General features: G+C 39.4%; 5 protein-coding genes across 7 annotated transcripts; 2 read left to right on the top strand and 3 right to left on the bottom strand.

The window, feature by feature from the left end:
* Window positions 1–18,734: 18,734 nt before the first annotated feature.
* Window positions 18,735–74,558, bottom strand: LOC131975111 (GDNF family receptor alpha-2-like). 3 transcript variants are annotated; one of them, XR_009394698.1, is made up of 9 exons: window positions 73,934–74,558; window positions 72,298–72,651; window positions 59,618–59,704; window positions 46,301–46,679; window positions 32,719–32,831; window positions 31,565–31,705; window positions 27,233–27,375; window positions 22,758–22,951; window positions 18,735–22,609 (listed from the first exon to the last, which is right to left on the bottom strand). XR_009394698.1 is itself a non-coding variant. In XM_059337652.1 (9 exons), the coding sequence occupies exons 2-9, from the start codon at window positions 73,983–73,985 to the stop codon at window positions 22,817–22,819; spliced, it is 1,404 nt and encodes a 467-aa protein (XP_059193635.1). In that variant the 5' UTR covers window positions 73,986–74,094; window positions 74,197–74,558; the 3' UTR covers window positions 18,735–22,816. The 3 variants fall into 3 exon arrangements, 2 of the variants coding, with proteins under 2 accessions (XP_059193635.1, XP_059193634.1); XM_059337652.1 differs by having other exon boundaries at window positions 18,735–22,951; window positions 73,934–74,094; window positions 74,197–74,558; XM_059337651.1 differs by having other exon boundaries at window positions 18,735–22,951.
* A 4,389-nt stretch (window positions 74,559–78,947) lies between these two features.
* Window positions 78,948–94,054, bottom strand: bco2l (beta-carotene 15, 15-dioxygenase 2, like). The gene is made up of 12 exons (XM_059337690.1): window positions 93,936–94,054; window positions 91,685–91,856; window positions 90,117–90,328; window positions 89,462–89,577; window positions 89,233–89,335; window positions 88,256–88,396; window positions 85,511–85,671; window positions 84,949–85,119; window positions 83,956–84,093; window positions 81,472–81,654; window positions 81,193–81,303; window positions 78,948–79,996 (listed from the first exon to the last, which is right to left on the bottom strand). Exons 1-12 carry the CDS (start codon window positions 93,967–93,969, stop codon window positions 79,880–79,882), a joined length of 1,659 nt encoding a protein of 552 aa, XP_059193673.1. The 5' UTR covers window positions 93,970–94,054; the 3' UTR covers window positions 78,948–79,879.
* Window positions 94,055–98,141: 4,087 nt separating this feature from the next.
* Window positions 98,142–101,021, top strand: ela3l (elastase 3 like). Its single transcript, XM_059337691.1, has 8 exons — window positions 98,142–98,209; window positions 98,420–98,508; window positions 98,708–98,805; window positions 99,163–99,291; window positions 99,706–99,842; window positions 100,193–100,338; window positions 100,690–100,842; window positions 100,962–101,021. The coding sequence occupies exons 1-8, from the start codon at window positions 98,170–98,172 to the stop codon at window positions 100,977–100,979; spliced, it is 810 nt and encodes a 269-aa protein (XP_059193674.1). The 5' UTR covers window positions 98,142–98,169; the 3' UTR covers window positions 100,980–101,021.
* A 14,621-nt stretch (window positions 101,022–115,642) lies between these two features.
* fam219ab (family with sequence similarity 219 member Ab) lies at window positions 115,643–129,811 on the top strand. The gene is made up of 6 exons (XM_059337779.1): window positions 115,643–115,888; window positions 117,026–117,125; window positions 120,263–120,368; window positions 121,048–121,128; window positions 121,234–121,288; window positions 127,930–129,811. The coding sequence occupies exons 1-6, from the start codon at window positions 115,811–115,813 to the stop codon at window positions 128,086–128,088; spliced, it is 579 nt and encodes a 192-aa protein (XP_059193762.1). The 5' UTR covers window positions 115,643–115,810; the 3' UTR covers window positions 128,089–129,811.
* A 3,135-nt stretch (window positions 129,812–132,946) lies between these two features.
* klf9 (Kruppel like factor 9) lies at window positions 132,947–136,907 on the bottom strand. The gene is made up of 2 exons (XM_059338169.1): window positions 135,773–136,907; window positions 132,947–133,665 (listed from the first exon to the last, which is right to left on the bottom strand). Exons 1-2 carry the CDS (start codon window positions 136,170–136,172, stop codon window positions 133,385–133,387), a joined length of 681 nt encoding a protein of 226 aa, XP_059194152.1. The 5' UTR covers window positions 136,173–136,907; the 3' UTR covers window positions 132,947–133,384.
* Window positions 136,908–144,179: the final 7,272 nt, after the last annotated feature.

Raw genomic sequence — 144,179 nt, forward strand, 5'->3', positions numbered from 1 at the left:
TAACTGCTTTCACAAGTCTTAAGCATCAGCTAATAGGGATTATATGGAGTGTAACTAAGCTATAAATTGTAGAAAGGTCCACGGTCAGGTAGCGTGAACGGAATAGCAGAATACACTAAACACCTCCTCCCTCCGAAATCTGTTTGCTTCATAGAGCACAGTCAGGTTATGTTAGCTTCAGATCTTATTGGTTTTTGTATTTTCTTCTTCAGATGGATGGTATAATATATGTAAATTGTGATAATGGTTACCTATAGCTGACTTTTGGGCCTCGTGCCACCTCTCAACAAGTGACTCAATTGAATCACAAAAATAGCGGTCTGTAAGCCAGTAGTTATTACTTTACAAAGAGGCCAAGCTGGTGAAAAATGGCCGTCACTATCATATAATTAAGCCTCTGTGAACACTAGCACAGCACTAAACAAATGTGTTAATACTTTCTCCACTAATTAAAACTGAGGCCCCGCTGCACTAATGCACTTATAAAAATCCTGCTGTAGACATAATACCAGCTTGTGATTGCACTTTATTCATACTGTTATTTTATCCATCTTTTATTCTTTGCCACAGACTGCTCATGAGCGGGTACCTTAAAATAACCCAACCTCATAGAACCCATTTTCCTCAGCCATTTTGTCAGTCCTGATCTTTCCTGATCACTTAATCCTTTTTAGCATGGCTAAAGTAACTAAGGTGTGTTGACAGTATGAGGCTGAACCGCACAAATCAGCTTCTAAATGTATGAAAGAGAAGAAGAATGTGGAGCCATTGCAAATCTTTAGCTGCACAGTGACTGAATGCAGACGAGGTGCCAAGCTGTTTCACAAGGGGGCACTGTTGCCATTCACTTCATGAACCAAGGTCTCCTCACACATTATGTTTCATTTTCCCTTTCTTTTAGATGATATCATACATGAAATGAAATTATGTTATTCCTTATAAGCAGGAGGGTAGTATTAACAACAGCTTCCCGTTCCTCTCCCTGGTTAAAATTAGCTGAGTGCTGATACAGGGGGCAGTCCCTCCATTGTGCTTGCAGCACACTGGGTCCCTGTTAATTTCCTAGCTCAGTGGCGAGGCAGTCATTATCTGACGATGGGCATCTACAATGGATAATTATCCTGGGAAAAGGATTTCAAACTGTGGAGAAAATACTGCTTTCAGCAAGGGGGCCTGAATGCACAAAAACACTGGCTAGCAGTTAGTCACTGCCATTACGTCTTTCTTTCTGCTTTTTTCCAGACGCCCAGTTGTGATTTGGACCAACCCCCAACACAACAATTTTAAAATCACTTCCGTTTCCCTTTTTTCCTCACATAATTCTATATGTATTGCTGTTTTAAATCTCATTTCCAAATGAGCTTGCTGGCTGGAGAGACCAGATAATAAAGTGTGTAATTTGAGTGGACCACTCGGCAGAATGGACACAAACACAAATACGTGCACACCAGTGAACACAGGTGCGTACACATCAACACACACATGACAACAAACACACAGACAGAGAATAAAAGTTGAGGCTGTGCAGGAGCGTGACATGTTTCACTCACTGTTGAGTTGATATCAATAATTACTTTCTTTTGTTTCAAAGGCAGCTTTTTGTGGGTAAGTGGGTTGTTTTAAATAGTTTCTTCCTTGGTGAGAAAGCATAGTTAAGTCCAACATCAAACACGCTCTGAGAGAGTCCATTTATCAGCACAGACACTCTCACTTTCATGCATTGACTTATAATTTTGATGAATAGGAAAGCTACTCGACCCCGATAAAAATCCCCTCCGACTGTCAATCATTTTATCGAAACGTCGAAAGATAAATTACTCGACATAATGTCATGTCAATGTTATCTCTACCTCTTACATGCAGATCAATACTGCGGTCAATCCCTTTGTGTTTCAGGGGACTCCATTGTAATGGTTACAGCTAAGGCTGGCTGTCAAAAGTTTAAACAGACTGGGGATCAGAAGCTTTTTGACCCCGCAGTGCTGAGAGAAGTTCAGTTCCCTCGTACGCCCTATGAACTTAAAAAGTAAAAAAGCACTATTTTATTCCACTGTGGACATCACATCTCGTTGGAAAAATCCTGCAGAGATTGAACTGATGCCCAGCTGTTCTGTGCAGCAAACTCAAATAAACTCAATCATATCAGACCAAAAGAACATTATTAATGACTTGGAGGAGCTTCACACACGTACACACAGACATACTCTCTGCACACTATTCCCTCTTCTCTGTTGCAGTGATGATTGACCCTAGCGGGCAAGTGAGGTAGAAGCCAGAGCTTGAAAAATACATTATGTCCTAATAAGGTTATCAACTGTAAGTAGATAAAGGTTAAATAAAATAACAGGAATCCTCTCTGGATCAGGAATAAGCGGATGACAACACTGTGCTCTGATTTGTTTCTGGTATACTGGTTTAGCTCAATATAATTGGCCATACGGTCTGCAGAACACAGGTGATTTACAGATAAGTGGGTCTGCATGCGGCCTGGTTCAAGCTAATGCTCAGCCACTAACGTCAGCAGTTGGTCTCCTTTTCGTTTCAACTCATTAGACCTGAGTGCTGCGGGGGGGGGGGGGGGGGGGGGAGCTGCGAGCCGTGGAGTCGCAATTCTTAAGCGTAGCCTTGCACGGCTGGATTTATAATTTCTCAAATGAAAACAGATACACTTCGTAGTGGACTTCAGCTTTTACTCACGAGTTATAGTAACTTGCCGAAGTGGGTTCCAGGAGGATGAAAAATGAGGAGAGACAGTGAGTGAGAATAAATATCATAATGAATTTAAGGCTCTGTCACACACTAAACCTGTCACTGTCACTTGAATACTGTAGTTTGGGATGTTGGGATATATTTTCCCCATCCTTTACCTCCTCACAGTTTCAATCCCTTTCCCATCATTATTCCCGTATCAGTGGATTGAGTGTCCCAGATGGCAGAAGATTAAAAGAAAAGATACTCACAAGAAAGACAATTCCAGCCAAAAGTTTTGCAATCTGATTATGCAGGTTAAAGTTTGCATCAAAATATTTGCAGGCTGGTTGCTAGAATTCTTGTCCTTAAAATACCAAAGCTAAAGTCTACTTTTGCCATGCTTTTGCTCTGTAATATATTCAAATGTACCCACACTTCTGAGGGCTATTTAGTCACTTAAATGAATCATTTAGATCAGAAGGCCAACAAGGAGTATGAAAGGTTTTTGAATGCCATGGCCTTGGATGATGCGGTCTGCAGTGTATTACTGCAGCTGTGAAAATGCTGTTAAACAGAAGGAGTTTTAATGCTGCCGTCTGGACAAAATCTCACTTTAAAATCAGAGCAAAACAGAAGCACAGCAGCACTTCTGTTGACAGGAAAGCATTTGGAGGAACCATTTCTAGCAGAACAAATCATCAGCTTTGTGTTTGTCCATTACTGTCTTATTGTCTTCCCCCATTAGCTGCAAGCATCAACAAGCAGCCATCTTCTCTTTCAGTGTACTTGACCTCCTCAATTAATCACCCCTCCTCCCTACTTTTTCCATGAAATGTTTACCGTCTTCCTCTCTGTCCAGCCCTACTCACTCTATCATTTCTTTCCATCTCTCGAAGTCTCCAGTGATATCTTTGTAAAAGAAAGAGCAGTCTTCATGTCGGTGATGGAGAGCCAGCGTTCATTTATGATAAAGGCATGCAGATTGCTTGGAGATATACGACATTGATCCACGTCATTATGAATCTAGCCTCCCAGTTGAGTTCTTTTAAACGGAAAAAAGGAACAGTTCAACATTTTGGGAAATACACTTAATCACTTTCTTGTATAGAGGTAGATTATAAGATCGATAGCACTCTAATATCTATCCTTTAATCATGAGGCTTCCACCAACAGCTGGTTATCTTAGCTTAGCACAAAGATTCGGAACATGGGGAAACAGCTTGCCTGGCTTTGTCCAACATTTACATAATCCATCTCCAAGCTTTGAAAGCTCACTAATTAACATATTATATCTAGTTTGTTTCACCCATACAAAAACAGAAGTATAAAGACAACAGTTTTCCATTTTATAAGGGGTTATTTGCTGCTTTTTCTTAGGTGGAGCTGTAACATCCTGGGTGGGCTTGTTACGTATGGATTGAGGCAGGCTGGTTTCCGGTCTTTGTGCTACGCTAATATTTAATGACAAATTGTAAGAAATCATTGTTGTGAAATATCCTAACTCATTAATTGGGCACCCTTAAAAGAAACAGTTCAACATTTTGGAGAAATATTCTTATTCACTCTCTGGTGGAATGAAGGTCTGTTAGATATGAAGCTGCAGCCAGCAGCTGGTTAGCAAGGCTTAACACAAAAATTGAAAACAGGGGGAAACTAAACTGTCTCAGTCCAAAGATAACAAAATATGCCTACTGAGCTGATGCTCCCAGCAGAGACATAATCCAGCACATAACCCTCTGTTAATAGTCAAATTGTCACTTTATCTATGTAGTTTTTTTACCATTATGATGTGACGATCTAGCTACATGGTGGTGTAGTGGTAAGCTCTCTTGCCTCACAGATTGACGGTTCGACTCCGGTCTGCAGCTTTTCTGTGTGGAGTTTGCATGTTCTCCCCGTGTCATCGTGGATTCTCTTTGGGTTGTCCAGCTTCCTCCCATCCTCCCTTGTCCGTCTTTATGTGTCAGCCCTGTGATAGTCTGGCAATCTGGCCAGGGTTGTACCCTGCCTTTCGCCCAATTTCAGCTGGGATCGGCTTCATCCCTCCCGCCACCCGAGTGTGGATCAGCAGTTAAGAATAATGAATGATGAATGAAACAAACTAGATGTTAATAAGTTTAATAAATATGTGAACAAGGTAGTCTTAGTCCAGTGAAAGAGAGAAACCTGAATACAGAAAGTGTGTGGTTGTATTTTCTGTTTAGCTGTAAGCATATTTCCTTCCTTGGAATTTTTAAATTGATTTTGTTTATTTATTAACTTAAAAAAGAGCCTTGTGTGACATGGCAAACTTGCAGCTTGTGCGCAATGCATTCTTATACATGTAGGCACGGCAGGCATCTTTCCCTGTCGATATTGCATGCACTGGGGGATTTATTTCTCAATTGACTACTTTACATTTACCATCAGCACTAAAGGGACATGCTCATAAAAAATGTTGTGAATTTTTCCTTCAGAAGAGATTCTGTTCTTTCATCCATCCATCTTGACAGAATGCACAGACGGAGTAATCACAAGTTACTATTTAGCTCCATCTTCAGAACTTTGTCAGTTGTAGCTACAAAGTGCAGCACTGCTTTATCAGTATTCACTAAGAAGCTGCTGTAGTGGGAGAAAGAGACCAAAAAAAAAATCTTCAGGTTTGTGATTTCTCACTTTTTTGCGTCTTTTTTTCTCTTGGTCTCTGCTCCGCTCTCTGTATCTATCTGTCTCTTGCTCCCTCTCCACTTCATTCTCACACATACATACACCACACACATCCACACCAATGTATATAGGCCTATCACTATCTGTATCACACCCCTCCCCTCTCCTCTCTCATTTTTCCTCCATTTCCCCAACTCTCTCGTTATTTCTCAGCGTCTACACCTCTTCCTCCACCTTTCCTCCCTGCACTCGCCCCTCTTTTTCTCCCTTTTTTTCCATCTCTCTCTCTCCATCTCAGCCCAGCCTGATGTGTGGTTGTAAGAGGAGGTGTTTTGACCTGACATTGGGTTTGTTCAGCACGTCAGTCCACAGCTGCTGAAGGCCCTGTGGGGTCCTCTGGGGTCGGGGTTTGTTGGTTGTAGAGTGCGGTTCTCCAGCCAGTACCCTCATTCAGAATACAAACCTGGAGCTCACCTCTGAAGAGGAGAGGAGACAGGGACAGTAGTGAGGGGGGTCAACACCACCTCTTCTTCCCTCCATTCATCCCTCCCACCTCCAGGTGCTCTATCTCTCTCAACCCCACTCCTCCTTCTCTGTTCCCCTCTTTCTCTATGCCTCGATGCATACATAAAGTACACACACTCGGGGTAGTACAACGGCCCTGGGCAAAGACCTAAAAATACAAGCTTCAACACACCCTTACGCGAGATTACACACACATACACACACATACACGGGCTTGCGATATCGCACTGAGATTCCCAGAGCTGCTCTCTACCACTGCACTGAGCTTTGTATGATATTCACCTTAACTCAGACTTTCTCTCCACTAAATAAATCTCTGTCCACACTTTCACTGTAGTTTTTGATCTGAACTTAACTCTATTGTGTTCTTAGCTAGACTACAAATCATTGAGGTGTTTAGATGTCAGAATGTCTCTTTTCTCCCTATTCACCCTTTTTCTTCAACTTAATTAATGCATTGTTGAAACGCTGCGTCGCTATTTAGAGCTTCTAATATACTGCCTGCTGATACTGACAAATGCAATATTCATTATGATAATGCATTTTTATCAATACTGTTTGATGCGTTGACACGCCATCTCAGTCATAATGAGTGATCCCCAATAATGGGCACTTCACTCCCACAACAAGTCCAGACATATAAGCATTCTCACAGCTTTTGGTCATGCTGCACGCTTAAATATTTATAATTCATTAATATTATTTGCAGTTGGTTATGATATGACTGTTAACAGCAGGAAATAAATAAGACCACCGCCACAGTTGCAGAATTGCTGGAACAGCGAAATACCCTGTTTTACGGTAATTGATGAAGCACTGGTGTACAGTATTTCATATGCTGAGTAATTTTCTAATTGGTCGAGGGGTAGCAAGTTGTTGTGCAGCCCTGCAGCACCCTCACTAAGGGGAAACGCTCGCTCATCAGAGAGAGGGAAAAGGGGGAAAGAAATGTAATGAATTGTAAATCTCCATAAGATATGCAGCATGATCTGAGTTTCAGAATTTTCCGTGAAAATATTTTTTTCCTGAATACTTCCCGACACACTGCTGGACCGCTTGCTGTGCTTTTTTTTTGCTTTATAATAGTGATGTTTTACTGAGGCTGGCCTTGGAAATCCTTCCCGAGTGACTGTGTTTCATACAGCACTCCTTCTGGAATATGTACAGTTCATGTAAATATGATTACAAGTCTAGAAGACACTCGCATCAGGTTATATGGAGTGTGTGCAGGTCCACAGAGAGAACGCAATCCTATATTGGTCCCTTCAACACAGAGGTATGGATTCAATATATTTGCATAATAGTTTTTCATACCTCACAGTGTTTTGTATAGATAAATTCAGATGCTTTAGATGGTTGGAGTTGTGGGATTAAGTGGAGAATATGCAGCAATGCTTTATCTCTACAAAAATGCTCTCTACAAAAAATATTGGAGCAAGATACATTTCTATCACCAAAGGAGTGTAGACAATATAATGAGTAGGGTTTCAAAGGGGTTGCTGTCTAACAATTCCTTTCTCCCACCTCATTTAGGAAATACTGTAATCATGTAATCAAAACTCTCAAATGGTTGATTGTCAAAGCCAAGTGAAAACGTCGGCGTATCGCTGGTTTTGTTTCATCTGCAGAAGGTGCCGTGATGGGTCATCTGCTCTAAATTCAAATATTCCAGTAGTGAGAAAAACTGAGGCTTATTTTTTTTGAGAGCTCCTGTAATCCAAAAATCCACCCATACCATTTTAAATCACCACAGGCAGCAGGAATAATGAATCTTTCGCCGTGTGTACGTCATAAACATGTAAACTCGCTGGGCCGGGAGGTGCAAGAGTAATGAGAGGCAGTCTAAACAGTCTGTCATCATCTATGCCTTTAGAGTGGGTCCTTTACCCGGGCCCCTGCAAAGTATATTGGTAGCATTATAGCATAGCGGTCCTCAATTTATCAATAAAAGAACCAATGTGTCACTCCAGCAAACACACAGCCGGCATTTGCATTCAAGATAACGAGACCTGTCATGTGAATTTTATACTCTGTCTCCTCGCTCTGTTTGTGCTGTCCCTCTTTCTTGCACTCTTGCCTTTCCTTTTTCTTCCCTTTGGAAATTTGGATGAAAGCTCCACCCGTGGCCACGACGGCTCTTCATGGACCACTGTAATATTCAGATTCCATTCTAGTGCATTACTGATAAATTATTCATAAATTTGCTTTGCATTATACCATTTCTCTTATTCGACAGTGTTCTGTTCAAATCTATTGTATTCTACTTCATTTCTATTAGGCTACATTTCTGCTCTTCCCCCAATAATGCCACTTTTTAGAGCTCTTCCCACCAACCACCTATTGTTGCATGCCGCCTGCAGCCACTGCTGATACCACCTCTGGTTCTAGTTTTCATTTCTCTGGGAGCCTGTGTCCATTATGTTTGCCTTCTGCCCTCTCCTTTTGCTAGAATAATATGTTTTCAGAAAGTGCAAACAATATTTAACTCCTGATTCACATTCTTCTGAGAATGAAAAACAGTGTCAAAATGCAGTGAAATTGCAGTGCTGACAGACCAATCCAGAGAGGGTAAACAGTAGCTACAGTAGTGAGCAGCAACATAATCCCTACACGCAGGACTCCATGCAGTTCTGTATACTGTGTATGTATATACAGTATGTGCCCTCCACAGGATGGCTGTGGCTGTACAATAAAGGCCAGACTACAGCTGTGAGAGAGACAGAGATCCCATCGCCAAATCCAATAAGAGGAGTAGAATTTCATTACAGATGTTCAGCCTGGATATGACGGCTCCATCAATAACCACCCCACATGTGAGAGGCAGAGGGGCGAGCATGTCGCAGTCAAAGTCGCAAAGCCATGGCAGAATCTATATCGGATTGTTTCACAGCTTCACTAGCTTGAGTCTTCTTCTCCCTCCTTCCCGCACTCTCTCCAACGCCTCAGTTCTTGCTGATGCCTCTCTTTCATTCTCTCTCTGTCCCCCCTCTCTTTCTTTCACCTTCACTTTTTTTTTTGTCTTGACAATAGAAATGTCCAGTCTTTCTTCATTGGAGCAAGGAATTACATCTCAAGTGGTCTGGTTCAATACTGCTGTCCACTCTGCTCGGCAGACAACGAAGATGTTTGCTTAAAAAAAAAAGTATATGGCCCTTGCTTTGATTTCCAATTACAGTCTTTCTCTCGCTGTCTCTGTCTTTCTCTCCTCCTCACTGAAACTATTTTTACTTGTCAAACAGAGTGTCATAAGTAACAGCGTTTCTTATGTGGCAACCACAGAGACAGTTTAACAATTCATTAAAAAGAACAGCATCATTAATGGAAAAGGAAAGACTTTTTTTCTTTAAAAAAATCAATATGCATGTGTTCTTCTTATTTACTATGTGCCAACAAAAAGGAAGGTACTGCCCCTATTGGCTCTTTTCCCATAACATATATAAGATTTTCACCTCAATCTAGTATCTCCTACATATTCATAATGGGCTGTGCTGACAAACAAGTGAGTCGTTTAGTAAAAACATTTTACCAAAGCTCATTTACAACATTTACAACATTTACATTCATTTACAACGAATACTGAAAGCTAAAAAGCTGAAGCTGAACTGCAATGCTGGCCTAAATATATGAGAAGGAGATGTTGAAGGAATAGTTGGAAAGGTGGGAATGGGTCTAATTGCTTAGAATGTCATTTAAAAGTTGTATAATACCAGTAATTTAGTATGGGTAGTATGTCTATACAATATGTGTAGAATGTGTCTGCAGTAGCTATAGTATGTGTAGTATTTGTGTACAGTATGTATGGTATGTTTAGAATTTATGCATGGTATGTATGGTTTGTGTGTACTGTATGTATTGTAAGTGTAGAATGTGTTTACAGTATGTCAATTATATGTGTACAGTATAAATAGTATGTGTAGAATGTGTGTACAGTATGTATAGTATGTGTAAAATGTGTGTACAATATGTATAGTATATGTAGAATGTGTGTATAGTATGAATAGTATATGTATGATGTATGTGTAGTATGTGCAGAATACGGTATATGTATAGTATATGTAGAATGTGTGTATAGTATGTATATTATGTGTAGAATGTGTGTACAATATGTATTGTTTGTGTAGAATGTGTGTATAGTATGTATAGTTTGTGTGTACAGCATTTATAGTATGTAGAATATGTATATAGTATGTTTAGTACGTGTTGAATGTGTGTACCATATGTATAGTGTGTGTAGAATGCGTTTACAGTAATGTGTTTACAGTCCAATGTAAAAAACATAACAAAATAGTATCTATATATATATATATATATATATATTATATATATATATATATATAGATACATATATATATAGATACAGATACAGATACATATACAGATACAGATACATATACATATATATATATAGAAGTCTTACAAAAGTCTTGCCAAGGTCAAACCGACTTCACTGGAGACAGAAAGGACAGCAGTGTCTGGAAGAATCGTCATCCTTCTTGAAAGTTTTTGTTTCAACAGTCAGATGAAATAATAGAAAAGTCTGAACAACTCTGAGGATTTCTTGAGGTCATTTAACTCTTTCTAATGCACAAGACATTTCTTTTGTCAAATGAGAAATCTAAAGGATTTCAGCTTTTCTTTCAAAACATCTGTAGTAAAAATACTTTTTGTTTTGAGGATTTGATAAGCCATTTAATCCACATGCCTGCAATTTCACAATGGGAATAGGTACTTTTCATTATCGCGCTGTTGTTAATATACCATGAATGACTGTACAGTAGACACAGTTGGTTAGACTGTGAATAAAATGTTTTTTAGAGATTACATGGGCAGCTGTAGGCAAGAGAGAAATATTCCACATATACATCATACATTTTATTTTTCATGTTAAAAAAAAGGGTTGCATTTATAATGATCAAATTTGTCTTGTCATGCTGGAAAGCCACTGGAGAGGCAGAAATATTTGTGCACAGCCACCACTTGGCTTGCATGAATGCAGGGCATTGAAGTTCACATTTTTCAATTACCTCTCGCTGCCATCTGGAACTGCCACCGCATGGGTACTGCTTTGGCCAACCTTTGTTTCATTTAATGAGTGTTTGAAAAACACATTTAATGGAGCAACAAGCTGAAATTCAGAAAATGCATCATAAATGTTCTAATACGCAAGATTTTGTAATTTAAAAACACCTGTGGCATCTGCTGAGTAGCAAAGTGAGTCTAACAAGAGTATCCCATGTTGCCTGATGAAGACTCAGTGGATTTGTTCTTTTTCATTTTTAATGTCACGGTATTATTACACCTTCTCCTACTGTAAATTATTTGCTAAATAATAAGCACTTTGGAGAGAAGAAACAGTTCTCTTAAAGGGCAATGTTGAAGACATGTGGCCACATGCTCCAAAGAAACTGAGGGTTGTAATTCACCAAAATTCCTTGATTTACTACTTGCAGCGATGACACTGTTCAAGATTGTGTATTGTTACAGTTAGACACACAAGCTGCAAAGTCCTTTAAAACTGGATAGCAAACCAAACGTTTACCTCAATTGCATCTTAGTCCCGCCCACCGGGGACGCATGAGAGACGCAAGGAAACCAGATGAGGAGAGAGAAAAAAAGTTTTAAGACACACGGGACTTCCTGTTTTCTGAAGCGTCACATGCAGAGTCGCCGTTTCTAATGATGGTGGTAGCGGATCACAGCTGGATCAGCCGCCAGTCGGCTTTAACAGCTGTTTGTGTCTGCACATATACAGACATGCACTAATAATCAAGTGTTTTCTCTCTGACACCTGTTACCTGTTAAACAAACACTTGCACATGAATAACAACCTGCATTCTGAATTTATACTGTGAACTGTGTCCTGCTCAGGAATGCATTGATAATATTTATTACTTTATTATTTGCGTCTGTATATAGGCTATCCTGATGATACATTTAACATTTATTAATCTAAATGCTAAGTTTGGCTGTAAAAGAATTCTATCCATTCATTTCAGTGCAAAATGAGAAAACTTCTCACTTGATTTATTACCTCAGAATTTTTTTTCAGGACAGCAATATAGTCTCAATCGCTAGTAAAAAAGTCAAAATCAAATTGTCTTCTTCAAGACAATTTGATTTTAATAGTTCTAATAACGTTTACTGATTTGGTCTCATAACTTTGACCCTTTCACACTGTATTTTCACTTAATGACAGTTTATTTGAACGTTTTGTTCAGCAAAAATGTCTTGTTCAGCGTTTAGTTTTGTACTAACAGACACTCCAAGGAGTCGCTGGTCATTTTTCTTAGGTATGTAACGTACATTTTGTTTTTGTTTTTTGCTAGCCAAAACTAACATCCCAGTTAATGCTCCAGTTAATGCTACCATGAATTAGCAGCAGCTTTGCTCAGTCAGGTTGAGGTGTAGAGAGGCGTGTAGTCAGTGGTACTCTCGCTTCTCCACAGTCCAAATATGGTCTGCTCCCTGTATCGGAAACAAGATGGCGCTGAACTCGTGCTTCCAACAGGCAGTCCACAAACCAATGGGTGACGTCACGGTATATACAGTCTATGGTTTAAACCCAACTGATCCACTTTCATAGCCATCTTTTTTTAAATATTTCCAATCTTGGTCTTCTCTGATTTACCTAAGAAAGGCAAAAATCTTCTTGACACTAGGTGAGCACTGCAGTCCATCCAAATAACAGCTAGACTCACTGCTGTTGGGTCTGTGTCTCTCTAATCACCTTAATTCCCTGCAACTGCCATTAACACCGTATTGCAAATCGATCAGCCAGAAAGGATTTCTCACATTATAGTAAAATATTAGCACCTTTAGTGGAACAAATGAAAGCAGAAAGAAAATAATTTGGCTTACTGACCGTGACAAAAACACATTTTTTGCTGGCATTAAAGTAATATTTTATCTCATATGGATATATATACTACACACAACAATATGAGCACTCCATTACTTTGAATTTATTTGTCTGCTGCACTTTCTTTTCTCATTTTTTTCCCCCTGCGATTTATGTTCACAGTGTATTACAGTGCTAAGGATACATGCTGTGGCTGGGATTTTTCTGCCCAGGCATCGAGATAACTGCCATTCTCAGCTCATATTGCAGTGGTTTTGAGAGCCATTAGTGCATGCCATACATATTTATCAAGGATCATCACAGCCAGGCTGCGTATCAAACTTGATAAACAGGAGTTTATATCAAACATCCAGTTCTGTCAAGCGTGAAAGTGATATATTTTCAAGCACATCTGTAACTATTACTAAATATTTTACTGGAGGATCTTTTTCTGCTGTCAGCAGGCAGCCTACTATACTTTTCTCTTGCATGATGACATAAGCCACATTAACAACTCATTACAAGCGTTTACATCAGTTCCTGTGGTAATCTCCAAACAAAGGCCGTGATACACACTGTGAACTGCACAGTAGCAGATGATGTATCTCTCATTTCTCAGACAAAACTCATTGGCATGTTTCCTAACACTGGGTAAAGGGTCCAATTGCATCAGCTTCGAAGTGCTGTGGAGAAGAGAAGAAGAGGACCCAACAAAAACAGGTGGGTGAGCACAGAAAGGAATGATGGGACGGCTATGGGAGCCGTCTGTGATTGGAGCATTCCTAGCCCCGGTAAACCTTTCTTCTCTCTCCGCCATGTGCAGAGTGTTGATAAGAGACATCATCCCACTGACTCATTAATCAACTGTGAAATGTACAGCTACCTGCCGCTTTCTTATTCCCGTGCCCCCAAAACCCCTTCGCTACCTGCTTCCTCCTCTTCTCCACTTCTACCCGCCTGCAAAGGGAAGAAACAAACTGGACTCCACAAGGATTCCTTTTGAAAAAAAAGAAAAGAAAATTGCTTTCCTAGCACATTTCCTGTTTCAAGATTTTTCACTCTTTCCCAATCACATCCACACGCACACAACCTATATGCATGAACAAACACTCAGTGTCTAAACAGAGGGATACAAGGAAACAACCCTGCAACTGGTTGTTTCTGTAAAGTTTTGCAGCTGTAACTCAGTCACCAGAAGATGCGTTGATATGAAAAGTTTTCTGCCTCCTTTAGCTTCAGCACCGGGCTGGTGACGTGGTACAATGAGCGTCAGTGTACACAGAAGGAGGAGTTTGGGTTTAGCCTGGCATCACCAGACTAATTACTAAATGTGTATTTGTCTGGAACCTCTCCCGTTATTTTTATGTGCAAGGGGCGGAATCAACAGGTGCAGACCAAAATGCCTCTGAATAGACCTACAACCATCAGAGCAACAAAACGTGACCCAGAGCAACAGCGTAACGTGACTGTGTGGCCTCAAAGCATTGAGCGCGCTTTAACCCTACTGTTAATGTTTGTTTTTTCAGAAACAGCAATAACTTGAGGTATTTTTAATTACCTAAAAGGTCCAGAAACCAAAAAATTATTTAAATAACTCCATTACTAACCATTTCAATCAATATTTAGTGCAATGTTGTTCTTTAACTCTCAAAGATCATGGTTCAATGAGGATAATTCACACTTTTTTCATTAAAAAATGCATGTTAAAAAAATGTCATGTATATTGAAAGGGCCCACAAATAAAATACAATGGTATTCATGACATTTGTTCTTTTATTTTTTTATTTTACATTATGACATTTTTTTTTATTTTTTTTTAGACTTTGAAATGGGGACACAAGAGCGTTAATCATTACTATTATTATGACTTCCATTATTTTTGTCACTTATGGAGAAACCTTGGACCAGCCTTAGCAATAGGCCCAACACCAAACTGACCTTCTTCCAAACAGTTGTTTGACCCTGAACAGATAATAAGACCCTCAGCAACCAAACTAAGACAAACTCAAAGAATGCTCATCAATCACATCAAACACAAGTACTAGTTTAATTATCATTAATCATCACTGGCTCAACGGCAAACAATATTCTCCTACTGGTTCACTGCGCATTTGCAAACAATTATATGTTGCATAAACACAATAATTAAGAGACATCTACTCACCGATGTTGCTAAATTTACTAGCAGGGATGATGACGAGCTAGCGTTAGCCTCCCGTTGACAACAATCCAACAACTGTAAAAGTTTTGCCGAGTATTCCTCCTGCTCACCTTTCTCCTTGCCTTTGTGTTCCCCACTCTTGTGTTTCAGCTTGCTGAACATGCTTCTAACTTAGACAGCTAACTATTTTGCAGAGTTATTACAAATGTGGCTTTACCCTGATTTGGGAAACTGTGATGTTTATACAGGCTGTCGCGATAAACAGTGGGCAATGTCATTGGGCAAAATTAGCATAATTACCCAGCAAACCTTTCACCTCTGTAATTCTGCAAATCACCCTGTTAAAATAATCGCCTAACTTGTTTTTTCAAGTTTTGCAGGAAACACCAAAAGTGTAACATATGACATTTATTGACATTTATTTAACTCAAAAAGGATGTAACAAAGGATGGCTATTGGCATAGTAATAACACTGTGTGTAAATCATGTAACTTAAGAGAGATAGATATGGTAACACTTTATTTTGAAGGTGTCTACGTAAGAGTCACACAAGCCTGTCATAAACATGACATGACAAGTATCATGACCATTAATGTTACTTCAAAGTGTCATTATGTTCATGACACATCCTATGTCATGTTTATGACATGCTCATGTCACTCTCATGTAGACACCTTCAAAATAAAGTGTTACCATATCTTGCTTAAGTCATAAAGGCATGTTCAAAAAATTGATTAAGTCACATTTTATTTTGATTTAGGCATAATAAATCAGCTTAAGTGACACACTTGACATAGGCCATTATCTTAAAGGGGTAAAATCACATGAACTGATCAACTGAGGATGTAGCCAATTTTACTATAGGTGGCCGGCGTCATGAGGAGATGATTTAGGCAAAAAAAAACCATTTTTGACAAAAAATTACATAGGCGTTTATTTTAACAGTGTGACGAAATAAGAATATTGAATTTGGGGAAGCATTACTTTATTTTTCTATTAAAAAGAAGAAGTTCAACAACATTTTAGTCATTACTAATAGATGGTTTTTGGTTAGATACCTGAATTAAGGTCTGTGGTTAACACAAGCTTAGGACATATTCACGTTTTGCTGAACGACATAGAATACATTAGTAACAAAGATTGTATATAAATAATGGACGTAGTCACTGTGACGTCACCCGTTTGTGGACTGCCTGTTGGAAGCAACGAATTCAGCGTTACACTCATCGCCATCTTGTTTCCGATACGGGGAGCAGACCATATTTGGACTGTGGAGCAGTTAGAGGGATCTGACGACACTGACTACACGCCTCTCTACACCTGCAACCCGACTGAGTGAAACCACTGCTAATTCATGTTAGCATTAACTGGAGCATTAACTGGGATGTTAGTTTTGGCTAGCAAAAAACAAAAACAAAATGTATGTTACATACCTAAGAAAAATGACCAGCGACCCCTTGGAGTGTCTATTAGTACAAAACTAAATGCTGAACAAGACATTTTTGCTTGTCATTAAGTGAAAATACAGTGTGAAAGGGTCAAAGTTATGAGATCAAACCAGTAAACATCCTTTTTTATATCTATATACAATACATATAACTTTATTGGCACAATGCTGTGGATACACATTGTTCTCCCAATGGTGGCTCGCCTTGTCAGTGACCTGTCAATCAAAGGTAGCCACGCCCCAAATCATACTATTATTAATCTGCTATTTTCTTCTAAATGGGGGCATTATTTGAACTATTAACATCAAATTGTGTTGAAGAAGATTTTTTACTAGCGATTGAAACTTTAGTGTTGTCTGAAAAAAAAATTCTGAGGTAATAAATCAAGTGAGGTGTTTTTTCATTTTGCACTGAAATGAATGGACAAAATTTTTTTTGCAGGCAAAAATAGCACCCCCTCCTGGATTTTTCGGTAGAATGCAGCTTAAGGCACTTCCTGGTTTGCCTCCCTGCCCAGACCCGAAGGTTGCAGTCTGGTTAGTATTTACCCCAACTTGTGTATTTTGGTGTTTTTACATGTCCTTACAAAGGTGGTTGCCAACAAGTGGTTAATGAGACTACAGTGGTTGTTGGGGACATTGAACATCATCCCACCGGACACGAATGGCAATCTCTCTCTCTCTCTCTCTCTCTCTCTCTAGTCTGCCCTTGTCATGTTATTCAGTGCTCTTGCAAACTCTTGTAAGATTGTAAATTATGTAAATAAACAATTTATTAGGCTATGGATTTGCTAGCTTGTCAATTCTGTTTGTTACCTTGTTCAAGACTGTCTTCAGGATAACAGCTGTATGATCAACTCATGGGACCGTGGTGTAGTTCACTATAACATAAAGTTAGCATTTTAGTTTTGTCAGCTGCATTAATGCTAAGTGTTGTTCATTTGTGAGGATTATCCTGCTGAACAAAACGCGTAAGCATCAGAAACGTGTTTGCCAAAGAGATTTTTTTCTGCAGTGATCCAAAATCCAATGCAAAATTCCCATAGGCGAATTCTGAATAGACCCCATGGCTGTGCTCTCTATGAGACATGGGCTATGGATCCTCCTGGCATCTGGACCTTGCTTCACCGCACAACATATAGCACTGAGTCACACTTGCAAGTTGGGAAGATGCTTGGTTTGTCCAGGTCACAAAACTTTTTCAAATGACAGCTAAACAGTCATGAAAATATATTTCAAAGAACATTTGAGGTGACAAATAAGCAATGCAGTTTAAATTGATCAGCACTGCCTAGTTTGACAGTTTCATCTGAGTTTTTTGCCTTTTATGAGATAAGGAGAAGGATTGGGACTGGCTGTATTTGAGTGGCTTCCGGGCTAGTTTGGGGTGGTTGGATGGCTCGAACAACAAACACCAGTCTTTCACACAAGAGACTGGTAAAGTCAGTTTGAAGTAAAATTTGAAGTTATTCTGTAAATTGACATTGATAAGTGAATACATAACAGCTGTTGATTTTCCAAATGTTCATTGAAACGGTCTAGTAGTTTTGTCTGGAAGCATTTTTTTTCAGCCCAAACCCTGTTTTTTCCCCCCTAACCTTAACCATGTAGTTTTTGTTTGAATTCACAACATTAACAATGTCTTTGAAACTGCCAGTCTGTCGGCATTTATTACCACCAGGATATGAGAATGGGTTGCAGAAACGTTTAGATTGAATGTATTTGCTGTTCACAGCAACGTACAAAGCCAACATTCATTCTGGCGCCTGGGCTGGCAGCTGAGCACTTTGTGCTACAGACACTTGTCCTACACATTTTTGTCTCCGTAGCTTAAATTATCATCATGCAGACAGATAACAGTATCATTTCGGGTTCACATCCAACTTCCAAACCCAGCTGCCACTGTGCACTTTTCTCCTCTATTAAAGCACTCTATTCTGCCTCTTTTCAAGCTGTCCCATCGCTGCGCTCCTGCACAGGTAATATCTGCCATAAAATCCCTGATACATCCCTAAAGTGTGCTGTGTGTTGTGTGGGTCTCCTGCATATACATTTTTTAAAGCCGTGTAAGAACTGCTGATCTGCTGTCTTTTTCACCCCAAACTCAAACCCACTCCAAGGAGGGTGAAATGAAGAGAGGGGAGGTTTGAATTTTGATCAGTTTATTTGCATTTTCTACATGTCAAAACCCTTAATTTATCTGCCAGTTTTGATCGGCTTTATGGGAAGCTGACTATATAATCACTCACAGTGCGTCATCAATTTTTCTGAAAAGTAAGCAACAAACTGACCAAATCAAAGTTTGATTAATAGGCAGGGAGGTATAGACAGCATTGTTCTGGTGACAGCTGCGTAAACAGGAAACCCAGAAAGCTTTTTAGCTGTAAATTTTCTGATAGAACAGATTGTAAAATATACACAGCAGGGCAGAGGTTCACTTTCATGTTGCATTTATGGAACAGAATATACTGCTAACAGGCAAATGCTGTGATTTACATTTACAGCACTCTGCGGAGGCATGAAGAACTCTATTTGGTTCCACACAGCGAGTGAAAGCCCAAAAAACATTTTATGTTGTCAAAAGGGTGGAACATAAAGTGTCAGTCAGTGACTTCTCACAGTACACAACCCAGAAACATCACCAGATTCTTGTTATCATGCAGGTACAAATGCTGCAGTCTGTCTGCATTTTACCGTCTCCCAGTAATAATCCTGCTCGAGACTCAACTGAACTCTAAATTATTCAGGCAAAATGTAAAATACATTGAGGTGTAAGTGACTGCAGGTAAAGGAGAGTCTGACTGGACAAACACATCATGTCACAGTGAGCTAAAACAAACTATACTTGTAATTTAATATGAAAATGTAAGCATGTAGAAATAATACAGTTTGTCTTCTATTTTGAGGACCCATGTCTGCATTATGGAATATTGTCTGTGATGGGGTCTGCACTATATTATGGCGGTATTGCATTATGGACTACTGAGGCTGTTCTTGCAGGAGAATTGGCAGCTCTGCTTCGTCTTTGATGGATTTCTCTCTCTCTCAAATTGTTAAATGTTGATGCAGGATAAGAAACCCTTACTTTTTGATTCTCAAACATGAAGTCTGACTTGTACTGTGGATAGATAATTACATAGAACTGTTTTTCACAACCAACCTATTTTCTTTTCTTTTTTACTTAAACAACCCTATCTGTACACCATATAATCTATGCCTTCAGAGTAATTTGAACAGCTTGCTTTTACAGACACATTTTATAATTCAAAAGGACTGCAGCACTGCCAAGAACAATATCTGATCAAAAACAAAAAACAAAAACAGAGATGCTGCTTACGTCTGACAGCGAAAACAAATTATTAATATATTCTGTATCATTTTATCTTTTCAAACTACTTGGGTAGTTTGAAATATTGACTGATGTTACAAATGTGAGAATATTTGTTATGAGACTGGTAAAAGAAAAAAAAAATCCCTAAAATGAAACTGTCTGTACTTTTTACCTCAAAGAGTCACCATATCTTTTGACACAAAATGATAACAAGACCGAGCCAAAACATTAAACACAGAGTCACTGTTCAAATTTGTTGAGAGTGGAGCTCACAATGAAAAATTATACATGTCATATTCAAGTGTTTGACATTTTAAAGCCCAGAGCAGTAAACACACCAGTTTGGGGAAATCACTGTAATTTCTGCCAGACCTGACCACACTGTATGTGGTGCAGCTAGAGTTAACAGTAACACATTGAGCAGAGTTTAATTTGACATCTGTTCCTGTGACAGATTGTAAACCTTTTTTCTAAATCAGCCGGTAACATAAAGCCGCTTGGTTCAGTAGCATACATTTATGTGGCACAACACTATACTTGATGTGCCGCCTGAAGACATAAACATTTTGGTGGAAACACTGATTGCGCGTCACAGTCAACATTCAGTCTCTGCAAGGAAAGAATTATGTATGTATAAATATACAGAAATACATCTTGCTACATATTAAACTATGTGAAATGATTCAGCCAGGAGGTTCTTAAAGAAGAAGTTACAATGTTTTAATTTGACACCAATATATACATTGAAAAAATATTGGTTGCTTTTCACACTGGCCATTAACTCACATACGTATCCCCTAATCAATTCCCAATGTATGATCTAAATATATAACAGCATTCATTATATAAAGGTGAGTATTGTGTAAAAATGGCAATATTTAGGCTTGGTCAGCTATCTAAGCACTACTACTTGGGGTGAAACTGAATATTTTAACCATGTATCCCTTACTTTAACTAACTTTATCAGCTTCTTTTAATTACTTTTAGTGGACATTTTTAACAGTTTATTCATTACTAGCAAATTACTGTACAGGTCATTCAGGACTTTACTATTTCAAATTTATTCATTACTTTTCGGTAATTATTGGAACTGTTTAGTCCTAATTTTTTTATGAAAATATAAACAAAGACCTGCACACTGTAGCTCCCTTAAGTGCAATTTATTAGCGCATCCAAATAGTTTCATGTATAATTAGACTAGCTGTGGACGCATGCAGTCTTGTATTGGTCCCCCACTTGCCTTTAATGGTATTTTGGATGTGTGTGTGACCACTTTGCATTGTTTGTCATTACCCAACCATTTATTTCAACATTTATTCATTAGTTTCAGGCAGGTGTTGAGATTGTTGTGCTCTTACTGCAACATGCATGTCAGGTGTTACAGTTGGCTTAATATGTGGAAATATTCTTTTGTTCGACCCTGGTTGGAAAACACTGACATATGCGACAAAATCCACAGTCCTTTTGCTTCAGTGTCCTCTCGGAGAAGGCATCGCTTCAAGTGGACAGGATGAATGATTGCAGCTAATATATTTTTAATGTACATGTGGGGCACATTGAGTATTAAAAGTACTGAAAAGTCTGAACTGATCCTGTCAAAAGTGAAGTTTTGATTGTCCAAAATGTCGAATTATTCCTTTAGGTTGATACTGAATAGCTACATTATTCTGAAGACATCTTTAGAGAAAAACTGACATCTCAAATGATGTTTTTCCCCCCCAACAATATATATTTTTTAGTAATTATGGTAGTATGACATGGTCATATAAATCATATTAAGGACATTTTTGTTTAGCTAAAATAAGGGACAATTAAAACTTTATATAAAGAGAAGAACAAGAAAGTTATTAAGCTGAATCAAAGCCCTCTTAAACACTGGTGGCAGTCCTGACTCTCACAAAAAAAACCCTGCAGTTAATTACACTATGCATCATAACCTCTGCTCTCTAAGGGGGCCGAACGAACCCCCACACTGGCAATTTAAACTGCTCCTTATAAGCTACTTTTCTCCTGCATGGGAACATAGACGAACACGCATTATAATAATTGTCCACGCGCACACACTCAGTGAACACAGCATGATACTCACACACAGGTTATGGCTTTCAAAGCAGTTTGAGCTTGTTTAATCTCATCCCTGTATACATTCTTTGTGATCAAACCTTTATAGACAAATATAAACGCAGATAATGAAGGCCTTCCATTAGTACCAATACAGAACCATCTTTGCGTACAGTAATGTCCATTCAAGGTACCATTGATATCATTTGGTTGAATGAAAGAAAAGTGTTGTTTATATACATAGAGACAGAAATATACACATGTGCAGGTGTTCGTATGGCGCACACCCACACTCATTAACAACAACATCTCAAATGACCATTTACTGGTTACGTCGCAATCTTTAGCTCTTTTCTCCGCCTGCTGAAAAAGTATACTGTAGCACCCAAATGAAAGAGCTGTACGGTAGATTGATTATGGTCACGGATACTATACCAACACTTAGAACACTGAGTAGGCTTTACAGTTTAGAGTTTACACTAGTGTTGAAGAGACAGAATGTAATCATCCCCCATCCCCACCCCTAAATTTGTGGTCTGTTCATCCAAGAGAAGATTAAGTCGAGAACCAATTCAAGACAAAAAAAAGTGTGACTGATAGCAGAAATATGTCTCTTTCTCTCTCTCTTCCTCCTCCCGCTCTCACTCAACCCCATTTACCTCTTGCTCATTCCTTTTCTCTCTGCAACAATTTCTTTTCTGTCAATCCTGTCTTCTTTTAATTATGTTGTTCATTCCCTCGCTCCCTCCTTTGGTGAGAAAAGTGCAGTCTTTGAAATGATCAGCTTCAGTCCTCCAGGTTTTTGTGTCTCAGTCTGAGGGAGAGTCGTTCCCAGAGAACGGCTGCCGTGGCCTCTCCTATCAAGGGTCCTTTTAAAAGCCATGTGCTTCATCACAGTCATGGTCCACCCTAACAATACATCAAATGAACAACAAATTCACAATTGTAAAATTTCAATTTTTTCAACCTCTTTTTGTTTTTTTCCTCTTTCGAAAATGCCATTTATGTCAACTGCCCAGAGATTCAGCCTTCTTAATATCAGTCTCAGAAATAACACCTTCTGCTTTTGGGATCAGCTTGTGGGTGGATGACCTCTTTTTTCTCCTCCTGGCGCTCCTATAAGGCATGCTGGGCCAGGACCAGAGCCAAAGCCAGGCCGGGAAGCAGAGCCCAGACGTTGGCACAAAGACAGGCAGAGTGATCCTCTAGCAGGCCCCCGGTTTTGCCCAGGCCACCACTTGGTTCAGGATACTGGGCAGATAGAGGGACACACAGAGGGAGAGAGAGAGACGTGTAAAGGTTAGACATGACTCAGACACTCGTGCTGCTTCTTGTTTTGGCATTTGATGAGGGTGAGGAGCAGGAGGAGACAGGAGGGAGGTGAGACAGGACAGGGTCAGAGCTAAGGAGAAGAAAGGAAAACAAAGAGTCAGAAAGTCAGAGTAAGAGTGAGACATTACATGGATCCATGGCAGACCCGCTTTGGCACAAACATTAAGTGTTTGATCCACCAAATGTTTTGATATGTGAAGTGTATTTCAAGCCCCTGCTTAGTATGCTCTCTGCTTCTTAAACAAGTTGGCAACAAAGGAAAGCTTCTTGTGAGGACTTTTTCTTTTTTCTTAAAGTCTTTTAGGTTGTGCCAGCAAGTCTCTAAACAGTTTTTAAAGCTATCATTACAGACTTTATTTACAAGAAAAACATGCTACGAAGCCAAACACACACACTACAGAAGCCAGCAGCAGCTGCGGATTTCTTTCAATATTTCATAAGGCATAAATTACAGTGAGCAGAGGCCGTACAAAACACTTGCAAGTCTCCTTGTGTGCAGTTTGACTGTGCACAATCAAAACACAACAGCGTTTATTCTTATGCACAAGAGAAAATAAACTTATGTACAGAGTGCGAACAGAGAAAAAGAAATGCAGTTTACCACAGTGTTCACACATTATGGCAGAGAGCAGTGGGAACACATCAGTCCAGATATTAAACTCCATGGCCTCCAGAGTTCCACTGTTATATCCACACTGCAATTGCCTTATTATGTGCTTTTCCATAAAATTGTTAGCATTTTGAATACTTTTTCAATTTTCTCGGATTCTTGTAACACAAAGCATAACCATTTGCCTCGAAGTTAAAGTAGTCTCGCTCAATTTGCAGAGGCACCATTTTCAGTCCAGCACAGCAATACAGAGGCACATCATAAGGAACATGAAACATTTCTCCTCCTCCTCCTTCTCGTCCTTCTCCTCCTCCTCCTCCTCCTCCACTACAACCATCCTCCCCACTCATCTACGCCAATTCACCTTAGCAGAGATTGCACTTTGGTCCATTTCCCTGTACACAGGAAAAAACATCTATTCTGATGTTATCTACCAGCACCTCATCTTACAACATAACAAGTCAACATATGAACAAGAAAATAAAAAATGAAACAAGAAAATTGTGTCGGATTATTTTAACACGACAAGCATATTTTTTCTTCCCTGTTAAGGGAAGAAAAGGAAGATGGGAGAGGGAGGGAGGGAGGGAGGGAAAGGAAGGGGTATCCAAAATAGCTGCAGTTATTAGAGTACCTGGGCTTGTGCAATCACGCTCTACAAAGAAATGGTTAAATGACAGTTGCCAAAAAGAGGGGGAAAAAAGCTATGGGTAGCTTGACAATGCACCAAACACATCCGCGACTAAAAGCCAATTAATTAGCAAGGGCAGTGATGTGTGGCAGCAGCCTGTTGACATGAGTCCAGATCTCTGGCTGCAGCCAATATCCACACATACACTCAGGCTTGTGAGAAGGTACACACACACATAAACACACGGCTAGATGCACAAACACATGCATACAAATGCATGCACCGTGACAGAATACAGACAATGTCAAAACACACACTCATTTACTGATGCTCTAACACATGCAGAGATAGAGAGGGTGAGAGAGAGAGAGAGAGAGAGAGAGAGAGAGACAGAGGATGGAAAACAGTCACAAGCATTTATTTAAACTGTTGATAAGAAGAGATCTGACTTGTCATTGAACAGGTTACCACACATGTAACGGCGATCGTTTTCATTATTGATCAGCACATTGTCAAATTTACAGTGCAGTAGGGCTGCATTTCCCAAGGCAGGTGATCGAGTAACCCTGAGGTACGTACTTTCTGTCCACAATCAATTTTAGTCAATTGAGCTAAAAAAAAAATCAACACATGACAGTCACAGTGTGGGAACACAGGCAGCCCCGGCTTCCCAGTGGCTATGGTGTTTGAGGAGGGGTTTACATAGACTGAAATCGGGTTATATTACATTAGAAACAATTCCTTTAAACAATTCCTCTTTCAAGAATCTGTTAAGGATATTAAAATTCAAATCAGGATTACAGAAAAACACACAAAATCCATCTAATCTGTGAGACAACGACCCTGGGAATATAGCAAAGATTGGGGGTTTAAAATTTCCCTTATTTAAACTCTCCAGAAACATGTTAGTATTTGTGGAAATATTGCGTTTCTCTTTATAAACAAAGCAGGGCTTGAGGGCTACCCCTCTGACTTACAATGCTCAAAGGACCAAGCTTCAACCCACATGTTTACTCACTGAGCATTGGATAAAGCCCACAACCACTGGCAGTGACATGTTGAATAATTATGTATCTAAATTAGCTGAAAATACTCTATACACTATAAGAGAGCAGTATGACTGACATGAACAGGCTTAGTCACGGACCCCGGATTCTCCAATGCTCACTCTGTTCTAACTGTGCTTCACATTATAGGTTATCCTTTGGTTTCATGGCCGTTCACCCATCCATCATAAACCTGATGCATTCAGTTACGCAGGCTATTTGTAAACATGTATGCATGCACATGTGTGGTGTGACAGTGCGGGCTCTGTGCTGGCCGCCGGGAGATTTACAGCCTTGGACGGTCAGTCTCCTGCCAAAAGGACTCATACCATAACAACACTCCCCCAATTTATCTGCCATGGAAGTTTGACAAGTTTTAATTGCCAGGCATAGTTGTTTGAGAACGCAGGGCCGCCCAAAATGTCCCTACCAGCTCCCTCTCTAATTATAAACTTCCTGCTTGAGTAATCACACGTCTTATTGTTTCCTAATTACCATTTTTACAATAAATTAAACACCACGCTGCAGTGAGACAGGCACAGAGCGGTGCATCAATACTGACGTACACACACACACACACACACACACACACACACACACACACACACAACCTTTGGAGAAATCCACCATCCATTCCCAGCCTACCACCATCTCTCTCTCAAACACCTTTCCCAAATATACACACAGTTATTGTTATCAGAGGTGCTTGTTCATTAATTCTCCTCTTTGCAACATTTTTAAGGTTTTAATTTGCTGTCTTCACAACAATGAGGGTTTGTGTGTAAAGGACAATGCTGCATGACTGGGGTGCAGCGTGACCATTTAATGGTTGTGAAAGCCCCTGGAATTACTCAAAATAGATGTCTTAATGGGAGTCATTCATTCAGCACGCAAATTTGCATTCATAAATAGTGCACGCTGCTTGGACTTTGTGTATATCTGTAATAGTCACTGAAAAATGACATTAACAGTAACATCAACAGCAGCAGGAGAAGGAGCAGTAGAAGGTTTTACAAAGTACAGTTTTATACTACAGTGTCGAATTCAGCCAAGCTTGGTAACGGGGTCTCCCGAAAAGGTGAAAACCATCATTAGTCTTACACCAGAAGGCTGCACGGCACATCTAAAATACATCTGTACAACTGAACAATATTTCATAGTGAAAACTAATCAGACTCAACAGCAAGATAAAAAAAAAGAAGAAAAATCTCTCCTTCGCCCAAAGTGCAGAGAAATACTCCTGTCCTGTTTGAGATAGACAGACAGAGAGGGGGAGTCTTTGGCGGACATTATGGTCCTGTCATTTTCACATTTTATTTGAAGAGAAAATGAAGTACAGTTCCATTAAAAGACAAACACACGTGCATTCCTGCAGCACAGCGAAGAGTGATGCTTTTCTGCTCCTGACGGTAAACCTGGTTATAGCTGAGTCGACTGCAGCCTTCAGAGTAGACGCCACTGAGCAGAGAACAGGCCCTGGGCCAGTATTTTAGAACCTCTAATCCAGATTAAAGCCCCTACCTCCCATTTATTTCACTATTTCATTGTGTGAGAGAAAAATATAATATTTCAACCAAATGTCATCATCTTGGGTGTAGCATAAACTGTCTTATCATAAAGCGTCTGTTCTGATGTGCCAATTGCTTTAACAGGCATAGAGATTGAATGTGATGTGAATGTGAAATGGTGCAGCTTTATTTTGCCTCTGTACAAAATCCTCCTTTCATGGAAGCAGAGTGGAGGAGTGTTTTTTGTGGTTCTTAGTCCGTTTTAACAAATTCATGCAAGGAAGTTGGAGGAAACCGCTGCAAATATATGGATATGTAAGCTGCAGCATAACACAAAGATTTTTATACGTAGGTTTTACATTTTTAATATCTAAAGCAATGTGATAATCAATGTGAACCTATTACCTTTGGGATGGTGACAAGGGGAGGTTCTGAGGTGCTCGTCGACCAATCCGACCCCGTCTTCGTCTTCACTGAGGGACCAGGGGTAGACACATTTTTGTTCTGCATGTTGTCTATCCCGTAACCGAAGGCCTGAATGGCATTTCCTGCAGGGACAGAGATATAAAGTCATTTGTTGTTCACTGCCGTCCCAGTAAGAAGCCAGCGAGCAGACAGACAGCTCTAAGTCAACTTCTTGGTCCCCTGCCCAATCTTTGGCAACCGAGGGAATGAGGAGGGAGGGCGGAGTGGGACTGAGGAAGGAAGGAGTAAAAAGAGTCAGGAGAGCCAGTCTTTCTGCTTTGTCAGTAAGCTGGAGAGTCAAACTAATCAAAAACAGCAATTGGAGATTTGTCCGCTAAATCTGTCACTGAGGGGGGGCGCTCAGGATTTGTCTTACAAAATACCAATATTTTGCTTTATGTTTAATATTATAAGCTCTGCCTTTGTTTTTAAATGCCTGACATGTTTATAGTATGCTGTCAATTTAGCTAGCAATTATCCTTTGAATCCTGTGGAGACACAATGGACACATTTATTAAATACAAACATCTTCGGTTCATGTCCTCGGCTCATTACAATGGCCCTTTTATGTTGCAACAGACGTTCTCAAATTGCAACATGCTGACCGAATAGTGGCGTAATGTCCGCACTTGAGATGATGAACCCCAATTTGTTTGCCGGCAGTTGTGCACTCAGAAATGGAATCTTTTAAAAGTAGCAAATCAATCAGCTCAAACAGAGGACAGCAGCCCGTGCATACGAGTATCCGCCTGCAGATGTACTGTATGCATGTGTGTAATTTTGTGTCTAAGTGCATGTGTGAGTCTCTGCAAAAATGTGATAAATCCCTGTTCAGTCAGCTTTTCAGCTAGATATGGTAAAATATGGGCTGAGTACCTTTTCACTGCTCATCCGTTTAAAACACGAGGCTTGTTTCTCTTTGTTCAGCCAGAGAGAAGGCAAGGCATGTAATTGCTTGGCAACCACCTCCATTATAAGGTCAGCATGCAGAGATGACTTTGAATAGATTCATGTGACTGATCAAATTCAAAACATTCCCAAACAAAGGAGAAATGGCATTTCCCCACCAACACACAGAGGACAAACAGGATAGTTGTGGAACATGCTTAATCGGACGGACATGAACATGGCCCTTAGTACTCCTGATGCATGGCCACATGGATTTGTCTGTCAACTCCTCTGTCCACCTACACAGTGTTGCACACAACACACATTCTGTACAGCAAAACACACACACACACACACACACACACACACACACACACCTGCACACTTAACACATACAAAAGCACCCTTCATGTTTCTCATTCTGTTCGCACTGGTGCTGGAAAATAAAAGCACAGAGAAGAACAGAGCTCACCAGTGAAGCCTAACAACTTTAATGCTAGCAGTGAAGAGCTAGTGAAGTACTGCTGAGACATGCGATGTTATGCATCTGTTTGTCAGGGTCGTCTACAGCTAGCTATTCTCGTACAGATGCTGTACGATGGGGGAATAAAGTCATAAATCAAAGTAGTTGGCTGGAGGGCCTCCACACAGGATGTTTTAGTGCACCCAAATGTTTCACTGAGTGATTAAGCTCATTGCCAATAGCAATTCATTTTTTTAATGACTCTGGATAAGTTTTCCTTTAACCCCTGGGCATAGCATGCATTGCCCTACCTGCAGGGACAGATGGAGTAAGAAGAAAGGGAGGAGAGTACAAAAGGCAGAGGGAGGAGGGGAATCAGAGTTCAGACTATGTTTGAACTATCAAAATATTCTCTCAGCTGGAATTTTTTATGTCGGCCTTCACACATATGTGACCAATGTTGAAACTATTTATCTTGTTGGGAGATTGTGGGGAAGCCAGTGTGGATAATGAATGATTTGTCTAACACGTGGTTTCAATTGCTCTGTGCTTTGGTTTGCCGATCAATGAAAACAAAGGGATTTACTCTCTAGAAATAGTGAAAAAGGAAAAAGATTGTGCAGTTGATGTGGGGCATGGGGAGCTGAAAGATAATTCATCAGATATATAAGTGTATATATGTATGTATAGTAGTGTACAGTGAGTGCGTTTTGTGTGTATTCTCCTCCCTGGTGTGTCGAAGTTTATCGCCTGTTCCCCTTGACTGCAGAGAGGAGATGCTGCATTTTGTGTTATTTTTCAAGACGCCTCCTCAGCTCCCAGCCTCATCCCTCATCCTGCACACTCAGCTAAAACGGTACCCCAGCAATCTATTGAAATGGTCTGAAAGCATTATCCACACAATGGAACATGTTAAAGGCAATGGTGTCTTGTAGCGCTGATGACACCGCTCGCTCCGCCATAGCAAGGAGGTAGCTCGCTGTATTTCACTTCTCTGGTGAAAAAGCATAAGGATGTTTGAGGTAACCACTCTGTCATGCTGCACCCTGCGTGTTATGCATTAGATGTATAGATGATATGTATTTTAGCTTGTGCTATTAATTCATTTGTGCTGGATCTATTCCTTTTCATGACATTTTTCTGCCGCAAGGGATAAGCCCTTTAACTCTCTCAGATTGAATATGAAAATGACATGCAAATGGTTTCTTTTGTATTAAAGTCCGGGCAGATCTTGCCCAAAGGGGGGATGAGAAGTGATAAGAAATGACTAGTTTCTGAGAAACTAAGAACATTTAATTCCAACTTAATCAGTGGGCAAAGGGGTATCCGTGGATAAGTTGTATCGAACTGTGAACCAGACAAATTTTTATTAGGACTTTCAAGAAGTTTCACCCATCCATCCGTAAATATCTTAATCCTAACAGTTTTATTTCCTCTTTTTTCTTTTTTCATTCCTCTTTTTTTCAAAATAACAGAAATAATGTCAGCAGAGAAAGAAAAATCTGTATTCTGTTATAACATGAAAAGTTTTGTTACAAGATATTTTCATGTTATCACGGCATTCAAATGTATCACGTTATAATGAGAAACTTTCCATGTCACAACAATATACTATTAATATTGCTATTATAATGTGATAACTCATTGTTATAATGTGAAACGTTTTTCACCATGACAACATAAATGGAATATTACTACAAGGGCAGTTTCATGTTATAACCTGATAATGTGTTATTACAACACTATATTATTTATTTATAAAAAGTTCCATACTATAAAGTGATAACTTATTGTTATAACAGAAAATGTTTCATGTTTTATCCACATACGTTTATTGTTAAAATGTGTAACATTTTACATTATAACAAGATAAATACTAATTCTAAAGTGATAACGTATTGTTATAACATACAGAGTTTAATGTTTTAACCACATAACTTATTGCTATGATGTGAAACGTTCCACATTATAAAATGATAACTTTTTGTTTTAAAATCTTTCATGTTATAAAGTGATAACTTATTGCCATGACGTAAAATGTTTTATGTTTTAACCACATAACTTATGGCTATAATGTGTAATGTTTCTAGTTATAACATGATAAAATATTTTTATGAGAAAGGTTTAATGGTAAAACAAGATTAATGGTATATTGCTATAACAAGAAACATTTCGTGTTATAATAAAATGTGTTGTTTTGTTTTTTTTAACCTTTATTTATTCAGGAGTTTCATTGAGAGCAATGCTCTCTTTTGCAGGTTCACACTGACCACATCCACACAGGTACACACTCAGACCTGGAAGCTGCTCAGTACAACCACAGTCTGATCTGCAGGACACTGAGCAGCTGTGGCCCCCACTGGAGCAACTGGAGTTCAGGGCCTCAGTCAAGGGCACCTCAGTGGTGGTAATGAGGGAAAGCAGCAAGATTTACCCAGACTCTTCCTGGCGTTTTGGGAATTGAACCTTCAACAACCTTGCAGTCACAAGCCCTTTAGTCCATATAACAAGATAAATAATAAATTATTCTAACAAGAAAGGTTTCTTGTTATATCTAATTCAGATTTAAATTAGCTTAATTTCCTGTTGACATTTCAATGCCTGGATGTCTGCAGAGTATCCAGATCCACCTTTTCATTACTTCCATATTCAATCCCCCCACCACCATCCACTCTTCAACAACATTACATCCGCAGTATCACTGAAGAGCTCTATGACATTGAAACGCAGAATCTACCATGAGACCATTAAAGTTGCATTAGATCGAAGTTCATGGCTCACTCTACTCTTACATGGCAGCAAGAGTAACTACCGCATCACACGCTTGTGCTCTTATCAATATTACATGACCGTTGGAGCCCTATCAGTTACAGAACCCATTTCAGATGCATGCAGAATATCAGTGTGAAGGGATGGCTCACTTAGGCATGTGTTATCGGTGAAGTACCGCAGGAAGTTCATGCAGTCCTCCTCCTGGTTTCCGCTGCCCTTACAGGTGCACCACGGGGAGATGGTCCAGTTGGAGAAGCTGTTGTCGACATAGTTGGGAGTCATCTCTGTCCCTGTTAGGCCATCCACAGGCAAACACAAACACAAGCACAAATTAGGACAAACAGTGATGGGTCACTAATGGACAATAATGGACTACATTCATTGCAAACAGTGTATAAAATGGATAACAAGATGTTAGTCATGGGAATGGGTTTGCACTGTTTGAATTTATGGAAAGGTGAAGCATTCTGTAATGCTTTATTTTAGATGTAAAGAGGCCATTATGTTATGAATATTCTGCAAAGTAGGTGCTTTAGGAAGTGTGCGCTGTTTGAAAATAGCACTACTGTACCAAAACATTTCACTTTTTCAAATGTCTCTGTGTCGATGCTTTCAGCTGGAGTCAGGGGCGTTAGATGCACTTTGTGTAGCATTTTCCAGAGAAATTCAGGCGGCGCCATGGCGTATTATCACTTCATACTGCACCAGCTATGACACATGGTGGAGAGGCAGCAGTGACTGATACTTAAATATGGACACTTCAGCAACCACTATCCAGAAACAAAAAAATGTTATTTCATGTAAATTTGCATTTCGAACTCTTTGTGAGCTCCGGAGATGGCGCCGAAACCAAGGTGGTGCTATCAAACGCTGGCTGGGATTGAAAAATGTGCATGTCCTAGTCTAGGCACATTGTTTGAGCAACACATCTATGAGCAAACAGATGGTCATCAAGTGTTTTAATTAAGTAAACGCTCTCTCTGTGCCTCTACTCCCTAATTACTTCTAGTACTGAACTGATGTCCAGTGTGCTGGGGGAGATATCAGACCAGGAGAGGGAGGGAAATGAAGAGTCTTGCTGCTCGACCTGTTCCTCATGATAAAAGTGAAGGTAGAGTAGATTTCTGTCACACAGTCTATAACTATCACTCTTTATCTCACCGCTTATCTGAAATTTGAGAAAAGTATTGTGGGATTTGGAGGTAAATGTGCATTTCACTCTCTCCCTTTTTTCTCTCTCTCAAACACACAAACACATTCTCGCTTCATCACAGTGTCACCCATGGTCCCCGGCTGTACTGACCGATGAGCCGTGCGTAGGAGGCCAGGCAGGCCTGGTGATTGTCTTGGTTGGGACAGGTACTTCCTGTCTGTGGAGGCACCCAGCAGTTCACCACGTAATCAGCCAGCCTCGACCTGCATGACAAATATGTAGCACAGCACAGACAGGAAAAAAAAGAGAGGCAGGGGCTCAGTCACAAGCACATGACGGTGAACACACACACACATACAAAGCACAGGAGCCTAATTTTTTGGCTCCATTTTTACTCCGGAGAGTCTGCCAATTGAGACCAGCATCCAACTGGGAAACTATATGCAACATCTGTTTTCGGGCCGCGGCAACAGGTGTCCTGAATATCAAACCAGGTCTCACTCACACCTCAGTACCAACAAGCTATCCTGCAGCATAAACCCAGTGATAGTGCATTTGTGTAAGGATGAGAAAGATATGATATGCCTCTTTTGGCCATTAATTCCACGCTTATCCTGGACATCTTGACTGTCTCCTGAACTCACTTTCCCCACAAACGGAGTGAACTGATAAAAATAGTATGTTTTGTTTCGGTGTGTGTTTGTGATAAGAGCTTAAAGTCTGTTGAGGCCCCCAGGGTGGCATTGCTAATCCACTTAAGTAGGTTTATTGGGAGTAGCGTGTGCAAAGTTACTCTGTCTGTACCGTTCACATCACAGCTGCCCACTAAGTGAATCACAATCCATTGCACATTTTCTCTCTCTCTCTGCTGTGACTCATTCTGACCTGTTCTGACCATCTTTTGCAGCCTTAAGTTCAAAGGTACTGTAAAGTTCCTCAGGCTGTCTTATCCTTAGTGACCACGCACACAGGCACTGAGACACACAGAAAAATAAGTAAGGGCAGTGGACTGTGTTCTCTGGCTGGTATCCAGTTAGTTGCTAATGTTTGGTTAGTTTCTGCCAGATAAACAACAGTTGACTTGACTCATTTATGATAGGCGCTCTGATAGCCTTCTCTTCTCCTCTCAGTCTGTCATACAGTCATTTGTTATGGTGTTTTTCAAAGGGTGCTGTCAGATTAATTATGAGACATTTTAATTACCATACAAAAATGAATCGCCATCCAGCTGCCAGACAGAGAGCCAGTAACGTTGATACTGCTTTTTGTTGACATTTTGATTAATACACTTATCAAAAGATTGATACCATTCTCACACCTGTATGATATGCAGCTGGATCCAGTTAGCTTTGCTTAGCTCAAAGTCTGTGAGTCTCTGAACTGTGTTGGACCTAATGCAGGAAGCAATATATGAACAGATTTTCTCTTATTTTTGTTCACGTTCAAGAGTTTTTATTTTTGTATTTATTGTAGATTACTATTATGTATTATTATGCAGGATTTTAGATTTTTTTCCCCCCTGTTACGTAACTACTGACACTCAGCAAGCTAAGCTAACTATCTCCTTGGAGTATTTTTTTTTATTCAATGGTCAGACATGAGAATTATATCAATTATCTCAACTGGCCGGTGGCAATAAAGCCAATACATATTTTCCAAGTGTCCTTTGAGACAGCACTTTTGTGAGCCACTATTTTTTATCCTGGTGCCAAAGTTTCTGGCAGAGGGTTTTTTGTTCACTTTGTCAAGGATTGTAACAGTCTTTTTTTCGTGAATTTTTCAATGTTATTCTGACACATTCTAACAACCTATCCACACCGGAGTCAGACATGTTTTAACCAGGTTCTTCATTCGTCTGACAGAGCAGGTACACTTTTCAGCTTTTAAGCAATGCAGCTGTCTATACGAGACACATAACAGCATCTCTTGTGCCCTTGGCTCATTTGTTGCTCATTCTTTTCCTGTGCAAAGTGTAGACAAGGTGTAAGACAAAATGTACCTTCATTTGTGTCACATGAACATTGTCCTCTTTGCTGATTTTACCCTATTAAGAAAACTTTTCACAAAGGAAAAAAATGTGTGAATTCTTTTCCCTGTGAGTAATTATCCCGGTGTCTCAAAATGGCTGTGATAAATATCATGTCATGGTAAAATCCTACAAACAACCCCATAAAAAACATATTTTCTCACAGAATAATGACAGTACTTGACATCATACTCTATGTGAATGATGCATTGTTGTGTGTATTTATTGAATTATACTGTCGTTAATGAGAAACTGATGGATGCATGTACAGTTTTCATGCACTGAGCAAGAGATTCAAATAAAAAACAACAACAAAGTGCTGATGGTGCACACCACTGCATGCCACAGTAGCCCAAACAAGTAGAATGTTAATGTCACAGAAATTTACATACTGCCGTGTCTTTAAATATGCATTGCGGCTGTATCACTTATTATACCTTCTACAGTGGCGCCACTTGATCACTTATTCATCATTTTGAGCTTTTTTTTTCTTAAGGTTCTAAAGTAATTGGATTAGATGAGATGCATTGTAATGATACCGAGCTTCTACCTGCATGTTTATCTGCACTGAATCTATTGCTTTCGGCAGGAGGGACATTGTCATTCAGGAAATCCAAGAGAGGGGGGTACATGTGGCCATAATAATAATAATCATCACAGAGAGAGTTCTTGTGTTGTTGCGGTATGTTAAAGAGTGATGTGCTTACAGTTTCACTGCATCTCATGTCTGCGATAAAGAGCGCAAGCAGATTTGGCTGAAGGGGAATGTGGGGTGATGAGGTTACAATCTCTCTGTCTGTCTGTGTGTCTCTCTCTCTCTCTGTATCTTTCACTACAGCAGAAGTGCAGCCAGTGTGGTGTGATGGGCTTGGGCCTCCAGCGGCAAACCCCACTCAGACTCACTTCATTACTCCAACTCCATCTCCATCCGCCCTCCTATCAAATCACCCGGAGAGCCTCTCGATGTGACATGCTGCTAACATCACATCTAAAGCCACGCTTCAGAAGACGGGACGTATGGCTGCTCTACCATGGCTGCAAAGACTGATACAGATACAGACACACACACGCAGACACACACTCAAATAGCACAGGACATAATGTTAATTCACACAAAAAAGAACACACACACACAAACCTATCTCTCTCCACACCTGCCCCCCTCACTCAAAGCCCTCTCTCATCCATTCCTGTGCTGAGTGAAAGAAGGCACTTGTACCCACAATCATGCCACAGATGATAAAAAAGATACAACAGACAGAGGGAGAGAGAACAACTCTATTGTGTCTCTACAAAGCAACCCCTAGAACTACATTTTCCATTTTTCTATTTCTTTTTTTTTTTTTTATCGGCAAAGGTTCTTTTACTTTTGCGCTAACAAAGAATGTGAACGTCAGATTTTTTTTGTAGGAAAGGCAAAGACCACGGAAGATTAAAGAAACTGAACAAGCACTGTTTCTTTTTAGATGCAGAGCTCTTTCAGACAATGATGGCTTAAAAACAGTAATTTAAAGTTTAGAGAGGTGTCCTGAGTGTTCAGACAATGGTGTTCCAACAACGGGATTCAGCAAATTTCATGGCTTCCACTGGCTTTCCATTATACCTCGGCAAAGCGCTGCTGAAATTACAGGCTGTCTAGCTCAACAGAGTTTTATGGTCATTTCAGCCACTCAGCCCCCAGGGAAGTGGCAGGGGAGCCCCCACAGAGGTAGACTTCTTTCAACCAACCTGACACTTTAAACACAGTGATTCGGCTGAGCGCTGAGTGCCTGTCCATCCAGCTTGGCAGTAATAGAAAACTAATGGCTTTTTATATGGATTCTTATTCCTATCACTTGATACCCGTGACAAACAATGTGACTCAAATCAGATGAGTGTCAGTCTTGGACACCATTTCCTCATGAAGGAGGATGGGCAGGAGGAAAACAGTTATCAGACTCCATAGTCCTCTAATAGCTTCCTTTCTACATTAAAAAACAACAGTCTGTTGAGAGACTTCCCCTCTGTGCTCTGTCTACAAATATGAGTTCTTCTGCGGATGATAATTTCTGTTAAATGTTACGGCTCTTCACTCTTATCACTTCTCTCAGTCTTCAGCCTAGAGAGGCTTTAGAAACCGTATCTCTCACTCGTCTACAGAAAGCATAACAATAACCATGACACAATAGCTGCCAACATAATAGCAGTTACATGAAGCAAATGAGAAAAACAAAAGATGTTTTTCTATGCTATGCTTCCCCCCCCTCCCCTGTGTTCTTCTATTGTTGTGTTCCTCCGACCTTATCTCTCCTCTCCTCTCCTCTCCTCTCCTCTCCTCTCCTCTCCTCTCCTCTCCTCTCGACTCCCATTAATTTTGTCACTGTCGTACACTCTGATTGTCATTGCAGCCTTAAGTGCCCACATGCAAACTCACGACGAGGGACATTTGACCCTGGTTCAATCAATAGGACTCAACAGCCTTGTGTGTCCTTCTGGCACTTATTGTCAAATGCCAATGCAAACACTGCATATTGACAGAGCTGAGATTTGACTAAAACTCTGTTTCTCTGACACTCATTGTGCAGCAGAGTTCATTATATCATAACAATTATTATAAAAAGCTCAACAGCACAGCACTGACCTTGTAAGTGGACTAGTAGGAATATATATTTGATTAATAAGAACATGTCATTTATTATATTTCTTTCCACTAAAAAATAGTCGGATGATTTCGGCTATAGTGGCATTCTGCTCCGGCTTTCCCACTTAAATTTCCACCGGTGACCCAGAGACGGTCTCTTTGTAGCTCTGGTCAGAGTTGATTGTTCATTTTACCCACAGCTATTTTCTCTTGAATGTGCCTGGACAGAGGCCGGCCTTTTTGGCAGCACTGTACTCATTGGGATTCCCGGTCAATACTCTAAAAGGGCAATGTGGACAGATGGCATTCAGTCAAAACACAAGGCAGTTTAGCTTAGCTGTCACATGACACAACCTTTCGCCCCCTTACTCAGCAGAGAATTGAAACCAACAAAAACTGTCTGGTGACACAGCCTCCCATGCATTCTTAAGCAGAAGCTCCAGTTTAAAAAAGCAACAAGCAAGTATCTCAACTGACATTTTCTATTGGATTAACCCACTTTTTGTTTTATTTTGAAATACTTACTTATGCATGATTGCAATGTTCCTTGTTTGGTGACCAGAAAACTGGCCTGCAAGTCAGTGTTTGTTTAACTTTCTCACTTTCTCTCTCGCTTTCGGTCCACGCCACCCGCTGCAAATGTCTTACAACCCCCTACTGAATGTTATGTCATTGGGTTGAATGCTAAATCAAGCGTGCCACACACAAAACCCAACACTGTCTGTTTGGTAAGGGCTGAGTAGATTATTCAAGGTTATCTGAACTCCCTAAATACTCTCTGAACAAGGCAAACAGCCGTCCCCCCCAGACAAAGTGTACATGTCAAACAAATGGATGAACTGTCCCTGAAAAAATGACAGAGTTAGCAGTACGTGGCAGTAATTAAATAGCTGTTATAAACCATTTTGTGGGGAAAGTTTGAAGACAGCTACATGCTGCAGCTATCAGTTAGACTTAAGTACAAAGAGAAGTTCAGAGTAAGAATGATGAAGAGTGAAAGAGCAGGCCCTAATTGACAGATTCAAAACCACACATCGACCATCCTGTAGATAAGGCCGAAGTCCTATTGATGATGTTTGCATTAATAATAGATACGGAACAATTGGCGGAAGAGATTGTAAAGGAAAGCATGAGGCCTAGTCAGTAATGACTGCAGTTTTCCGCTATACCATGTTTCCTTAGAGATTACGGTTAGGAAAGTAAATGGGCATATACTAATCCATGTATTGGAATTAAATGCACAACTCTTTCTTTCCAGCACTTTCCCCATCCCTTTCACGAATTGTCTTCCCCTCTTTCTCTCTCCCTCTCTCTCACTTTCTCTTTCTCCGACCCTGTTGCCGCTCTCATGTGCAGCCAGCAAGCTGAGCACGTCTCCACTGAAGCTAAGGCCTGATTAAAGCCGCACACTGCAGCAAACTGTACTATGTATGAGGAAAAGGTCACCAATTGACACATGCTTTGCTTGCAAAACCAGAGCTTTCAGTAAAGACACTTAATTTTGATAACTTGAATTGTAACAAGGGAGACAGAAACAAGGTATTATCTTTAATACAGACTTGTTAAGTGGACCTCTTATGCTTTTCCTTTTTTTCTGCCATATATATATAATGTTACAATGTTGGATGTCCATATCAAATATGGTCAGAGTATTAAATAATGCAGCAAATGTAATCCCTGTGAGGGGATGGGTTTCTATGCACTCATCTGCTCCAGGCACTTTATATTAGTTTGCATTATATACATGTAAAACACTGATTTTAAATGTAATATTAGACTTGTATTCAACGCTTACACTGGCATTTATCATGTTCTGACCTTCTAATTATTACCTGACAAAATATAAGGAACATTTTCACCCCAATTTTGGTTTAGCATTCCTGTTGGAACATTCTTTTATTGGTGATTTTTCACAGAGGAAAAGTGCCGCTATACTCTGTTATAGTTACAGTATGTCCCAACTGTTATTACGGACAGCACAGAGACACTGTAGACCTGAACATGCTGACCAGTCAGAGCAAACTGGGTTTTTTTTTTAAAAGGGAGGGATTAAAGAATCAAGAAACTTCAACAGAGCGGCTCAGACAGATGGTGAATAGAAGTGCAGCAGCCATAGGTATGTATGAGAAAAAAGTGTTTTTTTAACATAAATCGTGTAAACATGTTCTATGAACTTGAAAATGAGCATAATAGGTCCACTCTAAGGTCAATAAGAGAAACATGTTGTATGTGTGTATACGTGTGTGTACATTTCTAAAAAGTGAAAGGTCAGTCCTTTCTTCTTCAAAGGGTGTTTGAGACCCCCCTTTCAGCTGCCATATCATATTTACGCCTCTGTGACGTTTCACATTGTATCTGAACGTGATCTCGGCTCTGAACCATCTTCGAAAGGTAGCAGAGGCGTTGAACTGCCAAGACTGTCTGAGGTGGGATCAATGTGAATCGGCGGAGCTGGCAAGAAGGAAAATATGTGACGTGCGTTATTTGTACGACCAACACATGGGTAATAAGAAAGGAAGCGGACCGTATCATCAGAATCATGCCTTTCACTTGAGTCCAACAGTAATCGAATCATGTTAAGCAAAATGCAAAGCAACTTTGCATGAGTATGTAGAATCTCTACAGCGAGACACGGCACAATGTGCATTTCTCCTGCCATTTTGTTTTGAATGCACTTTCCGCTGTCGTCGCTTATTGTACACATACTGCTGCTGCTCTGTTACACAGCACTACCATCTCCTCCCATTTTGTTCTGCAAAGCCAGATTGCAATGTGAATTCACAGACTGAGGACGGCAATATTACACTGTTGCAGAATCAATATGAATGTGAAATTACGGCAGAGCTCGTTGCTGCATCTTTGCGGCAATTTTGCTGAAACGCAGTATGAAAGGGCTAGAGTTTAGACTTGGTTTTACATCAAAGAATAAGATTCAGATTTAAATCTGCTCTAATCAATCAATGCCTATGTATAAAGCAGGCATGACCAAACTATTGGACCCTGTGTGGCTGCAGGTTTATATTCCAACCAAGCAGGAGCACAGCAGGCTTCACTCACTTAGTCAACTGATCTCAACCCAACTGTTGATTAGTTGAATCAGGTGTGCTCTTGATTGTTTGGAACGCAAATCTGCAGCCACACGGCCCTTTGTGAAATAGTCTGCCTGGTGCAAAGGCTTGTTTACATACTAGCAGGGGAACCAAGCCCCATTTTTCAGTCAGCTCATCTCACGTGTCTGTCTGAACGGAAACGCTTCTATTTGAATCAATACAGCTGTCTACACCAGGCATCACCAAATGACCATTGTCCAGTTTCTAATACATTAATAAGAAGAAATAACTATCATCAGGGAGCTTTTTTTTCTCTTTCTGACAGTCTCGGCTATAGATCTTGAAAGCAGCTAATCTAGTTAAAACAGCACAGTGTTGCTAAATGGAGCCAATCAAATTGATTGTTTACTGTGTGTAGACAGTTTGAGATTGAGCATCAGAGAAATATGAAAGAGACAAGAGCATAGGGCAGGAAGTACCTGACCGCATTACTTTTTGGCTACAGACTGTCTGAGAATGTATTTCCTGGTCTAAGCAGATTAGCACCACACACACCTTGACCATGTTTGGGTCGACTTGCAGATGTGAGTCAGCTTTCTCTGCTCCGAACATTAGTAAAACCACGTACAGTTCCGGCGAATATATATGAATCCTCTATTCCCCCAACTTAAAAAATTTGTCATTGAGATTAGAATATTTTTTTCCACAGTGACCTGGTCAAGAGGACTGCAACTGGGTGAGCACATTATCCAGTTAAAATGCAATAAAAACAACATTTGTAAAGCATAAAAGGTACCATTTGAAAACAATTTCAGTTAAAAAAAAAAAAAGAAAAGAAAAAAGTTTAATAGCAATCCCACTGACCAGGAGTGCTATTAGTATGGCACTTACTCTATTCATACTAATGGCAGGGCATTCAACGGCCAAGTTCAATTCACTAGGAAAGGAGGTAGAAAGAAATTATTAAAATAAAGAGAAAAAAATTGCCCACTCAATGCTCTGTTTGCACTTTTTCTAAAAGAAGCACTGTTCATTTTTTTTTCTCTCTTCTGTCTAAAAGGTTGGCATTATGATGTTTGGACCTTTGGTGGGAGAACATGTTAGTAAATTGAACTTTTTGAATTTTAATTAAATATGCCTGTTGTGCCTGTACCTATCCAGCTAATTTTCTTCCTTCAACATGCAGGATGGGTAATGGTAAAATGGGCTCTGCTGCACAAAATGAAAAAAAAATGAAAAAATAATGAACCCAAGTTCAAGGTAGGGATTTATGCATGTCGTTGTGTTATTTAAATCTTTGTTCACACGTACAGATTTTAGCAGGCTGTTGTTGAATCTAGAGCTTCGGGCATATTTGGTGCTCAGCATGTAATTTACATACTTAGCTCTGATTATGCATCTATATCTTGATTCATTGCCTGGCAAATCTGTTTCCACGCGGTCAAATCTTGGTTGCTCATTAAAGTTACAGTGCATCATCGTAGTGACCGTGTGTGCGAATGCGAGGTCAGAGAAGGGTGAGTGGCCAGGGAATTACACTGAGGGTCCGTACAAGTACAAAAGCACTAAAGTGTCTATGTGTGTGTGCGTGAGGGAATGTGAGAAAGAAAAAGTGAGAGAAACTGACTATAAAAGTGCAACAACAATCTTGCTTTCTTCCAGCTTTGTCTCAGAAGCTACAGAGTAATGCCATCTGGGCCAGTCAGTCTCCCTGCACTGTTCCCCCTCGGTGGGGGCTTGAGTTGTCAGATACAACAGAGCAGACTGTTGATTTAGGCCAGTGTGTGTGTGTGTGTGTGTATGTGTGTGTGTGTCTTTGTGTGTGTGTGTGTATGTGTGTGTGTGTGTGTGTGTGTGTGTGTCTTTGTGTGAGTGTGTGCAAAAGAGTTTTCTGTAAGAAAAGGCGGCCTGCAGAGCATCTCCCAAACTGGGTCAGGTTACCTGTACAGTGATCGATTGTCTCTCAGCTCCCCACTTTGATAACCAGTGACCAAAGAACTCAATCAGAGAGCACCCAGTGAGCCTGGAGACCAGGGGATATTAATCAAAGATAGAAGTGTTGCATTGATCCCCGGACAATCAATACAGTACACATATACAACTCAATGCTCTTTGGGTTAGACTTCATTGGTTTGGTGTTGCAGGGAAATGGATAGGGAGTTTATCTGCTTGCATACATGCATGCACATAGACATGCTCACCCTACCCAAACCAGCGCATCCAAATATAGCCCTATTGTCACTCTGTGGACTCAGCAGTCCCACGTGAATAGATGTTGGATCCATTGGAAGGATGGTGAGAACACAGAGTGGAGAAGCTGAGAGGAGAGGAAGTGAGGGAAACAGAACAGTAGCAAACACAGGCTTGTTGTCTCTGTTTTTTTTTCTCTGTTTGTGCAGGATTATGAGGGAAATAACGCAATAACTGCAGCAGAAGTACAACCAGGTGTAAGAAATAAGAGCTGCTCCATTTAATGCTTGTTCTCCGTCCATCTACAGTCCCTAGATCTCCAGAGTATGTCAACAATTGCCTCTACAGAGACTGAGAGAGAATGAAATCTTCCAGTGCAATATGCCACCTAAGCCCAAGCCAAAATTATATATTTGAAATCCTTTCAAATATTTATTTTTTGTTTGATTGAGCTCTGGGCTCCACCTGGAACAATCTGAACAGTCTCCAAAGGTGAAATCACAGCCAATCTGGCATCCAACATGCTCAAGGTAAAACTGAAAAAAAAGAAAGAAAGTATTTCAAGGCATTTTTCCTGGTGTAAAGCAAGAAACTGCTGGCTTTTTCAACGTTGAAAATAAATAATGAAATAGGTGAGTGTACATTTTTAAATCCTTTTTGACTTGAGTGTGTTTCGAGCCGTGACCCTTTCTTCATCAGAGTGTGTTGCGGGGAACTAAGCTCGTCTTTGAGATGGCCTGCAGAGTCTGCTGCAGAAATCCGGAGCTGTGTGACCAAACCACTGACCTCCAACCCGCTGCAGTAGCTTTACGGCCCGGATCGATTCTGCAACCCTCCCTCTCTCTCTGTTTCTCCTCCTCCTCTCTCTCTGTCTCATTATCTCTCCTTCCCTCTCTTCCTACTCCAATTCCCTCCTCCTCTCTCTCGATCAGTCCCTTGTGTTAAAATGAAATAGGCTTGGGCTAGCTGTGTATCCCCCGTTTGGAGTCAGGCAGCCGTCCCCGGGGGAGACAGGCCTGTCGTTGAATGATCTTCCCCTGCTTTTATCAACACATCTCTGAGAGGGGGGAAACGGAGACAAGGAAAGTTTCCTCTGGTGTTGGGACTTCTGTGCTTAAAAAGTTTTGGAAGGGCTCTTTCTAGGGCTGTTCCATTGGATTTATCACCAAGGTCGCATCAAACAAACTCTAATCTCTGGACTTTGTTTCTATTAGCATGACAAACAACATCTAAATTAAACTTGCTTGTACAATGTAGTGATGGGGTAGAACAAATTAGGAAAATAACATTTTGGTTCATGCAGTATCTTCATAAATTCTCAGATCAATTCAAATAAAACATGTGTCCAAGGTCTTCCAGGACACATAACTGTCCTGCGATGATGTCTGACATCATGTAGCAGATAGAGGACATCGAGACAGACAGAGGACATGTTAAGAATATCTCACAGCATGGTGGTCATTGTGGACAGCTCCAGGCAGGATAAAATCACCAATCAGAGAGCATTGTCTGCCCAGCATTGACCAATGACATCTCACTTTAATTGAATCGTTGTGACATACTCTTGCATGGCAGCACTTATTCACTGCAGGAGAATACGCCAACAAAACGGCACATTATTAGAGTCACGTTCAAAGTGGCTGTGTGTGAGTGTGTGGTTTTGTGTGTGACTGCTGAGTGTTCGCTGGTCTGTTGGTGCAGGGGCCAGCGTGTGTCCGTACTGTATGAGTGTGTGCGCGCGCTCATTGAGCTGTTGACCTCAGCGGGGCATTACGCAGCCACAGATAATGAGCTTTAACGTTCTATTTCATCTTTCTCAATAAGAAGGTGCACAGCAGACACCTGAGGGCCTAAAGGTCAAAGAAAGCAACTCAGCCTGAAAACAGATTACACATTGCAGGCAAGCAGGTAATTATCAAGACAATCATAAATCGGAGAGGAGGCGATAGAGTTTCCCTACTTTAGCAGTGTGGTGGTTGGATTTAGTGTTGGTAGAGAGGAATTGGGTTTTTGCCATTAACGCTGAGCCTCGAAGGCTGCTAACCTTCTATAAAAACAGGACAAATGTGAGGCAGCATAGATGTACTTCTTACAAGGAATTGTTGTGCATGGGTAGCAAGACTAATTTAAATTTCATCTGACTGCAAATCATTCTTACTTCTAACAGAAATAATTCTGGCTAGTTATCCAAAAGAGACCAAAACAACAGGGAATACAGAAGTGGTACGAAATGTTCTCTCACATAGATTAGTGCTTTATATGACGATTATTCCTAATGTGCAACATACTGTGCATTTTAGTGAACTAGATTTACCATCTCACGGTTCATTGCCTCTGGTAGGCTGGAAAAGTTACACTTTACGTCCATCTCTGTCGAGACTCTTATGTAGCAAGACAGAAGACAATGCTTCAGATATGGACTTTGCTGCAAAAAAACAGACTACAAATTCTTTTAAAAAATGGATGCTTCACACACATCTTAAACCCATCAGCACAGAAGATGTCACCAATTCAGTATCCAACCAAATTTGATATCTGGTCATAATCTGGATAGTTCTGGAGCTGAAAATTTTTTGTCTTTGCACAACATTATGACCTTTTGGTTATAAAATGTCACCACTTCATCATTTTGACACAGACGGAAAACAGACATCAAAATAAGTTGATAAATTGTTTGCATTCATTGCAAGTCATTTTCTGCACCGTATTGGTTGTTGTGTCTGTCCCCAAAAACCTGACCAAATTTATTCCAGATCTGTCACACTGAATCAAGCACTGACAATAAATGAAAGTACTTTTCTGACAAAGTGTCTGGTGTCTAATTTTCAGGCAGTTACAGCAACTAACGAACCAGTGAAGGTGCTAACATCCCCCATGTCTACTAAGGTTGGACAGCCACTTTGAGTATTAAACCCACAAACTGTGTCAAGACCTGCCACTGATTGTCGCTGAATTTTATCAGCTGCTTAATCATCCGTCACACTGGGACATGAAAAAGTAGCCAAAAGTTTCCCTCCCCGACAATACACACATCATGACTGTTATTTTTAGTAGCGCGCTTTAAAGGGTCTAACACTTGGTCGAACTCCATTAGGCTCACAAATGAGCTTTTAAATGCTTAGAATTATTCAAATGTCCCACATTTTTTACGCTATTAAACTAATGAACGCAGAGCATATCTCCTTCACCAGGCAGGATGTGTAGCCTATTGATGGCCAGACACAGCACATGGTTCTGGAGGGTTAAAAAGATCTTGACAGCTGATCTGGCTGATAGTACAGCCGCTGTGTTTTACCTGCTCTCAGCAGCACTAACACAAGGAAACATGTCACGGCTGGGTAGGTGTGAATTGAATCCGGCCGCTTGAATCCAATAGAGGCCCCATGCAGCCAACGTGATCCACTAATGTTTTGTTCAGCTTAATTGAGCGTTGTCCCTTCAACTTAGCCTCACATCTTCATCCTGCGTCTAATAGAATCAGCTTCCCTGAAAGTCTAATTACTTCACTGGCAAAGTTACAGCGGAGAAATATACAACTTTAGGATGCCACGGGAGGGGGGGAAATTGCTGTCAAACAGGAACTCTCTCTAACGCATGGATTCAATTTCTTTTTTCTCATTTTCCATGAATATAAAAAGATGCAAATTAATCTTTAGATGTGTTTGGCTGTGGCTTGTCTCATACGCACAGCACAAAAATCTGTCCATCATACCAACTGAACAAAAAGCACTAACTAAAAGACAGACAGTCTGTCCTGCAACACATCACACTAACAAACTAACAAACATTCAGTACAGGACACTTTGCCCTTTTCCTCTTAAAACCTCTCACTTCCCTTTCCATTACCTGCAGAGAGAATCCTGGCGGCAGACCCTCCGTAGCTCCAGACAGTTGGGTTTCTCCTTATCTTTATATGAGCAATCTGGTACAATTGTCTGCCTGCGTCGTTCAGCGCAGCCCTCACTCTGGCAGGGGCAGAAGAGCAGCCTGTGGCTGAACTCAGGGGACACACGGTCCAGGAACAACCTCAGCGCTTTGTGGCAGCGCTTCTTACTGCAGGTTTCACCCCTGTTGGGGTCCTCCTTGCTGCAGGTAGAGATGTAGGTGGAGCGTTGCCTTTTGCAGCCATTGTTGAGGTTGCAGGCCTTGGCCGCATCAAGACAGGGGTTGCAGTTTCTTTCAGGGTCGAGACATTGGAAACCTTTTGGGGCCACCGTAAGCATCCCTGAGAGTGAAAACAGAGAAGAGAGAAAGTTCAGTGACTTTAATGAAGCTAAAGTGTGAAAAAAGACATATCAGACATGCTTTTCCAAACAGAGATAAAAAGTTAGAATTCATATTGCTATTTTGTTCCCGATTGGTAGTATCTTAGCAAACACAACCTGGATCAAATATAATCACAACAGATGGATAAAAGTCTTTCCATTGATCCTCCGACTCAACATAATCAATCCGATGAAGTTTACAGTCGGCTCAGCTGCAAAATATGATCAACAAATATAACAATAATCCTTGCATCTCTACTCATCAGGGAGTTCATTGCAAATGTTAGACTTGAACGCTGAAGGAGACTCTTCAGTATCATCCAACAGTAAGCCACTAGAGGGATGCCTGCAGCGAGCCTACATCCACTCTAACTGAATTATTGATCCAGGCTGTTTCAGACCTTGAGTGAAATATGAATGAATTAAGTGATGATTCCAAATTGGATGTCAATAAATTATTAATTTCCAGGTAATTCTATGATGTAACTATAATATTAGTACATATAATACTTATTCTGATGTTTTTGTTGTTATTGACTTATTTGCCGTAAGTAAAAGAAGATGAAACAAGTCCTTGGGAAAATATTGACAAGAACACTTATTGATGTGAACACTGGACAGTGGGAAACAACACTAAATACTGTAACACCTGTCCAAAACGTGCAAAGCTCAAGGACTTGGCAAAGACTCTGCACTGTAATACATTCCACGTTGGATGATCCACTTATTGGATGGTTCAAGTACAAGATTAAGTTCCCCTTTTTTCAGTGTAATCACAAACTGAAACATTGCAATTACCCCTCAGGCTGCACATCATATTTGTGGAAAACAGATTATGTCATTAGGTGTGTCTGGGTGTTCTGAGATACTGCATATACCACAGTGGCAGTATAAAAACACACATTTTCCTGAGATATACTGCTAATAAAGCAGGCTCATGTTCACTTGTGGCACCCCTCTCTTGTATTCAGGCTATATTAGAGAAGTTAACCTCCCTCCCCTGTAGATAATGATATTTCAGAGGTCGTAGCGGCATGGTGACACCCAGAGAGATTCATCTCTTATTCAACAGAACCAATCTCACTCTGTGTCTATCAGACAGCCTGGAGGAGGAAGAAGACCATTTATTTTAGAAGGGTGTGCTAGAGATGCTGTGTTGTTTCCAAGTGGTGCATCTCACATTATCAATCCTAGGAATGGGGATACATAGAACACATCTCATCACAACAGGAGGATAAAAAACAAGCGAACCCCCAAAATTAATGATTTTGCACAGTTTCAGATCACGTCAGATAAAAACTAAACTCACTGCCACTGACGAATAGCAGGAGAAGAATATCAGGACTTCATCACAGAAAGGAGAAAGTACCCTTAAACTAGCTCTCTGGTAACCAAGGCTTTCATTTAGATGTATCAAGGTTAAATGTAGCAGGAGCTCTTGATAAATAGGCAGGGAGTTAAGAGACATGTGCTGAGTTCAACAAACGTGGGCGTTCAAAATAGTGCTGCCTTTTTTGGTGTTTGTCACAGGCCACCGCGGAGAACCTTTCCCTCTTTGTTCGAATAATAAGAGCATTAACTTTCATGACTCTTGTTAGAATAAGACATCATTGAATCGTCAATTGAAACTTGTTTATCCTTGCGCTCTCTGAGGGGTGCGGATAGATACTTCACAGCAGATGCCTGGCAGCACAGCAGACTTGTTAGTGTAAGTGACTGGAAGGGCAGACAGAATTGTGCTCAGATCACATCTCAGATTCACTTATGCGACAGTAACAAACATCAAACCTTAGGCAGGATGTGAGACAATTAGCCGACCTCGTCAAGAGGGAGCAGCTCGGTTGATCTGTGATTACAATGAGAACAGCAGAGAGACTTTGGCACTGTGCACGATGAGGCCGCAGCAGGGCCAAAGTTTCACTAAAGTGGGCCAAGCTTGGCTGAAGCCGGCCTGAAGGGGGGCGGTACGGTCCAGCTGGAGGAGAGGTTAGCGAGGCGGCTGTCCAGTGGTTCAGGCTACATTACATTGATGGATTGCAGCTCCTAAATCTCCCCTGGCCATCTGCAGGCTCTAATGTGGGCCACTGGGGGGTCCAGGATGAAAAGAAAATAGGAGAAGGATGAGCTACTAAGATTTATCTGACCAAGCAGAGCTGAAGCCGCTTTTGAGGCTGCAGCGATGGACGGGTTTTTACTACCTCTGATTGGGGAGCCGAGATTGAATTTGGTGCTCAACCCAAAAAGATGTCCTGGGGCGAACATAAGACACAAAGCCCACTTGATGGGTCTGACGTGCTTACACACAAACAGGATGATCGCAAGAGCAAGTGGAGACGAGGAAGGAAGCGAAGAAGTGGAGATGGGAGGGGAAATGTGCAGTATTGTGTTACAGAGTTATAATTGATTTTCCAAGTGCATTACAATGAAGGTTTTCAGCAAACATATTCTGCCATAATGTGAGGAGAAAGGGGTTGATAAGCTAATGATACGAGACGTATAAAAATGGAAAAAGCTTTAAGAGGGGAGAGGAGACTCGAGCAGTTGATTGCAGCAGCTGATCATGACGGATAGAAAGATGAAATGAGAGGACAGAGACGAACAGATTGGACAGCCACTTACAGAGACATGCTGGAGAGCTTTCAATTAATACAGCCTAATTCAGGAAAGATGGGCGACTCTTGCACAGAATAATTAACCCAGCCCATCAGCAGTGTAATCAACAACTCACGGCATCACAATAGTTTACACATATCTATCACCTTACCTTGCTGGCTGTTGTACTAAACATTAATGAGCAAGAGAGGCACTGACTGAATGAATGAACGGATAGATGGGCGGGCGGCTGCATTGATTGATTAATGGATGTAATAAACACAGCACATCAGTGTCAGTAAGTGCAGGACGAGTCATAAATAATGGTTTTCCTATTATAACTTGGCACCTGTTGTCTGCAGAATAACTTATACAAATGTCTGCAGAGATGTTTGTGCATTGAGCACAATGTGATGTATTAATTTGGGGAGTACAAAACAGGAATTCACAAAAAACAGTTCTGGTTTGGTGCGCGGCGGAAAATGCGATCTCATAACTGTTAAGTCGATGTCAACAACAGTTAAAGCATCGCCATTGCTTTTGGTGATCCTGCCGTTTGACTGTAAATAGGCTTTTAATAGGGCTCTCTACTCTATGGCTATCATAAATTAGACCCCACTGATGGCAATGTAGTGGAAATAACCATTTATTCTTTCTGCACATATAACGCACACAGGGGAGAGAAGAAAAGCGAGGGTAAGGAATAAAGAGGGAGAAGTGAGAAAAGAAGCAGAGAGGTAAAGTGTGAGATAGGAGACACCTATAGGGAGACAGAGGGAGAAACAAAAAATTACATAAGACCTGTGCTCCGGTGAGGAAAGGGAGAGAGGGATAATAACGTGAAAGAGAGAGGTGGACAGAGCACGTTTGAATGAGAGGAAGTGGATAAAACGTTCACGTACACTGTATCTGGATTTTGATGCTCTTTTTTCCCAAAGAGTAAGGGATCTTCTCTCCTCAGTAATTGCTCTCTGTCAGCCTAATTTGAATTCTGCATTTCATATATCATCCCATACTCAAGGGACACTGCGCTTCAGAGGGGAGTTCAGCCCAGGTTAGGAAGAGGCTCTTGGCTCTGGGTATGTTCTCAGTAATTAGGAAAGGTGCCAAAGTTTGGATTTAATACGGCCCTGGGTGAGCGTGCGGGAGCTTGTTAGGGAAGTCTTTAGTCCGGACCCCGAGGAGCATGTCAAGCATTTCCGTGTCAAAGGGCTCATCAGTCATTAGCTCTGTACTCTGTGTCGCTGTGGGGTTTCCAAAGGGGAAGAAGAGGGTGAGCTAGATCTACAAAATCATCTCCCTAAGCCTTACTGAGCAAGTTAGATGTATAAACGTCATCAGAGGAAGACTGGCGGAGTTCATGAAGTCTTCTGTTCGCAGGGATCAACTGAATTTTCACCTCTGAGCATGAAATTATTGCCACAAAAAGGAAGCGATGAGAGAGAGTGAGGGGAGATGGAAATGATGACAGAAGACCAAGTATTTGTACGTGAGAATAAATGCATGCGTGCGGAGGTGGGAGAGGGGTGTCCAAAGGAATTTTAAATCATTGTAAACACACTTCTAAATACTTGAGCTGTTTATGAGTAGCTGCCTTCAAGTTGAGCTTCCTCTGGTGAAATTCAAAGCTTGAGTGTCCTCAGCGGGCCCCTCACTCTTAATATGCATGCTGTTTAGCTCCTTCAACCGTCACTGCCAATAATGCATAATGTATTTAAATAATCTAGCAGAATGTGTGTGTCTGGTGAACCTACACAGTATCAATAATCTGCTTTCTTGTACATCACCACCATGCAAGTGGGGAATAACAAAAATACTAACAAACTGAAACAACAAACATGGATTATTCACTGTTGTAAACTTCTTAGAAAAACGCTGACTACAACAAAGGTTCCCTGATAACTGAGCCTAGAACAACAACTCTCATTACTGACACAGAGAGAGACAAGCTAAGGCTGGACTAAGGGTAAACTGATTAGAAAATTCACACAGAATAATGAAGCACATAAACAAAGTCATATAAATACACACAGGCACAATCACAAGAATACAGAAACCAATCTTGCACAGAAAACACAGACACAGATGCACACTCATAGCCAAAAACCCAGACTACACACATGCAAAAAAAAGAGAGAAGGATCTTAATATTTGCCTAAGTAATAGTAATTGTTACGAGGACAATGTGAAAATGTCAAACATTTCAACAGCATGCTGAGCACGGCTGTTGCACTGGTCCTTTCTTCCCCTGCCGTAGAAACAGCTTTCTGGATTTAATTGGATGGTGGGCACATTGAGCTGAGAGGTGAGAGGCTTAGTGCTGAGAGTTAGAAGGTCTAACTAAGGGGTGTTAAACTTAATTCCTGCAGGGACCCCTGAATGCAGGCTTCTACGCTGCCCTCTGCTCCTAATAAGTTAATTAGCTCAGTGCTGGGTCAAGAGAACAGAATATATTTTACGTTGAGCATAATAACAATTACAGTTAATGATATCTTTGCATGCTATACATTATATGGGATTCATTTTGGCTTTGATAAGGTTTCTGGTGCATTGTGGAAGAATGATTCTCTCCCACATCCTTCATACATGATGTCTTATTGATTTGAGTAGCTGTCGATAGACTTGCACAGCATCTCTGCCCTGTAACCCAGAAAACAATGGTTATGCATCATAACTGTAGTTCCATGAGCATGCCTCTCTCGTGTGGCTTTGCCTGCAAGCAAAAAAATAGTCTTTTTCGAGAACTTCAAAAATGTGATGATTTGCTGCTCTTTTCTTTCCCATTAGAGTAAACTGAATATATTTTACTTTTTTGGACCGTTAGTCTTAGGAGTGAATTCCAGGTCTGAAAAGGGCAGCCAATGTGGAAGTGCCTTAAACCTGCATTCAGGTCAACAGCCAGCAGGGGGCGACTCCACTGGTTGCAAAAAGTAGTCTGATTGGATAGAGGTCTATGAGAAAATGACCCTACTTCTTATTTAATTTATAACCTCAGTAAACATTTAACTAATGAGTTTTATGGTCTTAATTGCTTGTTTCAAGCCTTCTTAAAAACAGCATTATGTTCTTTTTTTTTTTTTAAATTATCGTCTCATTTAGAGTAAAAATAAACAATAAAGCAGGACCATGGCTACCTTGTGATTGACAGGTCTTCGTCATGGCACTCTGTATGTTTTACTAGAAATTTGTCTTGTTCAGCGTTTGGCTGAATTAAAACTTACTCTAAAGAGTCATCACAGTGATGACATCCACTTCTTCTATAAAGTCTATGTGTTAGTCAGACAAATCAAGCGTTTTTTTAAGAGATCACACTGGAAGCTGGGAAATTGCAATAAGCATGTTTTAACTAATTTCTGAAATTTCATATGCAAAAAAGAAAAAAGTTGCAGCCCTGTTCCTCATCAACATCAACAAAAAGCTTTTTGCATGCATCAAACAAACTAGCAGAACCACATCAGGCACCAAATGTGATTCATTTTCTGAACTAACTAAAGTTGGTGGGGCAAGGAGGTGTCTGACACTGGCAGGTGTGGGACTGTAAACAAGACAAATGTGCCTTCCTGCAGCATCTCAATGCTTCATCTTTTTGTTTGATTTTGTTAGATTCCCACTGGTGTATGGTCCAATTCGATTAGAACAGTGAAAATATGCATTAATATTAGTTATTGCGCTCAATTCTTGCAGCAACTAAAGGGGTTTTGGGTAGAGAACTGATTATCAATAGATTTCCACTGGGAAATACTCACTCAGCATTCCCTATCATTTGATGATGAAGATTCACAAGAAGTTATTTGTGTGTGTATTTCTTTTTACAAGGCTAAATGTACCTCCTGTATATGTACCTTAGCTGTCCACTGAAGACATTAGAGTTACTGTAAGCATCCCTAAATGTCAAGTGAAGAGGTGGTAGGGGTGTAAGGGGTGTTGTGGGCTTAACTATAGGGAATTCATCTTTGATAATACTTGATTTTATGTTCCTGTAGGAGCAGGCTAAAATACATTTTTGTGCCTCTCCTTTGACAAGATTACTGCTGCAACTGGAAACGAAAATCCAATCTGTAATACATGATTGTCTGATACAATCATGATGCTCTGGATTAGACCTGTTGTAAGCTTAAATACCAAGAAGAAAATCCTACCAAGATAAGTTAATAAAATGGTGGTAAAGGGCAACTCTGGGCAGCAGTAAGGGTAAAAAAAATAAGAAACTAAAATAACAAACAATATTGCATTGAGCTGCTCGTGTCAGAAGCAATACTGTTAGGACTCATGTTATATAATAATAACATATTGGGTTCAATAGAGAGCATCTGTGAAGGGCATCACATACATTCTTTAATTTACTGCAATACTATACTTTTCATAGTGCCGTTTAAGTTTCTTGGGAGCAGTTGGTTCTCTTAAGGAAATGTGGATGATACCATGTCTCCATGTCTCCCTCACTCTGTGTCTGATGTATGTTTGTACTGAGAATAAATACTGAGGTAGTACATTGTTGTTTTTTCAGGATATAATCAGAAAATTATAATTGCAGCTGTAAGTGGAAAGGTGACTCGTTACAGAGTTCTGCCTCAGTAAAGAGAGATATAGGTTTACAGAACTTAACCATCATCATATTTCAAATTTAGATTTTTATCCTTGTCTACCAAAATCAGTGCATAAATTTGGGTTTTTGAAACACAGTAAAACTGACTAAAAATAGGCGGTAGAGTCCTTTACCATTGGCAGTAGATGAGAATTCCTTTGTGCCACATTTGACGTCACAAATGAGCTGGAAAACACAATATATGAAGGCCAGTGAAAATGTTACGGGGCTATAAAAAAATTAAAAAAACAGTTACCTATTCAGTCTCTATTCAGTCACTCGGTGCCAACTAATTTTAAATGTTCAAGTGCTGCTTTGACAAAAATGGACAGAATTTGAGGCTGAGATGACAAAGAACCACATCATTACGCTAAAAAAAGGTTAAAAAAAATAAGCGTGCCCTCCGGGGTGTCATGTTTCCATCACTGCCGAACAAAGCCAGAGCCAATAAATACCTGTTTCCACTGCAGTCATTTGTCCTGGGCATGAATGTCAATTGTAACCTTTCTCACCAAAGACAAAAGCCACATGTAAGTGGGTATTAATGGGTTTTTTGTCCAGTGGGAAAGAGGCTCTAATTTTACTAGTTGTGGGTGCTGACTGTAATATTCGCACTGGGGCTGTCAACAGCACTCCGAACTGCAAACACTAGTGTTTTTCACAGCAATCACACTCTCTGGGAACCAGGGTCACTTCCACTTCCAGCCAGCTTTCAGTATTGTTCTGTTCACATGTTTGCTGCACTTTATATAAAACCTTTACGCTCTTTCCATCCATCATCACTTCATCATCTATCAGATGACCATGCCTTCTGCCCTGAAACACACAGGATAACAAAGTGACTAAAGGCCAGCACATGCTGCCGACAGCATGCGCTCATCAAAACGTTCGTCCCTACTGTTATCTATGTATCATCCCCTCACCGTCGGTGGCTAGACATGTGCCAACGCTCGTGATGCGCCGCCCCAGGACACTTTACGCCACTGTCCTATTTCCAGCCTTGCCCCCCCCCCAAACACATTTTTTCCCCCACTCACTCCCTGCTTTCAGGTTACACTCCAGACCCCATGGCAGCTCTACTTCCTCTACTCACCTCACTCTGTGGTTGTCTCTGTGGATGTGCGTCAACAAATGGTTGAGGGTAGTGATTAGTTGTTGAGAAATATCCCGAGGTATATGATCCACAATCTTGGTATTATAAAGACAAAGGCGAAAAAGACATGCCTGGTGAGAGATATCTCGTGAAAGTCGCTTTTCAGGTGCGAAATTCAGTTGAAGTTTTGGATGTCCAAACATGATTTAAAGCTAATTCAAGAAGTCAGACTTCATGTATGGGATTAGGAACAAGTTTCTTCCTGCTGAAAGCGAAGCCTAACTGTGCTAGGTGTCTGGTGCAGTGTGTCCATCTAAATCAGTAATATTGAAAGGTAGCAGGAAAAACTTAGGTGCCATATGAGAACCTGCTGCCTTCGTAGACCTTGTGTTTGGAATAAAACATTTCCTGTTCCTGAAAATCAGAGAAACATGACAGAAAGCATTTCATGCAACCTGGTAACCTCTCTGGCTTCTTTGCCCAGGTCTTTCCAATGGCTTGGCAGTGCTTGTGGCATACTGACAGAAGGAATATACTTCTTTTGGGACACTGGCAGTCCACCTGAGTGCTAGGCAATATGGCAAAAGTCTTCTATCCTGATATAATTCAATACATTTCAAGACAAAGCTCTTGGCCAAAACATAGTTCAGCTGCTGCATGTTCATGTTCATATATACAGAACTGTGCAAAAGTCTTAGGCAGTGGTGAAAAAGTGCCTAGAAGAATTAAATGCTGGTTTGAAGGCAAAGGGCGGTCACACCAAATATTGATTTGATTTAGATTTTTCTTCTGTTCACTTACTTTGCATTTTGTTAATTGATAAAAAATAAACCATTAACATTTCTATTCATTTTTGGAAGCATTATATTTTACAGCATTTTTTCACACTTGCCTAAAACTTTTGCATAGTACTCACAGACTTAGTCAATGTGACGTCACCCATTGGTTTGTTGACTGTCCGTTTCAGGCATCAAAATCATCGTTACACTTCTCGCCTTCTTGTTTTTGGAAATGAGGAGCAGACCATATTTGGCTGTGGAGGACTGAGAGGGATCTGACGACACTGACTACACGCCTCTCTACACCTCAACCTGACTGAGCGAAGTCACTGCTTATTCATGTTAGCATTAACTGGAGCATTAACTGGGACTTAAGTTTTGACTAGCAAAAAAACAAAAAGAAGTGTACTTTGTTACCTAAGAAAAATCAACAGCGACTCCTTGGAGACCAACCAAAGGCTGAACAAGACATTTTTAATGAACAAAACGTTCAAATAAACTGTCATTAAGTGAAAATACAGTGTAAGGGTCAAAGTTATGAGACCACCATGAGAATCATATGATTCTTTATCTTCTGTTTTCTTCTAAATGGGGCCATTATTTACACTATTAACATCAAATTGTCTTGAAGAAGATTTTTTACTAGCGATTGAGACCATAGTGTTGTCCTAAAAGATTTTCCTGAAGTAATAAATCAAGTGAGTCATTTTGTATTGAAATGAATAGACCCAAATGCTTCTGCAACCTTCGTCAGCACCATCCTGTTGGAATTTTTGGTAGAATGCAGCTTAAGGCACTTCCTGGTTTGCCTCACTGCTCAGACCGGGAGGTTGCCGCTTGATAGTACTGTATATTTTCGTATCACCCAATCCTAGTTACACAAAACAACGACACCAACTATCACTCTCACCCTTTAGAGATGACAGGCTTGGCCACACTGTGCCTTGATACCATGGGCCCACTGAGGACACTCCAGTCTCCGTGGTAATGAAACACGGCAGGAATAGCAGAATTTATCGCTGTCTTTTTAACGAAGTGGTCCTTGGCCATATTGTTGTCAATAAATGGCAGCCACTTCCCTTACCAGGGGACAGATCCCACAGGGTTAAATGTGCCCGATGGCTTTTTGTCTGTGTGTGTACAATGCATGCACATTTTCAGTTTGAAGATATGCAAAAAACAGTGTCTAAGACTACACGGTCCCATTAGAAGGAGAAGCCTGTGTGAAATAGGTTTGCAGGTATCACTTGGGGCAATGCAGAAACTGAGTCTCCATATGTTCTGTTTAATTTCATCTTCAGAGCCTGAGTGCATACAGCAGTATATAATTCTTTTTCATTTCTATCACAACTTTTGTCCCTTATCTTCCTCCCAGACAAAAACTTTTAAAGCAGCAGAGATTATTTTTCAATTTCCTACCTTTCCTCTTGGAGAGTATACAGTCCCCTGTCCTCATCAACCAACCAGCTATCATATATTCCCCGGGTCTCGATGCAGTTTAACATTTATAGACGTGATTATGAATACTTTTGTGTGGTTTGGTAATCGAACTGAGAAGTATTTTCATAAAACAAGTGTGTAATTACTTATCCGTTTGCCTGTGGTTTTCTCTCAGTGCCACAATCAATTACTCTGTCCTCAGAAATGATAAATAATGAGGAAAGCTTGCGGCTAAACAGATTTCAGAAAGCAAATCCAATATTTCACCTTGGAGAGAATAGAGGAAACAGCGGAAGCAAAATGGATGTAGTAATGAGTCCCCTGTTGTATCTTAATATGGCTAGGTACAGTGTGCTGCACTTGCTGTTTCACCTGTTTCACCGGGGCACTTGTACTCGCATTGCGCTAAAAATAACCATCTGCACTTTAATTATTATCTTGATTGTTTGACCACTAAACATTTGTCAGTAACATTTGGGAAATAATGCCCATTTTGTATACTTTTTAACTTCTGATCTGGATTCCCTACATGCATATTTCTGCTGACACATAATTTACAATTTCAAAATGTTTTGCAAGTGTCTTCAAGACTATTTATCATAACCAGAACTTTAGCCATATTTCTTAAGCATATTGTGCAACTGCATCTATTTTTAAATTTCAGGTGCACACACTGATTATTTTTGCAATATTTGATGGCATTTAACCTATAGGTGGTGCTACAGCAACATAATACATTTAAATGGCCATAATTGAGTGCTCATGGTCGGTGGTGGAAAGTAACAAAGTACATTTACTCAAGTAATGTATTTAAGTACAGTTTTGAGGTACTTATACTTTCCTTGAGTATTTACATTTTATGTAACTTTATACTTCTACTCCACTACATTTAGAGGCAAATATTGTATTATCATATTCATTCATAATATTGTATATTTTACTCGACTACATTAAGCTACCAGCTTTAGTTATTTTTCAGGCCGAGACTTACATAAAACATAAAACATAGCATAAAAAATGTATTTAAAGTGATTTGACTTGTTTTATTTTTAATTAAATCTCATAACTAATAAATATTAGGTAGCTAAAATGAGCCCTATCATGATAATTAAATGCTGTTTACATAAATGCATCATAATATTAATCCAATAATATATTTAGAATATATAAAACATAACAAGTACTTTTACTTTTGATACTTTAAGTACACGTTGATGCTGATAGTTTTGTACTTTTGAGTACGGTTTTGAATGCAGGACTTTTACTTGTAGTGGAGTAATTTCAGAGTGTGGTATTCATACTTTTACTTAAGTAAAAGATCTGAATACTTCTTCCACCACTGGTCATGGTTTATCCTTGTACAAAGCACTAAAATTATCATAAATCAGCATGCTTGTTTATTACTTTAAATACTTAGGTGCAGATCTTAAATCCAAATGCAAGTTAAACATTTTCTTGAAATAACCATTTTTGAAGATTCTGCAAGAATTTCTCAATGTTTTCTAGATGAATATGCATTTAAATCAGCGAAGGAAGTTTGCCACCATTTTTCAAAACTCCAAAGTAATCAAAGCCTGCTCTTTTTCATATTTATTCTGGTACTCTCGCCTTCTTTAAATCTATCAAACAAGCGCATTTTCAAAAACAAGTGATACACTGCTGATTTTAAGCTAAGGGGATTATACAAAAAAGCGTGTCTTATTTTGTACCTCCCAGTTATAAAACAAAACAAGATACATCAGCCAAAAGAAAGGGAAAATGTGCTGTCTTCAGTGTTTGTAGATTGCTTTTGGCAAAAAATAAAAAAAATAAATAAAAGAGAAGATCCTCTGGAAATGTCTGTCAGAACTGGATGAATGAAAGCGATTGAATTTTCAAGTGACTGTAGCCTGTAGCTCTGGCAATGGACATGCATCGTCCCTGTGTCCAATCTCACCTATTGTATAACTCACTTCTCTGCATAGCATTAAACATTGTAGCTGTGACTTATAATAAGATCTGCATTGATTAGTGATACCGTGACGGTAATAACCAGTAAATTAAATAGCAGGCTATGGCTCCCCTGCTGAGTGCTGGGCTGTTTAATTAGTAAACCAAAGAGGACATTTCAAACTGAAAGCGAAATCAATAACTAGGAAAAATGTGTGGTATTACACAGAGAGTATATAGTTTACCTCACAAGCCCACAACAACTGTTGTATGTCACAAGAAGGATAAAACGATATCAGCAACCAATATGTTTAAGGGCCAAGGACAGTTCACTGGTGAGAAAAGACTGACAGACTCTTTAGACGACTACATTGTCATTTATCCAAAATGAACCTCCATTTCACCCTGTCTATAGTAAACATTTTCATCATATTTCTACTCATTAGATAAACCGCAGAGTGTTTGGTTAAGATCAAATACCTGAAGAGATGGAGGCCAAGCGGAAAGCATCAGGTTGCCGGTTTGGTGCTACTGGTTCATACGGGGATGAATCATCCATGTCTCCACCTGAAACAACAGTGAGAATGACAAAAATCCATTATCACTCAAGTGGATGACGGCGCTTTCCCAGCAGAGCAGAGCAGAGCATTTAAGCATCTCCCAAAGAATCAAAAACAGAAACAGGAGTGCATTCTAGCTCCAGCAGCATGAAATACAGACAAAATACAAAGTAGTTCATAGTTCCTGTTGAAAAAACTGTGATAAGTGAACTTTTTATGAATGTTTGGGATTTAAATGGAACATTATTCTGTAATGATGTCATTTCTAAGTATAAGCCAGGCTGACCAACAACTGGCTCATAGTGGTTGGTTGTTTTTTTCATATGGAAAACAAGATGTTCATCATGATAAAATAATTTCCTTTTGGAGACAGAATTTCTTCCTGCTGTGGTTTGATTTTGGGGAGCAGCTGAAGGACTAAAGCACAAGCAATGCATCTTCCCTATTAACAATGTGTTGCCAGAGCTGTTTGTAAAAAGAAGAAAAAAAAATTAAAATCAAATTAGCACTCAACTGACTGAGTCTCTCCCATGTGCCTGCTTCTCTGTAGGCCCTAATCCCGCATTTAAAATTCATAGCCATTCGGTGTGATTGAGACAAACCCTCCAGTGTGTAATAGCTTTGCATTCTGATCCCAACAGAAACACAGTCAGGGTGTTGTGAGGAAGGTTTAGAGGCCTGCTGCTACAAATGAGAAAATCTGAAACCTGTTGGTAAAAGACAGCACTGCCTAGACAACCAATCAGTTCAGCCAATCAATAGACAGGTACATTTTGTTTCTCAACATCCTCCTCCGACTCTCTCCCAAAACATGATGCAACCTAATAAAATGTTGACTTGTAACTGCCGCGATATTAGATGCCTGTGTTAACCAGAACATACAGTTTAGCATGCTGTTCGTACAGCAGCTTATTACGACACATATTATTAACGTAAGGTGGCTCTTTCTAGTGTCGATACTTAATATGAAAGAAGTGTGTTAAAGACCAAAAATGTCCACTTGGGCAGCTTGGGGTTGGGATGGTGTGTTCACCCAGGATACCAGTGTTTGTGTCCCAAAACTCAATGTTGTAATTTTAATTTTGTAGGTATTTTTCATTTGTAGCTATAGGTCACGGGCTATATCACTAATATTGATACTTTTGAACGTAAACCACAAACCTATCTTTTTAATCTGGCTTTTATGTAGTGTCTTACTATTAGCATGTTATTATCACAATTTTATGGTTTATACTTGTTTTATTTCTTAGCTTTTATCTGTTTTACCTATGTTTTATTTTTTATATTAAATGTCTTGTATTCATCTATTCGTATATATAATCTTTTATAATTTGATTTATTTATATTTTATTACTCAGCGTGCATTAGTCTTTATGTCCTTTTATTAAATATTTTAAGTTGTTGCGGTTATTTTCAATCTGTACAGCACTTTGAATTACACTAGATTTGTTTCAAAGGTGCCGTGTAATAAAATTTGATGATTGATTGATTGATTGATTGATTGATTGATTGATTGATTGATACAATACAATACTATCTTGACTACTTCAAGTCCTGCAATCGTTATTTTATGCCAAACTATGTTTTCCTAAGGTTAATGTAGTTAGACGATTGTGATTGGTTTAAAGACATATAAAGGAGCGTTTCCGCTATAGCAGAATGATAATGAATGCAGCGAGACCTTTCCCCAATCCAGTGGAGGTATAGGTCTGGCTATGTGAGACGAGATTTAAGCCGAGCTGTAGTCCTCAAGTCTTGCACTCGTCCTGGTCTGGTATCTGTCAGACTCTGGAATGTCTGGGTATTGGGTTTGGCTATTGGTTAAGTTGTTCCTGGCTGCTGATTCAGGATCAGTTATATAAACTTTTGCCTGATTGGCTCATTCACCAACATGATGTGTTAGATTAGTATAATGTTAGAAGATAGATCAATCTTGTGTATTGATGGAGTTTTAAACGTAACAATTTTTTTTTTATTATATTAGAAGTCTTTAACAGTTTGTTTGTTCTGGACTCGACCTTGACTTGGTCTCTTGACTGCCTTTGGATTTTGTCATGACTAGACCAGGTTTTGGACTTGACTTGGACTTGACTGTAAGAAAAACTGCTCTATGTGGTTGTGTGGTTTGGAGGACTTGACTATTCTTGGTTATTCTCTATCCTGTGAACATATTTAATCAACAAATGAGAGTCAAATATTTTGAAATAAAAACTATGATACCATCAGATATGTGCGCTGATACTTCACTTATTAATTATACAAGTTGAATTTGTCCATTAAAACTTATCAAACCCATAGGAAAAAAATATGTGCACTGGCACATGGTAAAAAGGAATGACTTAACTTAGATCATTAAGGGAAAAAGGGAATTACTAAAGGGAATTTTCTATCATAATTTGTCCACAGAGAAAAGAAAAACAACCTCAGACTTGTGTACATCTGCAGAGTCATTGCTTTACTTCTACATCTCCCCTCTCCATCAATATTGACAATCATAACAAGGTGGAGCAGCTCAGCTGGCCATTCTCTGAGCGTATATAGCTATTGACATCTGGCACTGTTGAGAATAGTCGGTGTGTGTGAGAAAGAAAAAAACTGTGGAGGAGAGTCACACCGGAGACACAAAGCAGAGGAAAGAGAAGACAAAGAAAATCAGAGAAGCCGAGAGAACACAAAGGGAAAATTACCTAAATCCTCTAAGTTTTGACTCTATCTGATGTGCCTTTCTTGTTTGTCTGTAGACACGAGTTATATACAAACATGAATTTAAGTGTAGTTGTGTCAATTGCGACTGTGTCACATACATCTCAACTCCTGTTGTTCTTTACATTTCTATCGACAGAAGGTGACTGGAGATGCTGCTGGACTTGAGATGTCTCAGTCTATCTAATCACAACAATTACCTTCTAAAGCTATAGTGCTTTAAAAGCCTTTCAGGAGTTCAGGGCTACCACTTACTCGGAAAAACAACTACCTTAACCTTGCTTCCATGTCTTTTTTACAAGATAGTTATTGTGTGTTTTAAAAAAAGAGGTAAATATTTCACAAAAAATGCAATGCATCTCCCTCTACACCAAGACCATTTTGCTGTACAGAGCAACATGGAATAAAGGATGCCCTATCTTTTGCCAAAAGCAAAACATCTTGTTATGAGGTTGCTTAGCATTTTGTTCAGCCAGCTCCTTACAGCGTAGGGAAGCTTCGCTGCACAATTAGCCCGGGATCAAACAGTGCTAAGGCACATTAAATTTCAAAAGTACAACTGAACTATACAGTGAACCGTGGTGATCCTATAAAACAATAATGTCAAAACTGTCCATGTGTTTAATGAATACATAAAGCTTATATGGATGTTACAAGCCATGTTGAATCATTAAATTGCAAAACACACTATAATCACACACACACACCCTTAGGATGTGTAAAACCCCACAGCAGGAGGCCTTGTTGTACCTTGAAAAAAAAAAAAAACATGCTCTTTGACAGTCATCCTGGACCCAATTATGCATTCATAATAGTGAATTCTTCGCAGCTGTTTAGTGATAAGATGTTTTTAGCCACAGGGCAACAACTTATCGCTGTAATTAAGTCTCCGTTTGACTTCATTTGCTCTGACAGTATGGAGCATGACCGGCACAGCTCAGACAGACATGCAGGCCTCTCCCTTGTTACAGCATGAGAGGAATATTGCTTTTAAGTGGATTCAAATTCCTCTCCTTTGCCATAAGGGTTTTTATGAAGCTGTTAGGCACCATCATTCATCCTTTTCATATGCATTATCAATGAAGCTAAACTCCTGGGGTGATGGAAACTGTCCTATAGATTTTTTTTTTTTTTCGCGACTTTCTTGGCAAAGCATTTATGGCTGGAAGCAAAGTCAATTTTAATAACTGTCAGTCACCTTGTTTTGTTTTTAAAGTCACTCTATACTGATTGTGTTTCCTATTTAATATTGATTTCATATTGTTCCCTTTTTTAGCCACAGGCAATGTTGGGAAAAGACCAAATGGTAATATTACTTATTACTTATTATTTAAATAATAAGAATGTATTGCCACACTACTTCTGTTCCTATATGAATCACAAACAAAGGAGGCTTTGCACAGGCTGGGCAGCCTGGAGCACAGCCGGAGGTCCTCTGCAGAGTCCTGCTGGTTTTTGCACGAACTCTGCTGGTAACAAAAGGTGACCGAGCCTTTGCTGTCAAAGCTCCCAAAGTCTGCAAATGAGCTGTCAGTGGAGATCAGGCTAGTCACCACACTTTCCTCTTTAAAGCACTTTGCAAAGCACACTTGTATTCTATAGAAATGCGTCAGAGGCAACACTGGAATATGGGAATACACACTTTTATTACATTAAGATAAATGCATTCATCTTTCCTCTCAGCTTCCTCCCATAATGTGTTCATTCAACAAAGAAAAGATAAAGTAAAGTGATACCGCAAATGCATCTTTCTTCGAGCTGTGCTTAACAGAACACAAGTCGAAGCATAAATTCAGTTAACGGCTCAGCGTTTGAAGTGATATTGACATTTTAAACTCAATTCCAAACCATACAAATAGAATATTGGATTAGCTCACAATAATATTTCAAGTCACAATTCCAATCCAGCGTGGCGTGGTGGGCAAACACAGCTGAGAAAATGAGTGCTGAAATTTCAAGACACCCCTTTGGCTATGCCAGTGTAATGTTAATATGAATAGTTACACACTCGCTTACCTAAATCAGCATTTTAATACCTGGTGTCAGGTACTAAATGTTGAATATGGTGTAAATCCTGAGAAACTTCCGTAAAAACGGCTATCATCTTTATGGCGTAGCAGCATATTGGAGAGAACATTAAAAACAGCAGCAGCAGCAGTGCAGCTCCATATATCAGCCTCTCCTCACCATTTTACATTTTATATCAATATGAGTGAACAGAAAACCCCATAATTTGGTATGCTGTGAATTTACAACAACTTAAATACCCAATATTAAGCAACTTATATATTTACTGTAAACATGATTAGTGCTGCTGTATTGGGAACTGAAGGGTAACAACCCAAGTGATTAATCTAAATATATAAAATGTGTTTGGCTCCGACTTGGAAGAACTTGGCTGCCTTCTTTCAACAAGCAGCTATTTCAATTAATGATGCAGAGAGGTAAAGAGAGTGACGGACCAAGAGACAGACAGAAAGAGAGCAAGAGAGAGAGAGAGAGAGAGAGAGAGAGAGAGAAGTAGTCATGCTGTGATGACAGCCGCCGGGCCCTGGTAGTTGACTTCTGCGACGCACATTCATTCACCACCGCTGTGAACCTTCCCGCCAGGAGTGAGTCTTAATGCCCACATCATGACAGTATTCACTGAGCAGAATGGGCCGTCACTCACTCTCCCCTCTGATAGAGAGCCTGAGAACTCACTCTGCTATAAAAGGCTAATCTAAACCCCGCTACCTGGCCCTCATTTCAGCCGCACTGTCACACTCCATACAGCCCCGTAGTGAATGGGTGTCATCTCGGGCACTTCACCTTACAGGCTAGGAAATCATTAGACGGATTTACGAGGACAAACAGTGCCTTTTTGTCATCATATTTCACTGATCCTTTTCACATTTAGGGAGGAAAGATAAAAGGGGAGAAGGAGAGATGAAAAGGGATGAGGAGGGGAAAGCTCTGAGAGACCTTATTGATCACATCCAGAAGCTATCGACAGATCCCTTCCTCTGATGATGAAGTAGCCACCTAGCGAGTGCCGGCTGCTTCTCCAGCGAAGGGGAAGGAGAGAAAGCAGAGAGGACATATTCAGCATGCAGGAGCCTGCTTCCCCTATCCCCTGACATGCAGGGCAGGCTGGAAAAATGTTCTGCTTATGACAGTGGATGGCTAAGGTAATGGCCGGTGACTGCTACCATTGCTCATAGTAATGATGGTTTCACCCAGGAATACTGTGTACCTTTGTAACTCCCCCTCCTCTACGGTTTCACCCCGTGACTCTGCCTTTCTTCCTCTCGCTCTCTCATTCTTTGGTTTTCTTCTGTCTCTCTCTTAAATTTTCTTCCCCCCACTCATCATTTATCTGCCGTCCTCTCCTCAGCTCCTGTCCTCACCTCCTGTCCTCTCGCCCGCTCTCTCCATTTCTCTTCCTCCCTGCCTAAGTCTATCATGATGTGCACAGCATTCTTACACTGTCTATTTCATGTTACAGCATTAGGGGGGCCCCAACTTGTGGTATTAACATGATGTGGCGACATATTCAGAGGGTGACCTTTGCAAAGCTGACATTCATGAGAATTGGGAAAATAAATCATGCCAACATATTCTCTGGTATTCCCGTCTTTGCATGTTAAGATAGAGCCTTCTCTCACAACGAGAGCTGGTGTGGAGAGCTGGTGGAGCTCTCCTTTCTCTCTCCGCAGTGGAAGTTGGTTCAGCTAATTAAACTGCTCTGAAAGGTCCCCACAAAAGATCTTCGATTCCTACTTCTCGAGCCAGGCTGTGGTTTCATAGCTGAGGCTATGAAATAATGCATGTTGTATGAGGTATGGAACTTATCGTTTAAATTACTAATTCTTCTGCAATCCTGCAAGGCTATATCCACATGAGGCCCGGGGCACAATTGAAAGAGAGGCCACAGCCGCCTATACAATATCCCTGTGTGTAGCAGCCAATGTTTCTTTCTTAGTAATTACTTCTTTTATAGATTTAAACTGCTAGACCTCATTGCCTCACACCATCTCAGGCCAATTCAGAGCAGAAACCACCCATTATCCATCAAGGACGGCTGCATTGACACATTGAAATCAGCTGCCATTTTCCGTTAGAAAACACAATTAACAGGTCAATGTGAGCACCATTACTGTTAGCTCAAAGGCTGCTATTATAACATCCTTCAGCTTGGAGTTCATAAGCCAATCAGGGCAGTACAGTATATCAGGCATTTACAGTATTGTGATAAGGAAGGTATTCTTACCCTACATCATAGCTGCGGTGTCGAAATTTAAGATGCTACAAAAATATAACTGCAGCCACCCGCTGAAACGTGCTGGGATTAAGAAGACACACCAAGCAACACTTGATGACGCTTTTTAGTCACGTTGGTGTCACACTCTGCACCGCTTAGTGTTTTCTCAGCTAAGTTACATTGTTTCATCACACAAATTGTCAGCTTCAAAAACACTTTTCAAAGAATCAGACTTCTTGTTGGATTTATGTTACTGGAGACACTCTTGCTGCTCTTAAGTGTCTGGACCTTGTTTGCTATAACTAATGTTATTTACAGTCGCATCTCACGGACACAGGACTCACCGCAGCTTGAGGGCCTTTTCTACCTGGGCATTTTATGGTGAGTCTGGTTTGACTTGGTTTAGGATTGATTACTGTTCAGTCTCAGGGTAGACTCTTGAGTTTGCTTTCATACAAGCATGGCATTTTCAGTTGTCACACTGAAGGAGGAGCGAATTCTCTCAAGAAAGAGAGGTACGAGAGGTGCATGCTGCTCAAGTTAACACGGTCTAAAGCTTGTGCATTGACAATATCTTCAAAAACTTCAGAATTGCAATCTGGTTTACTGCCAAATATGTTTTCCCACACAAGGAATTTGCTTTGGTGCATAGACAAAAAGCATAAATATAGAATGGAGAATACAATAAAACTTGTTTTGCCTTGAGCAATATGGACAATCTAACTGATAAAAATGAAAAGAACAAGGAAAGACTTTGCAAAGGCATATTTTTGGGGATTTGCAAAGAATAAAATGTAATACAATGTACACAAAGCACTATGTGACATCACCTGAGCGATGGAAACAAGTGATGCTGATCTTCTGGTTAAACATGATTAACACACATCTCACATACAAGGTGAAATCCTGTCTGCCCTTCATCATTTTGAACCATTGTCTAGTGTCCTTCCATAGCAATCAGACCATAAATTAAGTAATCTCAAAATAAAATAACAAACAAAACATTTGGAACCAAAATAATACTATAAAAATATCTCAAATATAAATGTTAATTTAATTGTATTATTAATTTAATTATTTCTGCTGAATTAGAAAATGAAAATAATAACTATAACCGTATCCCTACTCTTTTTGTATATCATTTTCATATTTTGTTTGTGACTAATCATACACCAACCCTAACTTCACCTTCACACTCACCATTACAATACAGCATTTTCAAAGATATTCCAAAGGAAATAATAGGACATTTCTGGAATAACGGTTCTGAAATATCAGCCAGAAGAGAACATAAAGGATTACAAGGTGCTCTACAATGAGCTACATTCACATTATATTTTGATTGTTTTATTATTTTTATTGTGAATGAAGAGAATGTTAAAATCAAGCATCAGGCAACCCACATTTTGTCAAAACCTTGATAGCTTGACAGGCCTTCCATGCATAGTTATGGTTCCTATTGCTATATCTTGTGATTGGCTTAAAGAAGGGTCAGATGTTTCCAAAGTGAAGGTGTTTCATTTCTACATCTACTTGCAACACCTAAAGTCAATGACAAAGAGACTAAAGGGATACATGTACAACCTATAAAACCTATGAAAATTACATTTCTGCTTGTCTTGAGCCTATTTTCTAGTCTGTATGGATCATTATTACTATATCATTATTTTCCTTTCCAAACCTCAACCCTAGTGTTTCACCACTGCCCAGTCAAAAAGAAAATTCACAAGTTATCATTTAGTTCTACTTTTGCTACCTTCAGCTGAATGGCAAAAACCCCAGCAGAAGCACAAAGAGACCAAACAGCAAAGTAATGAAATTGAAGGAGCAGATTTTTCCAAGGTTGTTTTGAATCTTTGAATGACTAATATTCTTTACATGACTTCAAGCACAGCCTCCGAACCGATTCACACGGCAAATACCTTTATGTATTAAGGGTTTTTTAGTTGATAAATTCTTTTTGATCTAGAAATCACAGATAGTCTAGATCAAGAATGTAGTAATGTGCACATTTCAAATGCAATCATCTCTTATTCGAGTACAAACCTCTGAGGCTTGGGGGCGAGCTTTCCTTCATTCACACATGAAAAATGAGAAACGTGTGGTCTGATTATGACAAACTCTGAAGTTAAGAACTGCATACAATCCTTTATACATTTATTATACATATGCTTTTACTTAATATTTTCATTTCTGTCATGTGAACATTTTTTGGCGAAAAAAACATTATTTAGAAATGATACCACAGTTAGGCAGTGTTCAAAAGAGTCTTATAATACAACTATAAAATCCTAAACATTAAGGAAAAATGTATCTTAAGAAGCCTAATAGGATATGGTCCAAACTCAGCTCTATGTTTTTTGCATTATGCCAAGCAGTAAAATCTTAAATTAATTTGCTCTGACAAAAAAAAGAACCTAAGAGTCTTTTATTGTTTGAAGGTTATTAAATTTTACATGTGATTTTTTCTTGTTTACTGTGCTTGTCGACTCTTTCATGATTATTCATGTTCAAAGGTGCACTTTTTATTGAACTGTTTACTACATTCCCCTAACGTTCAGTCTTAGAAATAAAGAATATTAGAATACACAGGAAATAAGGAAGTGTTTTAACCTTGCCTGAGGCAGTGGAGTATCTGTGTGCCGTTTGCAGAGCGCTGATCTGGGAGCAGGGCATTGTTTCAAATCCCATTCCATCCCTGGTCAACATCAGCTTTCTCTTCACAGACACAGCGCGTTAGCCCTCAAGCTTATCGGCCAACTTCCTGCCCCTGGTCAACATGGGTCAAAAGAAACCCATCCCAACTTATAGCCGGATTTATAGATGGCTTTCAACACTTTATAATGGCCTTAGGCTGCAGCAAAGTGGCCACATGTGCAAAGCAGCAAATATGTTCCTGCTCAAGGCAGCAGACATTAATTTTCATAGAGAGCTTATCACGTTAATAAAAAAAAAAACTGACACAGATCTTTAATGATCTCTCCCCTCTTCTGTCTGTCAGTTAGTCATCCTTTCACCTCCTCTATCTCCACTCCTCTTCTTCAAATCCCTAGTCCCTCATTTTTTCATCTTTCCCTCTCACATATGCTGGCACTCTTCATCTCTCCACAATAATATGAGTAAAATAAGACTTTCAAGGCTACATAATGCATTATCTAACCCAACAATCACGTCGAAACCTTCCTGATTTATCCACAAATTATTTTTTTAAAGTGATTTAGCACCATTTCGAGAGGGTGTGTTGGGATTTGGCCCCTCGTGTTTGTTTCCAGAGATGGATGTTGTACATAGATTGTTTCCAGTTAACAAAAGCCTGCTTGACTGCACAATGGATCGTGATTAGATTAAAGCTGCACTATAAGAGCTTTTCGTTTGTGTTAAAGCGGGTTTTATCTCCGAGGGCGACAGGGCCAAAACAGGACAGTGCTGAGAGGCATTTATTCGTAAAGAAACACCAGCTCTGTGAAGGGCGTGCTGCAGGCACAGAAGGTCTCTAACCCCGACAGCCAGAAAACTTGCATGACGCATTCAAACACAAATTCTGTGACTGATGCAGCTGCTTTTGGGGTGAAAGGAGAAAGACAGCAAGAGACATAGAGGGAGAACAGAAAGATCATTACAAAGGGGAAGGAGTTAGAAAAGGAGAGAGAGACGGGGAGGGAGACAGAAGGCCTGGGGAGCATCCATGCCATTACATTTCCCTTGAACTCGTGTCAGGGACCCTCTGCTGCCATCAGTCTGATGAAGTGTAGCTGGTGCTATGAGCAGTCAGCCTGGCGAATCACTTCACGGATCACAACACAAAAGCCCAGAATGCTCAGTGCTCGGAGACTTTGCAACATTTCCACCATTAGCCCACGTGTCAAAACAGCTGAGCACATTATGTCCTCCATGTTTACATGGCATGACTCTTGACATCAGTCACACAGACTTCAGCCACGTGTAAGAGCATGGAGAAATGTCACTCTGGGGTCAAGGTCCCCCTTTAGCCCGACCCCCAGGGCAAGGCATCTCCAGAAGCTCTTGGCTGGGTGACATGGTCACAATCTTCTATCCTGTCATGGATCATTTCATATATCATGATATCATGTTTTTTCATTATTCCTATATGAAATGTATTTTTATGTAGGTCCTATACTCTCTGCTGTGAAACGATTAATTTTCTTTGGGATGGGGTTTTAACTACAAACAGTGAATGAGATCTGCCTGTATAAATACTTGACAAATAAGACTTTTATTTACTAATTTAATTAAGAGCTTCAGAGCAAAATAAACAGTTTTAAGTGAAATTCTAGAGCAAAAATAAATGAATATTTCTAGCTAAAATATACACCAACTGTGTTTATAATCAGATTAACATTAGATTTAACTACACTGGAGTATTCCCATAAGCAGAATTCTTGGAGGCGCACAGGGCTTGAACAATAAAGATGAAAGGATGAATGAAGGAAATCCTGCACACTGCTGTTAGAAAACACTATACAGAATGTATTTTAACCAGAATTGGATTTCAAGTGGACCTTCAAACATTATTCTCCACCATAATTGTGCAGAGAGAGCACTGTCCTGAGCTGTATGTACTGTTGTAATCTGGGTAATGGAGCTTAAAGGTTGAAGAAGCTTGTGACTGACAGGTTGGCAGTTGGAGTCCAGTTTGTTAATCGCATTGAATTAAGTGAAGCGAGATGTACAAAGAAAGCTCAGTCTCAAATTATGTTTTCTCTTCATATCAGAGAGTTCATTTGTTGATAGCATTCCACTGAAAGGTGATAAAAGATCATAATGAATGGTAAACTGTACACTTTTGACCTTTTAGGATGGACCACAATGTCAGTTCAGGAGGCCAGTTTATGCTCTCTGAATGTGTTGCAATGTAAAAACCAGAAGGTTTCAGTGTTACAACAAGAGTGCTATTTTATGTCCTCCATAAGTGGGCACATAAGGGCCACTGAGCTATACGATTGTAACCTGATTACATGGTAATATGGAACACTTTAAGTGAAAACCAATAAGACTACCATAACAGGTCCACCTAATGTAATCCCATTATAGCTCCATTACCTCCGAGAGGGCGAGGAAAGTAGGAAATCATATATTTTTCAGCTGGGGCTTCTGGGTATCACAATAAGAGGGCATCAGGGAATAGGGCATCAACAGTGGGTGTGGTGTGCAACCTTCATGTCTTTGCTCGGAAAGTACACAGCTGCTTGAGATCGGAACATTCATTTAAATATATGTTGTAATGCTAAAAAATATGGAAAGTACTGAATATTAATATCAATGTGTTGCACAACCATAGGGTGCAGCAGTTTACATGCATCTTCTTTTATGGATGCATTATTGTATATGGCCATGAGGCTCTTGGAGAGCCCAGCCATGCACATTCACTAACAAAACCACTGAACATCTTGTCAGCTGAATGAATACAGAAGGAAACAAATTAGTCTTAAGAAGAGGTTGTTTATAATAGGCTTCTGGTAAAAAAAAAACACTAAGTGCAATTTTCAGGTGAATAAATTTGTAGTTTTAAAAAGAAACCACATGAGTTAAAGAGGTGTTATTATACCACAGGATCCGAAATAATTATCGCAAGTTAAATGTGATGTGATATGAATTTAGAGAGACAGAGAATCGTAAAACCATCTGCCTCCTACCTTCAGTGAGCCCCATGTGGATGGTCCAGTAGTTCTGCAGACACTGCAGCTCCTTCTTCATGCCCCTTTTGCAGCGGCAGTCATACAGAGGACTAACCAGCAGCACTTCCAAGGCAGCCTGGCACTCCCTGTTGTTGTCCAGCATGGCTTCCTTCTCTTTGCCCACAAGGCACTGGCGCATCACCCGGTACCGAGAGCTGCAGTACGGGTTCTGGTTGCACATGTCACTTGCCTGGATGCAGTCAACCCACTCTGGCTGGGCTCCAGGCCCAGACCTGGTGCCTGCAGATCCTGGAAGACTGGCCAAGGACAAGGACAAAGCTGAGGGGCCATCCCAGGAACTCGCTGCCTGATCTAGGTTGGGGTGACGAAAGGACAAAAGGTCATAAATCATAAATTAACATCCGTGTGAATATTTTTGTTTGGGTATGTGTTTGCAAGTGCAAGCACATCTCGTAAACCTGCTTTTGTTTATTGACGTGGGACCTATAAGCAGGTTTGATGGCATGTGTCGTGCCTGTGCATGCCAAGGAATCTTTGAGCAAGATACTTCTTCACGGTTCACATGAGCCTTACGCATCTCTACACGGGGGTCTTGTTAAGTTCCCATTTAATTAATATTCAGTGATTTACCTGTGCTTATCTGTTCCCACTTTAGTGTGCCCAAAGCCTCCAAAACAAGTGAGACTGCAGCTTTCAGTTTCTTATTAAATGTAATTAAAGGAAAGCTTGATCACTGAAGTGTATCTAATTATCTCGCCTTTAAAAATGTGAACTATACTTAATTCGCATCTAGGTAACCAGAAAATTACAGCTTTCAATGAGTAAACAGTGATCCACAGAGCAGAGACTCAGGTGTTGCTGTTTGACAGGAGTCAAGATTCAAACCTACACACACACACACACACACACACACACACACACACACACACACACACACACACTAAAGTACAAGACAGTTCTGGTGAAATGACAAGAGAGACCCCTTGTGGTGGTATTGAGTATTGATCTCAGAAAGGAGGATACTGCATCGGTATCAGAGAAGAGTAGCATGAAGTTCACAGTGAAAAATATTATCAGTTATTAATATCAGTCAGATTATTTTAAATGAAATACTAGACTTCACTTACAGCCTAACGATAATTTTGCTGATGATGATAAACACGATGACGATTATGATGATGATTTTTTTCATGTTCAACCAAACACTAGTCTGCAACTGAAAAGACCTCTCAGATTTTTCCCTTTTACTGACTAAAAATCTGTGATAATAATGAGATTTCTATTCCTACTATGGGAGCAGTGTTGGTTTAATGGATCTAATATAAGTGATTCACTCGCACAGACCAACTTCAGTTTGTAGCTACGGGTGACAATTAAAACACAACCTAATTAAACCACCCGACTATAACATGGACACCCACGAGTTTTTTTTTTACCGAACATAATAAAAAAAAATAAGAAAGCAGAATGAACCTTGTGCCCTCAAACAACTCCTGCATGACAACTGCATGAGGAAAAAAGTGGGCAAATACCAAAAAATGCCCTTCAATCCTATGTATCTTTGATCTCTATATACCATAAAAAAATACAATTTGCGCACAATTGCACGTTATTTCAAAATGTCACTTCTCACCTAAGAGCAGGAGAAAGATGTGAACGCACATCCACACAGTGACTGACTTCATGTTGGACTCAGCGGCAGGAGAGATGAGTTAGGGGTCCAACACGGCTAATATTTCCACCTTGTGAAAGGTTAATTCCCCTCTCCGGATCCTTGACCCAGCCGGGGGCTTACTGTTGAAAAAATAAATAAATAAATATCCTCGTTAAAGCCGAAAAAAAAATCCTCGACTCCCAAAAATAATCCACGATTTTGTCTCTTTTCTTTTCACTAACCACGACACAGAAAGAATCCTCTGATATTGGAAAAAATAAAAAAAATCAAATGCCAATCAATCAATCAGTCAATCCATGAAAGCAGTTTCTCAGGGTCCGTCTGCGCTGCGTTCATACCGACAAACTACTGAGACTTGATCTCTCCGCATTACTGCCCGCTCCAATTGCCCCCTGGCGACAATTTGTCCCTAAAACATTCCTTAAACTGGCGTCAAATGGACTGTCAGCTATGCAAATATCTCTAACGAGGTAGAAGAAGTCATCTGAAAGTGCTACAAAACGCTGACTGGATTTTTTTTTTCCCACCACTGGCTCCCTGAAAAAAGCTGCGCGCTCCTCTGGAGGGAGTGAACGCTTCTTTTGCACTGACTGCATGTGTGTCGAGGCATCACGGCACTTTATAAAGAGGAGTTTCTGTGAGCCAGCAGAGGGCGCTGCAGAGGTGGGGGGTGGGTGCTCTCATTGGAAAACGTGGGACTCGGTCACATCGAGGCCCAATAATAAATGTTACCCTATAGAAAAATCACCACGATATTCCTGTAATCTTCCTGCAGGGAGCTGGGGGGGAAAAGATGCACCTGTAGTACTCAGCAATGAAATTATACTGACCTCACTTGGCCTGTGTGGTATTTTCTCGTCTCCTCTGGGACTATTGCCACAGGAGTTTCTGTGAAAGCCTATACATTCTGTGAAACAATTTCTGTGATTCATGTATAATATCCCTTTTACACGATAACTATCTCTTTCATAAGGGAGCCTTTACAGTCTTGCAAAGGGAGATAAGACCACAATTGCAACACATCAAGGAGGGAATTAAGAAGCAATAATAAGTGTGTTGGCTACTTGCACTCAGTATCCGCTCTTCCAGCACATAGTGGATATTGTATTTAACTATTTAGCAAGGACGCAAGGCCTATTCAGTTTTTTGGCTGACATTAGGGCTTCATCCACACAACTTAGAAATGTGCAAATGATTTTTTGGGGCAGGGTTCAAGGATGGACTCAACAATGATGATGAAAATGTCATCTTTCATTTCAGCAATACCCCCAACACTTCTCATGACATCTGTGTTTCCTCTGATTGAAAGAGAGATTAAGAAAAAAAAATGGGGACAATGCCTCGTATTATATTTGTGCTCAGAGGAAATAAGCCCACAACCCCGCAGAATCTGCCATTTTTCAAAGTGGCTCCGCATTAAACAAAATGACTTTGTTGTGCATCATCGCTTAAATAGTGCCCGGAATGTCATAAATCTTTACAAATCTTGAAAACAAAGTCTCTATTTAGAGGCACTGACAGTGACAAACTGCAAGGCCACTGGCTCATAATGATGTTTGACTGTCAGCCCAGGCTTCCATCCAAGAGGGAAAAGAGCTCGCCGCTATAATGGCAAAATCAGCCTCATTCTGCCTATATTGGCCCGGGCTTATTCTCGTCTCCCCCCAGAGTTTGAAGTCTCTGTCATTATGAGGACACTGAAAAGCATCATCCTCCACCGTGAATGTATCCTGCATCTGTCCTGCATCAGTGCTGCAGAGACTGATTCAACCCAGTCTTCGGCAGCTTTTACGCAGAAATGCATATTTCAACACAGAAAGGAAACCTTGTGGCTTTCAGGCAACTATTTCCAAAACCAGACCAATTTTTATTCTTTCATTTCAGCGGACAAAAAAAGGGGGAATTTAGTTATTCAAGTAATTTCTCACTGAAAAGCAGTTCCATAAACTGCATAAAGTTTACACTTGCTTGAGCAGCGGGCTCTGGAGGAAGGAGACATTTCTAATAATACAAAAAGGCATGAAATCAAGAGAGAAACATTAGCTGCAAACACTGTGAATAAAACAGCGACATTTGCATTGTGGATTCTTATTCGGGCATCAAATTATTTCCATCCATGATTGTGCAATATGGATAAATCCTCTCTTCACATTTTTTTTTTCTTGAGCCAGGCTGTCAGGTCCATGGCGGGACATTATTCTTGTTGACACTGCACGATTCACCCCCTCAGTGGGTATTTAATTGCTCCATTCTGATTTCATAAAGCATCTGCAGTTTTATTTCACGTGTACAATTAGAGAGAGCCCACAGAGAAACACACACACACACACACACACACACACACACACACACACACACACACACACACATGCATGGCTCTTTCATAAATTATCATATATGCGTGCTTGCAGACACACACACACACACACACACACGCATAATCTTTATGTCAGATAGCCGTGCAGCCACATGATGGCTCGAGACCATGAAGATGCGGAATGACAAATGTGGATATAGAAGACATTGTTCTCACTATTGAGGGAAATCAGCGCCTGCCTCTGAGAAGTGTGTCTAATATGGTGAATATAGATGATACCATTATGAATTCATGGGATATGAAATAATGATACAGATAGCAGTCGAAGTTAAGACTCTGTGCAATAACTTGTGCTTAGTGAGACAGCAGGAGGGAGTGAGCTCATACATACTCTCACGGGTCAAATAAGAGCTTAGACAGTCTGAAACTGTCACCTTGAAAGCAGGACACATAAACGTGCATACAAATGTTGTGCATACAGGTTTATTTGTGTTACAGCTTGTAAAGGTGTAAGTGTTTGCAGAAGGACTGTAGTTAATGTTGGCCATCATTTAAACTTGACCGAGGTGAAGCCAGCCCATTTAGCCATCAAAGTGTTAACTATCTAGAACAACACATTGAATGAGCCATTGATCCCCGTGCTTAATGTCTCAGCCAATAATACTTAAAATTAGAAGAGTGTTGGGCCATATTGATAAGGCTTTGCTTCGCCTCACAGATTTTGCGAAAACAAAATTTAGCTTGAGATTTATCTGAGGGCAAAGGTCGCGGTATCTTTCTATGCCGGTCATGCTTGTTGGATAGAGTACTAATGAACCTGAGCATACAGTATGTGCGCACACACACACACACACACACACACACACACACACACAAACAGACACACACACAGGCACACACACACCGAGGTTAAGCAAGACTGATTAGATTAGGAATTATGGGCTAATTAATGTGTATCTTGGGAGACCTGTGCAGCATGCTTAGTAGGAGACACAGCCCGGGTTGAGCCGGGAACATGACAAAACATAAGTGTTGTTAATTCCCAGTATTAAATTAATTACATAAATTAAATCATAAACAGTATACTATAGCTCTATTCCCTCCTGTTTTATTCGGCTCAGTGTAATAAGAGAAGCTGAACATGAAACCTCTGCCTGTGTGTACTGTACAATCATGAATTATTGACGGTTGGGACTTGCTGTTGCAAAATATCTTTAAAACTTCCCCACTGTAACTCTAGTCTGAAAGTCTATTTTGAAATATTAAAAAAGGGGGAAAAATATATGGGTCATAATATATTTGAAACCTCTCAGCTTTCACACAGCTATTAGGGCCTGGATCAGGTGTCGGGCCCGAAGTCGGTTCAAATCAATCTGTTAGAATCGATGTGAGAGGGAAAATAGCCAATGAAATAAGCATCAGCAAAGTCAATTGTGGAGACGATGGAGTGACAAGTGCAGCTGTGGGCTACTTCACATTCTGGGTAGGGTTTGTGTGTTTTACTCTAAACTACTCTGTTCGGCTCACAGTTAAATATTGAAACAAAAATCTGCTCTCGTCTGCAGACAGGGTTCAACATGTCAGTGTTTATGTGTATGTCAACTTTGTTTTGGGTTGTTTTGAGCTTATCAACAGCGCTACATTTCTGATGTGACCTCTGCCAGACTCTCTGGAGGCTATCGACCAGTTAGATCCATTTGTTTTCCAGGCATTTCAGACGTTGTCCATTTCTATCACATTACTTTGACAAAAATTGAATTTCCTCTGATGCATTTTTATGTATCCTAAGTGCTGTTCTGGTTTCATTGGGAGTATAGCGTTTCCAGTGGCGTGATGATGCAAAAACACTTTGGGTTTAAACAAAAAAAAAAGGGGGGAAATGGATTTTATTTCAATGTGTGTATTGACTTTCATGTTATGTTTTGCTTTTTCAAAATGTTTTCCACCTAAAGTATTAGTCTCTCTAAGTAAGCACCATCCACACTGGCCACGCACACTGGCCATTGTCTCAAGGCTGTTTCAAATCCTTATAAGAGCACATCAGAACACTTAGAGGACAAACTTTATCAGTGTGCTGATGCCATGCTGGGCTTTCTGTCTTGTTAGTCTCCAAAAGATTGCCATCTTTCTGACTGTAATGGCAGCACACAGTGAGGACATGCACCTATTTCTATTTGGGGGGTACAAACAAATAGCATGAGTCTGCACTTTTTCACTGCTCTTATTTCTTTTTATCTTTCTTTTACAGTTTCAGGAATTCTACAGGCAATGAGATCAATATATATATATATATATATATATATATATATTTTATTTTGTGAATAATGTGTCTGGTTGCTGGCTAAATTTCAGCAAATTGCTACAGAATTGCAAAGAGTGGCACCCTCTAGCCCAGGGGTGTCAAACTCATTTGGGGCCACATACAGCCTAATTAGATGTCAAGTGGGCCAGACAAACATAAAAACATAGCATAATTACCCATAAATAACAATAAGTCCATGTTTTCCCCTTTGTTTTAGTGCAAATAAGTACATTTGGAAATCTTTAATGAATATACACTACCCGGCAAACGTTTCGACACAACTTCTTATTCAATGGTTTTTCTTAATTTTTTATTATATTTTCTACAATGTAGATTAATATTTAAAACATCTGAAGTATGATGGAACACATATGGAATTATATAGCAAACAAAAAGTGTTAAATAAACCAGGATATGTTCCACAATTTAACTGAAAACCATCCAGGTGAGCAACTCATGAATCTGACTGAGAGAATAACAGAAGTGTTTAAAGCTGTCATCAAAGCTAAAGGTGGCTAGAATCTACAAAATAAAACACATTCTGGTTTCTATTCCTTACTACATAATTCTACATAGTGTTCGTTCATAGTTTTGATGTTTTCAGTACTAATCTACAATGATGAAAATAAAAACTAAATAAAAACCATTGAATGTGAAGGTGAGTCCAAACTGTTGACTGGTAATGTATGTTTTAACAAAACATACCATAAACAAGCTCAGATTTCTTAAGACAAACATGTGCAATCTGCTTCTGTTTATCATTTACATGTGTGCATTACAACTGATCACAGTGATTGTACACAGGCACAAAACTTTAAGTCACAGGCATTTGGAACGGAAAAATATTGTATTGCACTTTAAGATTAAATCAATTTATCACCATCTAGGAATTATTTTAACTCCATTTTCACATGTGGGTATAAAATCTTAAAACCTAAACTGACTCCCCACAGCTAAACTAAAGAGGGTGCTGTAAAATTGATAAGGAAGAAAGCAATCACCTGGCGAGAAGAAAGTAGACTGCACCTTAACAAACATTGCTACGATTGCTACATCTGCTGTTCTTCTTCTTGAATCCCAGAGTTGTGCATCTTCTACTCTGACTAAAACAATGCACCCCTAGCGGATATTTGAGGAATTGCCTTTATTAAAAAATGTAGAATTGTAATTGTAAATAGAGTGTGTTTTATGCATTTTTTTAACTTTCAAATTCTTCCTGTGGGCCGGATGGAACTCCCTAGCTGGCTGGTTTCGGCCCGCGGGCCGTAGGTCTGACACCCCTGCTCTAGCCCATCAAGTTAAACACGCCGTGAGTCCCGTATGGGATATTGACAGGGACCTCTGCTCTGCCCAGCTCAGTGAAGGTCTTGGCATCCAGAACAAGTAGGAAAGTACTGTTCTCCTGGAGGCAGAAGACAATAAATATGTTGTGTTCAGAAAAATGTTGCAGAACCCCTTCTCATAGTACTGAGAGTGATGTGTTTTCTCCGCAGGAAAAGATCAGGCTATTTTCATTAACAGTTTGTAGGTATTTCTACAAAGTAACACACTGGAATTCGTAGATATCCCTACGAAAGCTTCACATAAAAGCAGGCTTTCACCCTGGAGAGGAGTGTCCACGTCCCTTTGGAAGGGATGTATGGAAGAAAATATTCTAACTTCAGCCCTATCCATTTTACTTAACCCTAACCAAGTAGTTTTGGTGTCAGTTCTTATAATTCCTTGCAAAAGCTTTGAGGCGCAATTCATATGTAGTCCTATACAAAATGTGACAAACGACAATTTTAAACACATTTTAAAAATGAGCCAATCACATCTTTAATCACCTTTTAAACATGTGGTTAATGTAAGGTGAAAAATAACTTCAAATTACTTCCAACAACGGTACACCAAAAACCATTGGGCAAACATGGGGGGCTGAAAAGTGAAGACAATGCAGAAGTGCCAAAAGCTGCAGTTCCTCGACTGGCCACATGAGGCTAGATCCAAGATGAAATTTGATTGAATTAGATTTTTCAGTTTAAGGTATCGTGTGTTTTGTAACAATGTGAATTACTCAGTTAATGCAATGTATATAATGTAATGTATATGTAGATGGTACAGGAGAGGCAAAAATAAGCCTTGGGGCTTCAGCCTATTCCTTTTTCGGTTGCTGTCTGATGGATTCTTTTGTAAAAACATGATTTTATTTTGTTGTCTTTGTTTTTTTGTTTTTTGTAACCGAAATAAAGCATTCATTCATTCATTCAAGTCATAGACTTCCAAGTTAAAATCTCCAACTTTATAGCAAAAATAAACATGTACACAGCCTGGGACAAAAAACTGCTTTGGTTTTTACAGCTAAATTCTAGTGCATTACTTCTATATCATATGATAAGAAATTATAAGCTGTTATGAGAATATGTTGAAAAAATATATGTATGATCAGGTCACAAGATCAAAGCTGTGGTTATGTGTATTTTCTTGGCAAAGTGCACTGTTACAATCTAGAGTCAATATCAATTAAAGAAATGTTGTCACTATTCATGTTAACAATGTCTGCTGCTTGTTCCCTTTGTTTTGTTTTTATGTTGTTGTATTTTTTATTACTTAACTTACTTTTCTGGGTGTGATAATGACTGACAAGACCACTCCATCATCTTCCTCAGTAGCTTCAGGCGATGCAACAAAGACAGGCTCAGACGGGAAGAGGCCGGGATAACGCCACACCTAGGCAGGGGAGATTACATAAACATCCACTTCAGTCTGAGCTTTTTCATGTCATAAAACCAACCCCCAACCTCCTGCCCTCAGAGATAGAGAAGCAGCAGTAGAAATAACTTTGATGTGAGCAGTTAACAATGAGGTTTCCCTAAGTAGTCTTTGATTGATAGAGACCTTAAGCTCTTTGGTGTGGACATCCATTTTGAGCAGGGAGTCACTGAAAACGTGTCCAAAGCCGCAGGAGTAGAAGTAGCGGTAAGGTCTGCCATTGTACTGGTCATAGTTGATCTGAGGGAACTCAAGGCCGCCGTACTGCAGCAGCTCGTCATCGTGAAGTTCCTCATGGGTCATGTAAACCTGTATAGTCCAGTGGTGAAAAAAAAAGGATTCAGATCCCTTACTTAAGTAAAAATACTGTAATGTGAGGGTTCGATGTGTGGTGGTTGGATCAGACAGCAAGATGGAGACAGATAACTTTCTTTAACAGCCTTTTTACTCAGTCACCCAACTTCATAACAACCTCACTTCCTGGTTTCTCACATCCCACCAGACTGAATTAACCAATCAGAAGCCAGTCCTAAACTGTCTTAAAGACGCAGCTGCAAACATTCAACATGTAAATAAGTAAATAACAAATGTGCAACATAAATACACAAACAGCCAATTGATGAAAATTATAACATTGTAAAAGCATCTTTTAGTAAATTAACTCAAATATAAATTATATTAACTTCTGAACCTTCCTAACCTTACAATACTAATACCACACTGCAGAATTACTTGACTACAAGTAAAAGTCCTGCATTCAAAACTTACATAGGTAAAAGTACAAGTACTATCAGTACTTAAAGTATCGAAAGTGAAAGTACTCTCTGTTTGCAGTTTGTTTTATATAAACAAAATGTATTATTAGATTATTTGTAGTGATGCATTTATGTAATCAGCATTTTAATTTTGTAAAGGTAGGGCTCATTTTAACTACGTAATAAAGAGCAAATTAAATGACGTACTCTTGAAGGCCAACCCGGAGGTTAGCATCGCCATCAGTTCAGAATTCGCCTATGGGATTTTTGCATTGCATTTTGGATCATTGCAGAAAAACACATGTTTCTGATGTTTTGACAAAAGTAAAAAGCTAACGTTATGCTATAGTGAACTACACCAAGGTCCCATGACTTGACAACACAGTCGTTATCCAGAAGACAGTCTCGGACAAGGTAACCAGCAGTTTTGACAAGCTAGCGAACCCATTGCCTAATAAATTGTTCGTTAATATAATTTACAATCAACAAGAGTTTGCAAGAGCACTGAACAACATGACTAGATGCTGTTGGGCGGACTAGTGAGAGAGTTGCTGTCCATGTCCAGCGTGAAGACATTTAATATCCCCGACATGTAAAAACTCCAAAATTCACGAGTGGGGGTATTTACTAACGTATTTTATGTCATACAACAAAACGCAAACATTTCTTCAGCTTGTGTTAACCACAGACCCTATTTCAGTAATCAAACCAAAAACCATTCAAAATCCTTTTTGATTTTGAGAGGTTAGACCACAGGGAGCTAAAATGCTAACTTACTCCTGGGTTTAAGAACTCATTCCTGTGGCGCCATATATACTAATTTATGTGGTTTAATAAAAAAAAAAAAAAGTGTTAGCATTTTAAATTGATCATAATTTTCATTGTAAGTCTCAACCTGAATAGTAACTAAAGCTGTCAGCTAAATGTAGCGGAGTAAAAAGTACAATATTTGCCTCAAAATGTAGTGGAGTAGAAGTATAAAGCTACATAAAATGGAAATACTCAAGTACAATACAGGTACCTCAGAACTGTACTTAAGTACAGCACTTGAGTAAATGTACTCCATACAACTTACATTCCATCACTGTTATGGTCACAGGAGAAAGAGAGGATTTTACTTTGAGTTTAACTTTTACATTTTAGCCAAAAAATGTGCCCGGTTAATGCACACCAACAGACCTGATTTACTGTACACTGTAGAGGGCTTAGGATCAATACTGCATTATTCTCTAAAACACGTAAATGGATGCCTGAACAAGATCCCAGGCTCTATTTCTAACTTGAGTTAAGAATAAATCAATTTCTTTTAATTTGTCCCTGAAACATATGTACCTTCAATTGCAATTACTATACAAACCCATATTTTTCATTGTGTCCTCGATGACTGACTGCGGTAGCCTGCACCACTTTCACAGCTGTTTTTCAACTGTTACATGCACATAACACCACTCTCACTGAGAACTGGGTGTCACTCAGGTAGTCATGACAACTAAAATGTTACATTTTCTTTCAACATTTCAGCCTTATTCTCCAGTAAGAACATGTTGGACAGTGTGTGTGTGTGTGTGTGTGTGTGTGTGTGTTAAATGGCAATTGTTCAGCCCCATGGTGGACTCTCATTTTGACGTGATTTTTATCTGCTGTAAGTCATGAAATTGCTATCTTGCAGGAGGAACATTCGGTGTTTCTTCATGCTGGATAATTGCAGAGTGTGTGGGAGTGACTTTGCTGTATTTATCATGATTATAGGCCTCAATTTTTACCTGATTCCAAGTAAACCACATAGAGTGTAATGTACAGTTAAACACATTACTTTGTACACGCAATGTCCGCACTGCACACTTTTTAATCCTACCTCTTTCAGTTTAGTCTTCTTTGCCGTGGCTTTACAGTTATGCAGAGTGACAAGGTTTTGGTCCAGAGGAGTTTGTTCGTCCACAGCCAGGGGTAGGACATATCTCCTTGGGAGGTTTCTGCACAACGAGTTGTAAAACTGCCAAATAAAATCAGACAGACATGAGTAACTGTGAGTGTGGCTCCTTTGACTGAAAGGTGCAATGCAACCTCAGGGACAATCAGACCCAAACAGATATTTTTTTTTTAAATGATACAGACACAAAATCATTTTTTCACATGGCAGTTACTGTTCGGAATTTTTACATCATTTTTTTTAGATGAGTTTGTTTTGATTGAAGTAAAACACTTCACCACATTTGAAATTGCAGAGATTTCAAAAGCTTACTGCATCAGAAACTCTAATTTATGAGCAACTAGAGAACGGAAAAGGAAAAATAAGACAACATCAGATACAATTTAAAGAATAATTCACCCTGAACCTAAAGTGATGAATGAGACTTAGACTATGCTACACAAGTTGTGTAAGAGTTTCGAATGTATGGTTTGATATAGTTTTGCTGTTCTAAAACATGGCCTCAATGTCCTTCGGTTCATAAAGGATTTACTACGCTTTCTGCCATTTTTGGATTCTTTGTTTGTGGTGAAGGATTGCAGAATTTAAGGTAACAAGTGATGAGTACTTGATATACAAAAGGTCATTTTAAGGGTGAAGCATAAACAACACTTTAAATGAGATAGAGAGCAAGAGAGATATGACATTGTTGAAAAATACTGTTTTTACACGTAGAAAATTTGTGTTTGATATTTCTAGGAGTTTTGTGGACATTGCTTAAAGAAAGTGAAAACTTGTGCTGATGGCAATGTTTAGAATACAAGCAAATATACTAGCAGAATACAGATCATTATATGGAAAATACTTCAAATGATAACATTTAGTAAAAGCCAGAATTTCAATCCGAGCTGCTCACTGATGACAAAACTGTGCATTTACCTTGTCCATTTCCTCCCCTGACTCTCTGCGGAGGTTCTCTATTGTGAAGTCTCCAATGACCGCACCATCGTCCCCACAGCACATGTCCATAACCAAGAAGCCGTTGTCTTCAAAAGCATTGATCTGATGCAGGGTGAACATCGGTGCTGCACTGTACTTCACTTCACTCTCCTGTTGGACCAAACACAGGATATTATGAATAAAATTATTTTAAAGGCTTTTGGACAAATAAAAAGAAGTTTCTTGGTTTTAACATTTAAGGAAAGCAGCCTTCCTTGCACTGTCGGTATAGTGTTGTACCTTCACATTATGAAAGTTTGATATTGTATGCTTAATGGGTATGCTGTGTAATGAGATGAGAAAATTGAGAGTAACAACGTATGAGAAAATGCTACACCATCAGAGTGTGACTTCATCAAAATAAATAAGGAAAAAGCTCCACCATGCATGAAGAGATTAGCTCGCAGCTTTCCTTTTTTGTTCTGACTATTCAGCAAACGGGGAGTGTGTTTCCCACCTTGCACATTTTTTTTGTCTGCTGCTGTGCACTAAATTAACTCACCTTGCCAGTGTGCCTGTTGACCAAGTGGAAGATGGTTTCATACTTTGGCTCCCAGGTCATGACTTTATGAAAGCTCTTTCCCTGGATTCTGTACAGCATGAACTTCAGCAGGTCAAGCTTGATCGGCTGCTCAATGAACACAATGTAGTTCTCCGACATGACTGGACAGAGAGGGTACACAAAGGAGGAAATAAAATCATTTTAAAAACACACAATTGACATGTCATTAATCAAATTTTAATCATATACCATAAATTATATTTTGAGACTATGACTGTATACTGTATACAACCCTCGTCTGTACAAGAGAATACTTTAATACCAAATAATGTGATGTATAATACTAAATTACATTTTCACGGGGCCAAGCGAATTGACAAGATCATTTTTATGACATGCCAAATGTGTTGGTGGAAAAGTGAAAAGCCTTAACTGATAAACAAAAAATAAATACAAATACATAAATACAAGATATAAGAGGCAATACACAATATTATCATATGTGTTAAACATATGATAATATTGTGTAAATAATCTATGATTTCAAAAGATTACAAATATTGACATCATATTAATAATACACTGCATTGTTAACATGATGTTCATATTTCATTTTTTTTTTTTATGTGTCAGTTATCGCCAATATATCTCGACACCTCTATTCAAGAGCTGCTGTGTCATGGTGGAATGATACTTTTAAATTTGATGAGTATAACTCATGAGCAATTCTGCAGACAAGTTTCATGATGGAGTTCTCGGGTTCTCGTCTCCCCACTGATATGCCTCCTGAATGTTCATAAACACACATAAATTGGGTAATTTATGGGTGAATCATTGCAAGGTTGTGTGACCTTCCAACATGATTTCACTGCTGAATTAAGTGTGAACTAAATTAATGGTATGACATTTATGTCTATATGTAAACTGTTTTTTTCCTGAAATAGTTTCCAAGTAGCCCTATGGTGTTTAATTGGACCAGAAATGGAGGGTTTGCAAAAATGATCTCTTTTGCAGAAGCCCACTTCTACTCTACTTCATACCCATTGCAATCATTGCAAAGGCAATCTTTCTTACATCAGCACCAACCTTTTAGAGAAAAAGAGTGTGCTAGCAGATAAACACATGAAATGGGGTCTAAACATAGTCCCCCCTCCATCTACAGTAACTCTGCTGACAGAAGTAATTATGTGCTGCCTTGTATAGCCGTACAATGTTCCATCACTTGTGAGATTTCTTGGTGCCCGACAGTCTGGCAGAGCAAGGGTGGTCTGCCGGAAATATAGACTGAGATATTATCAGGGAACCGTTGCAGAACAACAACCAAACAAACCAACATTGTGTTAGATCGAACTGAGCAAAAAGTCCTTGCATAAGCCGATTGGCATCAGCTTAATGCTTCACTATCGCTGGTTTCTTCATCAGCTGCCTGGCTATCAGCCGACTCATGACCACCAATCATATTCTTCCAGGTGTAATATGTGGGCAGTATAACCTGAATCCTTGTTCCTGCTGGGTTCCTTTAAGAGCTCCCATAAAGAGCAGAACACATTCAACCAAATCTAACAAGGAAACCACTTACTATACAAGATTAATTATTGACATGCAGTGTTTCTGAATTAAATAAAACCGTATAAGGTGATTTACAAGCAGAGATGGGCAAAAATACAAAAAATACTTAAGTAAAATACAACTAATTTGTAATTTGAAAGTTAAAAACAGTCCATACAAACTGATATAACACATTTTAGACATTTAGTGGCCTTGATATGGGTCTGAAGATGATGCTAATTTCCTACATCATAGATATGAAGTGGCCAATCAGAATATCTTGGAGGTTGGAGGCTGCGAATTACGGTGATGGTATATTGGGACCTCCATCCAGCTGAGCATCTGTTTTCAGCAGCTGGGCTACGTTAGCTGCAGTGAACAACAGGGAACTGCATTATGTAGATCAGGGCTGCAGATTATTTTATATAAAACCAGTGAGACCAAAGTCCGTTGTGGGGAGATTGGAGTAACCTGTTTTCCATTTTACCATTGAAGGTTACATCAATTTTGATGAAATGTTAATTGATGTTAGATATTCCCTACAAATTTATTTCTCTAATAAAGCTGGAAATTGTACAGTTGTGCCCTGATGCATTGTTAGTATTCCAAATACACAGATACAAGCTAACAAGGTTTTGTTTTTAAATTAAATCTTGTTTTTTTCCTTTCAGCAAAATAAAAATTTGAAATGAATCAAAGTTATTAAATAAGTATTTTAATTGTTTTTAAATGAAATATTGCCCATCTCTGTTTACAAGAAGGAAAGCATGAGCAGTGTAACACAAATAATATATCTGTTGGTAGCAGTGCACTCAGAGTGAATCCAGGAAAGAAACCCCAGTAAAAAGTTGATCATGTGTCTTTTTGACAGATTTAATATTTTCATGAGAGACACAGAGTGTAAGAGAAAGTGTGTACTTTGTGTGTGAGTCAAAGGCAGAGCTATAGACAGAGGGAGATAGTGAAAGCCGAACAGAAAGACAAAGGAGCCGTGATTGTCAAAAAGAAGCAGGGCGAGACTAGAATTCAAATTAGTAATTAATAAGAGCACGGAAAAACTGTGACGCTCTCTTTCAGTGAAGAAGACTCACCCTGTCAGTGCAGGCACAAAACAAAATCTCTCATGGAACTCATTAATTCCACTTCAGTATATATCCAGCATGCAGACAACTTAAGGATGGTGTTTGTGTATCTCACCAAAGCTGTGATAATAGGAAGGTTTCCTGGGCTCAGCTGCACGGATGGAGCAGATCACTTTGGCTCCATTCAGGTCTGCAGCGTCCGCCGATGCTGCTTTCTCATCGGGAGGAGGCACACGGATGATGTTGTAGAAGAAACCTGAGGAGGCCAAAAAACACATGATAACATTAATACAATGCACAACAATGCACATTGTTGTTTATTAACATGCACATTAGAAGCATATTGTCCCTTTCTTCTATTAGTCATTAAAGAGCAGTTATTAATGGTTGTTCTGTATGACTATATTCTACAACTACTAGGCTATTAAGCAAGAGTTTACCCTCAATAGCCTCCTAATTACTGCTTATTGGTAATAAGTAAACAAATTGTTGTACATAAATAACAATCTTTGCTCTGTATGGGATTTATAAGATGGAAAAACAACAAGAATATATTATTAAGTAAAGTATATATGTCTATTCTGATCCAACAAGACACACAGCTATAAGCATCAAATGTGTCCAATTAACTGTATATCTTTCTAACTTTTTTTAAAATGAGGTCTTGCTCATCATGAATTCACACTACTGCAATTAACAGGCCCTATTTTTAGTGCTGGTTTGCACCTTGAAAAATGGGGGTCCATTGCGATGTACAGGTGCTATTCCCATTAGTGGTAGAAGAAGAAAAATGTTAAAATATATCTGTATCTTCTGACTGTGATGCATTCTGTTTTTATTTATGTTTTGCACTGTACCCCAACTTTTCTTTAAATCAGGGTTGGAGAAGATGGTCATGCAGAAAAAAGCATGCATAAGTGCTTTATAATAACCAACAAACAACCAATAAGCTACTTCTATTCATGCTAATATGCAACTGGTAAATGATTAATGTGTACTTTTATATAAAGCGTTGGTAGATATTTGCATAAATAAAGACATGCATGGTTTGGTTGACAGACAGGTGGGAAGAAAAGAGTGAAGGAAGGTCACCTCCTTTTCCGTAGGAGTTGCCCATGTTGTACGTGGCTCCCTCACGGTCATAGTGTGGGTGAGCTGTCGCTGAGTTAACAGCAATGTACTGACTCCAATCCACCTTTAATGGACAGCATTATCACTCTGTTGTCCTCATCATCGTTATTAACACTCACTTTCTCGTCTTTGCCCTCTGACTTATTATCAGCATTCAGAAGAGACTATTATATTCGTTACAGTGACTCACCTTCTCCTTCGTCTCCAGGCTCTGCGGATCTACTCGTCTCATGTAGTTGGTTTCTGTGCTGACATAATAGTCTCCCTTGTACTTGACAAAGTTCACACTGGCGTTATCTGTGGCCTCTGTTCACACACACACACACACACACACACACACACACAGATGTCAGGAACACATTAAATATAGCACTTCTGCAAAAACTCATTGTTCTGACGGATAACACAGAAAACTACTTTTTCCCATCAATTTCTTCCTCCTCAGTTTTTCAGAAGCCTTATGTCATGCTTCAGATTCCCGCACAGACAACAACACACACACAAACTCCACACACTGATATTGACTTGTGTTCCCTTTACCTCAATAAAAACATAATATGATGTAACACCAGCTTTCATTAAGCTGCAAAAGCAATATACAATACAGCACATAGTCAAGGCTATGAGCTTTGGAAAAAAAGAAAAAGAAATAAAATGTATTTTTCTCTCACTATTTGTTCGACTTCTACTTTGCCTGTAGTAATATGGCACAGCTGCCTTGTTACCTTCATGCAAAAATGAATTGGATAGTTTAATAATGCATTTGGCACTGCTGGTGCTACGTTAAGATGCACAGAAGTGAATTACACATGGGAATATGCAATATGTAAAGAAGACACACATACTTGGAATCTGAAAGCGTGAAAAGAAGCGTGCAAAGATGTTCTTGCAGGGATCAGGCATGGCTAACGTCCCGAACTCTGACACCACGATGCGGTTCTTCTCCGAGTTGGTGACGTATGAGTCACTTCGCAGGAATCTGCTGCTGTAGGTGACATTGCCCTCACAGATGTGGAACCGGTGCATCATGGCCATGCCGTCAAACCAGTGGGTGTATCTGAGAGAAATAAGACAAGTAATTTGTCACCAGGGTATCTGTGTTTGAGAGAATCTTCTTTTTTTCCATCCGTATTAGGACAAAAAAAAAAAAGAGAGTTTGTCATGGATGAAAGAAAAATAATCCCTTGTGTGGCTCAGTGTTTGACATCTTAAACTAAATGGTTTTAATATCTCTTAATGTAATTCACAGAATTTCTCCAAACAGTACATCCTGAACAATCCTGTTACATTTATAAATGCAGGCACAGATCAGAGGCCATCTCAAAACTACTGTATAGTGGTGAAGTTTGGTCTGCTGACTCATAGTTTTCTCTGTTGCTTTACTGTTCCTGTTGGTTTAATGTACTGTAAATTCCTTTATTGGAATATTAGTCGAACTTTCTATGCAGCCCACTTCTATAATGCATTATAAATATACTTATATTGTGTTGTAATCTGCTTGTAGCAGATATATAATAATAATATATATAATACAATTATAGTTATAATTATTTAAGCACTCATAGATAATCGTAATCCCTAATAACAATAGGCATAGTGCATAATTAAGCATTGTATAATGATTTATCAGATCAAGTATCATAATACGTCATAACTGCTGATAACTTACTGACACTTTGACACTGTTTTGCAGCCCATGTTCATAAAGCATCATAAACATACTAGCCTATTCATTATAACAGTGATTATAATGCTTTATAAAAATGATTTTAATGTATTACAACTATGAGAATTATAGTACACTAAGATAGTTGCAAAAACTATGTATGTAAGTGACAAGATACTATGATGTATTATGATACATCATAATATCTTGTCTTACCAGTATTATTATTATTATTATTATTATTATTATTGTTGTTGTTGTTATAATGCATTATAATATGCTGTGATTATTGTACTAGAGGATTATGGGGATTTACAAGCATTTTAAAACTAGATTTAAACTATAATTATGCTAATAATGCATTTTATGTGTGTGACTACTACTATTGTTGTGTCATTTAAAAGACCAATTTGTATTTATTGACCATACATATTTTTGTTTTATATGTGTTAGGAGACTGACTGTGTTAAAAGACTTGTGAATCAATTTGTTACTTTATCAAATGTATTATGAATTGTTGTTATGTATCTATTCTTTAGTGCCTTTCTTAGGATACTGTTGTAATCATTTTATTTATTTATTTATTCATTTATAGTCATAGAAAACAAAACCTAGTGATGTTAGATCTTTGCATTGACCCATCCTAAGCCTAATCTTGTGATTACCACCTGAGCCCCCTAACAACTTTTCTGGGGAAAAAAAACAAAAAAACGTATATGTTTCTTTTACATATTGTTTCTCAAATACCTGTCATTCCCAAATTCAAACTTCCCAGGACCATTCCTCAGGAAGCTCCCGTTGATCCAAGTTGGAATAGTTCCCGTGATGTCGGTGGGGATTGGATCAGGGGTTTCCTCCACAGAGTGCACCAAAGGACCCACACTCTCCAGCCCCTTGGCCTGAGGGCATCTCTGATTGCCTGAGGAGAGGAGAGGAGAGGAGAGGAGAGGAGAGGAGAGGAGAGGAGAGGAGAGGAGAGGAGAGGAGAGGAGAGGAGAGGAGAGGAGAGGAGAGGAGAGGAGAGGAGAGGAGAGGAGGTGAATGGCTGATTCTTGATTCAAGTACACTGTGAAATCTATAAAGATGAACCAGAGAGGAAATATTTAGATACAATCATGATGGCATGCAGTACTCGAGCATCAGCTGAACTCTTGGGCTCCACAAATCCACACCTTTCCCACCTCCACCCTGCTTTCAAACACACACACACACACACACACACCACCACTGTCATGCATACGCAAAAGGTGTGGTGCTGTGAACCATTTATAGCTTCGGGACTTTGACCGGGAGTGTGAAAGAAGTGATCCAAGTATGAAAAACATTTGTTTTTCACTCTTGCAGACTGGCATTGTCAGCATGGACTGCTACTGTAACGTCTTTATAATTCAGTTGAATATAATTTAATTTGGAAACCACTGTGCTATAAACAAACAGTGCGTTGCACTTTCACACCTCTGTAGCTGTATTAGACGCTATAAACAAAAAAAATTACACTATCAAACAAGTAATTAAAAAAATGGTTTAGTGAGAAAAACATTATCTCCTCTCTGGTAGGAGACATAATGTGTTGTAACAGCTTCTCCTTGGGTGTTCACATGGCTCTCTGGGGTCATGCACTGTGAATGACACCTGCACTATCTACTGTCTTATCCGTTATCCAATAGCCAATTTCTGTTCATTACCTCATATCTCCACACATAATGGAGATTGTAAAATATATATGACAGTTACGTGATTAGCAAAAGCAAATCATTGCAGTTCAATACGGCGCCCCATGCTGAGCTCAGTTCACAATATCCGAGTTTTCTGACGATGTGAACTGTTATTGCAGCCAATCAGCAGAACCAGAATTTCGTTCATTCCCATGACACTACTACAACAGACAATAAAAACGAGAATGTGCAATAGAGAGATAACCGCTGAAGGCTTTAACAATCTCTCACAATGTAGACTTTGTGAGTTTTGATTGTGATTACTGCAGCATTGCAAATGATGCTTGAATGTGTTGCTGTCATTTTTCAGGGTGGGGGCATTTCATCCAACTGCTTCATTCAAACTCTCTTCAAAACAAAACAGCAACTCTGACAAGCCCAGAACTGTTGTGCATAATATATGCAGGTATTTTTTTTATATCTCTCATCTTTGTATAATCGCAGTAATTTATTTGTAACAGCTATTACTTTAACGAAGTGATTTCTTGACGGCACCAACAGCAAAGCAGTGTACAAGAAAATGACCTTGTTGGAATTAGCTGCCATATCCTTCTTTTTGTTGTTTCTGTTCCTTTCATTTTTACTGTGCACAGACCTGTCAGCCAGTTTTCTTCTTTTAGTTACCAGCTGAGAATGACTAAAAGCTGTTAATTAGACATTGTGCATATTCTTTCACCAGCTCTGATTCAACAGGAGACCTTGGAGCAGGAACAATAGAAAATGCCAACATGTCCTATTGTAACGACAGCTCTGATTTTCTGAAATGCAAGAAAACACCATTATGACTAAACCACATTATGGATGTCCTTGTGTGTGTGTTTGTGTGTGGAATTCTATAGGAGTGATTCTGCATTAGGCGCTATTGTTAATGCTTTTAGAATGGAGACGGAAATGCTACGAATGTCTTAACTTTTATTTTTTTAAAGTTAGTAAAATGTAGATTTGGTTAGTCATGCTCTTTTCCCCCAAAGTCAATAATGATAAAAACAGACTGACTTGTGGGCTAAACATGTTTTGTATATATGAAGAAGCAAGACTAAAGAGAAATCAACCAGATACATAACTTAAAGGATTTTTGTTATTATGTAATAATATAAAATAACATGACAAGCAAAGGGAATCCCACTTTTTAGAATTGTGGTCAGAGCTGTTATTCACAATTACACCAAACCAAACAAATCAAACATCTTTACTCTTGCCTTATGTTCATGTTTTGGAATAAATTATGAATGAAATCAATCTGCTAGAATCTGGCAACACATCTGAAAGTGGTGTCTACTCACTGCTGGGTTTCTGGGGCTCTGTGGTCTTGGACATGGCTGGTCGGTTTGCAGATCTGATCAGACAAACACAGCAGCTTTATACGAGCCCTGGGGAAAACCTTTGGACCTTTGGTTCTTAGCCCAGTTCAGGAAATGATCTGAGGCATGAAACAACAGTACAGTAGTGTTGACTATCATTAAACCAATGATAAAGGTAACAAGAAGGCAGTGTCTATGGCTTAATGATGCAGGTCGCCGGTTGTATAATGTGACATAATATATTAGTGTAGCTTTCTTAAGCGTAGCAAACCAAAAAAAAAAAAACATGTTTAAAATATTTTTACAGTATGTATTTTGGAAGAATGATTCATAATCATTTTGCCACAAAAAAGGCCTATGTTAATATACATTCATTATTAATAGTAATAGTAATAGTACTATTTATTGCTATTGTTTTATCCTGTGATAATGACCTTTAGATTACATAAATATCACATAGTCCACATAGTCTGCACGTTTGCTGCTTTTATCTAATCTCAGTATACGTTGGCTGCATGTGCTCCACTGCAATTAGGATTTCGACACATTTTGCTGAATCCAATTACATAAAATGTATATAATTACTGTAAACATTACAACATGTAGCAGCAGCATTTCTGTGCTCCAACTATTGCAATGTCTTTGAGCCAGATGCAGCAGTATATCTAGCCCTGGGCAGTGTAATGCATTCTTTTAGGTTGAGTGATCAAAGGAAACTTTGCAAAAGACTTAACTGCTGATAACATACAAGATATAAATACACAAAAACGAAGGTAATGAGGATTTTTTTTTCTCAACAACCACTCTGTGTTAATTGGCCATGTAGTATTCTGTCAGTGTGTCCAATTTTAATTAACACTATTATCACTGCATGATTTCTAGCACCCCATGCAACCCTGTGAGCAGCTCTCTCAGATTTGAAATAGTTGTGGTGGTTCCAAAACCGAATTACTAGTAATAACTCAAATATTACCTTAACTTAACTTAAAATATGTGTTTGTAAGTGTAAGACATGTGTTAAGGAGACTGTCGACAACACAGCATATAAAATAGACAAAAATGAGAGAAGTCTGTAATATCCATGAGGGGAGACTGCAACATTACAAAGAATTAAGGGTAAATCATCAGGTGTTGAATGCAAAATTCAGGTGATTGATAGTTCATTTCTTTGTCACATAAAAGGGCAGAGAGGATATTATCCAGTGAGAATAGACACATAAAGTGAACAACTGGCAGATGAGCATATGTGAGGCACAAATGCCAAATCAAATAAATAATAGATTGAAGCAGTAAGCAGTTCTTAACTCTCTATAGCACAGCATGTGGTGAGAAAAGCTGCACCCAGTCCCACTAGTGCTCTACTGCTCTCTCCCACTCGACAGGAAAGAATTGGAAACCTGGCAAGTACGTACAAGACCTGTAGGAAGACCAGTTGGGTCACGATGTGCTTATAGGATTTAATTAAATCAGTAGTTCCCACCATGGGAGTTTCTACAGGGATGATAAGCCAAAAATGTGAATTGAAACCACAGTAAACATAGACATCAAAATGAAATAAACATATGCGCCAACAACTGAAAAGCGAACGCAGGGAAGGCCGTCTGTTAACATCAGTAGGAAGGATAATGATAAAAGCAAATCAGCAGCAGACAGCTGATGTTTGGATTTACTTCAGCCCAGCGGCTCAAAACACACTGCCTGTGGCAAATAAGGCAGCCACAGGGAAACACAGCTGTATATTTTTTAAAGGCAAAAAGCTCAACAATATGGACGCAGTGGGCTCAGAATAAGCTAAAGTGTCAGACTATTGCCACAAATCATAAGATCCTGCACACTATGCATGGGAACGCTACATTCCAGTGGTGGTATTGTTGGATCCAAAGAGGCATGCGAGTGAAATTAGTTAAAAACCACACAGCTGACTGAAGCCAGTAGCAGCAGCCTGCCACAATAATATTTATACATTATTGCAAAATATTTCTCCTTTGCTCCACGTGGGGAATGGCAATGGCCGAGTACAATGTTTACAGCCCCAAAGTGATAGAAAGCAACTATAAACCTTACAGGTGTCATTCAGAGTTCAGCTGCTGTTCTGATAGGGAAAACAGGCTGAAGTGTACCTGTTATAAACCCCCCGAGGGCTTTCACTTGATGAGGTGTTCTGCTTTGCTCAGCCATGAAACTAGTAAGCCTCATCTCAGAACATGACAGGCTGCATCTGACTGCACATAAACATATTTCAGTGGTAAAGAGCCGATTTCGGAGATCAGAAGGGTCGGAGATATATCAGATCAGGTTGATAGGTTTTGCTGTAAAAACAGCATTAGCTAATACCATTTAGCTAATCTATCTTTATCTCTTTTTTTCACCTCAGTTCATTATCTTGTGTCATCTGGCCGCTATCAAATTAATGAATACAAGAATCGGAAAATGGGAGAGGGGGGGTGGCATCTATTCTGGACACTGGACCTGTAATAAGTTTAACTATGTTTTACAGATTTGAAGAGTAATTTTGATTAGTTGCATATTGTAGCTGTTGAGAATGCACAACTATGATGCATTCACACACACATATACATTTAGACAACCAAATACACACACAAGCCGAGTATGTCAAAGCTTGTTTTGTTGCTGTACTTTCCCTTTCAAGTGTTTTTTTCAACCTATCAAGCATTTTCTCCAGTCTGTAAACTATAGATGGGGGAGCTCTAACCAAACAAACAGTGTTTTGCAGATTCAGCTGTCATAAATTGTAAGGTATTCTCCACAGTGTATGAGAGCCTCTTAGTATCATTCCCAACATCAAAGTTTTGTCTGACCTCCTTTACAGACACTAAAACCCAGTTAGATTGAGGACAGATTTCCTAAATGACTCGCCTGGATTTTTTTTTTCTTAGAGCAAGCAGACCAAAAATGAAGTATTTAATTTTTCTCTTTTGTAAAAAGAATACAGCTCATGTTAGTGTCTAAACAGATAAATTGTCCCATCTAGTGGTGAACTGGGAAACTAAATGATTCATGAACAAAATGTCCAGTCTGCTTTCTGAAGCAGTCTGATAAAAAATGTTTCCTTTTTTTTCATTTCTGAAATGCTTTGTATTAAAGCTGCTGTAACTGCCTGAACAATGTTTAGCCTTAGCAAGCTGATTCTGTCTAAGCTGATGTCACATTCTCTCATCAAAAACACCTTGAAGATCATCGCAGACAAGCATTTTGTGTTCAAACACGGACTATTCCTCACCACCCTTTTCTACTGACTCCACCTGTTTACTGCACCGTAACACCTAACCTTTATTGTGCCATATCATATCACCCAAGCAGCCATTGACAGATTTACAATGTCTGCCTGCTGAGTCACTTCAGGCCTGCTGCACACTGTGACACTTTCATACCTCAGGAACTGTGTCTGTGTCCTCCAAGTCTCATAACTTATTCAAGTCATTATAAAAGCCTCATGATACACTGGGTCAGGGTTTTAAACTGCACATTTTACCTCACAAATTTACTGCATCGCATAATAACAGTGTTTAGGTGTTGAGTGATGTGTTTGGTCATTCATATGGTCATACAATATGTCTCACATCCCTAACGCTGCAGAATTCACTGCAGAACTCTGCATGTTGTAAGATGTCAAAAGATTGCGGTGTAGCTGTCGATATTTTCTGCACCAGTGACACCATCTGTTCCTCATTGCCCTGGTTATTTATCATAGTAATGCCTCTTAGTTTGAGTTTTTGTTTTACATTTCGGAGAAAACAGGCCAATACCAGTAATCCAGATGTTGGCTTCCCATGCTGTTATGCAAGCGTTTAATTCCAGGTTTGAGGGAAGGGACTTTGTCGTGGAAAGGTGTGAAGGTGAGTTCAAAAACAAAATCTAATGTATTGTATTGTAATGTGTTGTCTGTGTGCCTCCAGCCAGACATACATATGCTATGCATGTATACATGTGAACCCTCATGAATACAGACATACACTTTGCATACGCTGCACCTCTACATGAAGGTCATGAGAAATGTCCCAGAAAACACACCTGTGTGTATCGTCAGCCACCCAGCCGCACTGACCCTCACTGCCATTGGTCCATCTCTGTCCCCAAAGGCCATGACATACCAATAGGAGTGTGTGTTGCTGCATTCAGAGCGGGTGTAGCCTGTGGTGGAAAGTTTAAAAGAGAGTGTGTGTCCTTCTGTCCCTCAGCAGACACATCAATCAACATGATCCCCATTGTGCTGGCCTCAGTGCTCATTGCTAGCGGTAAGAACATCTGGCATTCTTTAATTCTGTGTGTAATTGTTTCAGCAAGTTTGTGTGAGTAAGTGCCTGCATATTACCACACAGGGAGCGAGCACTGTGCTTTATTAAAGAGAAAAATGATGCAGCTTGTGCCTGATATAAGCAAAGTAAATCTATTGTTCTCCTACTACATGGGCACATTACATTCATGTCTTTCTCCTCCTCATGCAGCCCTCGGGTGCGGCACCCCACCTATCGAGCCCTTGACTTCCCGTGTGGTCAACGGAGTAGATGCCAAGCCCCACAGCTGGCCCTGGCAGGTAAGCTAATACATACACATCTGTCAGTGTTTTCAAATGTACCGGCATCTGCTGATTAGAATCCAGATCCTGTTTTTTCTATTGAAATTCTGCAATAAAACGGCTGCTTTTGATCTAAGTCTGCAAACTGCACAAACCATTTTAACATCCACAACCTGCCTCTTACTGTCTCCTTCTTGTTGTCCTTTTTCTTCTCCAGATCTCTCTGCAGTATGAGAGGGACGGTGTGTGGAGGCACACTTGTGGAGGATCTCTGATTGCTGCCAACTGGGTCATGACTGCTGCTCACTGCATCAAGTACGAGCAGCAGAGCAACACATAAACGCAAAAACACCAGCATGAAACACTACAAGTAACACACTCACAGACCTTCTGTTAAATGTACTGCACTTGCTTAATTCTGCACCCTAAACCCCTCTTGACCTTAATAGAAATGAGGATCAGGCAAGTCATGAACTCCAAAAGTTTCTAACTTAAATGTATGAAAAAGTACACTCAAGGTCATCTGGACCACTGCCCGGTTCAAATCCTCTTCATCAACTTGCCCCGACAACTAATCATCTATTCTAGCTCATCACATCATTTAACTGTGCACTAAATCTCCTGTCTGGGTTAGCATGGGCATCAACAATCTTGTCTCCCTTCCCCCCCCAGCACCAAGCTCTCCTACAGGGTGTACGTGGGGAAGCACAACCTGGTCGAGGAGGAGGCTGGCTCCAAGGCCATCCTGCCCGAGAAGATTATTGTCCATGAAAAATGGAACCAGATCTTTGTGGCCTTCGGGTAAGACAAGCACCGCCGTACAGCGCAAAGAGCAGCCTGAGTTGCCCGCTGTGATGTACAGTACATCATAATCTCATCTATTCTGTGTCGAGGTGACAAAGTGGGTCAAGGCTTAAATTCCATTCATTCACCTCGGTCCAGCACATACCTTTGACAGAAGTCCTCCATCTTCATTTTTCTCCACAACCAATAAAGTGTGAGACAAAGTGAATAAGAGTTCTTTAACCATAATCGTGTACTCAAGTAAGCAGCTGGGCTTTTTCCCACGGTGGGAATTAGATAAATAAGTAGCTATTGAGTTGATCTATTTGTATGTAAAGATGTGATAACTCTTCTCTCTGGCTCTGGAGGAAGATTGTAAATTGCCTGTCAGTAGACCGCCTCCCTCAGTCTCTTTTTCTGTCTTTCTTTCAGAAATGATATTGCCCTGATCAAGCTGTCAGAGCCTGTGACTCTGAGCGACCAGGTGCAGCTGGCATGTATCCCTGCTGCTGAGACTGTGCTGTCTAACCTCTACCCCTGCTACATCACCGGATGGGGCAGGCTGTACAGTAAGTCACGATTTGTGGAAGGCTGGGAAGTGTTCATGTGTCTGGGTTGTTTTAGCATCCCTGAAACGTCTCCATATTACTCTCCTTTAGGGTGTACATGGGATGTTTGGATGTACAGCCAGCTGTGTATGTGTGTGCACAATCGGAGTTACCCCGAGAAACCTCCAAAGTTGGGATGAAAATCACATGCATGAGATTTTAGTAGAAACTTTTTTGGAGGGAGGATTACTCCTAAATTGAAAATTTGGGTCGGACTGTGAATTTGGCGCTTGGGGAAATGCTGTAAAGCAGATTTGACAGACGGCTAGTGTATGTGGATGACGGTAATAGACTCTGCCTGTGTGTTTTAGCCGGAGGCCCCATAGCTGATAAGCTGCAGCAGGCTTTGATGCCTGTGGCTGACCATGCCACCTGCTCCCAGCCTGACTGGTGGGGTGTCGCTGTCAGGACCACCATGGTGTGTGCCGGTGGGGATGGAATCGTGGCCGGATGCAACGTAAGTGTGTGTGCGTGCATGACGAGAGAGGAAATAATTTCGGTTTGGAAAAAAAAATACATTGTAAGGCTTGTTGAACCTGGTAATACTTGATTTAATTATGTCAGTAAAGCAAATTTGAATGCAATCAGTGTGTTGAAATAAAAATGTCCAAGGAATCAAAGAGCCAGCTTTTTTTTCTCATTACACTTATATGTTGTCTAGCTGCCAAGGAACAATGCCATTGTGTTCCCATTATATTTGGTGAAACAATGATTCTGATTGTGATTCTCATAGTTGTGCCCTGCCAGTCTCTCGGCAGCTCCACCAAATGAATAAAACATGAGCCCTTCTCCTGCTCTCTGTGTCTAGGGCGACTCCGGTGGCCCTCTGAACTGTAAGAACACTGAGGGTATCTGGGAGGTCCACGGCATTGCCAGCTTCGTCTCTGGCCTTGGTTGCAACTATGTGAAGAAACCCACTGTCTTCACCAGAGTGTCCGCTTTCAACGACTGGATCGACCAGGTAAAGAGAGTCACACAGATTTGAATCACATTGTGAAGAAGCACCTCTTTTTGGTTTGCAGTAAATGTTGTTTTCTTGTTTCATTTTCCAGCTGATGGTTGAATATTTTGTGTTTTCAGGCTATGATGAACAACTAAAGAAGATGAAGTATCAATAAAAAAACATCCAGCAAACTGCATTTGTGTTGTATGTGTGTGTGTGTGTGTGTGTTTGGGAACCAGCCAGATTTAACAGACTCGCACATCCGATAAACTCAAAAACAGATTAATAATGAATGAACCCTAAACCTTATTAAGCTCCATTAACTGATTCTGCGCCTTTCGATGAGGCTGGCAACAAATGGAAACAATGTCAACAAATATCCAGCAGGTGTCCTCATACACTCATGATAGGAAATTGGTTCTGACAGCTCTCCAAAATCAGGATACTATGCAGAATGACCAATGTTCCCGCCTGCAGAAACAGCCCCAATAAACAGACGTGAAACACTGCAAAAAGCTCACATAAAGCAAGCAGGTGATTCAGACAAAATTGTCCATGTGCGATACATCAAAAAACACCAAGTTGTGAAGTGAATGGTGTGTGCTGTTAAAAAATAGCCCCTTCATATGAAATATGAATCTAATATCTCAACTGACCTGGTTTGTCCCTGTGCCCTCTCGACAGGAGGGCTTTATGAAAACCATAATACTGGGGAGTCTCTCTTTCCTCATGATAATAGCTCTGTGAAAATGAAGAAGGCGAGAATGGCAAAGTTGAGATGAGCAATTCTGTCATTTTCCTTCCCCATGCTGTGATGAGATGACGGTGAGAGAGTAGGGGGAAAAATTAAGAGAGAAATTAAATTGCTTTTCCCTTCTCACTCACTCACTCACGTTTAAAAAAAATCTCACTCTCTCTTCTCTCTGTCACATTTGTGAGATTCTCAGAAGACACATACCCTGATCAGTTTTGACAGCGTAATGGAGGTGTGAGAGCGTCTTCATTGACATGTGAGACAGTGATCAGACATGACACATCCTGCAAGAGCAAGGAACAACGACTTTGTGTGTGTGTGTGTGTGTGTGTGTGTGTGTGTGTGTGTGTGTGTGTGTGTGTGTGTGTGTGTCTATATTAAGAGCAGGCAGAGGGAGAGACTGGGACATTTACTGTGTGTACTGTGATTCTCTCAGGCTATATTTGAGTGCATTTCTCTGATATGATGAATCACTCTTCTGAAGCAGCTTTCTCTGGAGTATCAGCCTGTGATCAGTGATAACTATCCCATCTAGGCTCTCATGAAGGCTGCAGCTCAAGTGCTGCTCCCTGACTAATTCAGTCTGATTTGGACAAAAAATGAAGGTGTTCAGGGATATTGCCTGTCTACATTTGAAGTGCATCCAAAAAAATAAGCCCATACAGTTTTTACAAGCACTTTGTTTTGGTACAGTGTGTGGTACTGATGACATAACACTGCAGGAATATCAGATGATTTAATAGAGTGCAGTGATTCATTAAAATTTTGCAAAATGAATAGGTTAAAATGCAATTAAAATGTTTAATGTGCCTGACCATGGGCACAGTATGAATCAATGGGCCCCTGGGCACAAGGCCCCACAATTTCTCCTACACAGGAGCAAGATAAACAGACTTTGAAGTGGTTTTGGCTCTTTTTTTGTTGTTTTGCATGTCTTTGTAGTTGTTGTGCATCTTTTTATGTTTTTTGTCTCTGTCATTTTGTCTTTTATGGTCATTTTTAGGTCATTTTGTGTCTCCTTGTAGTCATTTTCATTTTTTGGGTGAGTCTGTGTCTCTCTGTGGTGATTTTTGTCCTTTTCTTGTCATTACTTTGGTCATTTTGTGTCTTTTGTGTCCCTATGTGGCAGTTTGTGCCTTTATCTTGGTTGTTTTGTGTCTCTTTTTAGTCAATAAGTAGCTTTTTGTCATTTTGTGTCTCCTTGTAGTCATTTTATGTTTTATTTAGGCACTCTGTGCCTCTTTGGAGTTATTTTGCACTTATTTTGCATAGTCAGTAAATGCTTCTTTGAATAGCATTTTTCAGTGAAGGCCAGGGGAGCCCTCGGCACTTTAGGCTCCTAGGAGTGTACGCAGTGCCTGTTCAGAAGTCCTCCCCCTGTGCCTGACTATGACATGACATCCTCCTATCTTGGTGCTAAAATTATCATTTTTTAAAAACTAATTACACTATAATCCCTTTCATTAATAACAATTAAGACATGTAATAACCTGTTCTGATCCAGTGATTTGGGATTTTTTGGGCTCATTTAGAGTTGTGTTTAATTACAATTATTAAGCTACTACATCATCTGACAGTTATTACATTGCCAGTCACCACATTCATATTTAATTTAAACACTTTACTTCATGAAGTATTGTGAATATTTGCAGAAGTACAGCACTAAGACTAAACTACTGCTCTAAAGATCTGTTCCACAGCAAAACTTTTTTTTTTTCTGAAGCCTGTGGTAAGGGTGAAAATGAGGCCTCAAAAGAATGCTTTGTCTCTGCCTGAACTTTGTGTCAGGGTGCCCCACTCCCATCTCTCTCTCTCTCTCTCTCTCTCTCACACACACACACACACACACACACACACAAACAAAGAGAGGGAGACAGAGAGCGCTGAACAGAATCCCCTAGGGACACCCTGCTGTTGTGCTGAATACCAATGAGGAAAAGAGGAGGCAACAAGTTTAAAGTTTGTGCAGCTGCTATTCAGCATCATGTTGCTTGTTTTAACTGTGCAAAGCAGGAAAAAAGGTGTTTGTAATTCACTGCAGCTCAGCCTGAGTTCAGGCCAAAATACTATTGATGCTGTGTATTATCGAAATCGCTCCTTCTGCACAATATTTTAACAAAGCACAAAAATATCTCTGCAAGGATCAAGGAATCACATTGTTGTATCTAGGAGTGCACTCTGCATCTCTTTCGACTTGTTTTTGTTTTGTTTTTTGCATCCATTTCAATGTACTATACTTTTACTATTGTGGTGTTGCAATGAGCCTTTGCACAAAATTGTTGGCCATGATCTTCACAGAGGTGTGAGAGGAAAAGCCCTTGATGGGATGTTCCAAGAGCGTCTTTGTATAAATAGCACAGTTGTAAGAGAGTCATAGAGGGAGAGAGGAAGTGGGAGGGATGGGTGGAGGAGGGTGGGAGGGACTGGAGGATGATGAGCAGCCACACTGACAGCAGCATCTCCGCTCTGTCGCCCTGCGCCTGTCAGCAGTCACAGGGAACCGGCCGGGACTTCGCCAGCTTCACTTCATTAGCAGTCCGGTGCTGACCGCCCAGCCGCATTGCCAAACGGTCGGATAGAGTTTGGTGACCCACTTCGAAGAAAAAGTTCCCGCTTCATAAACAGTTTGGTGACGATCGGTGTTGAGCATTTTATATGAACGCGTTGTGCAGCTGAGCCGCGAGCGGAGGAGTGGACACAAAAGTCCAAACGCATGGACACCGGAGACCAGAGGGAAGAACTAGGTAGGCTGGTGTATATATATTACACATTACACTGCAAGTACAAACACCAAGTAAAATATTGAACTACAAGTGACCTGTTTGGAGTTTAATCTCACTTTACGTCCATGCAAAAGTAGCATATTTTACACAATATTTCTTAAAAATTACGTTATTGGGCATTTTCTGTCATCTACTAACTCAGTATCAGCCGATATACATTTATTTCTTTGTTAAAACTATTTAAAAGTGCTTGAAAGTGTTTCAAAATTGTATGCAATGTTGCCTATAATATTTAGTTTTTTAAATATCCAAAAGTAGGCCACTTTCCCCTACAATTAAATGTATGATTATAACACTTTGGTTTATATGCGCATTTTATGCTATAAATAGTGTCAGCACTTGACACTGTTGATTCCGTTTCATAGTTGAAGTTGTTGGCCATGCAGCTGATGTTTTCAAATGAGCTGGGGTGGAAGGAAAGCCATTCAGTCACATGAGATGGAGGTCACTCATTATGATAGTCGACTGTCTGAAAGGTGATGCATTATGCACAAACAAGTTTTCCATGTGGTCACTGCAGGCACAAGTCTGTGAGTGTGTGCTTGTAGGCCTGAGCTCATTGCCCTGTAGTGTGTAGGCTTTGGTGCATGTAGGCTATATTTGCATGTATTTTGCATTAGATTGTTTGCATGCATGCACAAGAGGCCTTTATGTCAGTCAATGGCGCCATTCACATGCAAGCACACACTGTATTTTGCTGTTGCATGACACCAGTATCAACTTAAAGCTTAACTATAAAACTACACAAAGCCATGGCACACCACTGTAGTTATCTGTGTATTGATTGTGCCCTCAGGAAGGTTTACATGTGTATTTGTGTGTGTGGTGTGTCAGTCATGTGGTGTTCTGATCTTTGAACCTTTCAATTCACCAAAACAAGCTTTCAATCAATCAAACTTTCTGAAACAGCTATCTGCTGACACATTATTTCACAAATGCTGTGTTCTGTGATTGGGCCTGTTCAAATTTGTCGGAATCCAATTCTGCAAAGAAAAGCAATCTGTTTTTTAATATTAGCACCCTAACACATTTGCTTTCCTTCAGTGTGGTCACCAGCTGAAACAGAGCTATCTTGTATTCAGAGGAAATGTATTTATCTTGCAAATGAGAACAAATTATGCGTGTAGTTATTAAAACATGAACCGCGATCATCTCGTTTGCAAAGTATGGGTTATGAAAATATGCTATAATTGGGGATAATGAACAACTGGTGTGACTGCTATGTGTTTTCTTGTTACATGCACCGCTGATAGTCTGAAATCAATATGAGCATGCAAACAGTGCTCAGTTCCAATACACTGCTCACACTCATTTATCTCTAACACAACACGCAGACTCTTCCCTGTCACATCTCTCTGCCATGGAATAGCCTACATTCCTTGCTTTTGCTCTAATTGAAAGTGTAAACTGGACACGCTACATTTCACGTCACCTGACTTCTGCGAAAAAACTTCCTCAGGATGTTTTGGAAATATTCAGTGAGGGCAGATTTATTGACAGTAATCCCAGTTCGAGATTATGAGGGTTCATTCCCCACAGTGACGCCACCAGCATCCTGAGAGGGACCCATCTGGTACAAACAGAAACCGACTTCATGTGTTGGAGAGCAGATCAAATGCATCACTGCCACCTACTCTAACTCGGAGCTATCCATCTTTATTTGGCTTGGTCATAAAATGCCTATAAAGGGAAGGATAACTTTGAAATGAGTTCTCAACAGCAAGCTTGGACTGTTGCAGTATTGCCCTCAGTTGGAGAGAGGAGGAAATATGTGGTCTCATTAGAAATGCATTAGAGGGAAGGGAGAGAGGTATAGAAGCGAGGAGATGAGCTTGAGTATTTATCTGTTAAACTCTGGGAGGGAAAATATTCACACTCTCCAACTCATGCTTGAACCGACTTCTCTCCCTCTCTGTCAGTTTCTCTCTCTCTCTCTCTCTCTCACTCACACACACACACACACACACACACACACACACACACACACACACACACACACACACACACACACACACACACACACACACACACACCAGCACACCTCAATGACCCATTTAATATCAGCCACAAAAGTGGCAACTATATTCCCACACGTTTCTCATGAAAACACATTACTGTTAAAACTCATTCAAAATAATTCAGCGAGAAAAAAGTGCTTACTGGCACCTTCTTTATCAGTTTAATAACTTCATCGCTCTCTGCCTGTGTAAAGGAAACACGACTAAAAAAAAAAAAGGATGTTTCAACACAGCGATGCAGCCGAAAGGCACTCTCTTGTCCTGTAATATGCTCCTATCATCGCCAGATTATTATACATAACAAAGTCCCAAGAATGAAATTTTCACTGCATCTGCCTGACACTCTTCTCGTGCATTACAGGCGCTGAGATAATATGATAATACTCCATTCTATGGCTTTATTAGAAACCCTTGTAAAGAAAGAATTGTGGTGCTGATACTGAATGTACGTAGGTTGTTCTATGTAAAGCGTCTGCAGGGGTAAATCCATTTTGACCTAATGAATACCTTGTCAGGGAGAGTCCTGACAAATCCTTCGCTGACCTCACGAGTGTTAACTCAGCAGATACACGTCACAAGCAGGTTAACAGTCATCAAGTGTACCAATGTACGTGCGTATGTGCATGGGGCATGCGTGGAAATACTTGGAAAATAAACTCATGTGATGCATCTTTCTTTTCAGGGAGAATCTGTGGAGTTGAAGTGACCAACATGGCACCATCTGCAGACCTCAGACCCTCTTTGGAGGTTTGATGCGCCCATAATGAGCCTGGAAGCTGCAATAGAGTCCACCATGGAGCACGATCTGAGAATGGGCCTGTCTGTATGGGCCATCATTGCCATCGCCTGTAACTCGGCGGTGGGCGTCCTCATCCTCATCCTCTTCGTCATCCTCTACAAGGCCTGCAAGGTGCCTTCACACCAAGAGAAAGTGCCAGGTTTTGCAGCAATGCCGGGGAATATGAAGGCTGAACAGAAGTACCTGCTGACTGCAGCTTAAACACGACAGACACAGGCTTATAATGTAGACATAATTCAAGTTTGTCCGTCTGGTAGAGTCCAAACATTGATATCTTCATCTTCTATATTTCTCTTACGCTTCAACCACTCCTGTGTATATTTTCTGATTAGTAACTCCTTCCATTTCTCCACCACCAGCCACTAATCGACGCCATTCAGTGGAGCTCAGTGTGTGCTAACTGCATTAAGAGTTGTGGCAAGGCCAACAACAACAACAAGCAGGCCCAATCCTCTTATCTCTGCTGTGCGTCTCTGGGACTGTCCATCTGTCAGTCTGTTTGCTTTGCTCTGCACAGGCAGACCATGATCTCCTCCTCGCCTCCATCCTTTTTCATCCCTCCACATGACACAACTGACAGGATGTGGTGGAGAAAGTGCAAAGACAGAATGGATTGTAACAGGAGCGTTTCGGGTGATGGGGTTGGCTGAGAGTCACAATAACAATGTGGAGGTAAAGAGAAAAAGTAGCTCAAAATGACTTGGCGTTTGCCATCTGCAGCACTAATGACGGCGATGACAGAGCTGCCAAAACCAAAAATCCTGAAAGAGTCAAGAAGGAGAGATGCTGCAGGAGTCACAACAGGGCGAAGAAGGAGCCAGACGGAGATAAAGGACAGATATTTGGTGGGGATGATAAAGTGCAGGGGAAGAATCGGAGAGAGGCTGCTTTGATGTGTTGTTTACAGAGCTCCAGGCCCCTGTTTGACAGTCTCCCCATTTGATACACAAGCTTCCACGGATCCGACTCCCATGGGATTAAAAGCAGCAGAAAAAAATGTTACTTGAGTCCCAGTGTGCCTCTCTTACGTTTTGTGAGCGCCTCAAAAGACTGAATAAGATATTTATAGACAGCCTTCACCAGAAATGCCAGGCTGACTGAGCATTCACAGTCTCACAGTAATAAATGAATATTGTATTTACTGGAAGGAATGTACTGCAGCTAACACACTAACTGTGCGATATCAATATTGTCAAAAGGATGACAGAGAGACAATATGGCATAAGTGTATCTCCACATCATCAGAATAAAAAGTGCAGCATACCTCCATATGTTTTTGTCTTGTACAGCAGACACAATGTTTATTAATAAAAGGGCTCTTCTTCTCTTGTTGAGTGTTACAGAAACAAAATCTAATCTCAGGTATGAGTTAGCTTGCTAAAATAAGGTATGCAGTGTAGCACTTTATGTTCTTCTTAGATTACATGATATTCCTGTGGACCATACATGTAATGAACATTCATTTGTGCTGAAATGAATCATTTAAATCACAATTTTGCAGCTTCTTGCGTGAGCTTTTCATTTCATATCAGTGTAAATTGGAGAACTTGATTTTTTAAAAAGGTATAATATGTAACTTTTTTCCTGCATTAAAATGTATAAAAAAACAACCTATGTTCTATATTTTATGAAGTTGTGTGCTTACACTATCTCAAATGTTTCCAACAATTTTCACACCCAAAGTACTTTGTAGTTTTAATTAAAGTGATGGTCGGTTACATTTGGCCGCCTGTCAATGGCGCCATATCCCTTTTGTGCATGCATCAGCGTTGTGGTTGTCTGCCAGGAGCGTTCATAAATAGTTCTTGGTAGTTTTGCACTTGATGAAGGATTTTAGTCATTGGACATCTAGGTCTTTAGTTATCAGAGAAAGAAAACCTGAACAAACGTTAGTAGTAGCTCAGCCCGTATAGCTCCTCTAGGATTTCCTGTCTGTTGATCATCGTCGGAGAAACACTGAGTTTTTAATGTGTTTTTACTGCTTTTAATCATCAGATCCGTTTGTTTTGAAGAAGAGGAGACCTGGATCTTAAGTTATCAAAAAGCCAGAGCTAAAGTTATTGGCAGTTCAGCTTACAGCCCCCCTACGGTGCTGATGACCGTATATTTTTTTGGTGACTCTTTTTTATAACTAATGTGGTCTACAATCAATGCTTTCATGCCCCTTTTTGTGTGTCCAAGCATTAATGGCCCTCCACAGTCTTTAATCATATGAGAGCTTGAATAAAAATAATAATTCAGCTTCCTGCACCGAGGCAATTAATGGGAAACATATTGACCTCCACAGTGACTCACATCCTGTTGTTAGTCAACTAGAACCGTATAATCCTTATCTGCTAACCACGATCCAGCATTATTATAACAGAGAAAGAGAGAGAACTTCTGAGTGTTAACTGCTCTTATTTTATTTTATCATATTATTTTTTTAATGACAAGCGGCAGAATATTAATTATTTCTCTCACCCATAAAGGCAGCAACTTTTTACCTTTATGTAAGTGTTTTACTTATAGTTGCAATTATAAGTGCAATTTTTTTAGGTACTTGTACTTGATTAGTTCCTTTTTCTGCTATACATTGTGCCGCGTTACATTTCAGAGGAATTTATTTGACAGCAGGAGATTTTCTCATAAAATACAATAAACTTTGGTAGATGAATCTACCCAACGGCATATAAAGCATTAGTAATAATTTGCTATAATAACAGCCCAACCGACTTATTGGTCAGCCAATTTTATCATCCAGTATTAGATGTTTATTTTAATTTTTTCTTGATTTAAATGGTCATATGGACCAGACTGAACATACAGTACTGGTGTTTATTTAGCTATTTTTATTTTTCATTTATTCTTTATTTTCCTAGTTAGAGTTTCTAGAATTGGTTGACAATTATTGTATGTATAATAATGTCAAATATTTATAAAGTTGGATTTTATTTGAAGTTTAATTAAGTTATTTGGTCATATTGGAGCCAAATCAGTGCACAGTCCATATGGAAAAGGTCTGTTTTCATTCCAGCTCAAAAATTCACTATATCAGCCGCCATAATTGTTGATTGTTGATTTTTTTCAACTCTAAAATTGGTATCACATTCTGCCTAAATGAGTTTTTAAAAAAAAAACTTTTGATACTTCGTTTATTTTGCTAGATAATAAATACACTCTTATTTGTGCAATGCATTTTTTTTTATTACATGGAATGGAATACTTGTAATTTTACTTTTACATATGTGAAACACAATTTATTTTAGGGATAGAGGTAAATTAGTCACAACATCACACATCTTATGAGATGATTAAACAATGAACAACGTAATGTTTTTTGTTTATTTGTTTGAGTACGAATACATGCATGAATTTATGTGTAAAACAGTGGTTTACAGCACGTATGAGACAGATGGTTGGGGCCTTTGGTGGGCTTTTGATTTGAAACTGATCATCAGAAAGGCGGCTCTACATCTGTCTAGTGTTTATCTGCTTCCCTTCTATTCATCTGCCTGCCAGTTCTTCTCTCACACTCTTTGGCTGTCTTCCTCTTATTTGTTTCTCTATTCTCATCTAAGCAGACCGGTGCCAGACTCATGCAAGCTGCCCAGCACAGATCCAGTGATCGGCTCCACAGTGAGCTGGATGTGAAGGTCAGCATGTTTTGACTCACACAGACCTTCTATTCAGAGTTCATTAATTGATCCTGTATGATCCAAATGAGAGAAAACATTGAATAAGCATCCAGCTTGTCATCCATCTGCTCTCCTGCCCATCACACTTCCACTCATCCCTCCATCTCAGGTATGAAATCTGATCTTTCAACGGTTGTTGAGATAAAACTGAACTCAACGCTGTTTATAGAACGATCAGGACAAATATTACAGACAGCAAGATTACTAATAAACACATGAGGGGCCAGTAATCTGCAGCTCCATCTGCACGGCTGGAGGGGTTGCATAACCCACATCAGCCCTGACTGAGTCATGGGCAGTGTGTGTGTTTGTGTGTGTGTGCGTGCGTGAGTGTGCATGTGAATGTTGTAACGCAATTACCACGGGATCAAATGTTAATCTCTGTTTTTAGACACTACATGCCCAAAAATTTAATGGGAAATTTTGAACTATTTGAATCTTATGTAATCTATAATTTAATTTAGTGGCTCCAAATGAAACATTTCAACTGTGTGTGAAGCAGAAAGAGACAGAGAATGAATATAAACACAGAACTGTTGCTTTGAGGCTGCCTGTGGTTGAGTATGAATGTATGTAGTAGGATGAATACCGTCCAGGTATTTTTCCTCAAGAGTAATGTAAAGATGTTCAGAGATTGCTACGTGTGTGTGTCTAACTGCTCGTGTGTGTGAATAATTAATGAGAAAATTCTAATTAGTCTTTCTCATTCATTCTTAATCAGCTCTTCATAACAAGACCCCTATAGAGTCATGAACAGTCATCCCAATTACACACACAGTCATTAAACCAATTTGGACAACAGCGCATCTCTGATATAGAAATCATTATAATCCAGTATAATTTAGTCAGTATGAATGTTTATTCTGTCAACAGAGGTCTAATTATTACATGAAACAAGCTGAAATAATGGCTCTGATAGGAAACGCAGCAGTATGGATGACACGGCAGAATAAAATAAGGAGCGTGCGTGAGATGTAAGGAAGTTACAAAATTTAATTTTTTTTCACAAACTTGCAGCACCTCCCAAACAACCAGTCTCACATTCTTCAAAGTATAAAAAGCCGACCTCCAGATATGCTGCTATTATCATAATCCCTATGCATGACCAGATGCATGAACCTCAAATTTGTTTGCGTTTAGCAGACTAAAAACACTATGACCTACTTGACCCTCCAAACACCTCATTGTCATTCATCCTCCATCGACCCTGTGCACCTCCTCTCCAGTAGAATTAGACTGCCACCTGCTGGTGAAACTTTAAATGTGTGCTGCCTCGAGTTGTAACCACCTGGAGTTGGCTGTAGCAGCGCCTGACTGCTGCCAAGACCCCTCTCCATTATTGTGCAGCAGAGCATGCTATTGCTGCTCTCTGCTGGTATTTCCAGGTAAGGACAATGTGCAGTCAGACGTGTCAGTGACTTTCAATGAGATCAAGTCACTATGTTCTTCTGGCAGGCCATCATTAGCCAGAAGTTGTGTTGTTTTCTACAGAATATGTATAATTAATGTGCTCCATGATGGTCATTTAATTGATTTATTCTGTCTATTTATAGTTGTGTGACGAGAGCATACTGTATATTTTTTCCTATCAAAATGAATAGTAATCTAATAACAGTTAAGGCACAGCTTTAATTTAAAATAGAAGGTCTGATGAGTTTTATAAATCATTTACAGGACTATAATATGGATTCAATTGTTGCCTAGAGTGGAACTCATACACACTAAGGGAATGGCAGAATAATGCAATAGTCCTGCTATAAATCCAACTTTGCAAAGTTTGTAATGTTTGTAATGTTGTAATAATGCATAATGTTGTTGTCGTCACTTCCACAGAGGTGCTGACTCAGCTCTGTCATCAATTTTCCAGGCAGTACTTTCTGTGGCTCAGTGGTGGCAGAAATATTCACTTCTTCAGTAGTCAGTAATTACATAAGTGTTATCAGTAAGATCTATTTAACCCCGTCAGATCCAATGGACATAACTCTTCTAGGGCATCTAGATCTATGATCATCTGATTTTACCTAAATGCACCAACTTAACTGACTGCATGTCAGCCAATCACAGAAAAAGTTGGTCCCAATAAAAGAAAAAGAAAAAACAAGTTGAGTATATATATTTTATATAAAAAAAGTTTTGCCTTTGGAATATTAAATATCTTGTATTTGTACTGTATTCAATGACTGTAGGTCACAAAACATTTGCAAATCATTGCATTTTGTTCATTTTTTTTTATAGCATTCAATCTTTTACAATGTGTTTTAAAGCATCTAGTTCATATGTTAACAGTGTATACCAGAAAAATATATACTGTGATTAATTAATGATACTTAGTGCTGTCTGTATTAATGAATGAATAGCCAAATACAAATATACCGTAGATAGTATATGATCAACTTATTAACATAGTATAATATGATATAGTATAGTATAGTATGAGTCATAGGATGTGGTAAAAGGTTCAGTGTGTTCAGTATAGCAATAATATAATAATATAGGGTAGTATAGCAGTATATCAAATTTAAATGGTAAAGTATAACATTTATTATCATATAGTATGACATAAATAGTATCCTATAGTATAATTTATACGGATTTGTCAAATAAAAACCAGCAAATCAATTCCCCATTACAAATATTAGTGTTGTTTTTTTTGTTAGACATGTTTTTTCTGTCCAACTAATTTCTTGTGCTATGATTAACTGGTTCTCAGTTGTTCATTTGATTGAGTAATTTATTCTGTTTTAATTAAAATTCCTGGATGAATATTTGAGCGACCTGCTTCTGAACTAACGTATTTTTGTAACAAAAGACAGTCTTGTGTGTTCACTGGTCTGCAAGGTTTCAAGTTTAAACATATTATGCCAAGACTGCCAGAACAGAGACTCGTTTTAAAGAAGATTTATTTTGTTTTGAGGATATAACAATGGAAATGGTTAATCCTCTGACTTAATTTATTCACTTAACTTTAATTTGAGACTTATCTGTTACTCCAGAGGTGCAAAAAGAAAGACAATAAAAACAATATTATGAGACAAACACACAAAAACCCCTGAGTTGCCTCACATAGAGAGTCAAATCACATTATAGTCATTCCCTCATATCACATGTTCAAATTATAAATCACACTGGCATTATCATGTCTTACCAGTGGTGGAAGAAGTAAGATCTTTTTACTTATTTATACCACATGTTATGAATAGTTAAACAGAGGTAAAAGCAATGCAATCAATGCACTATGGCCCATATCAGAATATTTATATAAAAAGCAATATGGTAATAAGGGAGGAATTAAAAAAAAAGATAAATAAGTTGTTTGATATTCAGAAGTGTCTATTCCACTCTCAAGGAATGAGGAATGTGTATTTATGTATATTGGTTTGCGTTAGATGAGAAAGCAAGTTATATTAATATTAATTAATGGGGCACATCTTCGAAATTAATTGACTTGGTTGTTTTTTTTATGCAATTTGGTTTTCTGTTAGTAGAAGGTGCGACTGGGATTTGAGAGTTTATTCCTATATTTTTTCCACCTTAGTAAAAAAGTGGAGCTAATTTTAATTAGTTATGTATTGCTGGATAACTTGTATATTTCCCCTGGGGTTTAATAATGTCTTAAAACATAATATTTCATAGTAATGTATGGTGTTTATTGATTACTGTTTGTATCACTAAAAGGATGAGGGTTAATAAGAATCTGCAAGTTCTAACTCTAACTGAAATTATCAATTAACTGAATTGTTTGTTTCTTTTCCTTTTTTTCTCTTTTTAATGTATAAGATGATGTATGGACATAAAGTTTGGACACACCTTCTCTTTCCATGCTGTTTCTTTATCATGTTCAACATTAGATGAAGACAAATACTGCAGACATCAAAATTATGATGGAACACATATGGAATTATCTAGTAAAAAAATATATGGAACAAACCAGAATATTTTTTATATTTTAGATTCTTCAAAGTAGCCACCTTTTGCTTTGATGACAGCTTAGTACACTTCTGTTATTCTCTCAGTCAGCTTCATGAGGAGCTACCAGGAATGGTTTTCAGTTAACAGTTGTCAAGAGTTCATTTGTTGAATTCCTTGCCTTCTTAATGAGTTTGACACCATCAAAGCAAAATGTGTCTACTTTAAAGAATATAAAATATTAAACAAATTCTGGTTTGTTTACTACATAATTCCATTTGTGTTCCATCATAGTTCTGATGTCTTTAATACTTTAATTTAATAATCTACAATGTAGAAAATATAATAACAATAACGAAAAAACATTGAATGAGAAGGTGTGTTTAAACTTTTGACTGGTACTGTTTTTGTGTACAAAATATTATATTTACACAGTTGCCCATAAAGTTGGAATGATTTTGTTTTCAGACACATTCCTCTTCTTATTGTGGTTTTTGATTGTGATATGTAGAGATTGATTAATAAACTTTTCTGTAAATAATAAATCACATTGTCACATTCATTTCATGGAAAGAGGTTAAAAAATGTTATTCCAACTTTATGAGCAACCGTGTATTATCAATTGGTCACAAAAAAACCTAAAGTTATACATTTATTTAATTAATAAATTATTCGACAATCTTTGTCTCTGAAATGTATAGGACTGAAGCGGTAAGACAGCATTGTATTTAAATAAAGTGCTTGAGCAAATGTACTGAGTTTCTTTCCACTTTGCTGGGGACCACTTTAGCACTCTTTTAAAGACCCCTTCTGGGTTCCCGGACCCCAGCTTGGGATACCCTACCCGGAAGTGGGTGGTGGAGTCACCGTCACCCAACTGGTCACACCACCGTCGACATACTGCCTGCTGGGATGAAGCTCGCCACCGGAGAACCACAGAGATTGTTACAAATCTGAGATCACTCACAATCTCGGCGATAACTCGTCGAAACGAGCCGTTGCTGATCATTAGTTTCTAGGAAAACGGAGGAAAGAGGCGCGCTGCCAAAATGATGGAAGAAATAGATAGATTTCAAGTGCCGAGTGCCGTTCAAGAGGCGGAGATGCAGGCTGAGATGCAGCCGCTGGTAAGTCACATTTATAGCCTGTTATTATTGGAGATAATCAATCAGTGTTAAGCTTTTGATTTCTAATTTAATACCATAGTTATTCCCGGATGTTTAGTGTATGAGGCCTTCCATTCATACTGTTATGCTCCGGGACCCTGACAGATCCATCACCTGCCATGCGTAATATTGGCTGATGTACCGTTTAGTATTTTCAGCAAGTTTTTTCCTCCACAGTGAAATGTTTAAATGTCAGTGTCAGATAATAAGTGATTTGTGATCAAACAGAGACATTTTGTTTCTGTGTGTAATACAAGCAGCGTCCGGTCTGCTGCGTAGTGAGCAGCATCCGTCATGTCTGGCGAAAACAAGCATCCCATCCCAACGCTGCTGCTGCTGCTGCTGCTACATCCTCAGCATCCATGCAGCAAGTTGCTCCGGATAAACACCGCTTGTCTCGCTTTGACGCGATTACTGATCGGTCTTTAATCGCAAACATGTGCTTGTATGTACCGTTAAAGCGCTATATTTGCATCAAAATCAGTGTGAATGATTTGGCGGTGCGCTCCGTGGCCTGTAGCGGGGCCCTGGGTTACTGCAGCCTGCAGGGCGGCCTCTTCTGCCCACGGTCGGGGCCGCTAGAGAGCCAGACTAGACCCAAAGCAGTCTGACCTGCTGTCTCCAGGCGGTCCCATACCTCCATTCATCCCCGTGCTGCATGTGGCCACTAATTGATCAGTTTTCTTACTTTTGTGAGTTTTTTTTTTTTTTTTAGGAGTGTTTCCCAAGCACCTCAAGGAGTCCCCCCAAAGTGTCCTAGAGCACCCAGAACTAATATAAGGATCACTTTAAGTTAAATATTTAGCATTTACTTAAAATGTGTTCAATTGAGACACTGTAAAAGCAATTTTAATTCATCTTTATAATCTCTACCTTATCAGTTGGAGATTTACATTATCCAGTTCTTGAGAAGTGTGTTTATGTATGTGGAAATATTTTAGAAACAAGCTGTAGAGCTGTCCTCATATTTGATCTATTATGAGCGGCTTAATTCACATTGTCTGGGCATAGTAGCGTATATGCATTACAAACAGATATTAATTATTCATTAATGCCTCAGTAATGCATATTTCTGCTCATCTTTCTGTTTGTCTCCAGGACCCGGCCTCATCCACAGCTTCAGAGGCAGACTCCGACACCAGAGAGGGGGAACCTGTCACTATCAACTACAAGCCCTCACCCCTGCAGATGAAAATAGGTGAGTAGGAGCCACTGTGCTTGTAGGCCAAGCGTCTGCCTCTGGGAATCAGCATATCCTGTAGTCAACAGTGTGTTTAAAGTCCTGGAAAGCTGCTGTTATTTGCAGATGTGGCATCATCTGTAGACGGTGTCGCAGTATTTTATTTCCAAGGATGATGGTATCTGAATAGTGAGGAATCGATTTTCAGAGAACCTTTCTGTTACAAAGCAAACCAAGATTGTGGCTTAATCATCATCCTTTTTCTGCTGTTAAATTATCGGTAAAAGCACTTTATTCATGCATTTTATGGTATCGATATATACTATATATGCGCCTGTCACAAGTTCCTAGAGCCCAGGGTGATGCTCTTAAATTGCCTTTTTTCTGAAGAACAGTCCAATACCCCCAAAAGTATTTAATTTACACCCATATAAAAAGAGGTGAAAAGCAGTACATCTTCACATTTTAGAGGCTGGAACAAAAGGTTTGGCATTTGTGGTTGAATACCACAAATGTGACTACTATCTGAATACACCTTTACTCACCCCTCCCTTTCAAAGCGTGTAGTAAAACTTATGATGACCGTCAGGCAACTTAAAAACAGTAAAGGTCCTCTGCAGAGCCAGTGATTGGTTTGTCGGTTCTAGGCTATTGTAGAAACATGCAGCATGGTAGACTCTGGAAGAGTATAATATGAAGGGCTCATTCTAAACTTATGAAAACATGATTATTGGTTTCAGTTGTTCATACATCAATGAAAATGAATTATGAACATTACACATTCTTGGTGGATTTAGATCGCTAAAATCATTCATTCATTATCCCTGACCACTTATCCGCACTCGGGTCACGGGGGGCTGGAGCCGATCCCAGCTGACATTGGGCGAGAGGCGGAGTACACCCTGGACAGGTTGCCAAGGCAGACACAGACAGACAATCACGCTCTCATTCACTCCTATGGACAATTTAGGGTCACCAATTAAACCTAAGTGCATGTTTTTGGACTGTTGGAGGAAGCCAGAGTAGCCAGAGAGAACCCACGCTGACACTGTGTAGCCCTCCCTTAAATCAGGGTTGCTAATCACGAGTGCCAAGTTCCAGAGCCAGTATATGATTAGTATTGATGACAGAGACAAATGTAAGTTTTTGAAAGTGAACTTATTGCAATGGACTGCAGACAATACAAATATATTGCATGCATTTTATGTTGTGTTAAGGGGGCTGAACAAAATGTGTCTGAGGGCTGCCATTGGCTGGCAGGCAACACTGAACAACTACACACACTAGTCCTTTAAATAATTAATCCATTATCACAGTTGTTATTGATTACTTTCTAATCATTAAGTCAATTATGAGCTAATTGTTTTAGCTCTAATCCATTTTATTGTTTGGCTTATTGTTAGATATCCATGGTGAAAAATATTAGCCTCTCTGGCCTATTTTATGTTTTTTAATTGAAGTCTCTTGTGTTTATGAAAGGCCACAGTCCTTAAAGACTCATTTCAGCACCTTGGGTTGAGTCCAGTGGTGAGCAGCGGCACCTCTCTCCCTTTTTACTGGAATACTTTCTTTGCCAAAGCCTCAAGGAACCAAGAATATTCAAAAGGAGTAAACTGTTACACATCATTCTGCATGTTAAAAGTGTGACCACAATGATGGCTACTGTTGCATTTCCTATTACTCTGCTTAACCTCATTGATTTATCAGCCTTTATATGACATGTAAACACTGCCATCAAATTTCCTGTCTATAAAATGCAATATGGGCAAAAACTCACTTTGCCTTTTTGACCTTGAGAGGGAAATGCTCTTCTCAACATTCAATGGCATTTTAGAGCTCATTCTGGATTTAAAGTGTAATGTTATTAACAGATACAAGACTTTCTAGTATCACCAAATTATTACACTTTAGTACAGCGCTGGCTCAGAGGAGACTAAGAGCATTAATTTAGTTATTTGTCATCTGATCAGTGATGAGAATCAAAAAGGGGAGAAAAAGGGATGAGAGAGCCTTTGATGTCACGTGAGGACTGTGTCCTTTCTGAATATATTGTCTCGGCCTTTGTGGATTTTGTATTGTATTGTATTACATAAATTAAACAACGGCCTCAGCCCCAGCAGCCATAATCATCACTTCCTGGTCAGCTGGCCACTGAAGAAAATCTCTCCGGTAAACAGAAACTGATCCGCCCTGATGTCACGTCTTGTACAGTGCTGCGGAGTCGATAGTTTGTCATTGTTTCTTTCCTTTTTTTAGACATGTCGAATCTACCCAGTTCCCTCGCCTGTTCATAACACTTCCTGATGAGTGTTTAAATTATACTGGCATCACCTTGTAGAATCTGAGCACTATTTAAAGTACATCTGACAACCCGAGTGCTGAACTGGGAAAAAAAGCGCGTTTAAATATGCTTTCCTCTTTTCCTCTCCTCTTTGAGTTGCAAAACCACCTGAATCTTTGGGAGCTGGTCTCATCGGATACAATTAAAGCGATTCTAAATTACTTAAACAGGAACATCTGACTGTACATGTTTTGAATGTTAAAGAATGTTATTCATATCTTACAATTCTGCAATTGTTGTTTTATTTTAGATTGTCAAAGTTTGTTTTATGTCTGCAACAGTGTTATTTGTTCTACTGCCTGTCTTAACCCAGAATGAAATGCAACAGAAAGTTGAGAAATTATATATTTTCTGTCAGTAACGCCCTGGTTTATTTAAGAATCGTATAATAAGCAAATTGCAACATTTAAAGTTGGAATCCAATACACTTTCTGTCAAATTCTGCAAATATCTCCTCACTCCCAGCTAGCTGACCGATCTGTTTGTGTGCAAAAAAGTTCAGTGTTCATACACGGCCGTGACTTTGTAAATGGGAAAATGGACTCAGACTTAGCCACACAATACCATTTTGTTCATGCTTGTGCGTAGGACAGGGAAAAGGTCACAGATTTATAAAGAGAAAGGAAGTTGTAGTTAGAGGGACAGTGAATCTGGCGCTTGCTAACAATGGGACAGGTGTATTTCTTTGGGTGTTCTTTAGTTTTCTTACAAGCAGATGACACTGACCTCAACTATTTGTGAAGTATGCGTGTCATTTAGAGCTAATGTGCTGTGTCTGTTTGTTCCTGTGTGTGTGTGTGTGTTTCCTGTGCAGAGAAACAGAGAGAGCTGGCTAGGAAGGGATCATTGAAGAATGGCAATGTTGTAGGTAGTCCAGTCAACCAGCAGCCCAAGAAGAACAATGTCATGGCCAGAACACGGTAAGTGGCGAGCACTATGGGAGGAAATGAGATGGTGGCTGGTAGTTTTCTATGTGGTTAAAGTCATTAAAATTGATTTTTTTCTTTAGAAATAAACTCAATTTAAGTCCTTATTCTGGTGTAGTAGTATTATACTGTTTTGATTAGCTACCAGTAGCAAACCAAAAGCAGGTTATTTCACTATAATAAGGTCAAAATTAAGTTGTTGTCCAACTCCATACTGTAGCCAAAAAGCAATAAAATCCACTGTAAAGCATATAGGATCTATACAAAATGGCCACTGATTCTGTTCAGTTTGCATCAAAGAGTATGGGTTTGTACTATAGATTATATCTGTAAGATTAGAAACATGTTTTTATGGGCTTCACAAGATGGATTTTATTCCCAAATCCATTATCTCTGTCTGTCAGTGGGGCTGGCAAGAGAATAGTTTTATTGATTTAGGGTTTGTAAGATGTCCGAGTTACAAATGAGACCTCTTTCATGCTTCTGTTGTTACTGTAGTACAGCTGTAATGTCTCATCCAGGCCCGCCTTCCTTTTCTTTCAGCATCTTTGCCCAGTCTTACTCACCTCTTCCTGTTTATGAATCTATTTTTCCTCCTCCAGCTTTTCCTTTCATATTCTGTTACACCCATGTTCTGCTGCTCTGATCATTTCTCTCTGTTCCCTTGCTGCAGGTTGGTAGTGCCCAATAAAGGCTATTCGTCTTTAGACCAGAGCCCAGATGAGAAGCCCCTGGTCGCTCTAGACACAGACAGGTGAACACAGATACATGAACACACCCATGAACACAATTCTTGCCTCACTAATACAGAAATTAAACTAACTAAATTAAGCTAACTTGTGGTTTCTGTTTGTTTCAGTGACGATGATTTTGACATGTCTAGATACTCCTCATCAGGATACTCCTCTGCTGAGGTGAGATACGTGCAAGTGTGTCTTTTTCTTCACCTCTCATTTACTCTCTCATTCACTGCCTCCCTCACCTTCTTACAAACATTTCCCAGGATTGTCAAGAGGCCAAGAGCAGGGCCTTTATAAGCCAGTCTCGAAGCAAACCCATTTATATCCATCCCGCTCATCCATGATAATTCTGTAGGCGCGACGCTCGCTACAAGCACATCATTACATTGCAGACGCACCTGCACACAAATGTGCATGAGACACAAAGCAGAGAAACAAATGAAATGTCATCTGTGGGTGTCTGCTCCTGAAAATCCTGTTTTCAAAACTGCTGCCAATTTAAGTGCAAATCGCAGACATATCGTATTTATTCCCCTGAGGAATCCTCGTGCCCACCCTCAACATCCTTTTTCTGTCTCTGACAAGTCTAGGCTTGTGAATATTTTGCATGTTACACGAGCGAGCCCACAAGTGTTCGAATCTTAATGCCACCATGTTGGTGGAAATATTAAGTTAATATAGAGTCAATGATGTGACCTAGTTAAGCCATTCTCTCTTCTTTCTTAGGCAAATTCAGGCTGAAAACACCAAAATCTAAACAAAATTGCTAAAAACTGTTCTTCCTCGTTGAAAAGTAGGCAAATTACCTTAATCCTGATACAGTTATAATGTATGACCCGTTTTCTTTTTAATAACTAACCTCAACCTTGAGGTCAGATTAACATTTATGTTGCCTGGGTGTGCATCTCTGTCTACTTTTACATGTAATATTGTGTGTTTTCTTTTCTTTTTTTACTGACTAGTTAAATGTAAAGTGTTTAAACAAGTTATGAGAACCGTTGCAAAAGTATGATTGTACTGTAGCTAACCATGCAGGGAATTTTAATTGTTTTTTATGCAGTACAGTGCAGCATATGCAGGTTAGCTACAGTAGACTAGACAGTTAATAGATAAAAAGGTACATTCTGAGATTCTGAGAGAACAAAGACATTGTTTTGCTAAAAAAAAAATCACAGCAGGACATTAGTCATCACATTCATAAAAAAACTCCACCTGATTATCCTTACAGCCATCTGTGAATCAGTTTGCCATGGTTACTACTGTACATCTTAACAATCCTAAGTCACAAACTCAGAACACCCTGAGATTGGTATTTTGTCAGTCGTGGAATGTAACTAAGTACATTTATTCAAGTACTGTTAAGTACAGGTTGAGATTTAACATGAAAAACATGATAAATTCAAAGTGATTTTAACATTAAGTTATAAAAATTAGCCCTAGCTTTACAAAATTAAAGCACTACTTACATACATGCTTCAATACAAATATATTTACAATATACAGTGCTTAAAAAATTTATTAGAAATGTATTAAGAAAACATGAATGTTTTAGAAATCTTTCAAAAGCTTGTCTAAAACTAAAATATTATTGTTATTTATTTGGCAAATAACAAACTGAATTCACCTTTTTATAACCAAATTGAGACTCACTGGTCTAATTTGGATAACAATAATAACTGGAAAATTTCCTCTGGGGAAATTCTGACAGGAACACGGGTTACTGCCGCTGTGTGTACACTGTGATGAGATTCTTCTGAGATTTTAAACAATTAACTAGTAATTTTACTAGTAATGTTATGATACTATATTATATTCAAGGAGCACACCTACAACAAGCATTCCTTCTCAAGCATTTATTTATACAGCAACCTATGCCCTTTCAACGTCAAAATGTGTGTGTGTGAAACATGTGTATCTGGAGGAGTGTGCGTGCTTATGTGCGCATTTGTGTGTGTGTGTGTGTGTGTGTGTAACGAAAATCACATAAAGTTACCTGTGTGTGTGTGTGTGTGTGTATGAAGCATGTGTATCTGGAGGAGTACGCCGCTTACGTGCATGGTGTGTGTGTGTGTGTGAAGCATGTGTATCTGGATGAGTGTGCGCTCATGCACGCATGTGTGTGTGCGTGTATCTGTAATCACATTGAAGGATCAAAGGCGTTGGAGTCAACCAATTAGAGCAGAGCAATCAACAGAATTAACTGCAGCTGTAGAATGTTCGGACACAGTGACAGCAGAGGTGGACAGACTGGAATTTCTGGCCTCGAACAGAAAGCATTTTTGGCAAAACCATAATACCTATCATTGATCCAACTTCACTTTGAGCGTCCTGAGTTCTTCCTGAACAGCTACATATGTTTTTTGTGAAGAAAAACTGTTAAATATGCTTTTCTACAGAAATCTTCCTGCATTTTTAATATGGGGGTCAATGGGGCTGTTGGTGCGAGTTGGACATTTTTTTCTCTCCCTCTACACTCTGGTGATGATGTCACACACTGTGACATGAACATTCCGTGCAATACACACCCATTATAATCTCAGAATTTCTCCAAAAATGATCATGGTCATTGAACAGGGTTTGATAAAAAACTATATGACCTATCTAAACGTGGATTAATACACCAATACACAAGACTTGTGTCTACCTATGAAAATCTCCAATTATTGTTCTTTTTCACTCATTTTCGGCCGTCCCATTCACTTCAATGCAGTTTTTTTCGCGACGTTAGTATTCCGTAGAATACGCAGTAGAGTATTCCGTAGAGAAAAGTAATAGCACACTGATCCCGATCAAACCGCACGTTTTGATATATAATTTGTCCTGCACCTCGAAGAGTTGCAGGACTAGTAGCGGGACGAAATTGTGTCCGGAAGAGGAAGAAGAAAAAAAAAATTCACAGTATAACAATAGTGCTTGGTGCGATTGCCCCGTGGCCCCAACTATATTTTAGCATTAAAATGTTTCCTTTCATTTCAGTTAAAGAGCTTCTACATACTGGTGTATTAACCATTACAGAAACATAAAAAATAATTTGGTAATTAGTAATACTGTTAATTTAGGACACCTGTGACATAAACTGGTGGTCTGATAAATTTGTTAAGCACTGTATATAACAATCTGAGTGAGGTCATTGTGCAAAAAGAGTACTTTTACTTTTGATTCTTTAAGTACAGTTTGATGCTGATAATTTTGTGCCTTTACTTAAGTTTTAAATGCAGAACCTTTACTTGTAGTTGAGTAATTTAGCAGTCTGATATTAGTTATTTTACTGAAGTAAGTGATATAAATACTTTTTCCACCACTGTTGTATATTGTAAAAATCTAAAACGTGTAGAGACAGTTAACGTTTCCAGTCTTTCTGCTAAGCTGTGTTAACCAGCTGCTGAATGTAGCTTCATATTTTTGTTTCAGACATGAGAGGAGGACCAATCTTCTCATCCTACTCTTTACCAGGAAGCAAATAAGCATAGTCCCCAAACTGTCTCTCAACATTTAGCAATGTGTAGCTTTAAAGATGGTACCGTGTGGTGATGAGCAGTAACTGCACTTTGTGCACATTGCAGATTAGAAACAGCATAAAAAAAAAAGATTTATCCACATTCAAAAGTAATGAGAGCTAGTCCACAAGAGCTCATGAGGGGTAATTTCACTGTTTCATGTATTGATGTTGAAAGGGTTTTCTGTTGTTCAGCACAACTCTGTGCTTGCTAGAGAATCATTGTTTTTCTTCATGTAGAGTTTCCCTAATGAAGGTTTGAATGAACACAACGTTAATTAGGCAAATCAAACCTGCATATGAAAACAACACAACAGCCATTATAAACAAAGCAATATCCAATTAAGCATATAAAAATGATGCTGGACAGTATTTACCTAGCGTTTTTAAAAGGGTGGTAATTAAAAATGGTTTTAATGATAATTAAAAATTGAAAATGTACCTAGTCTGCCAAACGAACTCCACACACCACATGCAGATAACCTACTTCAGTTACACTTGTTGTGGAGTAATAGAGTGGCCTAGTAGGTGATGCTCTGTAGCCCGGTACCGGTCTGCAGCCCTTCAGCCTCGTCTGTCTTAGGGATGGGCGTTTGGAAGAAACCTGCCAACTCGATTATCTATAGCGTTAACAATCAATTAATTGATTAATTGCTATGTTTTTATACATACTCCAGTATGCATAAAAATCATGCATACATGGGCAAAATGAAAGATATATATATACAGTACTATGCAAAAGCCTGTTTTGATAAGACGCTTTTATTTTGAAAGGACGAAACGAGACTTCCTGTCAATCGTAAAAACGAAGTCAAATGAAGTGATACTGTAAAGATAACAACAAGGAGATCAATGTTTCATGTTTTAGCGCCCAAAGAGTAATCTTGCATTTTTAAATGTGTTTTATGTTTAAATAAGTTTTGGATAAAATTAAACGCTAGCAAGGTTTGATAAAGTAAGCTAGTTTTGCTCCAATTAATACTCTTGTATTTGTAGTTATCCAACTTAATTCTCAGCTCAGTGGCTTATTCATGTACGGCCGCAGAAGTGAATGCTCGGCCGTGTTTCAGTTCAGTGAGTACCGATAGGCAGTCATAGATAAAATTAAAAAATACACAGATGGGTGGTTGACGTGAACTCAAATTCAAAGTGAAAAAAAGAATAATTCAAAAATATATGTCAAATGATATATAATTATATTCCCTTATATGTGAATAATTCAAAACTGAATGTGTCCATTTCTAATTCTTCACATATTATTCACTTTTTGGTGTGGTAGTCATAAAATGTGTCCACCGGTGCAACACAATAAAGAATGTCATTATTTAATTCAGAGAATGTTGGACAGATAAGATAGATAAGCCAAAGGCATATTAGTTTGTCCCAATTATATTTCCACATCAAACATACCCCCAAAAAATTCAGAATTATGTTATTTATATACTATAAGATGTACACATAGAGACTTCACCCAAATGCCTGGGTTACGTTCATTATAATTGGTATAAAACCCAAGGAATCTTCATTTCATCCTTATAGCTGCATAGTGATGATAACATTATTGTACTATCCCACACTTTTTACATACATTTTTCATTAAAATACCTTTTCCACTCACAATTCAATTTGTTGCACCACAGGACATTCCGTTGCACCATTGGACAACAGAGTACTAGTATGCCCATGTCGTGTACAAAGTCAAATTAATTATCAAACATTGTCAAATTTACTTTCTGCGTCTCTCTCTCAGGAAGTTCTCTTTCCTCTCAGGATCTTCATTCAGCCTCTCCCTAAACTTCCTAGACCTTTCCTTGGTGGTCATCTCAGCCTCTCACTTTCAACATGGAAATCAAACTAGCTTTAACAAAACAGGGAAGGAAGGTTTGAGTTGTGTTGTCCTCAAATTCTGAGGTTAAGAGAAAATGCAAAAAAGCTACTTAAATTAGTCATTAAAAGTTGCTCTCGTTAAGGTTGAGGAAGTTTGCACCCATCCATGATCTGATGTCAGCCAGACAATCAAGCAATGGCTGGACTGAGCCTGCCCATCAACATTAAGAGGCAGATATAGCTGGACATCTTCTGCAAAGCAGTGGAAGGAGATGTTATGTTTGACTAGGATGTCCCCTAGGGGTAAAATATATAATAGGAAGAGGATGGGACCTAGTATAGAGCCCTGAGGGACCCCACAGGTGAGGGGGGCAACAGAGGAGAAGAAATCCCCAAGCAGGACAGAGAAGCTCCCGTCAGCCAGGTAGGACGGGCCATCCAAATGCGGCCGTCCATTAACCTCCATTCATTTTTTAGACTCGGATTATATCTCTTTTGCATATTTAAACTAATTTTTCAATAAAACTTGTAATACAAAAAATGTTTGTTTACATGTTTGCTTTCACTATGTTAATTTTCATTATGATAGGAGTAAAGGAAAAAAATAAGTGAAACTGACTTCATGTTGTACTATAGGACAGTGCGTTTCACCAGTGGACATTTTCGAAATCAATGCTAGTTTGCGGCCTAGCTATATGAGAGACATTCTTCATCCTGAGTAACAGTGTTAAGGTATACATTATTTTCAATTATCAATCAATGTAAATTGATAAAAATATTCAGATGAATACTTAAACTGCGTTGTACCAAAGGACTACCTTAAGACGACCAGTTCCAACACTGCACGGAAATAGTAATATTATGAAAATATTTGAGACAGAACTGATCTTGTGTGCAGTCCACCTGCTCCAGAGATGTCTTCTGTCCTTCCTGATTGTGGAAGGACCCCTCTCAGTAATGGGGTTGTCACATTAATGCCTGTTTTATATCTACATAATGGCGTTGCTCCAGGAGGACACCAGTTTTGCGGACAAAATGTAATGTGTCATAATAACTCTACATAGGGACCTTAACACTTATATCCTCTAGATTCATTAAGTAAACACTCGTATGACATGCATTCAAGTATTTTAATGTATTTAGATTAATTTTTCATTAAATTACAGTTGTTTTAAGATAAGTAATGCTACCTAGTACAGTTGCACCGGTGGACAAATGTCATGTTCAAAACAGAATATTTGCATAGTTGAAGAACGATACTCATTGTTTGCAGATGGATTAGATGTAGAAGAATGAACTGCATATTAAAACATTAATTTTAATGAAATATTAAAAAATGTTAGTAATATTTGTCACTGGGAACACAAAAATTGAGCGTCACGTCAACCACCCAGATCTATTGAAAATTCCAAGTGATCGACCAAATTCTTAACGACCATTAATCGATCATCAATTATTCCCATCCCTACTCTGTCTATCACTTCTTCTCCAGCAAATCAATCAGGATCTGAACATCCAGCTGCTGAAAGATGGCTACCGCCTAGACGAGATCCCGGACGACGAGGACCTGGATCTGATCCCGCCCAAATCCGTCAACCCCACCTGCATGTGCTGCCAGGCGACCTCCTCCACCACCTGTCAAATACAGTAACCCCCACCCCTCTGACCTTTAACCCCTTCCCATTTCCACACAATATAACCCCCAATCTTCATCTGCTGTGAGTTTACTTCGCCGCCACAGTGGTGACAGTGAAGCATTGGTAGAGTATTGTAATGACAGTTAAGTGCTATGATGATAATGACAATGAGAAATAATCAAATTAACATATAGAGTATTTGGTATAAATCTAGGAGAAGGAAGGCAATTGAAAAATATTCGATATGTATTTAAATATGAGTAAAAGTGTTGGTTTCCTCCTATGGTAGGACGTGCACTTGCGTTTGAGAGCCCTTCTCCTGGTGATGTAACATAACACACTGATATTAGTGGACAGAAAACAGAATTGATGCTATAAAGTGAACTCCATTTTTCTGAAAAATAAGAAACATCATAACTGCTGACTCAACTGTTCTGCTTACCTTACAGAATTCTGGGTTGCATTTTCTAGTTTTTTTTTATTAGTTAGTTTTTATTTAATTGCTTACTTTTTTTAAGCCTGGGGGATAAGTATGATTGTATGTGGAGATATATTTTAGAAGTGTGGACTGCGGTCTTGGTATCCCTAAAAAGAGGATGTCTGTCCCCGTATTCATTGTACTGTACAGGGTTGTAATGTAGCACAGGCCAGGTCATTGCACTCATTCACACCACCCTCAACACATTTGCTTTCTTTGCCCTACTGGCTTGAGATGTTTCAGTACAGAGTTTAGGGATGAATGTATGAACACGAATGGCTGAGGAACAAACTGCATGAAGAGCACTGGACTGAATAACTGAATGGTAAATAATAAGGAAGTAGCTTGTTGCACATTTGATTTTTGCCCTTGTGCAATCACATGCTACTGTTGTGGCACTAGCTTGACTTGTATTATTTTGAATTTGCACATTTTTTATTGTTATTTTTGGGCCACATCTGTGTACTCTTTCCTGCATAGCAGTGACAGTGTCTTATCTGAAATGAACTGTGTCAAAAGGGAAGATTACATATCGTTGCAACAACACATGATGCTCACATGATGTCATCAAGGCCAAAGGGACGGTGGGGGGCCTTTAGATAGATTTTTCAGCACACACTGCTGTGTTAACCCCCCCAGTATATCTTTTCTCGATCACTGGACACGCCTTCCTACCCATTTCTGTTTTCACACCACAGATTATCAGGTGAGCACACAGGTCCAGACAGCAGAAAGATCAACCTTTTCTCATCTTTCACACAATGCACACAAACAAACACACAAAAACACACACACACACACACACACACACACACACACACACACACACACACACACTCACAGAGTAAGATGGCATCTGTTTTGTCTCTTTTGACTAATGGGTTGGAAATTGTTTTGTAATTGGAGCATCAAGGATCATTGACTTGGAGCACTAATATCTTTCATTTATGACATTCTCCCTCCCTTAAATCAGTTGATAATTTTCAATTAGAGTATGCCTTAAGTACAGAGAAGTTTAAAAGATGTGTCTATTTATTACCATCTTCATCATTTAGTTTATTTGAATAGCATTTGCTGTCTATGAAGTTGTGGTTTTTCTTTTCTTTTTACATAGACACGGGTGATAATTGTTTTTCTTTGGTTTTCCTTTTTTTAAAATAATTTTCTTGTAATGTAAACACTTCCATTACAGTATTTAACAATGTTATTGTTATGTGCGGTGTATGAAAACAATAAATAAACACAAAGCTAATGGAGCACTTCCTGTTTCACTTCACTATTCTTGTTGTTACACCTTCTTTGCACTACCCTAAAATCAAAAATACATATTTTTCCTCTTGTGAGTTGCAGAGTGTTGAAAACCTGCAGCAACCAGCAATGTCTCTTTCCAGAAATCACCCCGTTACTCAAGATAATCCACAGACCTTGTTGAAATTGAAAAACTCACTCAGTCAAGTTCTGGGCCTTGTGCTACGAAGCAGGATTTTGAACTCCGCTTAAAAAACAAGCGTCGTTTGTTTGTCGTCTTGCTGACAGACTCGCCAAAACATACCGATTTTTTACACATCTGCATCATGGTGTAGTTATGTCGGCATCCATTTGCTTCATCTATTGCAATACAATCACGGAAAATTAGTTATTTCGGGTACAAACTGGTATTAGCAACAATCAGCACATCCCTGATTGCCCTGAACTCCACACAGGAAACAAGCATTTTAAAAGTTTTTTGCGTGTTGTCTAGCAGACAGACCTGACAAAGCATGAATACAAACTTACACTTCGGCATCGTGTTTTTAGTCATTTCGGCATACTGATACGTTTACTGCAGCTAAGCAAAAGTCAGTTTATTTCGTGTACATACCGCTTAGGGAGCTACCAACGGCCTGAGTATCCATGCAGACGCAATTCCTTGAGAAGGTGATTACTGACGAAAAGTAACGTTATTGGTGGCAGTGTTAAATGCTAAATCACCAGGGTTTCTCGTGCTAAATCGGCCAGGAGGTGCAGGCTGCAGCTGACAGGTAAGAACACAGGTGTGAGCTTAGAGTTTGCGGAAACGGTGTTGCTATGTAACTGTTGTTATACGACCCGTGCAGGCCAGAGAAATGAGGAGTCAGCAGGTAATCAATCAATCAATAAAATAGGTTTATCAAAAAGTATTAATCATCACGACACGACCACGAGGGGACATTCAGACTACCTATAATTGTGCAAAACAAATATCAGGCTGATTGGACCAGCAGTTTGAGATGGGCTGGATAGTGACACTTAAAGCCTACATTTTTCAAGTGAAAGGATGGGCAGGCTACCAGAACCAGAAGATATTAAATGGGCCCAGAGGCTTAATCATTAAAGACCATAGTATTGATAAGCTCAGACAATACTGATTATTTTATTTGTACTTTTTTATGTTTTGGTGTAATATTAGTTTTTGTGTATTTTATAATCAGTACGTCAGTGCTTTCGGTAGTTATTTAGTAGTCATTGGGTTCTGTAAATGCATTGTGGCAACAGTACAATGCCTTGACATTAAAAAGAAAGTGTGCTTTTAAATATTTAAATATTTTTCAAAGCAAGTACTCCAGTTCTGTAACTCAAGTTAAAAAAAAATGACTGAGAAAAAATATACATGGTCGCCCTTAACAAAAAAAATATTTTGTTCTCAGACACAATCCTCTGTTAATTGTGGTTTAATTTTCATTGTGATATATTTGGAATAGGTTGAATAATACACTTTTGAGAAGATATACATTTTATCTGTCAAGAATTAATCACATTATCACAATCATTTCATGGAAATAGGTAAAAAAAATATTTTATTCCAACTTTATGAGCGCCCATATAAATACTTTCTTTTTATTAGGAGGTGAGCTGTTCTCTTAATTTATAAAAGCTGTGAAGTACAGTGTGTGATGTGGGACAGAAATAATGAGCAAATGTTTAGAAAGAAAAATATTTTTTAATGTTAAAACTTTTGAGCAGTAATTATAACACAGCTATGTATATTGCGATAACATGGGATCTGCAATGACAGTCCCTGATTACAGTACAGTAGCATCAGAAGTATAAGGGCTTCAACCTGAAAGGCACCAACATCTAATCACAGTTGTCATAATGCCAGAAAAGAAAAAAAAAACAGCATTTCACTTTACAAATGTTTGTGTCCTACGAGCTTAACGACACCTAACTTCACACTGTAGCTGGACGTTTCAATGCATTATGTGGCAAGTATAAAAGGGAAAAATCATGACATCAACAGGTTTCTGGCTCCTTTAGTGGACAAATAAGACCTCTCATCCCATTAGTAATATTATAAAAGATTAGCACACATGAAAAAAATACACTGTACCAACAAATACATACAAACATGCTACATGATGGAATTAATTGATTCACAATAAAAACTAATTAGCAGAGCCTGCCTCAGAATGATACAACAGAAAATAAAAAATAAAAAAGTTTATGACTTTCTGTCAGAAAATAGAAAATAAAAAGTTTATGACTTTCTGTTGTGGGAAATGTTGTGCTTCCGTGTCACCACCAGGGGGTGCAATATGGACTGAAATGACCATGCATCACATTATTCCCTGATAAAATGCAGTCCAGATACAGAGTAAACAAAAGTTAGTTTCAATGTACAGCAACTGGCACTGTTGGCATAAGAGACAGTCATTGATATTCAAAGTATTATTGAATAACAACATAAAGAACTGGACAATGTTTATTCAGGTAGCATTTACCTAAGGTTGAAAATGTAGAAATTCCTCTCTGCTACAAAAGGCACAGATGTCCTTGTTTAAAAGCTTCAACTAAACATGAGTCATTCTGGTTTTTACATCCAAAAGTGTTCCGACTGTAAGTGAAAAAAGGAACTATTTACCCTGTTGTGTTTACCCCTGCACTATTGATATAATTCAAGCCTGAAAAAGCAACTGAAGTGTATTTTCCCATGAGGTTTGTTCTCGCATCATGGTCAATTATTTGCAACTTTTATCATGATGTGACATTTAAGTTGCAACAGAGGAAACAAACTGTACAAACTATACCTATAAGCTCACAATATATACCTCATTTACTAAGTCCAAAGCCAAATATAAGAAATTAAATACCCAAGCTCTGTGATTCTGTATATAATAGCTTTGTCTTATTACTCTCTAGTAACACTTAACTACAGTATACTGAATACATCATCCATCTGAAAGTTAATCTGTTTCATCTATTTACATGATAACACTGCTATGCTGTACATTTGCATTGTTGTCCTGGTCTGGGGAGTAACTGTACAAGTCTGAGTGTATATGTCAAACAATAATATTTACTAAAGGGATATTTCCAAAACGTCTTCATCCAGGAGGAATATCTCAGTAATGATTTGTTTTCCTGTTCTTGTCTTCAACTGCTAATTAAGTTTCTGGCGGAAAGTGAAGACATGTAGTGTTAATGAAAACTATATATTTACGTATATGAATGCCTATCATATTGCAGATTCTTCCAGGAAAGCACACACTTCACAAAGAAAAATAATTACAAATTGTAAAACAACTGGAACCTGGGAGGCCCTAAATAACCCTTAATAAATACAGATCACTTCAGAGAATAAGAAGGGCCTAGTTCTAGTTAGATTATAGTCCAGTTCAAATATATATTTAAGTTTGCTGCACAAAGTAACATGCATAGAAAACCTTTTGAATAGTGGTCTGCCTGCTTGATTTGATTGATTTGACAGGGCTTGTTTAAAGGTGAACACACCACACATATAGGTGTGTTTGCTTTTGCCTGTGTATCTAATGCATGTACCTTTTTGCATATATGTACAACAGTGTGGGTGTGTCTCACACCCCAACAGGGCTTTGGTCTCCAGAGTCAGATGAGGACAAGGACACGGAGCAGCGGCGTCTCTTGGCTGCACTGGAACCCTGAAGCATGCTGGGATGGAAGCCTGCGTGTCGCCGGGCATGTTTAGTCAGGTGGTCGCTCCTGATGAAGCACTTGTCACACAGTGGACAGTTGAAGCGCTTCTCGCCGGTGTGTGTGCGGTAGTGGCGCGTCAGCTCGTCTGATCTGGAGAACTTCTTACCACAGTCTGTCCAGGTGCATTCAAAGGGCCGCTCACCTGAGGAAACACACACAACGTATGGATTACTACAATTATAGGACTTCCCTTTTCCTGCGTTTATTTAAAGGAATATTCCACCTGCAATTTGAATAATACTAAGTCACCCCATTTTACCTTGATTCCTTTGAAGAAAACTATACTCCATGGTGAACTAAAAATCCAAAAATGGAGAAAATCCTTGATGACTTGAAGTCAAAGGGGGACCGAACTTAACAGCAAAACTGTATCAAAACATCCATTTTGAACTGAAGTATAATCCGTGTCTCATTTATCCAGTTGTATGCTCACTTATTCCCAAACATATGCATTTTCCTTAAAATCTTACTATTTAAAACCCTTCTGCATAAACCATCTAACACATTTGCAGGCGTGCTTCTCGTCCAGACTTGCACAGATGAGTAGCACGCTTGCACAAGACACATCTTAAGGGTTTTACATCATATAGTTTAAATTTAGGATGCATGTGTTTGGAAAGTACTGACATATAACTGGATAAATAAGACTGGGATTATGCTGCACGAGTTTTATGTAGTTTGCTGTTGTTAAATTCAACTTCATCTGTTTTTCTGAGTCTTTTTTCACCATGGAGGCATGCATAACAACAATTCTTCAAGAATTTCAGGTCACACAGGGTGAGTAACTGATTTACAAATAATGGTTTGTGGAGTGAAATTATACTTAAATAAACTCAAACCTTGGTGCCGTATGTGTAGCAATAATAATTATTCCGAATTAATCTTTATTTCCCCTTTAAATGTTAATGAATTGTATTTAAAGTATGTTTTACAAGCAAATTCAATGCATATTTTGTAAAGTATGTTTACTTTAAAAAAATTAATTAAATTCTGAATCATGTCATCAGTTCTAAAATATGTATGTTTTCTGATCTGATAAAAAGAGCCTGAAAAAAACCCATTAAGGTAACTTTTGTAAGTGGCAGCCTAATATACTGCCTTTTTAGCCTTTATCCTAACCTAACTCTGTTTCCCATTTTAATTCAAAGCCATCATTTTGATTCTCAGTCATGGAAAATGGGAGGGCGGGTAATAAATTAAAAAAGACCACACAGATCCATAACAAATCATGTGCAAAGAGGAGGAGAAAGAACAGCCATAAAAAATAGTGGGGTTTTTTTATTTCTCAAAAGTTGGGAAGGTCTGAATAAACAACATTTTCTCGGAACAATAACAGAACATATTGATTTAGAAATAGTGAGTCATGATAAGAGCCTCTCAGAAAAGAAAAAAACAACAACTATGGCTGCCCCCACCTCCCCCTCCAACATGTGCTCCATTCAACCACATGTCTGCCCTTGTTTACAACCCGACATGAGGGGGAGTGGAGGAGGATGACGTATGAGGAAACGGTGGTGCAGGGAGGGCTATCTCCGGACAAGAACATGAGGGGGCAACGGTGTCGCAGTGACCTGCATGTGAATCATAAGCCAAGGTGTAGACATTTATTGCACACTACTCGTGATAGTGCTGCATATAAACCCAACAACAGATACATCATCCATATCAGTGATAATCATTATATATAATATTTGCATAGGAGCATGTGTCAAGATGACTTATCACTCCTTAAACAATCTGCCGTGCATCACAAATATGGGCGGCGGCACGCGGTGTTCCCAACTCGCATTTTGGATGCGTGTCAACAGCACATTAAAGTCCACCCCCCTACTCTATCTCACACAAGCCTCCCCTCCCCTCTCAGCCCGCTATGGGCCGGGCAGTCACACCCCCAACAGGGGCAAATACATGGGACCACCTTTCCTATAATCTGTTATTCATTTGCAGGAACATGTGGTGTCTCACTTACACGCCTCATGTCACATTACACACACACAACACGGACTTTATATCATTAGACATCACATGTTTAAATGTCAAATCTTTCCTAATGTATAATAACATCATTATTTTTGTTGTTTTCTGCACACTTGGCGTACTATAAATAGCCAATAAGAGTTAAAACAGTGATGTCAACATGCGTCTAAAACAAAAAAAAATTGACGCCAAAGTGACGCAGGGCGGTTTCGCTGTCGTCAACAGAATCGAGCATGTTAGTTTCGTTCCTCCAGCAGAGAGAGTCCACTTACCGGTATGGACCCTTAGGTGGGCTTTCAGGTGGGACGACTTGCCGTACATCTTCCCACAGCCAGTAAAGGGACAGCAGTGTCTTTTCTCAGGGGATTCCTGTCTCGCCACGACCGTCGTCTTCTTGTTCCGGGACTGTTTGGCTGCCCCTGAGCCCCGGCTGTCCCCGGCGTTCAACCGGCAACTCCCCCGCTCCACCTTCTCCTGTGCGCCGGCGTCGATGCCCCCGAGACATCTGCTCTCTGCGGGGCTGATGGCGTTCGGGTTGCATTTGTTCAAGTCCAATAAAATCATTGCCACCATCAGTAAAGTCCTGTTCTCCTGGGTCTCTTTCAACATGTCCTCTGTCCGCCCCGTTGGTCGACTGGGGTCACAGTCTGCAGAGACAACCACCTCTGACATCACTACAGCAGATCCGGGTGGAAAAAAGAAACAATGTATATACAGTAGCAATATATAGGCGACTCAAGAGCAATTCTGCAGTGTCGATAGGGTTTAATAAAGTAATAAGTCCGCAGTCCTCCCAGAAAACATGTGGTTAAGCATCCACACGTGTCGTCTTCAATGTGACTATTCCGCAAAGGCTGCGTTTTCTTGTTGAGCTTGCAGGGCGGATAAATAAACACCCCCACAGGAAAGGTAGCACTTTGAATCCTCTTCCCCACTGCTTCTCCCTCTAGTTCCCTTTTTTCTAAACTCTGGATCAACAAAACACACCGTTTACCGTCTGAGCTATTGTGTCTGCTTTTATTCCGCCCTTCTGTGCTCTCCCACACATGCGTCAACTTGTCCTATTTTACTGAGAGCGGCACTTCTCTCAACTCCAAGAAACAATTTCGCGGAATCCCACGGTGTCATCACAACGCGGGGCTCTGATTGGCTGAGAGGAAACATGACTCGGTTTTTGGAATTGTCCATTCACGTGAGTGAGTGATGGAACTCTGGATCAATCACAGGCTGGGATTGAGGGAAAGAGGGCGGGACAACTCTGATGTTGCTTTCATGTAGTTCAGGTGAATGGGAAATATGATTGTCGTTGTCCAAAAATGATTTTATAGTCAGCTAAAATGGCTAATTACGTCCAAACGGTAATACATATCTATAACACTGATAAAATGTATTTGGAAATATTTCATTATTTAATTGGAATTGTATCGACAATTACGATTGAACAAATCAATTGAATTTATGCAACAACGATTTAAAAAAATATATTTACTGAGAACATTTTTCCTATTCATTCCCCAATATTAAGTCAAAGAAAAAATGTTTCTCGAGTCATTAAAAATTCTCGTCAGCGGACCCATTGTGCCATTTTCTACCGCACACAATTCATATTTAAGAAATGTCGTGAAGAGGCCCTTGAATGCAACATCACGAAGGGGTTGCTGAGGACACAATCTCATTATGGCACGCCCCCAAGCCCACATGCTGGAGAGACCTGTTTATTAAGATCATTTATTTGACAAGTACATATTTATTATATTTGTAAAACAACTTGCTGGGGCATGGATTAGCGACTTTACATTTCCAAATAAACGAAAATGCTACTTAATTTCTGTATAGTTTGAGTAATTTTTAAACATATATGTATTTATTTTTGCTATTTCTTTTTATATTCCCACAATTTTATGTGCATTGTTTTATTTGTTTTACATTTAGTTCTCTTTATATTTCCACATTTTTAATGTAATTATTTATTATTTTATGAATTTATTACTTTATACTTACACATTTATTTTCTTATACTTTTAAAGATTTATTATTTTATTTATGGCACTCCTATGACTCCATAGGGCAATGCACCGGCCACCACAATAACTTTTTCCATGAGGAAAAATTAGATGCGCTGCAACATCACATAACATGCCACACCAACTATAAGACATATTGTTGCTTTACATGTAGAGACTGCCGTTCAATGTTTGGCTGATATGTTTCTTTAGAAGCCAGTGGTCACTGGTGTTGCTGGATGTCCCGCCTACTGCTGCAGGACTATTTGCTCTGCCATTATCAATCAGTGAAGGTCAAACCATGTAAGCAGTTTAACGCAGAGGCTTATAATAGTGCAGCTACTACACAATCCCATCTGTGTATATGGTATCTGTACTTTGACAAAGGTTATCTGCAGTCCACAAGTTTATAGTGACCTATAGTACTGGCATCAGGACATTGTCAGGTTTATTGTTAGGCAACCAAACTGTTTTGTAAAATAATAATGAAGCAGAAGTTGATTATACCTGTTTGTTTGGAGACAAAGGAACTGTGTGGAAAGGTTAATGACAGATGATCCTTGGGTAGCATCCACTTATTAGCAGCTGCACTGGCATCAGACCAGAGCTGGCAGATAAGCATTAAGAGGATGACACAGAAATGTGTGTCATAAAAAAGAGATATACATGTTTTATTTTGTTTTGTAATCCAACCCAGCCACTGTGATACATCATGTCATAGCTGTGGACAGGTCTCACTTTGTGTACCAGTTTTTACAACCACGGTCTGATCCTAAATTAGTGCAGTCCTCAAATGGCCTCAAAGCTAAACACTTGAACTATTCACTGCCAGTGTGAACTGAATGAGATCAGGTCACTTTGTGAGTGTATAATAGAGTTTTTGTTTGTTTTGAAAACTCAAGAAGAGAAACAGATGAGAACATTTAATGTAGTATTAGATTAGTTGTATAACCGTGTAAGAATCAGCTGGTATTCTATTCAAAAACTTCCCCTCCATGACTCTCACAAAGACACTGTCAAATTGTTTTTGTGTGAAGCTGCCCAAGTATACAGTCTGAAAGTGTCAATTTAATGCTAAAATAAGAGACATGCATCCAATCAAGTTGCACTCTGTAAGATAACGTTTGTGCAGGTTGGCACCAGTTGTTAAAATGGCATTACATTTGGTGCATATTTAGGACTCAGAAGCCAAACTTTCAGACTTGGGACTTGATTACAATGACTTGAAAGTTACTTGTGACTTGCAAATCAGTGACATGGTCATAAAGCATATAACAGACTATGATACAATGCTCTATTATGCATGAAATGTTACACAGTTTGATCACAGTTGGGGTGGAGAGTGTGACATAATGATTTTATTAATGCTGTGTCTGCTTTGAATAAATGAACATGTTTACAAGTTACATATTTGAATTTGTATATTTGTCTGTTTTTGTTAAACAGTTAGAAAGGGTTACAGCCTTTCTTCTATTCAAGATTTCTACAGTTAAGTGGCACATCAAAATATCTTCATGGATGTGATTTCCACAGATCCACAGATACAGGACTTCTGCCATGACTTTATGACACTTTTTGTGATGTGAGTCATCCCAGCATACTGTGTTTTTTCATCTTGCTAAGTCAGCATTCCCGCTCATTTTATTAGAGATGTCCTTTCAACAAGTCTGCAGTTTCCTCTGTTCCCCAGCACTTTCAGTCTGGGTCGACTTCTGCATTCTCTCTCAGGGTTTTATAGTGGAGTCTGGTGTCAGCACCAACAAACAGTATGCTGGTCATATCCTGCTTCAGTCTACAGTCTGTGTTGAGTAGGACCTTATTTGACTTAAAGCAGACAGCGTACTGCCATGAAAGTGTCAAGCCATAAACACACTGTCCCTTCTATACAGTTACAAGAAGCAAATGTGTGCTCATAATAACTTATATCCTTATATGGGGGATATGACCACATAAATAGATACTGTAGATTAACTCTAATGGTGTAGTTGCATGTGTTGTAATGCATTATCACAGCCTTAATGCATTATAAAATGAAGATTTATAGGTTTGGTGTGTTATTGGTGTTTTATGGGGCATACTAATAACTAATCTATTCCAGAGACAGTTTTGTTTTGTTGTCAAGGCATACTTTTCCAGAGTTGAAGACACTCAGTAACAAGTGTAACAAGAAGCTGGGGTGGGGGTTGGGCTGTTCTTTCACTGCCATGGGTGGTTCATTCATGGGTAAAGTTCCTAGAAAATCCCACTGAGTTTTGGGGTTGCTGGGATTGAGCAATGCTGTCTCTGAATAAACAAAGCGACTTAGACAAAGTAATGAATCCCACTCAGAGGTGTTTTCCTGCACTATAGTGTCCTCATATGCCTCTGTGCTCATGCTACATGCATTTTAAACAATGTGGAAGTTACAATGTAGCAGCATTTCACAACAGGCAGAGAGAAGTGCCACGCCTCTCTTATACAACTGCAAAAACACGCACTTAAGTAAATACTGTCTGCAGTGAACCAGTGACTCATTGCCTAAAAACATAATTAGTGAGCCCTTAATTGACTTAATGTCCAACGCTCACACGATATGAGAAACAAGAGGAACAGTTCAAGAAGACTGCAGGAGTTAAACCACACAAAGTCCCATATAAACACTGCAGGAACTTTTCGCCCTTTTCCCCCCCAGCACGTAACATAACCCCGCCTCCACTGTTGCTCGCGCCGTTGGCAGAACATCCAAATTTCCAGGAAAAAATTCTGGTTAAAAAAAGGGCGACTTGGCCAGACGCGCGTAGCCTGTAGCAGTCCTGCGGCTCCTCCTTCAGCGGAGAGCTGTAAACATTCCCTGGAAGAGGAGGCGCTTCTGCTGCTGCTCTCGCTCCCCGCTTCCCTTCTCACAAAAGTGCGACAGTTCAAGAGTGCAACGGCGCATCTGGGTCATGTTGATGAGTTGCCATGATATGGTGATTGTGTCAAAGCTGAAGTTGTTTTTGAGTGCTGTAACAGAGAGAAGTAGGAGGCACGTGCAGTACAGAATGTTCCCGAGTATCAACTGACGCACCACCGATGACCTGCCCCCTTATATCTGAAAACCACCAGCACCAACCTCACAGGCGGACGGACTGGAAGTCCCAGTCTAGCGGCCTCCTCTGCCAGAGCAGAGAGGAGCAGGAGACAGTGCTCCACTATGTGAATGGAGTCACTAAACAGAAAAGGCAATAGAATCAATTACATAACAATAAATCACAGACAAGGTATGCAAAGGTGGAAAGTAACATTTACTCACTACAGTTCATTTAACTGTCAGCAACACTGTAGTAGGGCTGTGCATCTTCACTGGTCTCAAGATTAAATTCGATTACAATTATCTAGTCCACGATTCAATTCCCAGATGCATCTCGATGCGTTACATCCTCAATTTTTTAAATATTACAACACATGGTTACTTTTTCATCATTAAATACTACTGGTCTTATAAATGTGGGTTCACTTTTTATTATTCAAAGTGCTTTAAAAAATGTATAGCTGGCATTTGGAGTCAAGTTGTAACTTCTAAGAAATTCCTACTGCTCTAAGGACATTCCTGATGACCAAAATTTCTGTAAACCAAAATTAATAGTATAGGCCTAGCCTACTACCCACATTATCTGTCTGATTATGGAATATCGTTTATGGATCGTCACTGCATCAATGCAGAATCATCCACATCTGGATTGCGATGCATCAATTATACAATTATTTTCAACACCCCTACACTGTTACTTTACACCTGCACCATGCACACGGCCAGCTCATGCAATATAATGCATGCATTATACAAATTAAATTAGTTCTAGAAGCAATGCGATTAACATGCTGCACACATGTAAAGGGATCAATAATAATACTCCAATAATATAATGCAGGTTTAGGTATGTTATATAATGTTATAATATTCAGAGTGTTCTGTACGTACTTTTGATACTTAAAAAGTGTATTATACTTTTACTTCTGTAGAGGTTATGGTTTTGTGTACGTCTTCCACCGCGGCATGCAATGATGGTGTAAAATGATGATGCAAATAATTAAAACTTTTACTTAAGTTAGGGATATGTGTACATCTTACACCACTGCATGCAAGGATGGTGCAATTGAAAAAAAAACAAACAATAAACAATTCAAATCTTTTCCGTTTTGATGAGATAATTGTCAGAAACAAGTGGCTTCAACTGATATTTTTTTGTCCAAATGTGGCGCTGTAATACACTGCATTATGTTAGAAGTGATGCCAAACATTTTGATACACCCGTCAAAACAAGAATATCTTAATCACTACAATAGGAACAAAAATGTTAATATTGTAAGCTACAAATGAGCCATTAACTAAAGTGGTATTGCATTGATTGTAGTATCATACAGGTGGTATGGGTGCAGGTGGTAATGTTACTGTATCCATAAAGCTTGATGGAACAAACACATAATAGGGTAAATAGAGAAGTGGTGATTTTCAGTTCTTTTAAATTTAGCAAAGTGACGCACAGTCAGTTGTTTTACAGACTTTAAAGGCCACTCAGCATGAATAAAAGATGAACTGCAAGAAAGAAACTTGTTGTAAAATCTGACATGTGTATAACCAAGTATTTCCAAAACATGTCGTATAGAAAGTGCCAATTGGCTCAAAAACAGTTTGTGTATAAATTATAGAAATTACACATTTTCCATCACATCACAAAAAGTGTTTTTCTGTTATGTGTGCTGATTCAAAGCTGTGTTTGTGCCTCGTGTCAGTGGGACAAGTTTTAAAAATGACATAGCACCAAGCAACACCTGTCACACTTGTCTCAGCAGCAGTCAGGGGGGAGGCAGGGGGAGACTGATGTCCCCCTTAACTGCAGAACAGCTTATGTGTTATGCCTCATTACCCGTTGGTTGAAACACTGTGTGTGCTTTTTGATGTTTTATGAGTTCTACAAGGATAAGGTTGGCAGCTCTTGGCCCGAGTTTGTAGCTAACATAAATGGAGTCAAAGAAATGCAGATGTGGCTGATGTTTTAGTGCAACAGGCTGTAAATACATTTCTCATATGTGTTATCTGATAAGCTTCAGCCTTTTTGTTATCTGATTGGTTAAAGATCTCTGGGAAGTAAAAACAGGCGAGACACGGAGTACCAATCTATTTAATTTTTTATTTAACAATGCATGCCAGACATGATCCTATTCACATTGAAGAATACAGATTTGTATTTGCATTCAAATACTCACTACTTTGATTTCATATTATAATCTCTCTCTATCTTTCTCTCGTCGTCTTTACAGGTCGTCTTTGTACACTCTGAGTGGAAGAACTGCATGCATTTGAAGGACATTAAATAAAGTGTGACCAGTAGGGGGATAAGTCCCTTTCAGTTGTAGAAGCACATTAGCGATTATTGCAGAAAAAACGTGTGAAACTCTCTTTAGCTTACGAGTCACAGGTCGTCATAGGAGGGAAGCAGATCTGTTGATGATCATCATATGCTCATGAGATACAGTATAGGAAAATATTTAAAAAATACTGTACACTGAGATTCTGTTGGGTTGTGTTGTGTTGGCATGCCTCCCTGTTAAAGGTGTCATCTATATGTCACACGCAGATAATGTACACGCGCATACACACATACGCACACCTTCTGTCCATAACTTCCAGCCATGTCAACATACCACAAAACCATTTATAGAATCATGTACACATGAGTTTAGATGTGCCATGGACACATATGTTGTCTCATATTCCTTACTGTAAGGATAAAGAAATTAAATATTTTGATTTCCTATCGCAGTAGGTCAAATAGGAGGGCCTAAACTTTCAGTCCGACAGTAATCTGTTTTCCAAGTTAGCCATGCATAACTGAGTTGAGCTGTATGACCTTTGCCCTGTTAACCCCTTCCTGCCACAGCTGTGTGGACAATAGGTCAGTAGAGCACGACTCAGCTCGTTTCCATTTGGTTTGGCAAAGTTTGGTTTGGTTCAGCTTGTGAGGGACCAACCCTCTCTCTAACGACTTCTAACTGCTGTGAGTGAACAAAGTCAGTCGGTTAAGTATGAAGACATTCATTCATATTCTATTGCCATTTCTGAAGACACATAAAAATATAAATGTCCCTACAATCCCCAAAGACTATTGGTTACACTTGTAAAGCACAGTGATTATATTGGAAGCCTTCTTCTGCAGACAAATCCAAATCTCTCTATTTCTATTTTTTTCTATTTCCATCTTTCTTTCCACCTTGATAAACTTACTATTTTGCATCACTGGGGTAACGTTGTCCCTGAGCATTGACTTGGTGTCAACCTTTTCTCTCTTAAACATACTGTAAACTATATATTTGAAGAGGAAATTGCAAATCTGATCCTTCGTATAAACCGACAGGCTGAAACATCCCATTTGTCATCTTTTAGGTATTTACTTGTGTGTTACTCACCCACATGATCCATACTGAGCATGTCTCCACAAAGCAATTCATGTTGTTGTCATTGCTGGGTTAAAGGGGCACTCCACCAATGTTACAAATAAAGGTGAGTTTACTGGTCGTGGAGAGAACTGAAAAAATGTTATATCCCAATAAGCGCCACCGTGAACAGTCCTAAAAATGGCAACAGTGGGGACAGATGAGTGTAACCGGAGGGTGGCCTTTAAGCTTCTGTGATGACATGGTTCGGAAAGGCATTATA

The sequence above is a fragment of the Centropristis striata genome, chromosome 7 (assembly GCF_030273125.1).
Source record: "Centropristis striata isolate RG_2023a ecotype Rhode Island chromosome 7, C.striata_1.0, whole genome shotgun sequence".
Lineage (NCBI taxonomy): Eukaryota > Metazoa > Chordata > Actinopteri > Perciformes > Serranidae > Centropristis > Centropristis striata.

Coding starts and splice junctions, on each gene's coding strand:
- LOC131975111 (XM_059337652.1), bottom strand. CDS start 73,985: ATGAAGTCAGTCACTGTGTGGATGTGCGTTCACATCTTTCTCCTGCTC. Junction 59,705..72,297: donor CCACATGGGGCTCACTGAAG/GTAGGAGGCAGA, acceptor CTGTTGTTTCAG/GTGGAGACATGGATGATTCA. Junction 32,832..46,300: donor CGCCAGGATTCTCTCTGCAG/GTAATGGAAAGG, acceptor TTTGTCATGCAG/GTCGAGGCTGGCTGATTACG.
- ela3l (XM_059337691.1), top strand. CDS start 98,170: ATGATCCCCATTGTGCTGGCCTCAGTGCTCATTGCTAGCG. Junction 98,210..98,419: donor CTCAGTGCTCATTGCTAGCG/GTAAGAACATCT, acceptor CTCCTCATGCAG/CCCTCGGGTGCGGCACCCCA. Junction 99,292..99,705: donor CAGATCTTTGTGGCCTTCGG/GTAAGACAAGCA, acceptor TCTTTCTTTCAG/AAATGATATTGCCCTGATCA.
- klf9 (XM_059338169.1), bottom strand. CDS start 136,172: ATGTCAGAGGTGGTTGTCTCTGCAGACTGTGACCCCAGTCGACCAACG. Junction 133,666..135,772: donor CCACCTAAGGGTCCATACCG/GTAAGTGGACTC, acceptor GTGTTTCCTCAG/GTGAGCGGCCCTTTGAATGC.
- bco2l (XM_059337690.1), bottom strand. CDS start 93,969: ATGTCCAAGACCACAGAGCCCCAGAAACCCAGCA. Junction 90,329..91,684: donor TTTGAATTTGGGAATGACAG/GTATTTGAGAAA, acceptor TATTTCTCTCAG/ATACACCCACTGGTTTGACG. Junction 88,397..89,232: donor CAACTCCTACGGAAAAGGAG/GTGACCTTCCTT, acceptor TGGCCTCCTCAG/GTTTCTTCTACAACATCATC.
- fam219ab (XM_059337779.1), top strand. CDS start 115,811: ATGATGGAAGAAATAGATAGATTTCAAGTGCCGAGTGCCGTTCAAGAG. Junction 115,889..117,025: donor AGGCTGAGATGCAGCCGCTG/GTAAGTCACATT, acceptor GTTTGTCTCCAG/GACCCGGCCTCATCCACAGC. Junction 120,369..121,047: donor AATGTCATGGCCAGAACACG/GTAAGTGGCGAG, acceptor CCCTTGCTGCAG/GTTGGTAGTGCCCAATAAAG.